At 45.4% G+C, this 128,129-nt stretch overlaps 4 protein-coding genes and 1 pseudogene across 7 annotated transcripts in view; 1 reads left to right on the plus strand and 4 right to left on the minus strand.

Annotated features, from left to right (window-relative positions):
- Positions 1-13,874: 13,874 nt before the first annotated feature.
- On the minus strand, positions 13,875-22,957 carry LDLRAD1 (low density lipoprotein receptor class A domain containing 1). 3 transcript variants are annotated; one of them, XM_077779813.1, is made up of 6 exons: positions 22,916-22,957; positions 22,173-22,233; positions 19,238-19,363; positions 17,080-17,217; positions 15,233-15,361; positions 13,875-14,023 (listed from the first exon to the last, which is right to left on the minus strand). In XM_077779813.1, the coding sequence occupies exons 1-6, from the start codon at positions 22,934-22,936 to the stop codon at positions 13,875-13,877; spliced, it is 624 nt and encodes a 207-aa protein (XP_077635939.1). In that variant the 5' UTR covers positions 22,937-22,957. The 3 variants fall into 3 exon arrangements, with proteins under 3 accessions (XP_077635939.1, XP_077635937.1, XP_077635938.1); XM_077779811.1 differs by lacking the exon at positions 19,238-19,363 and having other exon boundaries at positions 22,916-22,936; XM_077779812.1 differs by lacking the exons at positions 17,080-17,217; positions 19,238-19,363 and having other exon boundaries at positions 22,916-22,936.
- Positions 22,958-31,570: 8,613 nt separating this feature from the next.
- On the minus strand, positions 31,571-56,850 carry TMEM59 (transmembrane protein 59). 2 transcript variants are annotated; one of them, XM_077779815.1, is made up of 8 exons: positions 56,585-56,850; positions 51,771-51,876; positions 49,696-49,790; positions 46,663-46,815; positions 45,027-45,108; positions 44,128-44,209; positions 40,848-40,956; positions 31,571-32,209 (listed from the first exon to the last, which is right to left on the minus strand). In XM_077779815.1, the coding sequence occupies exons 1-8, from the start codon at positions 56,771-56,773 to the stop codon at positions 32,054-32,056; spliced, it is 972 nt and encodes a 323-aa protein (XP_077635941.1). In that variant the 5' UTR covers positions 56,774-56,850; the 3' UTR covers positions 31,571-32,053. The 2 variants fall into 2 exon arrangements, with proteins under 2 accessions (XP_077635941.1, XP_077635940.1); XM_077779814.1 differs by having other exon boundaries at positions 44,128-44,212.
- On the minus strand, positions 35,082-36,709 carry LOC144244424 (heat shock protein HSP 90-beta pseudogene; annotated as a pseudogene).
- A 166-nt stretch (positions 56,851-57,016) lies between the features above and the next one.
- On the plus strand, positions 57,017-91,401 carry TCEANC2 (transcription elongation factor A N-terminal and central domain containing 2). Its single transcript, XM_077779816.1, has 5 exons — positions 57,017-57,337; positions 57,946-58,090; positions 67,824-67,965; positions 83,383-83,576; positions 90,383-91,401. Exons 2-5 carry the CDS (start codon positions 57,989-57,991, stop codon positions 90,569-90,571), a joined length of 627 nt encoding a protein of 208 aa, XP_077635942.1. The 5' UTR covers positions 57,017-57,337; positions 57,946-57,988; the 3' UTR covers positions 90,572-91,401.
- Positions 91,402-124,475: 33,074 nt separating this feature from the next.
- CDCP2 (CUB domain containing protein 2) overlaps positions 124,476-128,129 on the minus strand; it is a 13,521-nt gene continuing 9,867 nt past the window's right edge. Inside the window, exons 5-6 of the mRNA XM_077779822.1 lie at positions 127,060-127,238; positions 124,476-124,802 (exon numbers count right to left, since the gene is read on the minus strand). Coding sequence (XP_077635948.1) covers positions 124,476-124,802; positions 127,060-127,238 — 506 coding nt within the window. The remainder of the gene's footprint in view (positions 124,803-127,059; positions 127,239-128,129) is intronic.

Raw genomic sequence — 128,129 nt, forward strand, 5'->3', positions numbered from 1 at the left:
TTCACAGAGGTGCATCTGAAATTCCTCTCCAAACAGCCACCTTGTTCTGGTCCTTCTGGAAGGAAATCTTGGAAGCAACTTCTGACCTGTCCTCTTTGGTAAATACAGTGTACTTTTGAAGTTAAGATTTCATTTTTTTAAACCTTTTTTTCTTTCAAGGATCTTGTTTTCCTCTGCTGGTGATTCCTTTAAACAAATATTTCTCACTCGATTTGAACAATTCACTGTAGTCATTCAGATGGAGTTACAAAAGTCTAGGCTTTGTTTAAATGATCGAAACAAATAATCAAGGCCATGAATTTATGACTAGTATCAAATGGATGGGGTAATTGTGTATTTGTTCAGTTTACCTATGAAGATTAGCTGTTTTTAAGTTGAATTTCTTGATTTTCTTAGGATTCACTTGCTAACGCTTTATGAATCTTAGCCAAGTGGCTCAGTTCTAATCTTCCATTTACCACTTGAAAAATAGGCCACCTATCTGCTAATACTCTTGAGAATGAATAAATCAGTAGCTTCAAAAGTATGGTCTGCAGACCCCAGCCCCAGAATCTCAGGGGGTATTTGTTAAAATGAAATTTCCTGTGCCACAACCATATTTGCTGAATCAGAATCTTCTAGTTTATTAGAATTACATAACAATGAGGTTAGGCCAACATTTCTTCTCATGCATTCATATTTTTAGGATGCCGAGTACTCATTTATTCACTTGAAAAGGTATCGAACATTTAACATGTACCTGGTGCTGGGGTTCAGTAGTGAACAATACAAGGACCAGCACTTGCTTTCAAGGAGCTTACTCGCAAGTGAGGTGAGGAGACAAAAAGAAAGCAAATAGGCGGAAAGTCAGTAAGCTAAGTTCACATTGATAAGTACTTTAAAGAAAGTGGAACAGGATAATATGATATTGGGGCCTGGGGGGGTTCATTTAGACTTCTAATTAATTTTGGGGGTTATAGAAGGCGTCTCTGAGGAAGTGGCAGTTGAGCTGAGAAGTACGACAAGGTATGATCATGCAAAGGTCTGGGTGAAGAGGGTCTCAGGGAAAGAAAGAACAAATGCAGAAGTCGCTGATGGTGAATGCTTGGCACATTCTAGACAGAAGAAAGAAGAAAGGGCGGTTGGCTGGTACATAATGAGTAAGTAGTAAAAGATGAGTTTAGGAGAAGCAAGTAGCAGATCACCTAGGCCTTGTGGGTCATGGAATTTGAATTTTACTGCAGTGTAACAGGAAGCCACCATATAAACCTAAATCACATGTTGTCTGACTTATATTTTGATTAAGTAACTCTTGCTGCTCAACGGGCCCCATATGTGGAGTATGGATCATGGCGGGGGCACGAGTGACGGGTTCCCATCAGGACCCTTACAGAAGTCCAGGTGATAGGATGGCAGCCACAACACAGGCAGCAACAGTGACAATAGGAAGAGGCTGGATTCAGGGGCTGTTTTGGAGGGAGAGCTGATAGGTCATGGTGATGAACTGGTGTCAGAAAGGAAAGGAACAGAAAGAATAAATTCAAAGATGACTCCTTCCTAAAGTTTTGCCTGGGCAACTGCACAAGCGCTGAGGCCGTTTACTAAGATTGGACAGCACAGGAGAGGAACAGGTTCAGGGTGGTTGGGAATCTCAAGAGTTCTGTTGCAGATGAGTGTGTGATGCATTAAGTAGGCAGGCTCTAGGACAGGAGTCTGGTGCTTAGGAGATAAGTAAAAGTTGGGGCTCAACCGTGTAGAGCTGATAGAGCCCATGACTGCACGAGATCACCGAGGGAGGGTGTAGACAGAACTGGGAAGAGGACTGAGACAGGGCCCAGGGCCTCTCCACAGTTAAGATGAAGCACAAGAGGAGTGGGTGTGCAGGTTGGGATAAAACCAGGAGAATGTGCACAATATAAGCCTAGAGTGGGAATGTAGACAAGAAAGGGGTAGTGGAGGGGCACCTGGGTGGCTTAGTCAGTTGAACGTCCAACTTTCGCTTAGGTCATGATCTCGCGGTTCGTGGGTTCGAGGCCCGCGTCGGGCTCTGTGCTGACTGCCAGCTCAGAGCCTGGAGCCTGTTTCAGTCTATGACTCCCTGTCTCTATGACCCTCCCCTGCTCACGCTGTCTCTCTCTCTCTCTCTCCTAGAAATAAATAAAAATATTTTTTAAAAAAAGGGGGTAGTGGATCGTGATAACGCCCTGAGAGCTCAGGTTGGATGAGAACAGATAATTCAGCAAGCTGGAGATTGTGGCCTTGATTGAGTTGAGGGGAGAGGCCAATGTTAAAAAACCAAATGAAATAGATTAAAGAGAATGGGAGATGAAGTGGAGAGAACTACAGAGGAATTCAAGAAGTTGTACTCTGTAAAGGAGTACAAGTTCCAAATTCAATGGTAACTGGGGCATTGAGGTCAAAGAAGTGTTTTCTTTCATCATTTCTTTTATTCAAGCATATTTAAAAGTAGAGAGAATAGAAACAAACCCTCATGTACCCATTATCCATTGTGGTGGGCTGAATGATACCCCCCCGCAAAGATGTCCAGGTCTTAATCCCTAGAACCTGCAAATATGTAATAGGGACTTTGCAGATGTGATTGAGCTAAGAATCTTGACATGGGGAGATTATACTGGGGCATCGAGTGGGCCCAATGTAATCACAAGGGTCCTTTTAAGAGGGAAGCAGGACGCTCATGGAAGTAAGAGGCTGGAGTGATACAGGGAAGGCGCCTCGTGGCAAAGGAATACAGGTGGCCTCTGGTCGCTGGCACAGGCAGAGAGATGAAGTCTTCCCTGAAGCCTCAGGCAGAGGGAAAATACAGAGAATGAGAAAGTGTCAAAATAAGGGCAGGCAGTTAGCTTTCCCAGCCCTAGAAGTGCTTGGGACTTTTGGCTTTTTGACAAGACTTGCAGAGTAAGCTCACCGGTTTTCTCCTGGCCCTGCTCCCCACTGTCTTCTTATTATCCAACTTAGCTGTGATCTTCTGGAATCCTGGAAGCAAACAAAGGTAATACCAAGTCAAAATAAAAAGAACGTGTTACCAGAAGGCTTTGTTTTCTTTCTAGTCCTTCCACTGAAGGTCTTTCTGTGGTCTGGGGAAAAACACAGAGGCCTAGCTTTGGAATAGATTTGGTAAGAGAATATTCTGGCAACATTAAATGCTGTGTGCCTTCTGGCCAATAAAGAGCAGTGACCAGCTTTCCTGGCCACCTTTAGCATGCGTCTTTTGTCATCGTTACTTTTTGAAATTTATCTTTAAACCCCAAGGTAGTAGTTTTTAACACACCAGGTGTTGTGCCCTGGCTGTACCTGGACTCTCTCAGTTGGAGAAGAGAAATTCCATTCTGGAATTCCTGGATTGTCCTGACCGGTCTGATTTTGATGTCCAACCATTATGATCTTACTCTGAGTTTCTGAAACGAAATTTCTCCCTCTGCTCCTGCTTCTGCCTCTCATTCCTGGCAACTTCCTCTCTTTCAACTATGAAAATATGGTTCTTTGGGCAGTGAAGAATCAGCCCTAGACTAGAAGTCACAAAACCCAGGCTCCAGTCCATGTTCTGCACCAAGAAATCTTTTCCTCTCAGTGCGCTTGTGGGGATGAGCACTGGGTGTTATATGGAAACCAACTTGACAATAAACTATTTGTAAAAAAAAAAAAAAGAAAAAAAAGAAATCTCTTCCTCTCTGGCCCTTGATTCACTCATCTGTAAAGAGAACTAACTTGCCTGATAGGATTGTTGTAGGAATTAAATTATATAATGTGAGTGAGAGTGCTTTGAACTATAAAGTCTAATCCTGATGTTGTCTAATTATAATTATTTATTTCTAGAACCCTAGAACATTATTAGAGCTCTTCATTTTACAGATGAGGAAGCTGAAGCTCAGAGGGAAGTTTATTCATTAGGGTGGGTAATTTCATGTGTCAAGTTGGCTTGGCTACGATGCCTGGGAGTTTGGTCAAAAGCCCATCTAGGTGTTGCTGTGAAAGTATTTTATAAAGCTGGGTAATATTTAAACAAGCAGGTTTTAAATAAAAGAGATTGTGCTCCATAATGTGGATGGGCCTCTCTAATCAGTTGCAGGTCTAAGAGAAAAGATAGATACCTAGAATAAACCTCTTTCTCCCCCACCCTTCCTGTTTCTTCCTCTGTATGTATACACACACAAACACACACACACACACACGCACACACACAGAGCCTATTTGTTTTTCCTCTCTGCAGACTGCTTGCTAATACATTCCTCCTCTCACTCATATGGCAAACAAATATTGGGCATCTACTGTGAGCTCTGGTAGGCAGAACAAATGAGACAGGATCCCTGTCCTCAAGTAGGAAACAGACAAGTGACTTCCCAATTACAGCTTTGTGTGGTTAGTACTGTGATTTGGGTCTGCATTGGGAGCTTTGGGTCCCCAGTGAAGAAACGCTAAAATGTGAGGCCCCAGATGCTTCCCAAAAGATAATGAGACCTGAATGAGTTTTGAAGGATGCATGTGGGTTAGCATATCAGAGAGGGGCTAGGCATTCCCAGCTCTTTGGAGCAAGGGTGGTAGCATCTGCCCACCTGCGGCTCTCAGGAGTTCTGGAGCTGGAGCCAGAGGGAGCTGGAGAGAGCGGAGAGATGAAGGTGGAGCAGTCAGCAGGGACCACTCTGGAGAAGGCCTTTTTTCCTGAAAATCACGGGAGCCACACAGGAATGACAGAAACTCATGGTTTAGAAAGAGACCTCTGGCTTCCGGGTGGGAGCTGTCCAGTAGGGGGAGTCAGCGAGGAGCCAAGGGAGGATACCGCAGAGGGACGGCGGTGAGATGTCTGCATTCACTCACACAGCATTGGTTGAGCATCCGTATGAGCCAGGCACTCTGTGCAGTGATGGTGACGGGGTTCCGTAAGGAAGACAAGACACTGTTGCCGTGGATCTTGCTGGGGGAACTGGCAGGATGCGGTGTTGATCTAGAAGAGAAGCTGTGGTCAAAGACTTCAAGGTCCCTCGACTGAGGTCAGTAACCACCCAGATGGGGAGCCCTGCGGAAGGAACAAGTTTGGGGGCCAGATAAGTTCAGTTTGGGGTTTGTTGAGTTGGAGGTAGGACAACCAGATGAAACTGTCCAGGAGATTATTGATCTGTTAGTCTGAGGGGCCGAGGAGTTATGCACTTGGGACAGAGACTGGGAAGAAGTGGGGGGAGGGGGGGAACAGAATGAAATCTGGCCAGAAGAACAGGCCTCAGGCTAGGAACCTGGAATTGTATGCAAAATGCTCTGTGTTTGGATAAATCTGGGTTTCCCCCACCCTGTGTTTTCTCCAGAGCCATCATCACATTCTCAAAGAGGAGAAAGGATGCCCCCCCAGCCGCTGAGATAAAGTGGGGTGAGCAGATTGCTAAAGATAGAGACCTAGGGAGTGGCAGCATTTAAAAGGGAAGCAGAGGAAAAGTCCACTGAGAAAAAATGATCAAAGGAGGAAGAAGCCTGAACAGTGCCCCGTCACGGAAACCACAAGAGAGGAGCATTTCCCTGGTGCAGAGTGCAGAGAAGACAAATACAAGCAATTGGACTTGGAGTTGAGAAGGCAGCCCGAGGAGAACCTGGCATAGAAGCAGGCTGTTTTCATATCGGGAGAACTGAGACATGATGCATATTTATATGCTACAGCAATGCCCCAGGAGAGAAGGGGAGCCATCTCTGGCCACTGGGGCCCCAAGCAGCATCAGTACCCACCCCCCTTCAGGAAAGCAGTGCTAGCACAGCAGTGGCTTATCCAGAACGAGAGGAAGCTGGTGACAGGTGAACGAAGGCAGCCCTGTGCAGCTTGGCAAGTAGGCTTGTCCAGGAGACTTAAAACCTTGATCTCAGGAGGAATAGCCGATGACTGGGGAGTTGTGCTGCTTGAGAAGCCTCAAGAGGTGATGGTTAGCTGTTTTCAGATGAAGCGCTTCCCTGGGACAGAGGGAACAGATAGGTTTTCTGCATCCAGAACTAATTTAAAGAGAGATAGATTTAATTCAGCAATGGAAGAAAATTTCTAAACTCCCAGCTACCTGAAGAGGTAGCAAGGTCCTCATCTTCAAAAGTGTGCAAACAGCAGCTAAGTGATTATTTGGCAAGGCTGGTGCATAGAATCCAATCATCAGGTGGGAGTTGGATAGGTGAACTTGAAAGTCCCCTCTAGGCTTGGCAATCTCTAAAGTTTGTCAGCTTTCCCTGATCATCTCAAAGGTTTCTGTAAAATGGGAAAAAAAGATATTTTGATTCATTTTATTAAAGAAAAATCATGCCACCTAATGCTCATGAGGTTAGGAGTTGAAAGGGATGATATAACTTTTTTTTATAATAGTTGTCAAATTGGTTTCCATATAACACCCAGTGCTCATCCCCACAAGTGCCCTCCTCCGCGCCCAGCACCCCCCCTCCCCCACCATCAGTCCTCAGTTAGAACATCTAGCAAGTATTGTAGCTCCTGGGATGCTGTATTCTGTAAATCTCCGTGTGCTGTGCAGATGGGAAATTGTGGGGAAAGTCAGGGTATGATCTCAGACTGACTCTCAGGTCCAGTCAGTATCTCCCGCAATACCGAGCTGGCTAAATGGGGAATTTTACAGGACTTAATCTCATTCATTCCCATCACTCCCATTTGTGGAGACCAGGAGGCTTGAGTCATTGCTTCAGTCGCCCAGCCTGTACAATGAAAGAGCGATGATTGGACCCTGGCTTCTTGATGAATGAGGTAGAACAAATCTGCAAGTGGCTGGGGCTGGAAAATGCTAGCAAAGTGCCTCCCTCTGTCTTACTCAAAGGATTCAGAACGCAGCCAAGATGTGATAATGGGACCAGCTTTGCCTTTCTGCCTGGAACAAACAAAAAACCAGGCAGGATACATGAAGCAACAATTTTAAAACACTGGACATCAGACCATGAAGGGTAATGATTCTTGAGACTGAATGCTTTCTTCTCAAGATCAGGAACAAGGCAAGTATATCTACTGTCACTGCTTCTGTTCAACACTGTAAGTGACCACCGAAATGAGAGAGAAAAATGAAAGACATCCAGATTGGAAAGAAAGAAAGAAAACTGTATTTATTCACAGGTGATATGATTATATGGAAAGTCTAATGGAATCTGCAAAAAAATATCTAGAACTAATAAAAGAATTTAGCAAGGTATATGATATGGTTGATATACAAAAGGTATATATGGTTGGTGTATAAGAATTCACTGTATTTTTATATACTAGCAGTGAAAAATTAGAGATTAAAATTTGTAAATGCCACTTAACATCAAAAACTATAAAATGCTTAGAGATAAATCTGACAAAGGACATACATACCTGTACACTGAAAACCATACCACGTTGCTGAGAAATATTAAAGGAGAACCAATAAATAGAGAAAGATAAATGTAATCATTGTTGAGAGCACTTGGCAATGTTAAGGTGTCAGTTCTCCCCAAAACTAGTCTGTAGTTCCAATGCTATTTCAATCGAAATTCCAGCAGAACTTTTCCATGGAAATTGGCAAACTAATTTTAAAGTTCATATGGAAATGCAAAGGACCTAGATAGAAAAGCCAAAAAATACCTTTGAAAAAGAACAAGGTAGGAGGACTGGTACGGCCTGATTTCAGGGCTTGTATAAAGCAACAGGAATCAAGACAGTATGGTATTGGGATCAGGATAGACTAATAGATCAGTGGAACAAATAGACCACAAATATATAGATTACTGATTTTTTTTTAAGTTTATTTATTTTAAGAGAGAAAGTGCAGGGGAGGGGTGGAGAGAGAGAGAGGGAGAGTTAGAATCCCAAGCAAGCTCCATGCTGTCAGCACCACGCCTGGTGCAGGGCTCTGTCCCATGAACTGTGAGATCATGACCTGAGCCGAAATCAAGAGTCGGATGCTCAACCGACTAAGCCACCCAGGCGTCCCTATAAATCACTGATTTTTGACAGTGATGCAAAGGTAACTCAGTAGAGAAAGGATTGTTTTTCCAACAAATAGCGCTGGAACAATACCATTGTGCAAAAACAAAACAAAAAGCATATTGATTCATTCCTTGCACCATCTACAAAAATTAACTCAAAATGAATCACAGACTTAATTGTAAAACCAAAAATATAAGCCTTCTAGGAGAACACAGAGGGTAAAATCTTTGTGACCTAGGGGCTGGGCAATTATTTCATATATACAACATCAAAAGCATTATTCATAAAAGAAAAAACCTGGGGTCCCTGGGGTGGCTCAGTCGGTTAAGTGTCCAGCTTCAGCTCAGATCATGATCTCATGGTCTGTGAGATCAAACCTCGCATCGGGCTTTCTGCTGACAACTCAGAGCCTGGAGCCTGCTTCAAGTTCTGTGTCTCCCTGTCTCTCTCTGCCCCTCCCCTGCTTGTGCTCTGTTTCTCTTTCTCTCTCAAAAGAATAAATAAAGATTTTTGAAAAAATCTGATAAATTGGACTTCATCAAAATAAAAAAAAAATTCTGCTCTTGGAAAGGCACTGTTAAAAAATGAAAACACAAGCCACAGACTGGGAGAAATATTTGCAAATCACACATCTGATTAAAAAAAACATGTGTTCAGAGTATATAAAAAACCATCAAAGCCCAGTAATGAAAAAACAAGCAATGTAATAAAATATAATGGGTAAGGAATTCAAAGGAATCCTTCACCAAGGAAGAAATATAGATGGCAAGTAAGCACACGAAAAGATGCTCAACATCATTAGTCATTAAGGAAATGCAACACAAAATCACAGTGAGATGCTGCCACACCCCCATCAGAACAGCTACGATGAAAAAAGCCTGGCCGTATTGAGTGCCCGCAGGGATACAGAGCAAAGGAACCCTCCTCCTGCAATGGCAGGAATATAAAATGATACAACCACTTTGGAAAACAGGCAGTTTCATAAAAAGGTAAACATCCAACATTTCACTCCTAGGTGTTACCCCAGGATAAAGGAAAGTCTCGTGTCCATGCAAAGATTTTTATGTAAATGATCATAGGGGCTTCACTTGTAATAGCCAAAATTGGAAATAATCCAAAATCCATTAACAAATGAACGCATCAGTGAAGAGTGCCTCTCTGCAGCCTGGAGTGCTCTAATGTAGGAGATTCATATAAGGGAATACTAGTCACCAGTAAGAAGGAAGGCCGATCAGGCAGGCTACGACATGGGTGAGCCTCGTAATAGTTATTCTGAGCCAAAGAAGCCAGCCCAGCCAATTCATATAACATTGTAAAAAAAAAAAAAAAAACAAAAGCACAGACTAACAGACAATCACTGGCTGCCTGAATATGAGAGTAAGGACGGGGGAGAGTGAGGGTGAAGGATTACAGAGGGACCCAAGGACACTTGAGGGTGATGGGTATGTTCACGATTTTGACTGTAATAGTTTCATGGGTACATACATATGTCAAACTTATGAATATGTATACTTAAAATATGTGTAACTTATTGTGTGTCAATTATACCTCGATAAAGCTGTTTTTGTAAGTTTTTTTAAATGTTTGTTTATTTTTGAGAGAGAAAGAGGGGGAGGGACAGAGAGAGAGAGACAGAGGATCCAAAGCGTGCTTTGTGCTGTCAACACAGAGCCCAACATGGGCGTGAACTCACGAAGCGTGAGATCATGACCTGAGCTGAAGTCAGATGCTTAACCAACTGAGCCACCCAGGTGCCCCATAATAAAGCTGCTTTTTAAAAAACTTATATATTTAAGATCTATGCATTTACTGCATGTAAATTATACCTCAATAAATTTTTTTTTTTTTGAGGAGGATTCAGAGAAATCTACCTTGACCTGTAGTTGCTGGATAGCCTTCAGAATCCCAGTGATGGCCAACAGACAGTGCCATGTTGAGCTGGTCCCAGTGTCCTCTTGTCAAAAGCCTGGCTGAGCTCTGAGTTTCTCTCCAGTTCTAGCACCTGTGGTCTGGGGAGTCTAGGGATAGACAGAGAGTCCCAGGCAAACAGTGACCACAGAGGACTAAAGCAGACCAGATTTCCAGGGCAAGCCCTGCTGCGAAGGCTGAGCCTCTTTAAATTCCATCCACCCATCCCGTGTTTGCAGGAAGCTCAGGGCCAGGGAGATGGCCAATATTGACGCTGGCTGCCTGGGTTCTCGACAGGGGCTGTGGCTGTAAATTCCCTGCTCTGCCCATGTGAGCCCAGGGAGGGGCCTGGCTGGCTGCCCTGGGCTCTGTGTCTTTCTGGACCTGGCATATGAGTGTCGTCTGGGAGTTAGCTGTGACACCTGCCTCTTTCTGAAAGGAAGTACCAATAAACAAGAAAAGAATAAATGCCATTCTGGCAGTGCCGGCCACCTGCTGTTGACAGGCCACTTTCCCCTGGACCGGGCTCGAATTTTCTTTTCCAGGGAATCCTGGCTGAGAAAGGGAGGTGGGGTGCAGCAGGCGCTGGATCTGGACCTCTCAACATTTCATCCTGGCCATATGATCTCAGGCCAGCAACTTCATCTCTCTGTGCCTCTGTAAAGTGCAAATAGCCAAGCCAGGTTCCTGGAATGTTTGTGAACATGAGGAGAAATGAGATACAAGGGACAAGACATATATAAGTTTGTGACACTGCCTGGCAGATACTCCGTGCTGACTCAATATTGCCTTTTAATAGTTGCTAAAGCCTCTGGCACAGTGCTTCGGACCCTGCCCTTTCTTCTGCCTAGAGTTTTAAGGGTTCCCAGTGGCGTTCACATTCTGGATCTCACTTTTTCTTCCCAGTGAGCCTGCAAGATAGTTTGACGATGACATCATGATTCCTGATGCACGGAAGAGAGACTTCTTTGCAGCCCCTCCTCAGAAGGAAGAATCAAATGCATCCCTCCTGCTTTCAGCGCCCGGCAGTCTCCAGAGTCAAGTTTACTCCCTGCAGCCCAGATTCGGAGGCTCTTTCTCACCCTGCAGCAGGTACCGTTTCACGTTCCCCCAGCCACCAGGTGCCCTCCCTGCACACTTCATTCCCAGGCCTCCTGAAACCCAGCGTTCAACAGCGCACTGCCACAGCTGAGCGCCCAGACCCCTGACTGCCCCTGACCAGTCGGAGGGTTGAGCTCTCACTTAGAACAGTGCGCGGTTCATAGTAAGCATTCAGCGAGTGCCAGCTGTGTACACCTGGAAGCCTGGCTTTTAGTCCTTGCCCTGCTACTGGCACGCTGAGGACTGGGACAAGTTTGTCCCAGCCTTGTTTCTCCATCCTGTGGAATGAAGCATCTTCATCTCTAGGGGCCCGTAGATGGGGTTGATGGGGGAAAGGAGGATAAAATGATGTGCAGACAGTGGTGTCGGTACCTGCGGGCACTTTCTGAAAAGAACGGCAGGCCACTGAGGAAGCCCAGGACCGGATGACCACTGGGTGCCACCTGCCTCCCCCCTGCAGGGCCCAGCCAGGGCGCCAGCAGGAAACGTGGTCCTGGCGGGCACCGGGCACTCTCCTGCTCCCGGAACCACTGGGGCCGGCTGGGGTGAGCTCACTAGGGGCGCATTACCGTGGCCTCCCAGGACCTTGTTGTCAGCAGCCAGGGCTCAGGGCATTGGAAACCATTACATCTGAGTGCTGGAATGCGCCTCTGGACTGTTCCTTGTTCTCTCTTCCCCTGCACACTCGTGTCCTGGTGGAGAAGGCAGGGCCCAGGGCCGCAGGACTGGTGCTCCTTCTCAGGCCTCTGGACTCCTCCGTTTCCCCTTCCCACTCCCTCCCCTGCCCCCACTTCCGTAGGGCCCTAAGGCCCCTGTGTTCCCACCAGTCAGTAGCCTTTGACTGCCCCCTCTGCCTTGGTCCAAGTGCTGGCATCTCTCTCTTGGACTATTCTAGTTAAAGTTCATCGAAGGTCTAGAAAACTTCCTTGCTCCTTGGTCCCGATGATGGCCACTGCCCTTAGGATGAAGCGTGACAGGCTGTGTCCTGTGGGATCACATCCCTGTTCATCTCCTCACCTCCTCTCCTACTGTCTCCTGCCCCCAGCCAATGCTTTGGCCGCCCTGGCCTGCTGGGCATTCCTTGGCTGAGCTGTGCCCTGTCACACACGCATACTTTCATTCACACTGACCCCTTAGCGGGGAATGCCCTTCTCCTCCACCTCTACCCCCGGAGATTCTCCTACCCTCCGGAGCCAGCCCAAGTGTCCTTGCTCTGGACCAGGCGTCAGAAGAGCCTCAGCTGTGCTGTAGTTGGACGGGAGCTCAGCCAAGGGTGCCAGAGCCCTGGGCCGACCGTCCCTCAGCCAGCATCTCCGAGGCACCTTGTTCCAGGAGCCGGTCCTCGGGTCCTCAGTGTTGGGGACATGATTGTATGCTCACTCCCCAATGGCCTCTCCTTGGTGGCCTGAGCCCCGCATTTCCTGCTGCCCCCACCCGTGCCTCTACATGTGAGGTGCCTCCGCCATGAGGCTGTACTCCTCATGTGCTGGGTTCCGGCTGTCTTCACTCTTGGGTGCCTGGCCCTCGCTTGGCCCACAGCAGGTGCACAGAGGCTGTTCAGTGAGTAAAAGAATGAACTGGAGCTCGGCGATCTCTCAGATGCTCATGTTCAACTCAAAACTCAAAAAAGAGTGAGTTTTATATAAAACCAATTAATTTCCAATGGGGGATAGGTCTGTCTTCTTCAACAGGAACCCTCTTGTTGGCCGGATTCTAAGTCTCTCTTTAGGAATAAGGGCGGGCCACATTCTGCCCTTCAAGCTACCTTATTTAAATACCCCATGGAGAGTCTGTTCCTGGCCAAGGTATAATCACATTGGTAGCAGGATTCAGAGGCTAGAGACCAGAGACCATGCTTGAGTTCCAGTGCCAGCACCGACTTTGCTGTATGACCTGAGCAAGTCATTCCTTCCTCCGGGCCTCAGTTTCCTCATCTGCTTAATGGGGATACCATCCTTGTCTGGCTGGCTGTTGTGAAACCAGAAAGTATTCAAAGAAAGAGCTCATTCACTCAGGCTCCAGGACCAAAATATAATGCCTACTTCTGGAAACCTGGGCTGTTTGGCTGGGCAGCTGGTCACAGGACAGAGGGTGGGGAGTGGTAGGGTGGAGAGGGGCCAGTGAGCAGCTCCTCAAGCCGCCCTTTCTCCTGACTCTCTAATCCCCAGCTTGGAGCCTCTGAGGACAGCTTCCCAGTGGCTGGATGGCCCGTACCCTGCCTCGTGTGCAATCTCTTGTGATCAATCAGTAGCGCCCACTAGGATTACTGAGTTGAGAAAATTGCTAAGGCTGCATGTGCACCCAGCAGGTCTGTCTTAGGTAGCAAAGGGGCAGAACGTGGCATACACTTCACATATATGTTCCATCCACGAGAGCTGAGCTCCTCAGCTTGGGTTTTTAAGTCCCAGACTTCTCTTTTTCCTAAGCAGTGACAAGGTCAGGATCTGCAAGCCTGCCTTAGGGCAGAAGAACATATTTCTCCTTTGTGGCCCAGAAATAGGCCCCAAATCACAGAAACAGATTCCATTCATCTCAGGAGCTGCCTGTTGTGGTAGTGAGCCCCTGGCACTCTAGGCATTCAAGGAGAGGCTGAACAGCTTGAAAGCAGGAGAGGCAATTTTTTTTTTTAAAGACAGAGAGCAAGCAGGGGAGGGGCAGAGAGAGAGGGAGAGAGAGATTCTCAAGCAGGCTCCACGCTCAGCTCAGAGCCTGGTGCAGGGCTCAAACTCACAATGCTGAGATCATGACCTGAGCGGAAATCAAGAGTCAGAGACTTAATCGACTGAGCCCCCCAGGGGCCCCCAGGAGAGGCAATTCTTGTTCACAGGCAATGGTGCATGGATCCCACTGGATGATCTTGCAGCCTCCTTCCTGTCCGCGTTTTCTTAGATGCGATGCTCGTGTGAAGGGGTATGAGTGCCGTGCCAGCCAGTCACCTAGCCTGGCCTGGGTAGCCCGGTCAGGGTCCAGGACAGGAGTATTCATCAGACCAGTCAGAGCAGTGCTGCGTGTGGTCCCGGCACAGGACCCTCGGGATGCAGCCACAGTACTTGAAGACAGTGGAGGAGCAGCGCCACCAGCCAGGGCCGCAGGGCGGGCATGCAGTCACTGTGGGCACAAGAGCCAGCAGAAGGGCCGCTGCTGTGTCCTGGAGTGCCCTGGGCCCCCGGCCACCCTTGGCTCTGAGATCTGCCACAGTTCCCCATAGCGCCACCCTGTCAAACACAGGTTGCCTGCATGTATTTCCCTGTGGGAGAGAGAATCTAGACTCCCCAAAGCATCGGCTGTGTGACCGCGAGCAAGTCTCTCACCCTGTCTGAGCCTCAGTTTCCTCATCTGCTCAGGGTCATTATTAAGGAAGATAATCGAAGTGCCCGGCCCATGGTCAGTGTTCAGATACTAAGGGGAGCATAATTGTCTCCCACAGCCTGTCCTCCCTCCCTGACTCTGACTCAGTGACACCGGCCAACTTATGGTGGATTTCTGAGGATGCCTCACAGATTTCCCTCCTTTGCCCTGTACCCTGGGCCTTCAGTGTGCTTCCCTGCACACTCAGCCGCTGCCTGTTAAAATCTGCTTGAACACTGCCTCTTCCGAGAAGTCTCCCTTGATTCTTACCTGTCACCCCAAACCCTCTCCAAGGTTTTTGGAACCCAGCCCTTCATCTTGGCATCAGCTTGATGTTAGTCGTGGGGGTAGGGCACATGTTTGACTCCTGACTATCCTTCAGCAGAACCTGGCACCACGCCTAGCCCCTAAGAGTGCTCAGAACATGTTTGTTGATTGAACAATGGGGAAGAGATTGAAAGGAAAGTCTGGGCAGTGAAAGAGCTTCAGACTTGGAGTCAGGAGACCTGGGTTTATACCCATGCTTTTTTCCGATCACTTATTCTATTAAGTCCCTTCTTGGGCCTCAGTTTACCTACATATAAATTTGAGGCCAGTGATCCCTGCCCTGCTTTCCTCACAGGGCTTTTTGAGGTAAGGAGGAGATGAAAGAAACTCGGGTTCACACCCCATTTCAGCCATGTACATACTCCTTGCGTGACCACCCTCTGGGCCCCAGTTTCCTCATATGTGCCTTTGAGGGTATGCTGCCCACCACAGAAGAATAACCCTCCAGAAGGAGTCACTTGGAGTGGTAGTGAGCACCCCACCACTGGAAGCATTCGAGCAGGGGGTGGAAAACTTCTTCGTGGTATGTGAGAAGGGGAGGCAGGGGAATCTCTGAGATTCTCTGGTCCACATCTGCGCTTTGGCCACTGCCTGGTCACCTGCCCCAGCCCAGCCTGTGCCCAGCTGTGCCCAGACCCTTACCTGGGCTCAGTTCATCTGAGCAGTCCCCACAGTTGTTGATCCCATCACACTTTTGGTCTGAGTAGATCCAGGAAGATGGGTCTCCACAGCGGGCCACGAGGAAGCCAGGGAGGCTCTGGGGCACGTCCCCTACAGTGGGACAGATGAAGCCGGGGGAAGTCCACATTCCCTAGAATGTGCCTCTAGACACCTATCTGAAGGTGGATTGTCCTGACCACCTTGGCAGTTGCCAAGCTCGGGCTCAGGAGGAGAAGGTTTTCCTGAGGCAGAAGTCAAGTCAAGGGCAGAGGAGTGTTCTTGCCTGTCTACCCACCAAGATGCCCAGAGAGTGGCACCTCCCTTCCTCACTGCCGCCTTAGCTCTGGTGAGTGCCTACCTCACACCAATGCCTGCACTATTCCTTTCTCGAGAAATGTCCTTTCTGACACCTCTCCAAAACCATTCCACTTTCAAGTCCAGGTTCATGTTCCTTCACCTCAGGAAGCCTTCTCCAACAGGAGCAGAGCAAGAGTAAATGTGCAGTCTTGCACTTGGCCACCAGATCTCAGAGGATGTGGGTTCACATACTTTGTGAGACGGAGTCAGAGCACCATTCTTGCAAATGGGTTCTGTGTTAGACAGTGGTGTGAAAGGGCTAACAAAAATGAACACAAACTCAGGCCCCATCACAAGAGGCCTTTGGGAGGGGAAAAGCCTTTGTTCCTTGGGCTAGCCAGGGCCAGCCAGAGATGCCCTGGGTGCCTCTGACCGGGAAGAGGGACGAGGGTAGCCAGGATGTGTCCTGTGTTGTGCTGGTCATTGGAGAAAACCAACACGAGGGAGTGGCTGTAGGGGTCCAGAGCGTGGCCCCAGGAAGGAGACACTCATGGGAGGCCAGAAAGCAATCTGCAAATCCATGCAGTGCCACCATCATGATGGTAGATGATGGTTCAAACTGTGGTTCAGATGAGAGAACAGAGTTGGAACCAATCAAGGATGCCGCAGGGCAACAGCTCTAGACTCAGTACAAGGGAGACATTCCCAAGGAAACCATGTGATGAAGGAGGGGAGCAGCGTCTCAGGCTGTAGTGAGTCCCCCATCCTGGAAGTATGCAAGCAGAGGCTTGGGTTTGTGATGAGGGCATTTGAGCATGAGCTGGGGTGTGGCCTAGATGACCTTTAACATCACCTCTAGTCTAGAGATAGTGACCCTTCCCCATCCGCTCCCCCATCCCACCCACTCCTCTCCCTCCTACATGGGAGGTGCCCAGTCCACATGGCTTTTCTCTCCTGAGCACATCAGGTCCCTAAGTTCTGGGACCAGGTCTTCTTATTCATTCACTCATTCCATCATTCCTTCAGGAAATCATGCCAGATATAGTCTTCTGCCAGGAACCGGGGTCCCCAGACCAAGTAGACCAGGCCTGCCCCAGAGGGGTTCATGGTCTGGTGGGGGTGGCGAATGTGCTGATGTGAGTAGGGGCTAGGACGGGGGGAAGCACAGGGGCTATGAGAGTCCAGAGGAGGGAACTTAACCTACTTTGAGAGTCAGGGAAGGCTTCCTGGTGGAGTTAACACTTGAACTCTCCCTTGAAAGATGAATACAGGTTCTCAGGGACTGGAGACGCACAGAGCGAAGGCTCTCCTAGTGTGGGCGCATATGTGTGCACGTGCCTGGCACGGGGTAAGGACAGGTGCTGCTCGCTGAGGGTACCATACAAGCAACGACCGCGGGACACGCAGGTGCCTGGGAGACTGGAGACGCCAGAGCTTCAGTATGGCTGCAGGGAGAACTGGAGTCGGGGGCAACCCCACATGGGTTCTGGAGGGCCCCACTCGGGGCAGGGCAGGACTGAGCAGGTACTCACGGCACATGGCCTCATCTTCATCCTCGCCCTGGGCACAGGCGCGGACGCCGTCACAGACCCTGCTGGCTGGGAGGCAGCTCCTCCGGTCGTGGCACAGGAAGCCTGTCCTGTTCATCAGCGTCATGCAGGTCTGGGCCCCTGAGTTGGCAGGGAGAGACCCCGGAGGCTCAAGAGTGGTGCTTACAAGGACATCACGAGTTCCTAAAGCTGAGCTTTACACTGAGCTTGCCCAAGGACCCGGGGGCAGCCAGGATGGTGCCGGGCTGGGTGGTGATAGAGATGAGGTCCAAGCCCCCACTCTACCGTTTCCCAGCTGTGTGACCTTGGGCAGATGACTTGATCTCTCTGAGCCTCAGATTCCTTGTCTGTACAGTGACACAAACCCCATAGGACTCTGGAGAGATCACGTGAAAGTTTTTGGGTGAATAACCCTACACCAGAGAACATGCGGAGTGAGTCATGGTTGCCTCCTTTACTGAGAGCTTCTGGACAGTCCCGTGGAAACTCCCAAGGACAGGGTTCCAGTCCGTGAAGTGGTTTTAAGGGTGGAGCTCCTGGTGCCGGGTCAGGTTGGCAGGAGCAATCTAGTGGGGCTTGCTGGGGACCATTTTGCCACAGTCCCTTACCTCTGGGCACACCTTCATGGGCTGCAGAATCCTTTCACATTTGTACTCTACTGTTTCCCCAAATAGCCCTGTGAGGTGTCCTCATTAGCCCCACTTTACAGATGAGAAAAGTAAGGCTCAGACAGATGCAAGGCCCAGTGCTGGGGCTGGCTCCCCAGTGTCCGGCTGGGAGTCTTCTCATCCCACTGGGGGGAACACCCATCCCGGGGCTGCTCCAGAGAATTAAAGGAGAGAGACTGGCAGACACGTAGGGGGTCACCCTGGCCCCACAGGCCATGCGTGTGTGTGTATACACATGCGTGCAGGTTGGAGATGGGACTGGGGCTGTGCACGTGTGTTCGGGCACCCATGAACCACACCTCACCTCCTGGAGCTAGCCTGGCTACTAGGAGAGGGACTGGCTCACAGAGATACCTGCATTGTCACACATACATACACACAGCGACACACGTGCACACACACAGACACGTGCACACACAGGTGCGTGCGTACACGCATATACACATAGACTCTTGCACACACGCTGATGCACACAGAGACACACGTGTGCACACATGGGCACACGAGTGCAGCTACTCACATGTTCACCTCTACCATCAGTGCCCATGATCTTGCACAGGCACGTAGAGTACTGTGGGTTTTACCCCCCACCCCCACATCGTCCCCGTATACCCCCCACCTCCAGAGACATCTCTCAGAGACATCTCTCAGAAATGACACCCCACCCCCAGCTTAAGCCCCTCCCCATGGCCTCTGGATGGTGACCCCTCCCCAGCATAGCCCTGAGGCCCCGGCACCTGCCCCGCCCACTGCTCTTGCCTTGGGTGTCCACTGGCCTCCTGCAGTCTCTTCCCCCCATGTTGCCTCTCACCCAGGGACTCTGCACATGGGGTTGCCTGTGCCCAGGACCTTTCTTCTGCCACCCCCTCCAGTAACCAATTCCCACTTTTTTTTCATAGCTCAGCTCCCTTTCACCTCTCGGGGTGCCCACCTGACTCCTAGCCTGGGTCAGAGCCCCTGTTCCAGACTCGCAGAGCACCCATTAACACTGCCTTAATGTACTTATTTGGTTAATATCCATTAATCTCCAAACCGCGAGCTCCGTGGGGCAGGGACTGTGTTGGGGTTCGGCACTGAAGTCAGGGCTGCAGGGATGTACCAGACACGTCCCTGTCCTTTGTGGAGGAGGCAGACACCCAGGTGGACGGCACCTCCCAGGACAGCGAGGCCAGGGGAAGAGAAAGTATGTGGGGCTGTGGGGGCCGAGGCACATGGCCTAGCCTAGGGGCCAGGGAGGGTTCCTGAGGAAGGTGACATCAGAGCTGGGTCCTCTCAATAACTCATATCACAGATGTGCAAATGGCAGCTCTGGCATGTGTGTGTGTGTGTGCATGTCGTGTCTGTGTGCACACAGCCTAGGAATTGTCCTAAAGCCTGTTTGTGGAGAAGTCAGCGGCATTAGGATTCCTCATCTCTCTGTGCCCGGATCCCCTCCTAGTAAGTCCAGCCCACCCTTTCTTGACCACACTGACCTGGTGTGTGTCGTGGGAGTCCGAGGATGGTGACCAGGGTGATCAGGGCTGCGAGAGTCACTAGCAGGAGCAGCAAGAAGGCCGAGAGGCAGATGCCTTGGCGCGAGCAGCAGAAGGGGCCGCGGCCTACGACGTGTGGGTTGGAAGCCAGTGACCAAGCAGCTGGGGATCCCACTCCCTGGCCCCTGCAGGTGCACCTCCCCTCATGGGGGTGTGGGGGCAGGAAGGGCTCCCTGGAGGAGGGGGCTCCTGAGCCTTCCATGATGCTCTCGGTCCTGCCTGAGGGCCCACCTCCACCAAGCACCCATCCCTCACCCCGGCCAGCAGCTGGTCAGCGGCAATCAGGATAAACATCCCAGTCACTGCTCCACCGCCCTCACCCAGATGGCTTCCCTCGAGGACTTCTCCTCAGGAGGCCAAGAGAGATGGACACCTGCGTGGTGAGAACTTGCCTGGGGAAAAACTAGAGCAGACCCTTCATAGTCATTGATTTTTCAAAAACAACCTTTATTTTATAGATGAGGAAACTGAGGCTCAGAGAAGAAAAGGTCCAGGTCACCTTGTGCAGAGCTGGGAAATGAGTCGACACCAAAGCCTATGCCCTTGGCACGATGCCAGCTGAGTGTCCATTCTGGAGCCAGCCAGGATGCAGGTTAGAATCCCAACTGGACCATACTGAGAAGTCACCTTACTTTTCTATGCCTATTTCCTCATGTGGAAAAAGGGGGTCATAATACCTACCTTAGGGTTGTTGAGAGGGTTAGGCTAAGCTAGTTAACAGATTAGAAAGGTGCTTGGCACATAGTAAGTGTTCTAAAGGCTTTAGCTATTATTATTCCTTATTGAGCACCTACTATGTGCCAAGCTGTATCCTAAGCACTGTGGAAATAACAGTGAGAGGAAAATTCTGCTCCTATAACTTACTTTGCTCCTTTAACTTTTGCTTCCTCGTGAAAATAATGAAAGAAAGTGTTATTAAGGACCTACAAGGTGCCCTGCTCTGTAAAGGACAAAAAACCAGTAGTCACAGCTCTGGTCCTTATACCCCAAAAGCGTGTTGTTATACTTAAAGAACAAGGCATGGATGGGGAAAAGGAAGAGTGTGGGTGCCCACTGCTGTCCTGTTCTCTGCGCCACAGTTAGCGCAGAAAAGGGGGCAGGACAGGTCTTAGGCATCTCTGTGCCTCCAGGGTCCAGCCAAGAGGCGGGGCACACAGTAGGCGCTTTGTGATTACTCTGATCTAGAGATCCCAGAGACACAGGAGGGCCCCCAGTTCAGGTGAGTTCACATCACTTCTCTCCAATCCACTCACATTTCCAGAAGTGCCTGCTCTGTGCTTGCCTGTCCGTCAGACCTGCACCCGGACACGGCAGCTCTAGTGCCAGGTGCTGAGTGTCAAGAAGGCGTGAGCAAGATGCCATGGCTACTGGAAGGAGGGGTGTGGGAAGCACAGGTGGGATTTCCACAGGCAGGTGAGGGGAGGGTGCAAGAAGGCATCCCTAGTAGAGAGTGTAAGAGTAAAGGCTTGGTGGAGGGCACGTGGGGAAGGGCAAGCGGCCTGGGGTGGCTGGAGCCCCGGCTGGGTGTGCACTGGGAGAGGAGATAAGAGCAGGGGATGCAGCAGGAACTGAAAACCCGCAACCCCCACAGTCCTGGTTGGCGGCAGACACAGAGTAAACCCAGGTAACCGGGGAGACAGCGTGGAGTCTGGTCAGCCAAGCAGCTGCTCCTCAAATATTTGTGCAGCACAGGCTGCGGGCGGGGGTGTCACCGGAGACGTTTGAGACACGTTGGCAGCACCAGAGCCCAAGCCCAGGTGAAGATGCCGCTCTTCAAAGCTACAACTGGGGCGCCTGGGTGGCTTAGTCGGTTAAGCGTCCGACTTTCGCTTAGGTCATGATCTCGCGGTTCGTGGGTTCGAGCCCCGCATCGGGCTCTGTGCTGACTGCCTGCTCAGAGCCTGGAGCCTATTTCGGAGTCTGTGTCTCCCTCTCTCTCTGACCCTCCCCTGCTCACGCTGTCTCTCTCTCTCCTAGAAATAAATAAAAAACATTAAAAAAAAAAAAAAGCTACAACTGCCCTGGGGCGCCAATCCTTCCGGGACACGTGGGTGGGAAAAGGAGGCCTCGCCCTTTCCACAGCCACGGCCACCGAGAGCCACTCTGGGAAATAAACAAACTGCCCCCCTGTTGAGCGACAGGGACACAGGGGCTTTGCTGCCAGAAGAACCCCAGTTCGAATTTGAACTCCACCTCCCAGCTGTGTGGGATCCCGATTTGGCCAAGCTCCCCAAATTCCCTTTGCCCAACTGCCCCATCTTGCTATTGCCCCAAACAGGACCCCTTCTCGGACTGGTCTCGGGATTAAAAGAGCCCGTACATAGCCAGGCACACACTAGGGGGTTGATTCTTTATAGCTGTTATTATTATCATCTATCTCTCTGGTTCTGTTTCCTTACTAACAAATGTGAGCCAAGACAGGGCTCAATAGATGTGTGTTCCTTCCTCCCTTTACTGCCTAAAGGCAAAGCCACCTATACTGGGTACACTGGGAGTCAGTGTCACATGGGAGGGGCTAGGTGTGTGACCCTGCCCACTTTATCTCTCAGAGGTAAAGAGCATGGCCAAGTCACCCACTCCGTCAGGGCTCTGGCTGCAGAGTTCTTCCCTCTATAGGTTACAGTGGGCGCTGTATGTGGCGCAGGGTCTGTGATAGGCAGCACACAGTAGGCCCTCAACAAATGCATGGAGAGAAAGAACAAACCTCTTAAGCAGGTGACCGTCAGCAGGGCTGGCCAGGCAGCTGGGAGGGGACAACATCAGCATGGGGGCAGAGGTCTGAGGGACAGTGGGAGCCCTGGGGAGCCCTCTTCATTCATCTGGAGCCTCAGCCCAGCCTCAAGGGAGCCCCGCCTGGGGGCCCTCAGTCCTTTACCTTCCCCTCCAGGGAGGGCTTTGGTTCCAGCAGCAGCATTGCCATTGCCATCGCCATCGCCCTGCCCAAGAGAAGACGGGTTTTCAGAAGGGTCTCGGAGAGTCTTCCATGGAACCTCAGGACCCCCACCGTCAGCGTGCTGAGTGCCTCAGACCTGCTTCACGATCCACACCCACGCTAGACTGCGTTCCTTGCCTGCAGTGCCTTTCTCTCCACTGTGCACTTGGCAAACGTTCTGCCTTCAAACTGGCTTAGGCTCCTCCCTGGATGAAGGCTTTCCTTGATGCCCCCTCCCATAATGTTGACGGCCCCCCCCCCCGGCCCCCGTCCCCCGTGGCCCCTCTGTCCCCCTTCTAGCACTCACCACCCAAACTGCGCAGCTGCTTCACCTGGTGAGGCCCCTGCAATCTGGGAGGGAGCCTCCAGAGAGCACGGGGGACCTGGGCCACCTCAGCACCTCACCACTTGACTGCCCACTCCTTGACTCAGGGTGGACTCCCCCAGGCCAGGAACCATTTTAAAGCAGCTCTTGGGGCACCTGGGTGACTCAGCTCAGTTGGTTGAACAGCTGACTCTTGATTTCCACTCAGGTCATGATCCCAGGATTGTAGGATCAAGCCCCATGTTGGGCTCTGCGCTGAGCATGGAGCCTGCTTGAGATTCCGCCTCTCTCCCCTGCTCATACTCTCTCTTTCTCTCTGAAATAAAATTTGAAAAAAATAAATAAATAAAGCAGCCCTTACCTGGGGGAAGATTTTGTTCATTTCTCCAGCCTCTAGCTCACAGCTCCAGCTCCTGGCGCTGGAGGCCCCTTGCAGAGAACTTGCAGGATTCTGCCCTGTCACCAGGGGCAGCCTGGAGGAGGGAGGGTGTGAGGGCTCACCTGGCCACACCCTCCCTGTGGGCAGTCCCCTGCCAGGCTCCTGCCTGGCCTGTCCCAACCCTGCAATCTGATGGGACACTCTCAGGTTGGAATCCTCCTGCCCATGTTACGGGGGCTCGGACCTGCTTTTTCCTCATCAGCGATGAGGCAGGGTGGGGGTGGGGGGGTTCCTCAGGCCACTCGGCTGCATAAAGATGCAGGCAGAAATACCCAGAATTAGTTTTCTAGGGCTAGAAAACAGGAGTCATTTTCTTATTGTTCTTCTATTCAATTTAATAGGTTATCTATGTGGAAAGAATATGCATTTCCAACTAAAATTATAAAGCAAATATAATTTTAATTTATTAAAAAAAATTTTAATGTTTATTCTTGAGAGAGAGAGCACGAGTGAGGGAGGGGCAGAGAGAGAGGGAGACACAGAACCCGAAGCAGGCTCCAGGTTCCAAGCTGTCAGCATAGAGCCCAACATGGGCCTTGAACTCACAAACTGCAAGATCATGACCTGAGCCAAATTCTGACGCTTAACCCACTAAACCACCCAGGCACCCAGACAATATAATTTTAAATTATTTTATTTAAAAAAGTGCTCATGTACCTTTCCTTCCCTTTTTTTTAACTTTTCATGTTTATTTTTGAGAGAAAGCGAGCACAAGCCCAGGAGGGGCAGAGAGAGGGGGACGGAGTATCCAAGTGGGCCAGCACTGACAGCAGTCAGCCCGATGGGGGGCTCAAACTCAAGAATCTTGGGGTCATAATCTGAGCCGAAATCAAGAGTTGGACGATTAACCAACTGAGCCACCCAGGTGCCTTGTTCTTTTCTTGTAAATGTTTACTTGAGAGAGGGAGGGAGGGAGGGGCAGAGAGAAAGAGAGAATCTCAAGCAGGCTGTGCACTGTCAGCTTGACATGGGGCTCAATCTCATGAACCATGAGCTCATGACCTGAACTGAAATCAAGAGTTGGTGCTTAACCTGCTGAGCCACCCAGGCGCCCCACCACATACGGTTTCGTCTTTCTGGAGATGGGGCCTGTGAGGGGGGAGGGGTGGGCAGGTCACTCACTTGAATAACCCCTGCCATCCCACCCCATGGGTGGCAGCCTCATCCCACTGTTGGGGAGACCAAGGCTCTGGGAGCTCAAGGGACTGGTTGGAGGACCAAGGGAAGAGAGGCGTCCACCTCAGAATGGAGCGTGGGGCCCCCAGGGAAGGTCCCTCTGTGGACTGCGTCTGATACCCAGGGGCTGTCTAGCCTGTGACTGACCTTCTCGGTTGCACTGGGATGTAAACTACTGGATGCGGTGGGCAGCCTTCCGGAGGCAGCAGCCCTGGGCAGGTTCTCTTGAGGGCTCTGCCACCAGCGCCGCTGTGTGCAAGTTGCTCCCCTTTGCTGAGCCTCAATTCCCTCGTCCGGAAGATGAAAGGCTTAGACTAGATGAAGGGGGCATCTTAGTTTGGGGACTCCTATAATCAGACCATAAGACCAGACTGAAAGGCAAACAGGCTTCATTGGGAGTGATGCCTGAAAACGGGGTTCACAAGGATTCTGAGGCCAGGACTCAGGGTTTTATGACTGACCAGAGACATCTACCATGGGTTCCCTTGGGCAACCCTGCTGACCTCCCTGAGGCTGCTGGAGCCACACCTGGGTAAACGTCTAGCAAGAATAGAAACTTTGGAGCTGATAGTCCAAATGGTCACACACTAGCTGTGTGACCTCTGGTAGGCCGGTTACCTAACCTCTCTGAGCTTCAGCGTTCTCATCTACGTCTCTAAGCGTCCTGTCCATTTATTCCTGAAGAAACGTGGGGCCCCAGAAAAGGGACCTCGCTGTCCTCCCCACTCAACACCCAATACCTCTCCCTATTTCCTCTAACCTCTCCTTTCTTCCCCTCTTTCCTCCCCTGGAAAAAAAGAGTCTCCAAAACATATCACAGAAAAGTAGGAAGAATCATGTAACAACCAGGTGCCTACCCCTGGAGTTAACGAATAGTAACATTGAGTCGTTTTTGCTTCAGACATTTTTTTCTATTAAGTTTGGCAAAATCAAAGGCATCTTTTCTCCCCAGTTGTGTTTATTCCCTTCTTCCCTACCCGGAGTCCATCAGTTTCCAGATTATGTCGTGTATGTTTCCAGGGGCTGATTTTTTACAATGCTGCTGCTTTAGACACACACACACACACACACACACACACACACACACAATCATATGGTAAAGGCACCTCAGTTTCACCAGAATTTGCCCAACTGCTCTTCCAGATGCCCATTTGCATGCCCATTAGCAGTTTGTGAGAGTTTCTGCCTTCTGTCTCCCCAGCCTTGAAATGGTCAGACTTTCTGACACCTGGGTCTGTCTGGTAGGTTCAAAGTGGTGTCTCTGGGTGGTTTAATTTGTACATCTCTAGCGATTACTACTGCTACCACCAATCACTGACAATAGTGAGCATTCACTTTTGCCACACGCCGTACTACATGCTTTATGTATGTTGATTATTTAGTCCTCCCCACCGCAGCATGTGGGGACTATTATGTCCTTTTTACAGATGAGGACACTGAGGCACAGCGACATTAAGTTACTTGCCCAAGGTTCGCAGCTGAAAAGAGGCGGGACCAAGATACAGAACTGGCTGGCTGAAAAGTTCACACTCTACCTGTACCCACACCCTCACTTCTCAACACAGCATCTGCATCGCCTGAGAGCTGGATAGAACTGGGGTCTCACCCCAGCCCCTCCAAACCAGACCCTGCATCTTACAGGAACCTCGGAAGATTCAAAAGCACATTGAATTTGGAAAGCCTTCCCCGACCCTGTGCTGTGCTGCTCTTCTTTGTACATTGGTCGTATGGTTTCCTCCCTGGCGTATTGCATTTTCCTATCTGTCGTTCATTTTTCTATGGGTGGTTTGTCGTTTTCTTATTGATTTGTGGATTTCTTATAATTTCTTTTTTTTTTTNCGCTTAACCGACTAAGCCACCCAGGCGCCCCGATTTGTGGATTTCTTTATGCTGGATTTGAGTAACCTGTTACATGGGCTATATGTCTCTCTCCAGACTATAGCTTGTCACTTGCTTAGAGTGACTTCTGCTGGCTCCCTCTGCCTTTCTTGTTTAAGATTTTTTAAAAGTTTATTTACTTTGAGAGAGTGTGCGTGCAAGCAGGGGAGGAGCAGAGAGAGAGAGAGAGAACCCCAAGGTTCCACACTGCCAGCACAGAGTCCGAGAGGGGGCTCAAACCCATGAACTGTGAGATCATGACCTGAGCTGAAATCAAGTGTTGGATGCTCAACCACTCAACTGACTGAGCCACCCAGGCGGCCCATCCTTCTGCCTTTCTAAATCCACCTTTTGCGCCCAGAACCAGGTGAAAACCTCACTTCATGGAGCCTTCTCTCCCCCTCCTCCTGGATTTACCTTTCCCAGTATACCTTACCTGGGAGGGGTGGGGGGTGGGGGAGGCTCTGTCTTAGCCTGACTGTGGCTAGGGGAAACCCTCTGGACATGAGATCAGTAAACCTCAGCTTGTCTGACAGACCTGGGGTTTAATCCCAACTCTGTAAAACTAATACTATCTCATTTAAGGCGGCAAGTCCCAACCTCTTGAAATCTTTCCTCATCTGAAGGATGGAGATAAGAACACTTACCTCAAAGGACTATGGTTAATATGAAGTAAGGGCCCGTATGTGAGAAGAGTTCTGCTCCCTCTGAGGGTGCAGTAATGTTTCTGGAGGCCTTGTTGTGTTTAGTTTACGGTTACAGAGAGATCTGCTAGGACTGCTTCTTAGTCCAGGGTCCAACTCTGAGTTGCCGAATGCTAATGGGTCCCACCATTACGTGGACCCAGGGACCTGAGATCTTCCAGATCCACCTAGAGCATTTATCATTCCTCCCCTATAACCTGGGGGGCACTGGCTGGCCGGCTCTCCGCTCGGAGACTGTGTACTTGAGGCTAGAGTGGAAATGGCCCCAGGCTGCTTTCCAAGAGGAATGTTGTAAGCACCCATTTAAGGGGATAGTGAGACCGCTCTGAAGGGCTTTGGCAGACATCACGGACAAACGCCATCGTGATAGACCTCGGCAGACACTTTTCCAACATAGCATTATAATAGAGTTTAATGAAGATAGTCCTCATTTTATTGAAGTTTACATACTTAAGCATTATGAATCAACAGATGTGGGGCGCCAGGAATGACTGCATGATGGTCCATCTTGAGGTAACATTATCGAGCTTTTGTGGAAACCTCTCATTTCTAATCAGTCGCTGTTTTCTTTCTGCCTAAGCCTTCAATTATTGTTGTTCCAATGTTGCAGAACAATTCAAGTATAAAAAGCACACAGGAAACAGTAAAAAAAAAAAAAAAAAAAAAAGCCAAAAAACTNAAAAATAAAAAAAAACAACAAAAAAGAAAAAAAAAAAAAAAAAAAAAAAGCCCAAATAATTTAGAATTGAATAAGCGAACAAAAATATTTTGCTCCTAAAATGACAAAGTAAAACGGTAGGTGAGCTAATTGGAATTTCAATAAAATCTTTAAAAAATGACAAAAGTTAGACATCCTTTAAACCAGGGATTCAGTGAACTTGAATGGGAAAAAAATGAAATCTTTATTTTCACTAACTTCTAACTGAAATCTCTCATTTCCTTCAGTTATGAAATACAGGCAACAGTCGACAGTATATGAGAAGTACCTGTGACTTTGTCACCAATGGAAATCACAGACATTTAGAGATCATATTACAGTTGCTGCAGATATTTCAAAATAATTCACAATTGAAATTACAGAAGTTTTAGAATCACCACTAGACCTTAATTTATGTGTTAATAAAGAAGTACCTATATACACAACCACAACATTTAAAAACTCTGTTAATAACTATATTTTAACATCATTAGTTTCCTTTGCAGTCCTTCATATTTAGTTTTAAGCATTTGAAAACATTGTTCTAAGGAGTCCATATTTCACAGATCGCCAAAAAGGTCCATGGCCTACCAGGATTAAGAACACCTGCTCTGAACAAGTAGGTCATGAACACCTCAGGAAGAGAACGCTTAATCGCGAAATATATGGAGCTGACTTCAACAATCACAAACTTCAGGAAAGGTATATAAACTGTGCCTCCTAACAGAATGGCTGCAAGGAGTCAGAAAATGCATTCATTGTACAATCTAGCTTCTCACAGAAGTCTGCATTTCCCACTATTTCAATCTTCTCTACTACTGTACATACCTCCACCCCCGCTCTAGAACAAATAGTCAAGAAAGATTTTAAAAGGTAGCTCTAATGTTGATGATACTCAAATGTAAACACGACGATCTTAGCAACTGGAAAGCTTGTGGGAGGGGTTCAGGAGCGCACTGGGTTGGAAAAGACTGGGTTGGCAAATTGGAATTTGAGGATGGCAGTAAGTTGACCTAGCATTGTAGTTTAAAAATTTAGCCCAACGTAAGTCTGGCAAGAAGCTTGAGCTTCATGGAACAGCCTTCTCAGTTGGCTTGGTAACAATTTAGATTGTGACCAGGACCCAGGGACCAGTCCTAGGGGTTACCATCCCAAGAGTAGTGTGGAGGGGCAGAGACTTATAGATAAGGACTCAAAAATATATGTGAAGTAAAATGAAATGGGATTATTAGGCATAAAAAACAGAACTCTGGGAAGGGAATGGAATTCCCCATTTTGGTGTGGCCGAGTAAGTATGTAATTTAACAGACCTTGGAGGTTTACTACAGAACTGATATTGGTGGCTTCTGAACTTGCCCTTCTGGTCTATCCTCAACATTGTCATCAAGTTAATCTGTTCTAAAACACCGTAACTCTCTTGCTTAAAACCTTCCTGTGGCTTCCTACCATGCCCAGGATCACGTCCAGGTTGAATAAGTTCCTTTATTATCTTGCCTGCCCAGCCCCGTCTATTGCCATGCTTTCGCATGCTCTGGCTCAACCTGCCGACCAATGTGCAGCCCTCACGTGTCCAGGTCTCTGTGCTCACTGCTCCCGCTGCCTGGCATCCTTCTTTGTCCGGCTTTCCTTTCTCCCCCAGGTTTAAGATGGGATGCCACTTCCTCCCACAAGTTAGGGTTAGGGGTCCCCCCGTAGTACTCTATGCTTTTCTGCTCATAGCCCTTATCACATTAAAGTCGTCTCCTTCCCCAGTCTTTGAGCCACCAGTCGTTTGTTGCTCAAGTCCTATCACCTGGCATAGGGCCCGACACTCAGGCTCTCCGGCGGTTGTTGGGTGGTAAAGCTGTGCATCTGGAACAGGGTCCCTGTGCAAAATCACTGCTGTGGGGTGGTAGGGTAGGGACTCGGATGAGACTGTTTTACAGATTGCTCCAAAAGTGGGGGGGGGGGGCTGGTTAGTTTTATCAGAAAAGGTCTAGAAGAAACCTCTAGATCAATGATTCCCAATATGTGCCCTAAGATACTCAAGAGCTCATAAGAATCCTAACAGAGCTATTTTATTATTGCACAAATCATAATGGAAACGGCACATGTGTCTGAATTAAAGCCAGACCGGTAACAAAGGATAAAGCTGTTTGCTTTTGGTTGGAATATCAGCTCAGAGTAAAATAGGTTTCACATGATGATCAAAAGCTCAGGTTGGCTGGTAATGTATCATAGGAATTTCTGAGACAGGGCGGATAGGCCAGATAATCTGGTCATTTCAGACTTTCTGGAAAAAAAAAATCCTAAACAAAAGATGTCCATAAAGTTTTATGAAAAGATTGGGATTCTTGGGGCCTACATCACTCACTATAGTGATCACTACTGTCTCTGTAACTGCCTGAATTAGTATGTCTCTTAGACCAGGGACCTGATCCAAGGATCTTTGGGGTCTGGAAGGTTTGAGTCATAGACTCAAGGGTCTGGATCATTTGCCCAGGGCCAAGACAAGATTCTCAAGAAGATGCTGTGTGGTAGGAAAGAAGGTGCTGCCTGTCTCATGGCAACAAGTGAAGATGGGCCATTCAACAAGGGCTAAACTTTATTGATTTATTTTTTAAAGTTTATTTGAGACAGAGGGGGGCAGAGAGAGAGGGAGAGAGAATCCCACGCAGGCTCTACCCTGATAGCATGGAGCCCGACGTGGGGCTCAAACCCGTGAACCTATGAGAGATCATGACCTGAGCCGAAATCAAGAGTCGGAGGCTTAATCAACCGAGCCACTCCAGTGCCCCCACAAGGGCTAACTTTAAAAGAAGGAACTGGTTTTGTTGCTTCTTTTGGAATTTCAAGTCAAACCTTTTTATGCTGTGTATATTTTGAGAACATCTTTCTGCTTTCATACTAAAATAAAAGGGCAGAACACAAATATTTGCAAGTCAGCTCATTAACAGGAATGACTGGGTATCTCCACATATATGGAAATGGCTCATAAACAAGAGGGGAAAGTTTATCTAAACTTGGATCGATGCTTTCAAGAGGAGGGTGTCTCAGGGGTACCCTGTTCGAGAAGCAAAAAGAAACAAGACCGAGAGAGGCTGGAAGAACATAGGACAATTATCCAGTTGCTCCTTCTTATCCACACATCCCTTTGTAGGGCTTTATAAGGGAGGCCCTCCCTACCAGGGGGCTCTCGGGCGACTGCAAAGTCGCAGCATTTGGTGTAGCTCCCTCTCAGCGGGCCTCACTGGAGGCGTCACAATTAGACCTGTGCCTGACGAAGAAGCAGTAAGTATGTGCCATGGGTGGGAAAATAAGACCAGCGTGTGTGTTTAAAGGGAACTCCAGTCTATTCCTCATGGTTTTCAACTGTTTTCTACCAAAAAGAAGAAACAATGTGTGACAATTGCTTAGTAATTCCTTCCTTCTTCCCCATCTGGATGTGTTCGCATACTTTCAAACCCTCTATCTTCCAAATCTAGACAAACTATTTTAAAAAATAAAACCTATCATTTTATAACCAAAGTGTCACTTGATTAGTTAGCCACATTTTCTTCTGACTCAGAGCAAGCTGATGACTCAGCCGGAAGGTAAGCGTGGGACTCACTCTGCAGCCACGCAACACTTCTGCAGGTGCCAGCAAGGCCCTGTGAGTAAGGAAAGTACTGGTTTGCAAAGTTCATTAACGTTCCAGGGTACAGTGACACGGAATCATGTTCTGACCGTGGTGGACTATGTCACCTAACGTCACTCTTATTTTTAAATCTGCATTATTGTAGGTTAAAGGAATGATAATAACAACAATCTCTGACAAGTGGAATCTATACTCAATCCTGCATCCCAAAGGCCGAATTCTTACCATCAACACGAAAGGTTTTCTCTGAAACTTATACTTGATATGCTTTCTAACAGAGAAAAATAGTTTTTTGGAAAGACGCATCCAGCAAAAACTCTACAGCCTATGCAGAATAACATAAAATGAACTTCCGAGAGAGTCATTTCTGCTTCAGTTTGTTCTCAGATCATCCTATTATACAGCATTAGACATAGAACATTTTGTAATTCTTTTCTAGGTTGGGTTGGGGTGAAACAGAAGATCTGGAAAATCAGGAGTATATAAACTCAAATTTTGGCACATAGTTATTCAAATAAAGTTTTAATGATTTCAGTCCATACAACTGAAAATGTAGTGTCATAAACGGGCATTTCCTGCTAAATTTCAAAATACGGCTTATGGGCCATTTCTGAGCAGAAGCATCAAATCCTACTGAGTATTCAGTTTATTAACTAAGATGACAGTATCATGGTAGGAGGAGGGGAAGAGCAATGATCAGCTCACACAATCTGGCTAAGAAAGAAAACAAACAAAAACAATGTAAATAATAAAATAGCTACAGATATTAGTAAAATAAAAATGCAATCCCAAATATCCATCTCTTAAATTACTAGGAAAGAAATTACAGATAAAGTTACAGCAAATACAGTCTTCACAGATTTGGGTAACTTTATTGTACTTTATAGTGATTTTTAAGCCCTATATCCAATGAAACCATTTTTAAAAGCTCTATGAGGAATGGAAATTTAGATGCCTATTACCCTTTACTTTAAAAAAGAAAAAAAAGCTTAAATTTTTGAATGAGCAAGATTCACTTTTGCAGGTAGAGGCCCTGCTTCTTCATGGTCTTCAGCTTTAGATCTAACAACCACAAGGGAGGAGGCTGGATATCTGTTTAGCTTTTGTTCGTTCACAAATTCCAAGTCTCCATAGATACTCAGCTTCTGCAAAAGAAAATCAATGCATATTAGTAATTTGGAAAGTTAAGAACCCGAGTACATCTTCAAATAATAACTTAATCTATGGGTATTTGGTAAGACAAAAACAAAGACTCAACCGACATCCTCCAGAATGGAGAATGCTTTTACTCAGTGTTATTGATAGTGATTCAGATGGCCAAAGAAAACGTTTCCATATGTCCCAGCTTAAAATATGTAGACACATAGCAACTGACTATCAAGAAAAATTGCTCAGGCTTCAATGGAATTATTGTGGTCAAACCAAGAGCACTGATTCTGGGTATTTGACATGTCAGGTGATCAATTCTTTAAGTCTTAGCTCTCTGAATGAGTGATCAAATGATGTGGGGTAAGTTTTAACTTGACACATTGGAAAAGAATATTGTAAAAAGCTGGGAGTAGAACAAAGGATATACATGAAACACTTTAACATCGATAGAAAGGTCTTCAGAAATATATAAAAAGCTCCTCAAATTATTACTATCATATTCAAGAAGATACTGCAACAAAAGAATGAAAGCATAAAACAGGATCAATGTAAATATCATAAAACTCACTGGAGTATAACGGCAATGTCTAATATCTTTTGAAAGTAGGTCTGTTTAGATTATGTCTATTTCCTAAAGGCAGAAAAGCAAAGCAAAAAGTTTTTACTAAGAAATGGGTAGATTTTGTTAACTCATACAGCAACAAATCTCTGAATCTATCAGTTAAAAATTGAAGTGCTGACACCATTGACAGGGAAATTGATGAGCTTGCTGAGCAAAACCACCTAGAAGTACTTGATGTTGGAAAGGTTCTTTTAAAAGATGCTGAATAAAGAGCACTTTCAAGAGGTTAAGTATCTATGAATACTACTACATGCTATGACACAGAGGAGCCCTGAAAACATTATGCTAGGTGAAAGAGGTCATTCATAAGAGACCACATTTTGAGGGTCTATGGCTCAGGGTGGTGGTGGTAGTAGCGGTGCCTGGGAGGCAGTAAGGAGCGACAACTAACAAGTACGAGGTTTCTTTTCGGAGTGATGAAAATGTTCTACAAGAGACTGTCACAACGGTTGTTTATTTGGACATGTTTCAGATGTAGCCTGCTGCCTACGGGTGCAACAACTATTCTACAACAAGGAGGCAGCCCGGTACCTTATACTTTTCCAGTAAGAGAGTATCTTCCAGACAGACTCAGTGGTTGGTGGACTGGACATATATCGGACATGCTGTGGCCTCCTTAAACCCCAGAACTAACAGGCGCTAATTTGCTCTGGGGCACGGTGACAGAGCTGCTTTCACGACTCTATGGAACGGCAGTTAGACCTTGAAGCAGTGACCAGGACCTGTTTCAGTGACCTCAAACATCCACACGGAAGAAGCTACCTAGAACAGGGAGAAAGTGTGAAATGTGTGGAGAGAAATGAATGGGAGCGTATGGACAATCTGTAGCGAGTATGTGTACTGATTTTCTGACTACTGCATGCACATTCTCAAATTCCAGTTAAATATAAGGGTACAAGAGAGATCTTTTCAAAAGTGTTAACTTGGTATGTTTACCACCCAAGTATCCTTTATGAAAACAACTACTTAAGAAAGTACTCCAGCAAAATAAAAAGGAATTCAAGAAAGCAAAACACACAGAAATACAAGAAACAGCAGCAGTTGAGAGGACTTAGAAAATGAGAAGAAAGCTAGAACAAAACAATAAAAGGTTCCATTAAGCAGAGCTATTTGGAAGATTCTCCTGGGAAAACTTTAAGTTATTCAGGTTCACAATTGCTTTTATGTGACTCTAGTCAGCACTGGATTTGGTTCTGCTTTGAACATTTATAGAATTATATTATAAATGTTATCTATTGGATTTTAATGTTTTTAAATATTTTTTAAAATTTTTATTGATGTATTTTAAGAGAGAGAGAGAGTATGATCAAAGGAGGGGCAGAGAGAGAGGGAGAAAGGAGAATCCCAAGCAGGCTCTCTGCTGTCAGCAGTCTGATGCAAACTCACAAACTATGAGATCATGACCTGAGCTGAAATCAAGAGTTGGATGCTTAACTGACTGAGCCACCCAGGCCCTCCTATTTTTATTTTTGAGAGAGAGAGAGAGAGAGAGAGCAAGCGCACACACATGCAGGGGTGGGTGGTGGGCAGGAGGAGGGGCAGAGAGAGAGGGGGACAGAGGATTTGAAGCAGCCTCTGCACTGACAGAGAGCCTGATGTGGGGTTTACCGACCGTGAGATCATGACCTAAGCCAAAATCGAACACTTAAGTGACTGAGCCACCCAGGCACCCCTGGATTTTAATTTTTTAAACCAATCTATTAGAAAAGCATGGAAGGATGTATAAATAATTAACATTTACATTTTTTTTGGTTAAGGGTCATAATAACTAATGAAAATTGAGAGAGTATGGGAAGAAAGGAGAAGGTAAGAAAGTAATGAGGAATTCAACTAAATCACGAAAAGTATACAAAATTTATATTACAAAAACCAGAGCATGAAGAGATGAAGGTGAGGTGGGAGACAGTATAAGTGAGCCAAGTTCCTCATTCTTCAGTAGGAAGACCTTAGATAATGTCTAAAGGTGATAAAACAAAACACAGAAGATAAAATAGAAGATCAAAGATAAGAATAAAATTAAATGGAAGATAAAATTAAAAAGCGGTAGCTACTTGAAAAATTGTTTAAACTATTAACTTGTTTATCTGAGAAGTGAAGAAAAGAAAGACAATTTAAGCCACAAGCATTATTACTTCTACAAGTTAAAAAGTAAATTAATAATATATTCGGGCTTTAGGCCTGGCTCTGTCATTAACCAGTTAATGTGATCTTGGATGAGTTACTTAAATCTCTAAAACTTAGTTTCTTAACAGAATTTGCACAAAAGCTGTGGCACTTACACTGTTTTCTGATTTTCTGACTCTTATCAGACTTAACACTTCAGAACCGCAAGGTTTTTAAGGTCTTTTTCTTTTAAGATAAAGAAAATAATGCTTATTACAGTTTTGTGGGGTTATTTAGAGTTTATTTACTTTTAGAGAAAGCACAACCAGGGGAGGGGCACAGAGAGGAAGAATCGCAAGCAGGCTCTGCACGGATGGACTTCTGGCTCCCCTTCAGTGAGAGAGAACTCCCCTCGTCTCTGGACTGGGAGGTGTGACAGTGCAGCAGCTCAGAAAGGAGTTGCCAATTAGGCGAGTCCTGATGGATTCCAAGTTTTTAGAGATTGGCTCATACAATTTCTTATAATTCTCCTTGTCTTCTGCCAGCTTAGATAAGAACTTAAGGCATTTATTACTGACAATGTTCTTGCAAATGACCTTCAAAATCTGGTTCTGCTGCAGCGTTTCTCAGGAGATGTTCAGGGGCAAGTACTCAGAGGCAACCACAACCATGGATGAAGCTGAGATGCTCGCGTATCAGCTCATCGCAGCTGTCCGTAATGAACAGATGGCAGATGGAGAGCCTGAGGTTTTTCTTTTCACTCTTGCTTTTGGAGGTCAAAAGGAGCCCAATGGGGGATGAATAGCAATGCTCTGAATTCCAACTCATCTTCTAGAGGTTGACTACCAAGTAGTCTTCCCAGTCATTGGTAAGGCTCTTGTAGAACTCTCCATATTCCTCCTGGGTGATATCATCAGGTTTCTGGTCCAAATGGACTTAGTCTTGTTCAGGTCTTCCTGACAAATAGATTTCTCCTTACTCTTCTTTGTTTTCTTTTTGTTGTCCTTCCTGCTATCATCCTCCTCATCTGAGCCCACATCTTCAGTCTTTGGCTTCTCCTCATTATCCTTATCTTCTTCTTTCTCACCTTTCTCTTCTTCCGCCTCATTATCAATGATTTCTTTCTCTGTTCCTTCCCCAAATAGAGGGTGATAGCTTAACGTATGAACTGTGAGTGCTTCTTCACTTCTTTGACCTGCCTCTCCCAAGTACTGTGTCTGGTCTTTAAGGTGGAGGATCACTTCAGTAGCCCAGCCGATGGGCTCACCATGGTCTGCATGTAGAGGAAAGGAGCCTCCAGCAGAAGGTTCCCGAGCATATTGCTCATCATCATTGAGCTTTGTGCTCACAACCACCTTCTCTACCACCAGGGGTGGGAGGCCAAAGAAAAGCCCACACCAAACTGTCCAATCATGGCTGTCTGCACCAGCCTAAAAAGCCTCCATTGATGCGTTAGTGCCTGACTTGGCAATGGTTCCCATATTACATAGAAGGTCAGCTTTGGTTATGCCAACACCTGTGCCCACCAGAGTCAGGGTGCATTCCTTGGGATTGGGGATGAAAATTTTCAGCTTTTTAACTTGGAAGGGCCAGTCAGGCTCTCACAGTGAATCTTGTTCAAAGTATCAGAAGCATTACTGATCAACTCTCGAAGGAAAATTTCCTTGTTGGAATAAAAAGTATTGATAACAAGAAATAAGAATTGGACAATTTCTGCCTGGAAGGCAAAAGTCTCCACCTTCTCCACTCCATGGTACACTTCCCCAGGCATCAGAAAGGAGAAAAGCTACAAGCACTACCGACCAGGGTGGGCAGTGACTGTTGTCTAGCTCACACTCTGCAACAAGGCTGCCTGGGAGTTGCTCAAGAGAGCTAACTTGAAACCAGAGGATTATAATCTTGACAAATAAGAAAAAAGGAAGCACACAAATGATAACACTGAACAGCATCTATATCACCATCTGTTGCAATAGCAAATTTCTGCGTGATCTCTAGGAATGAATAATTCAATACTGCTATATCCTGTTCTCACATGTCAAGTTTGACCTTCCCGACAAGGATCACTATGAATGAGGACTCTTCATCTTAAATGGATAGCTCAACAAGAGAAAGCGTCACCCATGAAATTTCAAAAATGACATAAAAAATGTGAAAGAATAGGGAAAAAAGTATAGAAAAGACAATCAAAATCTTTATAAAAGACATTGCTTTAAGATCAACCAAACAAATGAAATTTTTTGCCAACTCTTTCTGGTCACATAAATGATGAGTACCTACTATGTGCAAAGCATATGATAAGTGATGAGTACTTACTATGCGCAATTATTACAGAGATTTCCTAAATAAGAAAAACAAAGCTGCTCATAAGTTTCGAAGATCACACTTCTGACCTTTATTACCACCATTTAAAGCTTTGTTTGTAGTGACCGAAAACGAAGCTGTTTATATTTCATGTTTGAGCTCCCAGATACCAGATCAGTACTGACGAGAGACTCTCAGCAGGCTTATAATTTCCTACACACAGGACTATATTTGTAAGTAACGTAACAACATATAAGTAACATTGCTTACACATGAGTTATACCTGTAGAACTTAAAATGATATCTCCTGTTACTATGGAAAAGAGACAGAGACAATTTGTGTTTCAATAATAAAGTCAATGAAAAGGCTTTATGAAAGTAAATCTTTAAAATAGGTGGCTTTTGGCCAAGAAAACCGAGTAACTTTTTTAATGCTAAGTTTTCAGCTATTTTTACAGTAAATAGAGAAAGATTACCAGGGACAGAGTATTATACTGCAATACATTTTGAAACAAGAAACAAAATATTAATAATATGAATTAAAAGTCATGCTGAAATCTGCTAAAATGGAAACGTCATGACAGTTCTGGATGGTGAGTGATTTTTTTCTGTTTCTTTATGTGTCCTTTACAAATTTCTACACTAAATATATACAATTTTTATAATGAAAAAACAATAGTTAAAACAACACTATTACTTAGCCAAAGTGTGGTTTCACATTACAAAGTAAAACCTAAAAGCTGTGAATCTAAGTAGCTGTTTTCCATACATTTTTCTAGAAAATCTATTTCCTTAGAAAAGTACAGGTCTTTCGAGGATGCAGCCATAATTTTTATTGTGAAGGATTCACAGTAGAGTTCTAGAGAGGGGTGATAAAGTAACATCCATTTGGCAGGTATCTGGGGGGAATATAACAGTTGCCCACAGGGCTCTGTGCGTAGTGCTGATGATTTAGGCTTTATGGCCACAAGGGTGTGGGGGTATATGTGTTTCCCACATATACCAGGTGTTTCCCCGAAGAACTTGGAAAAGAGGAGAGAGAATTTCTCACAGAATTAAAGCTATAGAATCAAAACAAAATTTATCAGAGCAGAGACAACATCTCAACAGAAGAGAAGGTCAAGAGTCATCTGAAAGGGAGGGAAGGATCCCTTGGTCTGTAAGATATAACCAAAGCCACAATGAGAAGCAGTCATCTCCACTAAGTCAAGTAAGGCTTAGAGAGGAAAAACCGTGAAGTGTCCACCTAAGAACTGTTTGGATAAGAGAGAATTTGAGGATCCTGGCTCAAAAACACGAACCACGTGGTCCGGGTGGGCTCTATCTTTCTGGTGTCAAAGAGGGCACATGAGATCAGCCCTGAGATGAATCACATAATCATCTCTACTACTTACGATTTCAGGCTAACTAAAGAAACTTCAGGGTATTGGCTTTGGAGTCAGATTACCTGGGTTCAAATTCTGGTTCTACCACTACTGGTAGGTGACACTGGAGAAATGAAACACTCTCTTTTGCAATCTTCCTACCTGGACAATGGGGATGATAATAGCAGCCATCTCATAGAGTTCTGAATGGACTCCATCTGCCAATTCAGGTAAAATGCTTAGAAGGGTGTCTGCGAGAAAGTGCTCAACGTCAGTCAGGCCCGGGGACCAGGATCCAGGTGGTGCTGGACATAGAAAGTAAACTCGCTCTGGCAATATCCAGACCAGTCTCTATGGAATCTTTCTTTTACAAGGGGAGTCTGGGGAGTAAGGAGGAGCCGTGCTGACATACAGAAAGCAAGGAACGAAGTGCTACAGGGTGGGTGGGGATCAACAAAGGTTTAGTAATAGAGGTTTGTAGTTTTGTTGTCATGAGGGTTTAGAGAGAGCATAGGGCAGCTCAAAAGGAAGTAACAGGCCAAGGCATTCCTATGTTAGATAAATAATTTCAGTTTTATCAGGAATAATAAAATAATTAAAATATGGACATCAGACTAAACAAGAACACAAGCAGATAATGTAGCCAGAGGGTGTTATTCAAGGTTCTTCCTAATCCTGTCTAACTGTATTCATTTTGTTTCATTTCCTAAGTTCTTTTAATCAAGTCAATTCCTTATAGTCCTTCACTGATAGCTTATTCTTCCCTGTACTTGGGAAAATTATCCAACCTCCTCTCTCCGCTAGTCTGTATCTTACCAGCCATTTTCAAAATTCAGGTCAAGAACCCCATTATCCAAAAGCCCTCCCTGACCATCTCCGCATACAGACTCTGCTTTCCTTAACACTTTATCTGTTCATTATTTGTGCCACCTTATTAGCCACAGGAAAGATGTTAATATATACAGGGGAAACAAAACAGGAGCTGCAAGTCAAAAGACATGAGCTGAATCCCAGCCTCAATATTTTCATACCTGTGCAAACTCAGGAAAATTACCTAGGCTTTGTAAGCCTATTTACTAGTCTATAAAATGGGTAAGAAAACCTGCTCCAGAGTATTGCTAGACATAGAAGATACACGAAAATATTTTGTACATTTTATTTATTTTTTTAAATATTTTTTTATTTATTTCTGAGAGACAGAGACACAGCGTGAGCAGGGGAGGGTCAGAGGGAGAGGGAGACCCGGAATCTGAAACAAGCTCCAGGCTCTGAGGCGGCTGTTGGCACAGAGCCCGACGCAGGGCTCGAACCCACGAACCGTGAGATCATGACCTGAGCCGAAGTCGGACACTTAACCGACTGAGCCACCCAGGCGCCCCTATTTTGTACATTTTAAAGAACCCCACAAATGTTAGTTACCAACATTATCCTGTCCCAGTTTCTAGCTGCTTGTGTCACATATCTTAATTAAAAATATGAAATATAATATCATAATCATTACTCATGTATAGCCTTATTTTAAAATCTATCTTTATAGTCTATTCATATAAGACTATTATTGTTCAAGCACCATGCTAGGCACATGCTAACTATTTGTTAGATTCTATTTTAATTTCACTTTCTTCTTTTAAGTCTTTTTCTACTACACTTTGGAGGCACAAGAGTACAAATGGATTTGATGTCAATAGACATTATTATTCTCTATACAGTTACATAAATAACTTTCTTTTCTTCAGAGCTAAGTTGAGTCATCAAATTATAGCCTTTTCCACAAACAAAAATCCTTTACACAGTTAGGTTTCTTGGGCCAGTTAAATTTTAATTACCAAGGAAGTCTCAATATTCTTCCCTCTCTCTCAGGGTTAGATAACAGCACACATTAACTCAAAATCAAATACTCCAGCCATGTCATTTCTAAAGCAGCAATTCCTCCTTAACGGCTGGGGCAATTAATTTAAAATTTTAAGTAGTTCTACAAGTCTTCCTTCTTACATATCACCTTAGAAATCAGTATCACCAGGTTCTCTTTATGATCAAAAAACCAGGGAAAGAGAGAGACACCTTACACAAACCTGCCATTTCATGTGAGCCAACCCCCATCTGTAGGATTAAAACCACCTAATCTTCTCTCATTCCATTAATAAAACAAGAGGCCTTGTTTCTCTAGTTAACAAATAAGGCATTTAAAACGGTAAATCACATGTCTCAGACTTCAAATGGCCAATGGGTTAGAATTAAATTTACCTCAGAGGGAACATACTGCTCCACAGCGGTAGCAACAGTTGCACAACAAATCCAGAGCAGCACCATCACCGAGAGGACGAGAGTCGTGGTTAGAATCCACCCAGAGTTACTAAAAAACAAGTCAGTCACATTAAAATCTCCTAATATACATATAAAAAGGAGATTCTTAATAAAGCAATCAACCTCACATATTTAGTTTAATACTTCATGTGTACTACCTTTAGAACTATTTAAAAAAAAATTTTTTTAACATTTATTTACTATTGAGAGACAGAGCATGAGTGGGGGAGGGCCAGAGAGAAAGGGAGACACAGAATCCGAAGCAGGCTCTAGGCTCTGAGCTGTCAGCACAGAGCCAGATGCCAGGCTCGAACCCATGAACCAATTTACAAGAGCGCATCTATTATGAGGCATTCTGTACCCATTATAGCATACCTTAAAGTGATAGTTAAATTCTTCTTATGTTTAAAATATCATAAAGTTGTCCAGTTACAAGAATTAGCAACTGGAGTTTTTTCCATAATTGACCTATTGTTTGCCAAATAATAAAAAAAAAAAAGTCAAGCTATTTTTAAATATCTAGTAGTCCAGTTCTGAAAAACTGATACTCAAGGCAGGTAGTCTGATTTCCACATCTGTGCTCATCCAATATGGCCTGATAAAAGGTCTCTACTTACCACTATAACCCATTCACTTGATGGTCTGCCAACACTTGAACATGCTAAAGAAAAGGTATGCAGAGTCACCGTTTGTCTCCCAGAAAAAGAGGTGGACATTGGAAAATGCACTGCATCTAAAAGCAGGGAACTCCTAGATGACGTTTTAAGTATACCAATTTAGAAAGGTAACAGTAAACACTATTTTTCATGAAAAAAAACCCACCCACTTTAGCTATTCCTAACCCGAGTACTAAGGAACTTCGTTCCACGAAATGAGAAGAATATATTTGATATCTGGATTCCAGTGACAACTAGTTAAGCCAGAAAACCGGGCCTCAGTATAGAGTCAATCTGCTGCTTCAACTTCCACAACAAAACAATCCTATAGATTCCCAAATATCTCTGTTCTCTCCTGTTCTCCTTGTCCAACCGCCTCGTTCAGACCTCATACTTGCCTGCAGGAGTTCCCACAGCTCTCCAATCTGATCTATCCTTCACATAGAGGCCTCTCCCTAATACTTAGATTTGATTACCTGCCTGCTCCTATCTAGTTCTTGTCTACCTGGTTTGGTCAAATTTCTGAATCTCCTGATTCTCCACACATAGTAATATACTTAAGGTATCTAGTAGGAAGCCAGCATAACTGAGAAAAAAATTAAAACTGCTACAACTGGCAAAACTCTCTATTCATTATTTAAGACTCATTTCTATTCCTCTGTCCGTCCTCCCTTTGACGGTATACGCCTTGTACTCTGTACAGGAGGGGTGTGTGTATGACATGCAGCAATCAGCACTGTTTGTTCACTGTTTGTATGTCTGTCTCTACCATATTAGACCTGACAACTCCACAGACGCAGAGAATGAAATTCTTTCTTTAGGTCCCAAGTCCCTAACACGGTTCTTGGCACATAATAGACTCCTTGAGAAGAAATGGCAAGTGAAAAAATGAGTTGACCTCAATTTCCATTCTAGAAGCTGAGGGTACCTGCAGAACAGCTACACAGCACAATAAAAAGCACTGCAGTTAAGAGCCAGATTCCACTGACTGGTCAGGGAATCTTGCGTGTCATCATGAAAAACTCGTGACCCTTTAGAAGAGACAGCTGCGGCAGGGCAGGATGAGTAAAAGATGCAGACTTAGAAAAGCGAGGTTTGAACTTTAACTTGGTGGATGTATATAACCTCAGGGGTGGGCAATTCACGTCTGATTCACCTACTTATCACAGTGTACTGTTCTAAGAGCCAAATGAGCTCACTGAGGGGAAAAAAGCATTTAAAAAAAAGTATTTTTTATTAAAATGTAGAATACTATTATAATTCATGTTTGTGGACAGAAACTTCTAGGCATTAAAATTCTAGTTATAAAGTTACTTATTTCCTAAATTAAACATTTACGTAATTACTTCTAAAATGTTAGATTTAAGAGAACAACATAAAATATAATGACAAAATGCTGAAGGGTAATAAGTCACCAATAAGCTGCCAGGTAGTATACTAGTGAGGATAAACTGTAACTCAAGGTCAGGTGATAACTAAGGTCTCATAAGACCAGCAAACTACAACACAGATCCTAAACATTAGAGAGAGGAAAAACTGTCTGTATTCTGCCAAGGTCAAAAGCAGGTTTAGAGATGAAAGGAAGGGGATATTTAAAGTTAAATCCTCATTTTCTTACCCAGTCTTTAAAGAATTTGGTAAAAGGTATTAATTTTTAGGTGCCAAATAGCCCTACTGATACCTGATAAAACCTGTCGAGAAACTATTTCTATTGTAAGAAATGACAGGGCAGTTTGGACTCGTGCACTGTTACCCTTGAGACAGAACGGCGTACTTGAGTATACATGCTGTGAGGGTGAGGGCGAGCAGTGGCTTATCACCTTCACTCAAATGCTTGGCCTGCTGTCTGACACAGTACACAATTATCAGTAAGTGCTACGGGCCTCTTTCTCTTCTTTTTTTTTTTTTTTTTTTTTTTTTTGGAGAGGTAGAGGTGGGTATAGGGGAGAGCTCTTATCAGAACTCTTTGGAGGAGAAGGGACATATTTTAATAAAACCCTCCTTATCTGCAGAAGGCATAATATTCCTTCCTAGGAGGGCATAAGGTCCCCATTACTCCCACCTGCCCACTTTCCCGAGCCATCTTTAAGGATCCTTGGCACAGAGCTGACATTCCTTAGTACAGAACACGAAGTCCTCTTTAATCTGTACCCCTTATCTACTTTCACTAGCCTGTGTGGCTATGTAGATCAAAACAAAAGTTTTAAAAGGTTTAAAAAGTTTTTTACTTTTGAGCAGCTTATATAATTTTATTTTTTCATATTTTGTTTATTTATTTTTAGAGAGGAGGAGAGTGTATGCCCGTGCATATAAGTGGGGGAGGAGCAGAGACAGAGGGACAGAAAATCCCAAGCAGGCTCTGTGTTGTCAGCACAGGGCCCAATGTGGGGCTCGATCTCTCGAACTATGAGATCATGACCTGAGCTGCAATCAAGAATCAGACACTTAATTGACTGAGCCCCCAGGGACCCCTAATATAATTTCAAAATAATAAAAAGGAATGCTTCTCTCTGATACAAGCCAGCTTTTATCTCCTATACATATAAATGAAGAGGAATACATACAGAGAAAGACATCTCAAAAAGCCATCACTTTCTCCATCTTCAAGATAATTCCTATGTGTTTGTGAACTTCTCATTTGCAGATCTGCTGAAATAACAAGGTACAATTGATGATATCCTATATTCCAAAAGCTGGTCTCAGATGACTATTCCTAGATATATTCACTGTACAGACACCCAGTTGCTTTTGTAAGTGTAATCTGATGCACTGATAATGAATACAAGTTCCTCTGGCACATTAAAAACCAAATGGACATTCCACCACATTATGGATTTCCTATTTTATTTTCAAATTCTTATTGACATTGCTTTCTAATTACATTCTGTTTAATTCTACTTACAAAATAATTAGAAAGTTAATTAAATCAGTATCTAAAATAAGGTCTGAGCTAGTATATTTTAAAAGGTGAGCTCAGCTTTAGGTGGATGTTTTATATTCCTGTAAGTTAAAATTTATTTCTAGTATATAAGTAAATAGAACAGGAACGCACACTTTTGAGGTAGTTTCACTATTTGGTTAGCATATTAGAAAATATCAGAATATCTTACTAGTTCATAGTCAAAATATTATGTTTGCAAAGTAAGCTACATGTTTGTTTTTATAACTACTGGTTTTCAAAGTGTGATTCCCTGAGCAGCACCATCAACAAAATCTGGGAACTTGTTAGGAATGCAAATTCTCGGGTCCTATCCCAGATCTAGTAAATTGGAAACTCAGGAAGTGGGGCTCAGAAATTTGTTCTAACAAGCTCTCCAGAACCTAATGCGGGCTAGAGTTTGAGAGCCACTGTTTAGGAATTATTTGTTCACTTTCTCTTAGTGTAAGAATCATCATACAACCAATTTCAGCCCACAACCAGATTTGCTAATGTTGTTGCTGAGCTACTGGAAATAAAACTTACAGGACATTTTGCTTAGTGACGATTCTTTCAGATTTGTAGGTTCCTGCTCCAACTGTGGTGCATACTGGATTTCTGGCTTAGACTAAAATGATAATGAAAGCAATTAAGCCATTTGTTCTTCTTATGCTTTTCTTAGTAACGAGTTCTATAACACATCATCTGTATAAACATTCGAATTGAGAAAAAGTAACAGAAGTATGGTATAAAAAATAAAACACATTAACTACAATATATTTTAATTGCACTTCCTAAACATCAGATCCAGTGCCTTGCAAAAGAGACAGATTTCTGGCATCGTCAAGTATTTAGTCAGTTTAACTTTCTGATAACATTAAAAAAAATTAAAAAGCAGGGACAAATGATAACACACTGCATTAAATATCATACCCTGCAAAAATGAGTTCTAATTCTAGTTGAAAAAAGAATACTTTAGCAGACTGCTGAAATTTCAGACTAAACACGTATTATCTCTATTTTTCTCATCTGAAACATTCCATTCTTCCCTCAGTATGAGTAATTCATACATTACAGCTAAATACTCCATACTTTACATCCTCTAGCACAGACCCTCTGGAGTGGGGGTTTCTCCATTCTAGTTACACTAAAATTGATACAAAGAGAGAAACAAAGCTAATCCCACATCTAATCAGGAATGAATGAGGGCTCCACTCTCAGAGTCAACTCAAACTTTAAGCTAAGTAGCTTTAGGACACAGAACTTATTCACGAATTTAAAGAGAAAAAAGTCCTTCTGTATTTTACTTATTACCAAATTATGTATAGAGGACCCAAGACTCAGGATAGTGCTAAAAACCACATACTAGCCTTACAGTGAGCCATTCTATTAGCAATATTCAAAGGTTTACTTTAATTATTACCTGGGATAAAGTGCCACAACATAGTTTGTGGTACATTTGAGGAATTTAACTACCAGATTAAAAGCAAGATAGCATGGTTGTGGGATATGTGCTTGGGAGTGAAAAGTGACCTGTCTGAAGCCTAATTCTGTTACTTCCTGGCAGGGTGATCTTAAAAATTAGACTCTCAGTTTCCTCATCAATATAGTAGGGATAATACAACCTCTTGAAGGCATGTAAAGATTTGAGATAACATGTGTAAATGCCTAGTACCTAAGAACCTTCAAGAAAAGCAGTTACAATCATCACATCACATGGTAAATAATGAGGTAGGAGAAAAGTTACTTCTCTAGGAGGCAATATGCTTCTTCAACAAGATTTTATAAGAATTATGAGAAAAAACACTACAAAAAATCAAAAATTGTGTCATATTTTTTCTTTAATATCTGTATGTGATACATATACACATGCCATTATTTATATTTAAAGAATATTTATTATTCTGATCTCTCATATCTAGTGGTTTCATTTCATCTACCACAAAAAAATTTAGAAGACTCAGAGTTCTTATTAGATAAGGATCAATAGGGCTTCCACAGGCTTCCAGTGGGCAGAGGGAAGAGTAAGTCACACTGTGTCCTGATGCCCAATGTTTTAACGTAGGTCAAATCAGTAATTATTATTTGATGATGTATATGGCTCTATGCCAAGACGTTCATTTAAGACATGTACATTTACTGTTGTCAGTATTTAGGTGAATCTATGGAGCACAGTTATTACCTGGAATATCACAATTTTTCCATCATCAGCTTGAAGATAAAAAGTCCATGAAGAGGTTATGAAGCTCTGTGCAGAGTCCATCATGTCACTCCAGAATGACCTTACCAGAGTTAGAGGGAAGAGTAGATGCATTTTTGGCATCAGGGACATGAGCTTAAAAAAAATAAAACAAAACAAAAAAACCATAAGAAATACATTATTTTTATATATGTATATTCAAGAGAACAAACTTAATCAAGATGCCTCAGATCCTGACTGAGACAGAGAATAAAGTTAGTGAGTCTACCACAATCACTAGCATTAAACATAGTTATCTATGCAAATTAACTCTGATAAAGCTTAAGATCCCAAGCTACCTTAATTTGCCACCAAACACACATATAAACTACTTGTCACTTCTATCAGGCTTTTGAATCAGGTCCAAAAATGTAGAGAATCTTAAGATTTGATTAAATAAGGATTAACAAGGCCTCAAGAGGTAGAAGGGAGGAGGGACAAATTATACCATCCTCATCTTTGATGTTTTCATGTAAAATAAATCATTCTAGGGACATCTGGGTGGCTCAGTCAGTTAAGCATCTGACTTCAGCTCAGGTCATGATCTCACTGTTTGTGTGGTTGAGCCCCACATCAGGCTCTCTGCTGATAGCTAAGAGCCTGGAGCCTGCTTCAGACTCTGTGTCTCCCTCTCTCTCTGCCCCTCCCTCACGCTCGCATGCACGCGCGTGCGCTCTGTCTCTCTCAAAAATAAAGGAACGTTAAAAATTTTTTTAAAAAATCATCCTATAATGAACGCTGACGGAAAAGGGGAAGGGAAAAAATCAATCAGAAGAAAATATGCATAAAATGTGAGACATCTGATAACAGGGCAGGGTGAAGGGAGTATTTATGGACTGAATATATATACATTCAGTTACTGATATATAAGCTACAATTCTGACTTCTTCACTTATTTAGCAGCAGTGGGCCCCTCTAGAGCACAAGTATGGGATACTATTTGCTTAACTCTAGGGATAGCTTTTGTTCTGCTTTATTTCAAAAGAGAAGTTTTATGGGGTAAGAGATCAGTTTTTAGAATCAAAAGATCTATATTCATGATCCAATTTCCCCAGTAATAGCTATGAAATCTTTCATCGATTAATTCACCAAACAAGTATTCACTGAGGTTATAAATTTTAGGATATCAGGGGCCATGTGTATTTTATTCATCAATGTATACCTGTGTTTAATCTGTGTAATCTATATAGGACAGAGGTTAAAAACAGGATAATACAGGGGCGCCTGGGTGGCTTAGTCGGTTAAGCGTCCGACTTTCGCTTAGGTCATGATCTCGCGGTTTGTGGGTTCGAGCCACGCGTTGGGCTCTGTGCTGACTGCCAGCTCAGAGCCTGGAGCCTGTTTCAGAGTCTGTGACTCCCTCTCTCTCTGACCCTCCCCTGCTCACGCTGTCTCTCTCTCTCTCTCTCTCTCTCTCCTAGAAATAAATAAAACATTAACAAAAAAAAACAGGATAATACATGCGTATGGAGAGAGACACCTAACCCAAACCAGAGTGAGGAGTGGTTAAGAAGGCTTCACGCAGGAAATGACACCTGTTCTGAATCAAGGGAATTGAATAGAAAGGTGGGGAGTAGAAGGAACACAAGCATGTAATAACTCATCATACTATAAAAATTAAGAACTGTTCACTCTGTATACAATTAAGAGAAAAAAAACAATGACTCCTAAAAATTACAAAACATGCTTAACATTACTCATAATAAGAGAAACATACATTTAAACTACATTAAAAGCGGTACATTATCAGGAGTTGGGGAAGGAGGAAAGGAATGGGGATGGGATTTCTTTTTGGGGTGATAAAAATGCTTGGAATTAGACAGTGATGATGGCTGCACAAATCTGTGAACATACTAACAACTACTGAATTGAATACTTTAGAAGGGTGAATTTTATAGTATGTGAATTATATCTTAAGTTAAAAAACTGGTAAAATTCCACAAAGAGCAGTTCTGTTCTATTTCTCAAAATTAAAAATACAGATACCTCTTACTCAGCAATTTGACTGATTTTATTCTATAGATAAAAATGTGCCAAGTAGGCAATATCGCTCATAAATGAAAAAGATTAGAAACAATGTAGATTTCCAAATAAGAGACTGCTTAAATAAAGTGACACATCCACACAATGGATTATGCAGTAGAAAAAAGAATGAGTAGATATTCTTTGTGTATACTTGTATTTTAAAAAAAGAAAGAATATATGTGTCCTTGTAAATGCATAAAATACCTCTGTCTTGGTAACATCTGTTACATTAATGGAGAAAAACTGAATGGTTAAGAGATACAGGGGTACAAGATTTTTCACTACATACTCTTTTTACCTTTTGAGTTATTTACCATGTGACTGTATTTCCTATGAACAAAGTTTTTCCAGTATGTTTGGAGCACAGAGTATGAGGGGTGGGGAAAAGAGATGACATAAGAGAGGTAATCAGGAGACAGGCTGTGATAAGTGGTTTGGACTGAATCCTGTATGTCATGGGAGGTACTGGTACTGAAGAATATCAAACAGGAGAATAACATGATAAGATTTCCATCTAGATAATAAATATCTGAACACAGACTAAAGATGGGCTAGAAGAGGGTAAAGTGGGAAAATATTTTGGTAGTAATACAGATGAGAAATGATGATGATTTAAATAGGGAAGTAAGGCAATGGCAGTTGGGATGGAAAAAAATAACTCTGAACTATCAAGTTCTCTAAGCCTCAGTTTTTTCATATGCAAAATGGGGATAATATCACCACTGGACCGAGAGAAAAAACAGATTATGGACGTGAATGGAACTTTTAACAGTAAAGCATTATACAAAAGTAATTATGCAGTTGAGTTTTCTATTTGCAAACACATAATTTGTTTGCTGAAAACTAATTATAAAATAGAACACTAAGATAGTATCAAGTGGGTGATAAACATTTCAATAGAAGTCAGTGCAATTTAAGCAGGCAATTATGAAAGGCAGTATTGTTTCGTACTTGTTCTTGTCTCAGTTCAGCGAATGGCAGCTGATTCTGGCAACCAAGATGGCAAGCATATTGCTCATCAGATTGGGAATATGCTTCTGTACATGCTGTAAGAGAAAAACAGTCAAATTACAAGGAAAAAGAGAGAGGAAAGGAGACAAGAAGAAAGAGGGAAGGAAAGAATAGGGGGAAGGATGAAAAGAAGGGACTTGGCATTTTACATAAAAATTTCTTATACTTAGAAAGCATGTTGTCAATATGAATTTTCAGATTTGGTAATAGTAACAGTATTTGGTAATAGTTTATTTTTAATAAACCCCATATCTTCTACTCCCCACATGTCAGATGTTTCGGGTATGAATCTACTGATTCCATACTCAGGCTCAGGCTATATGCTAACAGTCCTAATAAAGGAATCCTCATAGCTAAGGTTTGTAAAGTGGAAAGGACACTGGTCTGGGATCCTGAAGTTTTGGCTCCATATATACTTGGCTGTGTATGTGACCTGGATTATGCTGTTTAACCTCTCCAACTACTGATTTCCATATGTTTAAATGGAAATAGCATCACCTACTTCATGGAGTTGAACAACATATTTTAATGATTTTCACAAATGTATATTACTGTTAAGAATTAGATCGCTTTGCTGAGAATCAAGGGTTTTCCCATGGCAAGGAAAAATAAAACAGAGCAATCAGCCTAACACCCTGAATTCTGAGAAACTGAACTTAAATGTTCTATAGTAGTATTCCAAAGTTGAAATGGTTATATACCCTCTCATTTAATTCCCTAGCCATTTCTTTCCTGTGATATAGAACACTTTACCACTATAACAATCTTCTGTTTCTTTCCAACCCAGTTACCTTCTCAAGGTGCTGGATAATAAACTGAACATAAAGATGGCCAGTTAGGAGACTGAGCCATAAAAAGTAAGGTTATGATATCAAGGAGACTGGATAGGAGTCATGGCATAGTGACAGGGAGAAGAAAGGCACCTCCTGCTACACTGAGTAAATAGCATGATGTAATGAATGGAGAAAATTCCATTATAGTTCTTTAAAAAGTTAAGTGTCAATTTTGTCTCGATTACAGGTTTCTTTTATTAAACACATCTCTTTCAGCAAAAGGTAAGAACAGTGGTTTAAGAGATGACAAAGACTTTGGTTACTTCTTTTATCGACATGAGCCACAAAGAATACACTATTAGATCGTGAGTCAAAGGCCCGATTCAGTAAAAAAACAAACAAACAAACAAACAAACAAACAAAAAAACCCTTGGAGCTAAATCAACTGGCCTACAAATGAAAAGCTTTGGAAAATTATACTATCCACTGAATAGGTAGTGATGAATTAGGAGAAGGGTAATTACTACTGCATTTAAACCAAATGCTTAGTTAAAGAAAGGTGTCCTATCCATAGTACAAAACAAATACTGTCTCAACAAACAGAAGTATCCTCTACTTTTCGGAAGTTCGTACCTATTTTTGCTAACCAAAAGAAATCAAAAGAGGATTCGTGCTTTTAAAAAAAAGAAAGTGAAAACAGCACTCAGCATGTGTCCCGCAGTGGGCCGGCACAGAGGCAGCACACACTCAAGCCGCAAGAGCGGCACCACCAACCTCCCTCCCTGGGAACTATGCTCAGCATCTCAGCGTCAAACCACCATAGCTTTGAACTGTGTGAGCATCTGTATTTTATCTCGATTTATTTTGTGCATCCGTTAGCAAGATGTGTCCTAAAGCATCGGAAAAGCCTAAGAGAGGTTATTTTTTGGGTCTAAGAGTGCTCAAAAAAATTTCCATGTAAATTAATGGTAATTGCTTTGCTTTATGCCATTTTGGCTTATGAAAGGTTTCATAGGAATGCTCTACTTTCATACAGTGGGGAATCCTACAGATGAAATTTAAAGCCCATGAAATTTCTAGCAGCTGCTGCTAAAATTCTGGCTTCATAATAATTAAAATATGCAAGAAATTAGTTTAAACAATATGCTTGTCATTTTCTGAGGAAAATGCATAAAGAGCATAACATAACCCAAAGAAAGCACGATGTTACATACTGCTGATATCATTAGCATAGCATCTTACCAGATTCACATTCCATTTTGGTCCGATTTAAATCAATTCCATCATCCACAAATTGGCAAATTGAAAACAGCCTGCAACCTCTCTGACATGCGTATAACTCCTCTTCCTAGGGAGTTCAAGAAGAAGGAGGATTAGCAAAAAAAAAAAAAAAAGAAAAAACAGTATTTTTCTCTCAGGGAAAAGAAGGTCAAAAAGAAAGCAAAGTTAGTAGGGTTTATTATAAATGGTCCAATAAAATTTTATAACTGAAAGAAATATGATAGAAGCCAGGTAATAACCAAGACCTTTGCCATATAAGGAGGTTTTAGTTTCTTATTTTAAAAGTGATACCCCGAAAAAAGCCTAGTGGTTAAAAGTATCACCCTTTTCCTATATTCCAAGGCCACATTTTATGGGGAAAAAATTGAAAATAAAAACAACAGTGACATCACCAGAAATTTAGCAGAGGTGGAAATGAGTGGGCAAGTACCTTAGGATGAATAGCCTACTTCTGCCACATAAATATTTACACAAATCATGAGGCTTCTTGGGAAAAAGTACTATGACTGGCTTCACATGGCAAATAGTCATTAAGGCCCCACAAACTGAGGCACACATCTATAGACATGCTTACATCAAAGGGTGATTTAAACTTGCCTTACTTTACCTGAGAACACAAACAAAACAACAGTGTAGCATATGAGAAAGGCCATTAGGGTCAGCCAGACCTAGACTAAAATCTTCTGAGCAAGTGATGCTGCCACAAGTCACTTCGCTGTCTAAGTCTCAGTTTCCTCAACAGAAGAGGGGATCATAGCTGGAAGTTACCTCCAAACCCCTTAACAATGCTGGAAGATAGCTATGCCTAGTACGGTGCCTGGGACACGAATGGTGCTCAGTAAATGGTAGTAGTGTCAATCATCAAAGATTTTTGAAAGAAAACAGTTACCGACATCATTTTATATCTATGGGAGCTCAGGATAGGGTCGATTCTTCACTACCAGAAAATGTTAACTGCTTAATAAGACTAATGACCATGTCTTCAATAGGCTCCTCTTAGATGAAATACATACAGTATTTGAAACAAACCAGTACATGTGGGGGAGCCCCTCAACTTACTGTGTGATGCACTGTGTACAAACTGGCAGGCACCTAATAAGGAAGCAAACAGCACGTGCATATACCAGCTAGCAACCAATGCACACAAAGGCGTGTGTTTCTTTCCAGCAGAAGGGTCAGTAACATTTAGGCGGCAGCAGCAATCCATTAAGAAGAGGTAGCTGCAGTCAAACATTAAACAGCTGTTATCAGACAACTTTGAAGGTAGCGTATATTTGGACCTCAGTTCTAGCTGCATTTACTGTTAAGGTGAAACTGAAAGAATTTTAACAATTAAGATAATTTCATACCTGAGTCGCTTTGGCAGCTTTGTAAAACAATGGAAGAACTCTTTTAGGTATCTGGAGGACATGTTTTCTTACATTGCACAGAGGAAGCATGAGCTCATTAGGAGGAGCTATACTGCATGCCATTTCATTTTCAGATAATGTTTTCTTTGGTTAAACCAAGCCAATAAGCCCTCCAGTCCCATTTTCAAAAGGGAGTACGGCACGAAGAAAAGAGCCAGGGTCCAAGAATCAGCCCTGGTTTGAAGCTCAGCCTCGCCACTTATTCTGTACAACCTTGGGAAAGGGACAGTCCCTCTCACAGCCTCAGTGTCCTTGGTTGTAAGCTGGGGACAATACTCTTGAGTCAATCTTGATTATGATGAGGATTATACATTTTATATCCACAATATCATGAATACAATGCTATACTATCTAATAGATAGACGTAACAATAACATATTCAGTGAGCACCCACAATGTGCCAGGCACCATGCTAACACTTAATGTATACAATGTCCAGCACAGAGTAGGTACTCAATTGGTAGCTAATAAGAATCATATCCTTATTCCAACTAAGTATTTCGTGTACTAGATAATATTATTATTCTAATATTTCATGCTCTATGTATCTCAAATTATTGGCAAGCTTATCTAAAATCTATCTCCTCTGATACAGAGCACAAGGAAATGGTGCTCCCCACCAAAATAAATACCAGCTAAATAATTAGAAGGCACTTGAGTGATACTATCTATAGAATATACACATTTTCTTTCCCAGAGCTAAGTCAAGCTGACTCTTCTCATTATTCAGCACCACTGATAACTATAGGTACCAAATGGGTTTTATGACATAGAACAGAAGAAATAACTACCTGCTGTCATGTGTTAGGCACTGTGATAAGAGTGCCACATACATTATCTTTAATCATCATACCAGCTCTGCAAGGTGTAAGGGGTTTTTGTTTTTGTTTTGTTTTTTACAGCTGATAAAACGAAGTCATGAGAAGTTAAATGATCAGCAAAGACACACAGATAGTAAAAGTGGAGCTGGGAATGGAACCCTGGTTTGTATGGTTCCAGAGCCCCCACTCTGTTTAAAAATGACCAGGCTGCACTGGACACCTGGGTGGCTCAGTCGGTTAAGATTCCCACTTAGGCTCAGATCATGATCTCACAGTTCATGAGTTCAAGCCCTGGGTCGGGCTCTGTGCTGACAGCTCAGAACCTGGAGGTTACTTCAGATTCTGTCTCTCTCTCTCAAAAATAAATGAACATTAAACAAACAAAAAAAATGACCAGGCTGATTCTAATTAACTTTGTTGTTAACATAACACAAGTCTCTTCTATTTGGACCCAGACAAATTACACAATTGCACTTTTGAGGAAAGTTAAATGGTAACTATATAGTAATTTTAAAATAACTACTTACAAACAGGTAAAGTATTCTACTTTCTTGCAACAAATAATTCTGAGTCATTAAAATGACTATCTTCCAGTTGCAAATACCAGGCTGAAAGGCTATGTGAGCTTCTAAATTCATCTAATATCTTATAACACACATAGCTTTTTCCGAAACTGCAGAGCACAATTCAGAGGGCCAACAGAAATCAGTGAAGTAAGTAAATTAAAACAATTTAATACAACTGTATTAATAGAAGGCAGCACATTGTAGCCAGTTTTAGGACTGAATTCCTATTACTCTACTACTTCTTGGCTATGTGACCTTAGGCAAGTCACTTAACCTTTCTGGACCTCAACTGTAAAACCCAACTTGGCATGCTTGTGAGTATTAGGGATAATGGGCATAACTCACGTCACACTGGCTAACAGAGAGTAGGCAGTTAAATTTTAAGTTCATCTAACATACAGGGGGCCAAATGACTTAATTAAGAGTTCCTGGTGAGAACAACTTTAACAAATAAGCAAAAGTGACTTATAGATATCACATCACTTGTTAAAACTTGTTAAATTGTGGATATTATAAAAGTACCTGAAGTTTCCAGAAATGTTTATATTATTTAATTTCTCGCCTAGCATTCTGGGTCACACTACAAGTTTGCTAGAAAAATCTCAAAAAGGGGAAAAAAACACAACCAAACACTAGGTTACAAAATAAGTCACCGCCCAATGTCAGGCCAAATCAATGTTACTGAGTTTCCTCATACAATCTTAATGGAGGTTTATATAGCAGAGAAGAAAGTAATGTATGTAGGGGTAGTAAACACTGATTTAAGCGTGGAAGTCAGAATTTCTCATTTCGTTCTTGATTGCTATATGAGTGTCTGACTGAAAACTTTAGGATAATCTCTCCCACACTTTTTCTTGAGATCATCCTCATGCAATGTAATATCCTGCAGCAAATAGACAGGGGAAGTGAAAGCACTGAGAGCTTTTCATTTCAAAGACCCGAAAGCATTTGCCAACCAGGAACATCCTAAATTTCATTAGCCCTGTCCTCATGGTCACTTTGCAGTTTAAGAGAGCAAACAGGGCTAGCCACATGGTTATGCCAACAGCACAGAGGAGAGGAAGGAAAAACAAGGAGAAAAAGACCAGTAACATGACCAAAAGCGCTTATTAAAAAAAAAAAAAGCAGTGGGGGGAGGGAAGCATATACCCACAATTATATACGGGAAAGGGTGGGGAAGTCACCAGGCAATTGAGAATGCTGAGTAAACAGAGTTCCTAAACTGAAGAAAAAAAAAATCCAACAAAACTTGAGGAGTGGAATGGAATTAAAGGAAGGGCATCACCAACGGGTGTACAAGGAGTGAGAGCTGGGGGTCACTCCCCTCCGTAAACTGGGAACCCGACCGCCCCCCCAAGGGGCAGTCTCATTTCTATACCTGCTCCACAAATTCCCTTTTGTCTTCTGCACTGAACGGTTAGATTCTTTGAACGCAGCAACCTAAGTGCTGTTTCTCTAAGCCATCCCAAGCCCTAGTGGCAGCGTCTATGCACACAGTAATTCAACACAAGCAGACAGCCCTTCCTGGGCGTCTCACAACTCCTAGGGTTGATTTAATACGTTTCATACCACAATGGAATCGTCTGCTTATCTGACTCCCAGAACAGACGGTACGCTCGCAGACTGGAGAAGCGCTCGGTAAACATGGGTTATGAACCAGTCTTTTGTGGGTTTGCCTATCTGCTCCTGCCTCCCGCCCCCGCCCCCGCCCATCCCATACGTTCCTTGAAGGTGAAGACCCTGCATTCATCACCCATNNCCCCCCCCCTCCCTCCCAGTCTATATTATAGAGCAGATGCATCTCAAACTTCCCGTAATTACAGCAGGAGCGGGGTGTGGGTACAATTAGGGAAGAAAACAGGAGCTACACAGGTGGGAGACAGCGGTTCGACAACCGGGTTCCCAGAGCTGACAGATGTGCAGGAGAGCGGAGATGGGCGACCAGGGGAGGGTTGTAGCCCGGTTCGGACGGGCCCTACCTTGGGGTAGGTATGCAAGGGGAAGGTCAACTGACAGGCCCGGTGACAAGACGCCGTATCACCCAAGATCGAGTCAAACGCTTCAGCCGAAGCGGTCCCCGAGCCTCCGGCCAGGGCCATGGTCAGCAGCAACAGCGGCGGGAGCCCCAGTTGGGCCCTGACCCAGAGGCTCCCCTTTGGCGCTGCCATTTTGTTTCCCTCTGTCACAGCAGCTCAGCTTGTTGCTGTTTTCTTTTCAGGGTTTCCTCCGCCTTCCGGGGCCAGCCCCTTCCCCGCCCCTCTGGCCGCCGCTTCCGCCTCCGCCGTCTCTTCAGCTCCGCCCTCAGCACCCCCTCCCCTGCCGCGAAACTGCCGCCTTCCGCCCCACCTCCGGGTCTACGAACTTCTCTTAGGTTGGCGAGAAGAGATGGCTCCAACCATCGCGAGAATAAGAGCGAACCGGCATCCCCTGACCCCTTTCCTCCGCGGGGTACGCTGGGGCATGTAGTTCTCCGCTGGCTGGCAGTGCACGGCGGGTCGGGAAAGTTGGTCTCAAAGAACTACAACCGCCCTGGGCACGCCTCACCTGCTGCTTTGCAGTGCAGTCTGGGGAATGTGGTTTGCTGCCGCTCGGAGACGCTTCGCTGGGTGGCGGAGCCAGTTCAGAGAAACCACCGAAGCGTCGCCTTAATTCTGACCCCCACGGCCCCAGGCTTGGGTCCTCAGAGGGTGCGCTCTGGAAGGGTCCAGCTGCTGGCGGGGCTGCTTTTCCTGGTGGGTTTCACATCAGAGCGTTGTTGGGTTCCTCTTGCTGGGCTCCTGAGTCCTGAGGGTAAAGGAGGATGGTGTTTGCCTTTGCCGGGGGATCCACAACGCGACAGTTGTGGTTAGGGTCCTCTGACCACCGAGCAGTTCCTGGAGATGGCTGCTTGTTATGAGGACCCTGCTGAGATCTGGAGGTGGTTGTTGGATGCTGGATACAAGGGGAATCTTTGGGATCGTGATTATGGTGGGATAGTTGTTAGCAGAGCTTCACGGAAGTCAGTGAACTCTTAATCCTGCCTCAACCTCCCCTGAGTTGGAAGAGGCTTTGGAAGTCATCAGGTTCAACGCCTGGCCCAGTATCGGAATTCCTTGCACAGCGTCCACTTCTGAAAGCTAGGCACCTCCTAACTCAGGAATTAGACCTTATCGTTATATACAATTTAATTTCATAGCAAGATATTTCTTTACCAAGACGAAATTTTCTTTCCTATAAATTCCACCCCAGTCCTCCTAATTCAAGAAGCTTCAGAGTATATAAAAGCCCATTGTGTTACTTTAGGAGCACACATTACAGCAGCTTTGATGACGTTTTAGCATCTTCCCTCTTTCTTGAGCAGAACAGGCTGCAAGCACGTGAAAGTTGTTGGGCGTCTTCTAGCAATGGATAAATTCGTCATTCGAACGCCTAGAATCCAGAATAGCCCTCAGAAGAAAGATCCTGGTGCAAAGATTTACAAGCAGGCCACGATTGAGTCTCTTAAGGTGAGAGGGGATCTGGGGCCAGAGAAAATGTGGGGAGGACTGTGATAGCAAGGTGGCACAGAGGAGTTCTGTGGACCTATGAATTCTTTCTTGCTGTGCTTTCTCCCCAAAGGGTCCCTGATCACTCCTAATTTATTTCCTCCGCACCCTGTACAGACTTCAAGTTATCAACTCCTGTATGCGTTTCTGTTACTCTTCTGATTACTTCAGCTTTATGGTGTGTTTTGCGGACTGGTAGGACAAGCCCCCTAAGTAATTTTTTTTTGCAAGATTTTCTTGTCTATTAGGAATGTTAAAGTACCAAATATGATTCTGTGTACTCTGTACAAACTCAGTAAGGCTGGTTGATGATACTATACTTTCCTGTCTTATTGGCCAGAACTGGATCACATGGTCTTAAAAGCTACAGCTGAGACTGGGAAACAGACTGTTTCAATAGACTGTCTGCAACCTTGACATGTCTGATTTCTGTTGACAAAGAAGAGGCAAGGGAATAAATACAGGATAGACAACAATGAATCAATGGATATAGGTACCCAATTAATGATCAAGTAAGAATTATTTCACTAAAAACAAACAGTTATGATTAGTTCCCTTTGCCTTCTTGAACTTCGACATTTCTGGCCTTTTCTTTTTAGTTTCCTTAATGGGTTCCTCCTCTTCCATCAGACTCCAAATATTTGTGCTTCCTGGAGCTTTGTCACATTTTATGTATTTGGCCAGGGTAACCTTGTCTTACGGCTTCCCACGCCGATGACTGGCGGATGTGTACCTCCAGCCTACATCTCTGAAGGGGAGGGTGGGATCTGCGGCTAGAGAAAATATGCGCAGGGCTCTGACGTTCTGAATACTTAACTTCCATGCTCAGTTGGACTCCTCTTCTAGATGTGCTACGGATTTACGAGACCCAGATTAGAAAGCAGTACAGGGGAGTATAAACAGAAGACTTGGTTCTAGGCCCTGTTGTGCCACTGGGTGGTCTTTAGCAAGTCATTTCTTACCTGGGATCTCAGTTTGTCCTCATCTGTAAAATGTAGGCGTCGAACTATACCAGTATTTCTTCCAAGGAACATTGTTGTCATTTGGGGCAAGGTTAATTCTTCATTATTTGGAACTGTCCTGTGAATTATAGGACATTTAGCATCCCTGGCTTTCAGACACCGAATGCCAACAGCACCTCCCACTGTGATAAGCAAAAATGCCCTCATGTATTTCCAGGCAGTCCTTGGTTTAGATCTACTGAATTCTAGATGGTCTTTAAAAGTCTCTCCTGGTCTTGGATTTCTGTGCATAATCAGATTTTTCAACTGTCTGTGTTTTGTCAGAGTATATACATGGACACTTGTATACACATGTGATTCTCAGTGACATAGTAGTGGGGAGGATTATGGTATCCAACTGGAGAAAAAGAGGAGGGTAGTAATTGAACTATTTATACACTCACATACAAACACCCAGATTCTAATATACCTCCACCCGCCCCTTTTCCCCTCTGTGTCCCCACTTGGGCCCCCGTTGAGAGTTCCTGTGTGTGGAGATGAGAATATGTCATGTGAAGACAGAATCAGAATAAATAATAGGTGTATGGAGAATAATGTTTCCCTTAAATGCAGTAGCTTCTCTCTAAAGCCTGTTCTTTATTGTTTTTGCTTTTAAATCTATATGCCCAGAAACTGGGACTAGAAACTTGGAAGCCATCCTTAACTCTTTCCTCTCTTGTATCTAATTTCCAATTCTGCCTCCTAAAAATCCTTTTGTCTTTACAACTTTGAATTTAAAACTCTAATCTAGAGCAGTGCCACGGTCTGTTAACTTGTCTCCCTGCCTTGGGCATTCTCTGTCATTCTCCCCTTCACACTTAAGCCAGAGAAATAAGTCTTAAAAAAAGAAACTCTGTTAGGTGACTTCTCTGCCTCATCCTTCAGTTGTTTCTCATTACCTGTCAATGAAGACATTCCTTTATGTGGTGCCCAAGGCCCTCTGTGACCTGGCAGCTGCCTGCTTCATCCCCTGCTGTTCTCCTTGTTTACATTCTATCCAAGGTCAACCACTCAGTTCCCAAAGCTGGTGTGCTGTTTCTTACCTGTGTACCTTTGCATATGCCGTCCTATGCATAGGAATGGCCATTGCCTGGAATGACCTTACTTTCTTGTCTTGGAGGCAATATAGTATGGTAATGAAGAACACAGACCCTGGGGGCGCCTGGCTGGCTCAGTTTGTTAAGCAGATGAGCTTCTGGCTCTTGATTTCAGCTCAGTCATGATCTCTAGGTTTGTGGGATCGAGCCCCACATCAGGCTCTGCACTGACAGCACGGAGCCTGCTTAGGATTCTGCCTCTCCCTCTCACCCTGCCCCACTCATGCACACTCTCTCACAAAATAAACATTTAGGGAAGAAAAAAAAAAGAGTACAGATTCTGGAACCAAAGTGCCTAAGTTGAAATCCCAGCCATGCCACTTATTATATGTGTGACCTTGGGCAAGTTATTTAATCTCTCTGTGTCTTTATCTAGAAAATGGGATTAATGATAATATCTATTTTATAAGGTAGTTATGAAGTTTGAGTGAGTCAATATATGTAAAGTGCTTGGAACCGAGCCTGGCACATAATAAGTAGTTGTGCAAGTGTTTGCTGTTATCATCAATTTATGACCTCCAATTTGTTCGCCGTGACCTAGTTCAAGAGTCTCCGCTAATATGAGGCCTTTCCTGACCACCCTTCTGTCTCCCAGACAGAAAGCCAATCTAATCACTCCCTTCTCTAAGCCATCCCTATCTTTTTTTTCTTTTTTTTTTTTTAATGTTTTATTTATTTCTAAGAGAGAGAGAGAGAGAGAGCGTNTGATCTTCTTAAAAGACTATGTCTTACTGATTCTTTGTCCCCAGCACCTGGCACAGGGCTTGGTACATAGAAGATCACAGTGTGTTTTTCTGAATGACCAAATGAACTGAAACTCTAAAAGCCTTGGCATGGCGTATGAGACCGTGTTCTGCCCCCGTGAGCCTTCTCATCTCATCACTTATAGCGCCCCCTTCCCAGGAATGCATTCCAGCCACACCCCATTCTTCGCTGTTCTCTGTGTAAACTAGTCTCTTTCATGTCTCCAGGATTTGACTTGATGCTGGTCCCTTTTCCTAGCCAACTTTTTTCTGTTTTTGTTTTTGTTTTTTTTTTTTTACGGAGACTATACTACTCGTTTATGAACCCACTCAACTGTGACTTGCCTTGTGAATTCTAGATTTTAAATTTCATGAGTACAGGGACCTTGGGTATTTTATGTACCTCCTATCACAGTGCTTGGCATATATAAAGTGGTTAAATAAGTGAATGTTGAAGTGCTTTCTGGGTCTTTTGGAGGGAATTGGGCCTTTCCTCTTCAATATTGTCTCAGCGCTTTGTTCCAGTATCTTCATGGCACATACCTGACTGTATTGTAATGATCAGATTACCTGTACTTTTCCCCAGTCTACTATGAATTCCTGAGGACTGAGACCACAGTGTCTTACTATGTTCTGATTCTGTTCCAGGACCTAACAGAATTCCTGCTATGTTGCACATAAAAATTTATTGAATGAACAATCATTCTGATTTGGGGATGCCCTTGCAGGGTCTGGATAGTAAACTCACAGATACTACTACAAAACAACTTTATGCCCAGCACTGTGCTAGATACTCCGGGGAACATAAAAGAAATTAATTTTTTTTCCCTAAATGTTTATTTTTAAGAGAGAAAGAGAGGGAGACATAGGATCTGAAGCAGACCCTGGGCTCCAGGCTCCGAGCTGTCAGCACAGAACCTGGTGTGGGACTTGAACTCTCAAACTGAGATCATGACCTGAGCCAAAGTTGGATGCTTAACCAACTGAGCCACCCAGGTGCCCCCATAAAAGAAATTCAAGATGAGCCCTCGTGGGACTTCCTATTGGAGGATCATATCATAAGAAATTAATAAGTAATGATAGAAAATCGTATGTGATCCATTACAAAACTGTTGTTTAGACAGTAAGGGTAAAGAGTTAAGAGGAGAGAGCTCAGTGTCTGTTTTAGTGGTTGGAGCACCTTAAAGAGTTGAAAAGATTTGGCGAGGTAGCAGGAAGTAGTGACATATAACCACTCAGCAGTAAGTAGTACTTGCTGCTCTCTTTCCTTTGTGCATGCACACATGCTTACTTTATGTATACACAATGACAAATTAAAAACAAGTTGAGTTAAATTTGCATTTTACAGAGATCTACTCTGCCAAGTAACTTATTCCCACACACCAGCGTCATATTTAAATGCCAAGAATCTGTTGAATGTCCAAACCTCAGTTTTTTCATCAGTGACATCAGAAATAACTTATTTCTAACCTGCAGGGTTGCTTTGAGAGCTAAATAGATAAATACATATTGAAAGGGCTAAGCATTGTGTGTGGCATATAGTAAAACTGATCAATAATGTTTTCTTGTGTGGAAAAGGAGAGGCTTGTGTGGTAACACTGGGGCTGACAGGCATGATTACTGCTAACATTATTGAGCCCATTTCTCTGGGCCAGGAATTGTGCTAAGTGCTGTACATATGTTAACTTTTTAAACTCTGATAACAGCTCTGTGAAATGGATGCTTTTATCATTTATATTTTACAGATGAATCTAAGCCACTGAGAGATCAAGTAGCTTGCCCAAGGTCATGCTGCTCTAAGTGGCAGAGCTGGGATTTGAACTAGACAATCTGGTTGCCCTCTCTGCCCCCTAAAAGGGTGAACTGGAAAGTGGAGGTTTCTGAATATCAAGCAGAGGATGTATAAAAATCTTGGATATTAGGATCATTGTACTTCTGTTATCAGTATATTACAAGTATTTTTGCCCTAGCTTTATCTCATTCAGTAAAAGTGATACCCAGTAAGCTTGTGTAATATACATTTGAATGGTAAAGGTTAATTTGGTTAATCTCTTCTTACTTCCTTAAGGGAAAGTGATTTCTTCTGTTGGTTGCAATAGGAGATTTTTTTAAATATTATTAAAAGATTCAAGAATATGCTGGGGCACCTGGGTGGCTCAGTTGGTTGAGCATCCGACTTCAGCTCAGGTCATGATCTCGCAGTTCGTGGTTCGAGCCCCACGTTAGGCTCTGTGCTGACAGCTCAGAGCCTGGAGCCTGCTTTGGATTCTTTGTTTCCTTCTCTCTCTGCCCCACCCCTTCTCACACTCTGGCCCTCTCTGTCTCTTAAAAAAATAAAACAAAAAAAAAAAAAGATTCAAGAATATGCTAATTCTTTTAGGTTCAGCATTTTAGAATGTTCTGTAAACCATTCCTCCTTCTGTAGGATTGAGCAGCCAGTAGATTGTCTCCTGCCCCTCTCGTGGGATGGTTTCCCTGTTATTGCTTACGAGTGACTCATTTTCCCTACTTGGTTTTGTCAAACCTGATGTTTCAGCCATCCACAACGTAAGACTAGATGGTATAGGAGAGAGCACATCTTTCGGATGATAGCCTTTCCACTGCTCATCGTAGCTTCCCCTTTGATACTTTATGCCCACTTCCCTTGTTCCTCTGAATAATTCAGATAATAACTTGAAATATCTGTTTTGAGACCCACGTTTGGAGAGAAATAAGGAAATATTCTTGGATATGTATGGAATGCTGTTCTGGAATTCACTGCAGATTTTTCTATTTCTGACCTAAAATTTCAGATCTGAAAACTATACTGGATTTAGTCCTTGAGGGTAGAGATGACTTTGTTCAATTATACCTAGTATGCCAGGGAATAGAGAGACAAATAAATTGTTCCAACCCTCAAATTGCTCACAGTCAGTGGGGAAGACAGCCTTATAAATCAGTATGTGCATAAAATGCAGAGACCGTGGTAGAAGTGTGTCCAGATTATAGAGGACTTAAAAGGCAGTGGTGGTCAAATTTGGTAGGAGGGAGTCAAGAAAGGCCTCAGAAGATAGGATGCTTGAAAGGAGTCTTAAAATCCAAGTAGGTATTTATCATATGGTTGAGGCAAAAAAAAGAGCATCCCAGGCAGAGGGTGTGAAATGCTGCAATTCATTTAGGCAACTTCAGACAGTTTGCTAGAGCTGGAGCAAATGATGAAGCTGCCAGGGATGTCAGGAGCCAAGTCATGTAAGGCCTTTTGTGCCGTGCTAGGGTTTGGGCTTCTGTAGTTTCATCTACTAGAATGATCTGATGTGGAATCCCTAACCTCATTGTAACCATGTAGAAATGCTGGATAAAAAGTCTCTATACAGAGCGGAGCTTGAAAGCAAGAAAGAAATCCTCAGATGCCAGGAAGAGAGAGGGAGTTCAAACCCTGAGCTTTAAGTGGGAGCTGAAGCTGAACAGTTTTATGAAGCCAGATATGATGTTTGGGGTGTGATTTAGGGCCAACGTGGGGACTACAGATAAGGCCTCGGGCTAATAATTCCCACTTCAAGCTTGGAGCCAAAACAGACCTACCATGTTTGTGAAAAATGAACTAGAAAAATTCCATGCTCTAGTCCAAGGCAATAGCATGAAGACAGTGATCTTCTCAGGGGTTTTGGATGGAAAAAGAATTGACTATAATAAGTTAGAACCCCATACTTATTACTATGCATGATTTTAAATTTACACTCTTAGCAAAGCAGAAAAAAATGAACGTAAAAACTGGTATAGATCCAGGGAAATCCAAAGGCTTTGGCCAAGGCAAATGTGAGATTTCTATGTTAAAACACCTCACACCCTAGGACACCAGATCCCCATGGAAAAAGTCTTCCATTAAAGATGAACTCATGGTCAAAACTACCCAGAGGGAGAATGAGCAGACAGAGATAAATAATAGCATCTCTACTCCAAGAAGTGGCAATAAGAGCACAACCTGAAAGAGATCTTAAATATGAGAATTTTATAAAGAAAAGACTAGATACTATAAGAAAAAACCCAAAATACCATGAAAAGAAATTGGGCAGATTTTGAGGAAAATATTAAGTTGTCCAACCAAAAAATTATTTGTTGATGGAGAAAAACATGGAAAGGTTAAAAGTAGACAACCTATAGCTACAGAGAGAAATAGTGGATTGGAAGCTTGATGCAAGGAAATCACTTAGAATTCATCCCAGAGAAATAGAGAAAAATATGAAAGAATACGAGTTACACAAAAGGATAGACAAGTCATTTATATTTCTAATAGGGATTTCTGAAGGCAAAGCTTGTGAGGAGGATACTGATACAGATTTCATAGAGCATATGTCTTAAAAATTGTAAGAGTGAACACTGTGATAGAAATAGAATGTATAATTTGCAAACTGTAAAGAAAAACAAGATCAAAGAAAACTCAAGCTGTTACAATCAAAGATAAGAAAGGAAAAGTAAAAGAAGAGGAAGTATATCCAGTTATATCAGTAATCATAATAAACGCAAGTGGCTTAACCATGCCTGTTAAAAGATAGAGATTCTCAGCTTGGATGGAGAATGGGGCAAAATAAAGCAATCATAGGCTCTTTAAAGCGTAATGACCCAGTAAAGTTAAAAGTCAAGGGGTGGAAGACAGTATTGAATATGTCATAGGCAGGAGCTCATCCAAGCAGTGTTTATAACAGGAAAAATGTTGGGCGGGGCGACCCTAAATATCCATTAGGGGAATAGATTTTCAAATTCTAAGACATTTGTGATTAAAAATGATGGAATACTATCCATTACTATTAAATGGATTTATGTATATCAGTATGAATGAATCGAGAAAATATATTGAGTGAAAAAAGCCTTTTGCAGAATGATATGGTATTTATATTTTACACCTTCTTCTTATTGAAAATACCCCTTACCTGGCTTCATTTATTTATTTTGCATACCATTTACCACTGACAGTACTGTTTTGTATTGCAGCAGATCATAACAACTTGTCTTACCTCTGGCTAAAGCACCTAAAGGCTAAGAACAAAGCAAAGTGTTCCTAAATGAGATTCTAGACTATGCAGAAATTGTGAAGGCAGTACGTGAAGGCCAGTTTTGGAATCCTGAACCCATCACCTACTCTAGGTCATAGAGAAAGTTGAAATTAAAAGAAGAGAGGAGACACATTTCCTTTGGATATAGTGGGAGGACTATGATATATTCACTTAAAGAACTTGACCTCCGTACCTGGATCCGGTGGACACAGAGACCAGATCTGTGCCTGGGAAAGTCTAAAAACAGAGTGGCTGCATGGGAAGGCTGTTCACCCTTAGAATTCTTCAGGGCAAAGATGTAGATACAGAGAGAAAATGCTGGCTGGCCTGGAGTTGAATTAAAGGGATTATGTTCACAAGGATCCTTGGAAGGTCAATGGGACCCCCACAGAGTCTGTGTAAAGTGGTTTGCTAAAAACTGGGAGCTTGGAGGGACTTGGAAGCAGCTGGCTGGGAGAGGCATTGCCAACACTACAGGGATGGCAAGTGAGGTCTCAATGGGGGCTCTAAGGGGAACCACAGAGCCCCTCAAAAGAAAAAAAAGTCTGCTTTCTGAACCTGCCAAGTCTAGAGCACACACTAAAACCTGACTAGTGCAGGATCACAGAAGAGAAGGCTTTTCCTGTCCCTTACCTCTCCTCCTTTTCCTAGCTTCAAACCCGAAAGGGTCAGAGGCCAAAGCAAATAAGCAGATGGGGGAAGAGAAAGCAAAGATGGGGAAGAGGAGTCAGACCTTTCCCACCATGGGCTGCTAGGTTGGAAGCAGACCCCAGCCAGGGAAGGGAATTGAGATTTTGTTGTTTGTTGTTGCTTTTTATTGAACTATAACCTGCACATAGGAAAGTGAGCAAGTCATGAATGCACATCCTGACAGATTTTCACGAAGGGAACACACCTGTGTCACCAGTGTCCAGATCAAGAAACAGAACGTTACCAGAATTCCAGAAGTCCTCTATGTCCCCTTCCTTTCCCTAACTGGGCCTGCCTCCCCAGGGTAATAACCATCCAAGACAGTATTTTTTTGTAATTATAAAAACAACTTTATTATTTGTCTTCAGTTTAATTTTTTAAATTCTTAGTTGAAATAACTTTAGAGCTACGGAAAAGTTGCAACAGAGTACGAGGAACCTCCCAATCCCCTTCACCCAGATTCCTTAACTGGTTGGAATCCAAGTGGAAGGATGCATGTCAACTTGAAGGTGGTGATTTCTCTTAGAAACGGGAGGAATGAGTTGAGCGAAGGGTATAAGGTGACAAACTTTGGAACATTTTGTTATTTCATGGGCAATGGCAAAATGTTAACTTTTTTTCAATTATTAATAGTTACTCTGTACCTTTTTATGTGTCTTGGAGTTTTTAAAACTTTCCAACAATAGAGTTTGACTTTTATCATCTAGGAAGTGGGGAGCTGTTGAAGTATGCTTTTTATTGTTGAAATAACTAATGCCTTTATGGCTTCTTCGCTCTCTGTCCTTGCCTGTGAACTAAGACACTTAAGTGAGCTATAGGGTTGATTCACCTTAGTATCGTTTTTCGTTTCTTCTCCTCCTTACTGCTTCTCTCTGCTAAGTGCCCAGTGGTGTCTGACATGGTTAGATTAAAAGTTGCACTTTTCCTAATAGATGTAACTCTCTTCCTGATTTGCAGTAAGCAGGACCTGCTTTTAAGCAATTACCCCTCATTTGGGGCTATCACATACTGTGCTTTGGTTCAGGTCATAATCAATAATTCATATGTCAATAGGAGCCCCATTAACTCAGGTGAAGGCAGATGTTTTTCTAATGAAAATATTCCATTTTCCAAATGACTTTTCTTTTTCCCAGAGAGTTGTGGTTATCGAAGACATAAAAAGATGGAAAACTATGTTGGAGCTTCCTGATCAGACCAGAGAGAATCTAGTAGAAGCTTTACGAGAATTAAAGAAGAAAATACCCTCCAGGGAAGTGTTAAAATCAACAAGGATAGGTATGTTCCTTTTGAATTTTATGGAGAGTGCTTATATTTTGTCTCTTTCCTTCTTCCTTTCCTCCCTCCCTCAATCATTAAGTTATCTATCATATCAGCCCTTCTCAAACTATCTGTAATGAAGGGCCATTGTTTAAAAAATTCTCCATTAGTTGCAGACCAATACTTTTCTAACATATAATAAAAATTGCCAGAAAAATAAAATTAAAATACACAAAATACAAGCCCCACTTCTTTTTTTTTTCTTTTTAATTATTAGATTCAACAGATACAGAATTGCTCTGTCAAATTGCTATTAAAGTTTCTTAATGTTTACTTCAGTTTCTGTAATTACCTCATGGTCTGATAACCAGCAGTGATCCAGGAAAACACTTTAGTATGTTTGATACACGGTGCATAGAAATGAATGAGACCTCCGGACACTTGAGGTTTGGTGGCAGAAACATGCATGTAGACAGTTAGGAGCAGGAAATATTATAGGTTATAAATAAAAACATATAAGGAGTATCCTGGATATCATTGTGACCTGTACAAGGTACACGCTGGCACAAAGAACAGAGCAGTCACTTACATCTGGGGAGTTCAGAAAAGGCTTCATAGAAGAGGTGACATTTCAGCTAAATCTTGACAGTTAAATCTTAGCTCTTCTGTCTTGAGCGGAAATAACTTGCAGAGTATGGTTTGTAAAAACAATGATGGCGACATTTGCTGCTACATCATTTATTACAGCATTGAGATATTTAAAAGGTAAGTCAGGGACTACGTGGAATTGCCATTTTAGTACAGAACACAACTGTGAATAATATGTAAGGGAGGGCCAACATGTGTTCCTCAAGCTGCTCCCAGCTCCCTCGGGAGTCCAGGGGAGTCATTCACAGCTGCTGTTCTTGCCCTCGCCGGTGCAGCCATTGCCTTCTCGGCCTCCCCTTGACCTCTTGTTCATGAGAAGCAAGAGAGAGAGCAGCTTCAGGCTGGCGCTAACAGCTGGCAAGAGCTGTGTGAAACCCCCCAGAGGGCCCCCCAAGAGTCTTGAGAGTTGCACCCCTGTAATATAAACCAGAATCTGAGAAAATTAGATGCTTAAAGAACATAAAACCCTATCATTACAGCCAAGGAGATTCTCCCATCTGCCGCTGGATTTTCTCTTTATAGGTTGTGGTCACTAGAGGGCAATAAGACCATTCATATGAGCCGATAAGGTATTTCCACCAGTAGAGGGTACTGGTGATTAATATTTTATGACATGTATATGTGTACATATGTGTATGTGTATGTTCATGTTTAGGCACACATCACAAATGCCACTTCTGATCAGATCTTAAATATCAACAGAATAGGCTGGAATTGTCCTACAAACACAGAACAGATGATCATTTAAAAAAAATATATTTCTGTTTATGGGGTGCCTGGCTGGATCAGTCAGTAGAGCATGTGACTCTCGATCATAGGGTTGTGAGTTCAAACCCTACTTTGGGCGTAGAGATTACTTTAAAAAAAGTATTCCTCTTTGTCCTTTGAGTACAATTGTGAGTACGCTTTTTAAGAATGGGTGTGTCTGATGTTTATAGATTTCAATTCAAGGACCATAATGAAACCATAACAAGGAGGCTTGACTTAGGAGGAGCTGGAAACTATCCAACTCTCGATTCCTGACCTTACCCTAAGCCCTCCGTAAACCTGAGGGTGTATGGAATGTAGGGGTTTCTTGGTTTCTTTATAGTTACTTCAGTTGCTAGGCTGAAGATTCATTTGGATCATTGCCTGAAAATGTTTCCATTTTTCCACCTTTAGCCTCCTGCCTGTCCCTATCCTGTGGGCTAAAAGGGACAAATATTTACTGACTACTTTGTGCTAGGAACTGTGCTGGCATAATAATGAAGGGGACAGATATTGTCCTCTCCTTTTTGGATCCTGCAGCCTAATGGAAGGACAGAGAATTTAATAAGACTGTATCATACAGTCTGATGAGTGCTCTGATGATGGGTAGAAGCTAGCCGAAGGAGTATATGCATTGGGAGTAGAGAAGAAGGTGTTGAAGAATGTGTTAGACCGTGGGTAACATCGTGTGAGCTGTACGGAGGACTGGAGTGGGGAGAGAACACGATGCATTCCAGAAACTAAAACTTTGGTGTGTGTGAAATGTAATAAGGTGGAAAGAGTGTGGCAAGAAGTGAAACTGGAGAGGCAGTCTGGACCAGATGGAAGGAAGAGGCTCTTTGCAAGCCTGTTTGGCCTTAGCATGCGTATTAGTTATCTATTCCTGTGTAAAAATCACCCCCAAATTTAGCAGCTTGAGCATTTGTTATCTCACACCGTTTTCCTGAGGGTCAGGAATCTGGAAACTGCTTATTTGAGTGGTTCTGGCTCACACTCTCTTAAGAGGTTGCAGTCAAGCTATTGGCAGTCATCTGAAAGCTTCACCAGGGCTTGAGGATCTCACGATGGCTTATTCACAGGACTGCTGGTAGGAGGCCTCAGTTCCTCACCACGTGGGCCTCTTCTTATGGCTGCTGTGACACAGCAGCTGACTTACCCAGACCAAGTGACTCAAGAGAGGACAACCAAGATGGATGCCACAGTGTCTTTCATAACCTAATCTTGGAAGTGACGTACTCTCACTTTTGTCATATCACACAGACCAACCCAGGTAAAATTTGGGAGGTAATGGCATACCGGTTATGAACACTAAGAAGTAAGGATCTTTGGAGGCTATTAGTAGAGTGGCCACTAATAATATGTATTATTTTTTTAATGTTTGTTTATTTTTGAGAGAGAGAAAGTGCAAGCAGGGGAGGGACGGAGAGAAAAGGGGACAGAGGATCTAAAGCGGGCTCTGTGCTGACAGCAGAGAGCTCGATGCAGGGTTCAAACTCACAAACCATGAGATGAGTTGAGCTGAAGTCGGGTGCTCAACCAACTGAGACACCTAGGTGCCCCAAAAATGCCTCTCTTTCATTCTGTCTATTCCTTCATTTTGGGATTCTACAATTAGAATTATGTTTAGACCTTTTATTTTACATACCCCTTAGCTTGTCTGTCATAATCCTATCTCCTTATCCCATAGAATTCCAGGAAATTTCTTCAGATATGTATCTTCCAAGTCATTAATCCTCTCTTCAGCTCACTCTAATCTGCTATTTAACCCCGTCATTGAGTTTTTTGTTTCAAAAACTGTTTTACATGTTTATAAATTTTCCCCCCTCATCTGTCTCTTTTATTTTATTTTATTTTTTCTTTTAAATATTATTTGTACATTCTTGTGATTGTGCTTTTGGTTTCTTTAAATGTTAATGTATGGGTCTTCTGTATTCTTCATCTGACTACTCTAATATTTGTAGTCCTTGGGGGTTTAAATCTTTGTTTCTTCTGACTCTTATGGTGCTTGCCTTTCTATGTGCTTGTTGACTTTTAATTGTGAGCTCATTCTTTTAATCCATGGGAAATCTGTGGGGTTAAGTTGGAGCTTACCCCCAAGGGGATTAACTTCTTTTTTCTTTCTGACAGTAGTCAAGGACTACTTCTTACCTGGAATACATTAGCACACCTTGCAGAGATCCCAGCTCAGTATCAGAGTCCAATGGTTAGCTCTCCCACTTCACCACTGGCCCAAAGCTAAATATTTCAGCAGCATTGCTGTTAACATCACCCCTTAGGATAACCCCACTTCTTTAGCCTCTGTCTTCTTTTTTTGAGGGAATGAAGTGACTTTTGTCCAGAATCTGTCTAGTTTATTGCAGTGCAAGAGTAGCTTTAGTCCATTGTAAAGTCTGAGATCTTAAGGATAATAAGTGGTTATATTGAAAGGTTTTGAATGGAGGATTGACATATTCAGATTTGCATTTTAGGGAAATCTGTCTACCATCTGGGAAGAGTTTTGGAGAGAAGCAAACCTAGAGACAGGAAGCCCAGTTAAGATGCAGTTGAAATGTCTGGGTGAGAAATGAGAGTGGCCTGCATCAGATAGTCATCATGGGGATGGAGAAGTGTGATTGAAATCAAGAGATTAAAATTCACAGGATGTAGACATTGATTGGATGTTGGGAATGAAGATAAAGGAATGAAGGTTGTGTCCCAGACTCCTCATGTGGGCAAATTGGTGGATGGCAGTACCACTTATTATCATAGAGATGGGGGGAATAGGATAATAAGTTACATTTTAGGCTTACTATATTTGATATACTGTGGGTCATCCAAGAGGAAATGTCCACCAAGATGCTGGATGTACAAGGCCGAAACTAAGGAGAGACTATAAATACATACTTGAGAGTCATCATCAACATATAGCTAGAAACTGAGGCAATAGAAATAAATTAGCTTGCCCAGGGAGAGTATATAAGAAAAGCTAAGAGCCAATTCTAAAATCCTGAGGCACACCAATATTTAAGAGACTTGTAGAAGGAAACTGATAAGGTGTGACCAGAGAAACAGAAGGGAAACAGGAGGGGATGCTGTCATGCAGTAGGAAGGAGTGGGGATTTGCTGGGAAGGTGGTGTTAGTATGTCCAGTGTTGTCAAAGGGCCAAATACGCTAAATCTAAATAGTGCATGTTAGATTTTGCAAAGTAATATCGTTAACGGTTTTGGTGAAGACAGCTTCAAAGGCAAGGTTAGGAGCAGAAGCTTGAAGAGTAAGGAAGAGGTAAGGAAATGAAACTGTGACTCTTAAGAAATTTTATATTGAAAGAAAAGAAAGAGGCAGCAGTGTCAGAAAGAATGTGGGATGGAAGAAAGTTCTGATTTTTGGAACAGGAGAGAAGCCAGCCTGGAGAGTGCCAGGTTCATAGAGGGGGCCTCGTCTGGGCGAATGGACTGGGCTTAGCAGGGCATGACCATGGAAGTGACAGGGAATGAGGATGCCAACATGCCTTTCGCTTTGTTGCCCTCTCCTCCAACTCGTTCTGTCTGCCCTCAGACATACTCAGATCTTCCCTTTTAATCGTCTGCTGCCTCTTTCAGGCACCTGTTTCTCTTTTATAGCCAAATTCCTTTAAAAATGATTGATATTCACAACTCCCATTTCTGCCTCTCCCACTCCTTCATTAAACTCTTTCCATCCTGGCTTCTACACCACTGTTCTTCCCTCATAGGACACAAGTGATTTCTTTCTACCCGGATCCAATACTGTTGTCTCCTTTCTCATCTTCCCAGAACTGTGAACTTGATTACAGTTGTCCACTTCTCCAGCTTAACTGAGGCCTTGATTCAGGTGATTCTTGGGTTTGTATCTCCTAGCCTGATTTCATTTTTGAATCTTAGACTTTTAGAAATGTTCCAATTTATATTCCTGCTATTTTCTTAAAATCTTACTAATTTAATAGGTAAAAATAGCATTTTGTTTTCCATTTGCTGCATAGAATTTGTTTTCTGTGGTTATAGGCACTTTGTCGTGTGTGTGTGTGTGTGTGTATGTATTATATTCTTTGTCCATTTACTGTTGAGATCTTTTAATTTTTGTTATCTATTTCTGAATTCTATAATGTCAATGTCGTAACACTTTTAAATCCATTTAGCTACTTGAATTTATAAATGCGGAAACCGAGACCCAGGGAGATGAAGTGACTTATCCAGGGTCACTTAGTGAGGTTAGCACCAGAAATGTAATGAGAACCCAGGTCTCTTGGGGGGGCAGCATTCTTCCCTGGTTAGCAGACAGACTGTCATTGTGCCCTGGACCCCAGCCATATGTGCCTTTATTTTATTGGAGCATTTCTATGGGTTCTACCATCTGCTCAAACTCATCTCATTTAAATCAGAATTTAGTGCCAGTTGGGAGTTTTCTCTTTGTATTCCCATTTTAGCCAACATCCCTAGGATTTTGCTCTGGCATAAACTCTTTAGGTAGAAATGTCCAACAGGCAATCAGAAATGTGGGATTGAAGTGCAGATGAGAGACTAAAAATACATATTTGGAAGTCATCTTCCTGGAAGCATTTGCTTGAAGTCACCTAAGTGGACGAATTCTCTGAGTAAAAGAACAGATGAAAGGGGTAAAGGATTGAACCTGAGAGAATGTCTATGGTGGGGAAGCGGGAGGAAGAAGAGGAACCAGTGAAGAGGTAGAGGGAGTGTAATTAAAAAGGAGGAGGGAGAGAGCCAGGGCAGTACAATGATATGTAGGCCTAGGAGGAGAGTGTTTCAAGAGGCAGGAGAAATGAGTGGCCTCACTGTTCTCAAGTGGTCTGGGAAGTCGAGGGCTGGCTAGGCAAAAGCCTTTGGGCCTGTTACTTAATGAAGGGACTCTGACTGGATACCTTTATTATAGAGGAAATAAGTGGGCAAGGGGTACTGGGTAAATGCCCTGTAAGGCAGTGGAGTGAGCAAGCATGCTCCCCCTTTTTTATATTGTATATATGAATATTCTGGGGTAAGTTTTATGTCAGTCCTATTGATCTGATTTCAGAGATGTCTTATTTTCATTTATAATTGTTTAACAACAGCAAAAAACCCTGTACTTATAAAATGGTTCCCCATCTATGATCTCATTTGATCCATTTAACAAGTTGTGTGAGGAAAATGTTATGATTTTCTCCATTTTACAAATGGGAAACTGAGGCTTGGAGAGTTTGCAGGAACTTGCCCTAAGTTAGAAGACCAAATAATAAGTGACAAAGCTCTGATGTGCTTACATCATGTCGTGCCACCTCTTGAGACCTAAAGGCGCACCTTTGTCCATGGTAGACTCTTGCTTCTCCTTTGCTTGAGACCCAGATGAAACACACTCTTCTGTGTGAAGCTAAAAATATTTATTGAATGAATAAGTGAGTTAGTGAGTAGGTGAATGAATGGGTTTGTGCTTTAACTTATTCAAGGTTTATGGAATAAGTTAGTGGTAAGGACCTTCCGAATGACCTTTTCTTTTTTATTTGTCCCAAAAATTGTCACTGCTTCAGCATTCATGAAGTACTTATAGATAGATTCCTGTGTTCATTTTCCATTGAATAGTGCCATGACAAACTGCCACAAAATTGGTGGGTTAAAACCTTGCGACACAGATGTATTTATTATCTTACTTTTTTAGAGGTCAGGAGTTTAGGACAAGTCTCACTGTGCTAAAATCAAGGTGTTGACAAGGCTGTATTCCTTCCTGGATACTCTAGGGGAGAATCTGTTTCCCTGCCTTTTCCACTTTCTAGAAGCACCTGCATTCCGTGGCTCATGGTTCCCTTCCTTCATCTGTAACGCTGGCATTGGTGGGTCGAATTCTTACACCTTATCTCTCCAACACAAGCCTACTGTCTCTTCTACTTTTAAAGACCCATATGATTATATTGGGCCCACTTAGATAATTCGGACTAATCTCCCCATCTCAGGATCCATAGCGTTAATCTCATCAAAGTCCCATTTTCCATGTGAGGTAACACATTCACAGGTTCTGAGGATCAGGGCATGGTATCTTTGGGAATCATTATTTATCTTACACACAGCCCTTAAATTATGCCATGCTATTTCAGGTTCTGTGTTCTCACTCACTGTACTTTTTGTGTGAGTCCTGTTTTCTTGAGGCATTGTCAAGACTTAAGGCAAGAATTACCTCTTTTCATGGTGTTCCCCTTTGCCAGCTGAATTGACTCCTCTGTCCTTTTGAGCCCCCCTTGGGTTCCCCTTCAATGCTGGACCCTGGGTCTGCCTGTAATACTTCTGTGTTTTGTTTAGGTGTCTTCCCCTAGGCTTAGGCCTACCTGGAGCTCCTTGAGTACAGGATTGTCTTACTGAACATTCTGTCTCAGTGTCTGGCACAAGGCCTGGTATATATATACTTTGTATTCGGTAATGTTTGTCAAGGGAGCAAAAGACTGCTTCCTGCAGGGAATTCATCTTAACAATGTGCTGGGATGCAGAAACCCCCTGCCCTTAAACCTAGGGGACTTGACTTAGATCATAGAGCAGCCAGGGGCACAGCTTGCTTTAAAACATAAACTTCATGGAGCACATAATGACTTTGCAGATCATTAACTTCCTTGATGTAGCCACTGACCAACTTGTGACCTTGGGGTAAGGTCACAGAGCCTCATATTTTTTCATCTCAATCAGGAGGAGGTAAGGCTGTATGATCACAGAGACAAGAATATAAGATTAAAGCGTGAGCTCTGGAGCCACGTTGCCTACCTTTGAAACCTGGTCCTGTTTCTCACTTTCGGTGTCCCGCACGTCACTTAATTTCCAGTTCCTTAGGTTCTTTACCTGTAAAATGGCGAATCCTAACAGCACCTATCTCAGTGTTGTTCCAAGGCTTAAATGAGGTGAGGTGGGTAAAGCACAGTGTCTGTCATCACTGTTACCGTGAAGTTCCCTCTGTGATCTTAAATTTGTTATTTGTTATTTTGTTTTTTTTTTCCTAGAAAAGGATTTCCTAGACCCCCTCTCTTCTCTTTTCCTGCCCCTGACCAACTGCCTTTCTTGCTGTCACTCTCTCATTGACAAATCTTACATCTTCCTGGGCTCCCTTACAGTGCTGCCCTTCCCGGAAGGGCTTGGCCAGTGTTGGCAGTACCTCCTGGCCGGTCTGGGTGGGGTTCCTGTGGGGCACCTGTGCGGTGTACTGCCTCCTATCGGCCGGAAGCAGTGCCCCACTGGCCTGGCCCGAGAGTCAAAGTCTTTTGCCCTTTGGCCACCTCTTAAGATCTGTGCTCTTCTACTGCTAGGAATTTACCCAAGGGATACAGAAATGCTGATGCATAGGAGCACATGTACCCCAATGTTCATAGCAGCACTCTCCACAATAGCTAAAACATGGAAAGAACCTAAGTGTCCATCATGGATCAAGAAGATGTGGTTTATCTATACCATGGAATACTACATGGCAATGAGAAACAATGAAATCTGGCCATGTGTAGCAACATGGATGGACCTTGAGGGTGTTATGCTGAGCGAAATAAGTCAGAGAAGGACAAATATCATATGTTTGCACGTATAGGAGGATTAGGAGGAGCTTAACTGAGGAACAAGGGGGAGAAGAAGGGGGGACATGGTGGGGGAAAGGGAGAGAGGCAAACCATGAGACACTCTTGAATGCTGACAAAAACTGAGGACTGATGGATGTGGGAGGGAGGGGGGATGGGCATGGAGGAGGGCACTTGTGGGGAGGAGCACTGGGTGTTATGTGGAAACTAATTTGACAATAAACTATTTGTAAAAAAAAAAAAAAAAAAAATCTGTGCTTTTCTGATTTGGAAATATCCAGAAGGTGAACGGCATTATATCAAACACTCCCTGTGTGCCAGTCCCTAATACAGAGAAGCACAGGGTAGGAGGGGTTAAGTGTGCAGGCTCTGGAGTCAGGCTGAGTGTGTTCACATCCTGGCTTACACACTTACTGGTTGTGAGGCCTTGGGCAAGTTACTTTGCTGAGCCTCCTTTTGTCATTTGAAAAAGGAGATAGGATAGTATTTAATTAATTGTTTAGTTATAAAAATTAAATAACTAAATAATGAGGATAATTCATATACAACCTGGAGTAGGAAGAATTATTAACGATGAGTAAGAATTAGAAACTTTTCATTTCCTCAGTGCCTCTGGATTCCATTCTTTATAGTATAGTTCCATTATTTTGTTTGCAGTTGTGTGATTTTCCCAATCAACTGCATCCATATTCAAATGTTAGTACAAAAGCAAATTGAAAGCCAAATGTAAATGGTTTTTATTTAACTGTGTGATTCAGTTCAGCAAACACTTATTGATTGTTCTGTGCTAGGCACTATGTCAAGGTCTGGTAATATAACTTGGAGTAAGGTACAGGGTCCTGTCCTTAAGATGTTTACGGTTTAGAGGAGAAGATCGGTATTTAAACATTGTAGACAGAGGGAACAGTGTGAGCTAAGGCACAGAAATGTAAGAAGGCCAAACAGCCTGACCCAAAACAAGGACATGCAAGTTACTCTCCTTGGCTAGAACTTAGCTCATGGAGGCAAAGGGGTAGGGGGGCTAGGAGGGAGGGTGCCAAGGAGAGAGGTAAGGCCAAAGAAACTCCAGGTCATCGAGAGCTTGAATGTTCTACTTAGGAATTAATTTGAAAGCAGTGGGGGAGAACCATTTAAGGACTTTTGGTAAGGGAGTAATGAGATCAAATTGTATTTGTTAAAGGTTGTTTTGACTTCAGTAATGAGGTTGGGTTGGAGAAGGCCAAAGGGGGACAAAGATTGGTTAGTATATTTTTGCAGTAGGCCTGTGGAGAGGAGATGCGGACCTGAATTAAAGTAGCAGTGAGGAAGAAAAGGAAAAGATAAAAATGTTAAGGAGCCCAAAATGATGGGTGAATGGTGGTGCTATTGTATGACAAGTACAGGAGGAGAGACTGAGGGGGATGATGAGTTCCATTCTCCATTTTAGAAATGCTGAGGCAGACACACTTGCAGGTGGAGGTGTCCAGTAGGGGACGGGATGTTTGGGTCTTGTGCTCAGTGAGAGCCTTTGAGCTAGAGATACGTCTTTGGAAGTCATCTGCTTGCAGATGGACCACAGGAGTGGGTAAGATTACTCAGGGAGAGCAGGTGGAGAAAGAAGAGAAGAGACCAAGGACAACACCCCGGCTTGGGTTCACAGATAGTGAAAGGTTGGGTAATAAGGCATGTGCAGCCAGCAGAGAGAGAGAAGGAACAGTACCAGGTGATGTCTCAAAAAGCAGTGGAAGAGAAGGTTTCCACAGACAGAAAACAACATCAGAGGCCACAGAGGGATCAAGTAACATCAGGATGGAAACGACCCATTGGATTTGACAAGCAGACAGACTCAGAGGGACTTCTACATCTTCATTTCATAAAGTTGGGTCAACAGTGTCTTTCTGGGAGAGAGAAAGGGATAAGAAGGAGGCCATATGAAGGGAAGGATCTGTGTTCCAGAGAAACCGGAATGCACCTCTATCACAGCACAGCCCATGCCGTTAGGGTTGCTTATAGGCTGAGCCAACCCACGAGACTGTTAGGTGAACTGCATAGATGCATGCAGTCCCACTACTCAGAGGAGACCAGTTAATAATTTCATTATAAATTCTTTAGACTTTTCCTTGCATACAAACAAATCTATGTGCTTATATGTATACACAAATATAATTTTAAAAGTAAATATTGGCTCATGCTGTGCGTGCTGTTCTGAGAACCTGAATAAAGTAATCATCTTTCAATGTTACTACATGTAGAGCTATTCCAGTCCCTATGGCTGCAAAGTATTCGTTGTTCAAGTGGACTATAATTTATTTAACAAATTGGACCCTTAATGATGAACTTCTGATTGTTTCTAGCTTTTCACTATCACAGACAGTAACTGTAAGGGTATTTTTGTACACATCATCTTTGCACACTTTGGCCAAGTGAGTGAGTTTAGAGGGACTGCGTCTTACTCTTTGTACAAATCTTTCTTACAATATTGTACATTTTCCCCCTTTCATTCGCACTTTCTCATGTGTTTTAGTAAAAATATGTTCTTCATATAAGTGTCTCATTCCACCAACATTTACTGAACACCTACTCTGCGAACCCCCACCTCCTGACACTGTGTTCTCTGCTGGAGAGACAAAGATGAACTTGTCACAGCCCTTGCCCTCAAGCTCTCTTTGGTGGGCAAGAGAGATAGCTGATCAGATAATTACAACTTAGTATAACAATTATTGTGATGAACAGAAGCACAAGGTGCTAAGGAAGCACAGAGGAGGAGAGACACCAACCAAGACTCAGGGTATTAAGGAAGACTTCCTGGAGTAGGGGGCTCCTAAACTGAGTCTTAAAGACAGAACAGCAGTTAACCAGATAGAGGGAAGTGAGAGCATTGCAGGCTGACCGAATGTTCATTGGAAAGCAGGTGGGAGGAGACAGATTGTGAAGGGACTTGTGTGACAGGATACAAGTTTGGATACAGGACCGAAAGCTATAAGTGGAGGAGTGAAATGGTCAGGTTTATGTTTTAGAAAAAATATCCTGAAAGTGGAAAACAGTTAAGTTTTGGGGCACCTGGGTGGCTCAGTTGGCCAAGAGTCCAACTCTTGATTTCAGCTCAGGTCATGATCTTGCAGTTCATGAGTTCAAGCCCTGCACTGGGCTCTGCTGAACCTGCCTGGGATTCTTTGTGCCCCTTCCCTGCGCTCTCTCTCTCTCTTTCTTAAAATTAAATAAATACACATAAAAAAAAGAAATTAGTTAAGTTTTAAGAAGGCCAGTGTGGGAGGGTGGGTGCACTGGCTGCAGTGTGGGAGATGCCAGTAAGGGGTTTGACACATAGGCAGAGAGGCCAGTCGGGGCTGTTGGAGTCAGAGGTGACATGCTGGAAGACAAGGTACCCCTCTTGTTAATCTGTTGCTAAATGGTTTATGGTTTTACTCATGTAAGCAGAATCTCTTCCTAATGTATTCAGACTGGCTATTGCAGATATAAGAAAGCTATTGATTTTTTAAAACATATCTAATATTTCTCTACTTTTGAAATTAAAAAAATTTTTTTTAATTATTTGTTTATTTTGAGAGAGAGCGTGTGAATGGGCGAGGGCCAGAGAGAGAATGCCAGGCAGGCTCCATGAAGTCAGTACCCAGAGCCTGACGTGGAGCTTGAACCCACGAAATCCTAAGATCATGACCTGAGTCAAAGTTGGATGCTCAACCAGCTGAGCCACCCAGGTGCCCCTCTACTTTTAAAGTTTTTAATTCCAAGTGTTTAGTTGATTTCTTTGCTTTTCTGTGTAATTCCTTTTTTTCTGAGTACTTTTGCGTATTGATATATTTTTGATCCTTTTCCTCTTTTTCCATTTTTATTATGCAGATCTCAAATGTACATAGACATAAAGAAGATCATAGAACACACCCCCATATGCCCTTCGCCCAGATTCAGTAACATTAACGTTTGGTCCTGGGGCATCTGGGTGGCTCAGTCAGCTAAGTGTCTAACTCTTTATTTTGGCTCAGGTCATGATCTCACAGTTTTGTGAGTTTGAGCCCCGCCGTGTGCTTCTCCGTTGGCAGCATGGAGCCTGCTTGGGATTCTCACTCTCCTTCTCTCTCTGCCCCTCCCCCACTTACACTGTCTCTGTCTCTCTAAAAATAAATAAATTTTTAAAAACTTAAAAAAAGATTTGGTCCCGCTTAGTTCATCTTTCCTTTTTTGTGTGTTTTTATGCCGTTGCTGAAGTATTTTTTAAAGCAGAATCCCAGACTTCTTCTTATTTCAGCTCTACATACTTCAGTAGCATCTCTGAAAATACAGGTATTTCCTGTATTTTTCAGATACAGATTTTTTCTTTTCTTTTTTTAAAGTTTTCTAAAATTTATTTTGAGATTGAAAGAGAGAGAGCAAGCAGGGGAGGGGCAGAAAGAGAGAGAGGAAGAGAAAATCCCTAGTAGACTCTGCACTGTCAGCACAGATCCCAGTATGGGGCTCAAACTCACAAACTGTAAGACCATGACCAAAATCAGAAGTTGGAAGCTTAACTGACTGAGCCACCCAAATGCCCCAGATACAGATATTTTCTTACATGACTACAGTGCCATAATCATTCTTAACAAACAGTAATTTCTTGGTATAGTTTAATATCTAGTGTGTATTCATATTCCTTGTGTATCTCAAAATCTCTTTTAATAGTTGGTTGATTTGTTGCAGTTGGGATTGGAATCACACATCGCATTTGGTAGTTTGAACTCAAAAGACTCTTTTAGTAGCAGTCCATAACGTTACTCCTTTTAAAAAAACAACAACAGGGGCGCCTGGGTGGCTCAGTCAGTTAAGTGCCCGACTTCGGCTCAGGTCATGATCTCACAATTCGTGGGTTCGAGCCCCGCGTCGGGCTCTGCTGACAGCTAGCTTGGAGCCTGGAGCCTGTTTCAGATTCTGTGTCTCCCTCTCTCTCTGACCCTCTCCTGCTCACACTGTCTCTCTCTCTTTCTCAGAAATAAATAAAACATTAAAAACAACAACAACAACAAACACCATCAACAAATGAATAAACAGGAGCACCTGGACTCTTTGGGGCATGTGACTCTTGATCGCAGGATCATGAATTCAAGCCCCACGTTGGGTGTGGAGATTACTTAAAAAATAAAATCTTTAAAAAGAAATAAACAAAAAATAGAATCAGACCTGTAAACACAGAGTATAAACTGATGTCTACCAAGGGAAGAGGGGAGTGGAGGATGGGCAAAATGGGTGAAGGGAAGTGGGAGATACAGGCTTCCCATCATGGAATGAATATGTCACGGGAATGAAGGACATAGCAGAAGGAAAATAGTCAATGGGATTGTCATAGTCTTATATGGTGAGCATAACATAATGTGTAAACTTGTTGAATCACTATGTTGTACCCCTGAAACTAATGTAACATTGTGTATCAACTACACCCAAATAAAAACTTAATTATAAGATAAAAATGCCATTGACTATTGAAGAAATCAGGTCTGTGGTCCTGTAGAATGTCCCACATTCAGAGTGTCTTTTTCCTCATACTATAATTTAATGAATTCTTCTGTCTCTCATAATTTCTATTAATCAGAGGTTAGCTTTGAGTAACTAGTTGGCTTCTGGTTCCTCTTTTCTTTGGGAGGAGGGTGTAAGACTATCCAGAGGTAGGTCTGTGAAGTGCCACTTAATCCCACTCTCAGAGGTGCTAGGATTGATTAGTGGTTCAGGAGTTGATAGCTCATCCCTCCATTATAAATTTCCCCATCAGCCTTTCATCGAATGAGTTCATCCACTGATGCTTGTCACCTGAATGAATTATTTCATCATGGGCTATGAAATTTTTTAAAATTCTGTCAATCTTTTCACACTTAATAGCTGAATAAAGAACATTCCCTCAATAACTAGGGCTATTTGGTTGTTCTGAAATATAATATGTACCAAAAAGACAAGATAAATGCTTAATTCATTTTCTTTTATTGCAATTTTTGAATTAAGGAGTTGGTGCTTTAATTGTTCCATTTTAAGTATCTATTGATCATGCTTCTATTTTATGATTTATTGCATTGGCTAATCCAGTGATTCTCCTGCCATGATTATCTGGTTATCTCAGCCTTTTTTTTTTTTTTTAATGTTTGCTTGTCTTGCAGAACATGTTACTTGCAATCCAAGGTTTGTTTGTTTTTTTTAATTTTTTAATTATTTATATATTTCTGAGATAGAGACAGCATGAGCAGGGAAGGGTCAGAGAGAGAGGGAGACACAGAATCTGAAACAGGCTCTAGGCTCTGAGCTAGCAGTCAGCACAGAGCCCGACGTGGGGCTCGAACCCACAAATCGCGAGATCATGACCTGAGCCGAAGTGGGATGCTTAACCGACTGAGCCACCCAGGTGCCCCATGGTTATCTCAGCCTTTGAGAAATGGGTCTTCATTTGCACAAGAGGCTTTACATCCGTAGGTCTGCATGCCACGCATCAGTCCATCTCGTCCTGTATTTTTTAGAAGAAAACAGAACAACCTTGCCCTCGGTTTCTCCTCTCTTGTTCCAGGTCACACGGTGAATAAGATGCGTCAGCACTCAGATTCCGAAGTGGCTTGTCTTGCTAGAGAAGTTTACACTGAGTGGAGAACTTTCATCGAAAAGCATTTAGATAGACCTTCTATTGAAGTACGAAGTGACCCCAAAACCGAGACATTCAGGAAAAATGCCCAGAAGTTACTCTCAGAAGCTTTGGAATTAGAGGTAATGTCTCCTCGTTGGAATGTGATTGATTCTCTTAGTTAAATGAGCCTCACATTTTCATAGTGATCTTTCATAGTCTTAGTGCTTTTACTTTATTCTGCCTGGGCTTTCTGTAAGGATTCCGAATTTGTAAGCTTTCTGGGAGATAGTATTATAGAAAGACTAAAGACTTTGGAACTAGCAAGACCTGGATTAAAACCCTGGCTCTATTACGTGCTCATTGTGTCACTTTAGGCAAATCCTTTAAAGTTTCTGAGACTTGATTTTTTTTAATCTGTAAAATGAGTATTATAATTCCTACCACCTATAATTATTAGAAAGATGAAATGAAACCCTTACACAAAGGAATAGTATATATAGTATTTGATAATTAGAAGTCACTTAATGAGTGTTGGTTCCTTCCTACTTAAAAGTCTTGCCCTTCCCACTGAAGCAAAAATTCCGGTATGGACTCTGCTATGGAGTATTTGTCTATTGAGAAGACACTACTCCCCCTTTTTAAAAATGTCAACACTCATACCTTTAGTTCCAAGGCATATAATCCGATGGCAAGACATCATCTTTATCATTTTCATAGCTAACAGTTCAGATGTTCGTGGTTTTGAGGTACACATGGTAGAAGGATTTTTGCTCATCATCATCATAACCAAATCTTATGGATCAACTAATATTCTAGAAAAATCTGACATAACATCCATATTTTTTCCTATTCTTAAGGTATCCCTATTAAAATATCCTTTAAGAATAATTTGAGGGGCATCTGGGGGGCTCTGTCAGTTGAGCATCCAGCTCTGAATTTAGGCTCAGGTCATGACCTCACAGTCATGGGATTGAGCCCCTCATTGGGCTCTGCCTGCATGGGACTCTTTCTCTCTCTCTCTCTGTCTCTCTCTCTCAAAAATAAATAAGAATAATTTAATATTATTAACAAAAGAAACAATTTTGAAAGTCTGGTTGAAATGCTAGATCTGTATTCTCTGAAAAGATATTTTAACCTTTTCTGTCTCAATTATGCATCTACAAAAGAAAGACAAATGGACTTGTGGTATGTTACTTTTTAAAAATAGAGTTCTGGGTTTTTTAATACAAACTTACGATAGAACATGAGAAAATGCAGAAAGGAAAAATAAAATCACCATTGAACTACCACCAGACATAATCTTATTAACATTTTGATGCATTTCCTGTTCGGTAAATTATTATAGCTCTTTAAATAAATATTGGGCAAGTTAACGATTATACCATGTTTATTAAGAGCCAATCGTATGCTAAATGTTCCATGAGATTCTTTTATTGATTATTTAAATAACCGCCGAAAGTTGACAATTATTTACATTTGTGTTTTACTTTTAACCTTGATCAATATCACTGTCATTTTCTATATCCTTTTCTGTATATCTTTATTTTTTCATGTCTATAATTTTTAATGTCTATTTGATAGTTTTGTGTAAGTTTACTTAACTTCTCCTGAAGGAAGCTTTGACTATTAAACTCTTAAAGAAAGAAAAAAATATGAAGACTGTAAGTCTAATTTTCCAGAGTATCGATTAGCCAACAAGATTTGTTGTTTAATATTTTACATAAAGTTTATTCTTAAAATAAGCCAAAATTATTGCAGAAACATAGAGTGTGGGTATATAATATGTAGTTAATGTGGTGGTAAATACCAGTTCCCTGTGGTATCTTTTTAAGTAAATGATAATAACGAAGCTATGCTTGTAAGGATTAATGAGCAGTTTGCCTGCTATATTAAACTCCATAATAATTATCCTTTTAGTTTATCCATTAATTATCCTTTAAATGGCACATCAAGTGGTAAGCACTCAAGTGTTACAAAGCAAAGTTAAAAAAAGTGATACATTCGTTAGTGCTTTCCAATGTAATTGGAAAAAATATCAGATTAAGCATAGTTGAATGGTTTGGCTCCCAAAGAATAAATTTTTAAAATTAAAAATGTGCATCTTACCATCTTCCTTGGCCAAAAAAAAATCAATCTGTTTTCCTTGCATAATAAGCAGCATTTGATAGTATTTTTATCAGTTTGGTATGTCAGGAAATATAAATGTAAACACTTTTATATAAGGTTAACTCCTAGCACCTATCATCATCTGAAATATTTCCATATTAGGGTAAATCAATGAACCATCTAATTCAGTATCTGGTCTTTGACAGTAACCAATGTTGAGTGCATTCAAATCAGACATCAGATCTCCATAAATGTACTCTATCAGGCAGTAGTAAACCATTGGGTAAGTTACTGGCCCAATGACTAAAAAGGCTTTACAATTTGATCCTAGCGTGTGTTCTTGCAAATCCACTCATTACATTTTTGTAGAAAAAAATGTCCTCATGTTATTTGTTTGGGTCATGTCCTTTAGCCGTGAAAGCCACAGATGAAGAATATACACACACAGCCAAAAGGCGCATCTCTTTATTACTCTACACAGGTCTTGCTTTCCAGATTTATGGATTGCTTCCTTGTTCTTGGAATAATGGGATAGATGAATAAAAACTCCACTTTTGCGACCCATGCTCCATTCCCCTTTACTTTCTCCCTTCCGGATCTTCTTTGTTCTTCCCTGTCTTTTAGATCTTTCCTCATATGAACGTCCCCTGTGGTGTCATTCTCTTACTTCCCCTTCCTCATTATCCACTCTCCTTCCTACCTCACGGCCTGTGATCATTTTCCTATTATGTCATTAAAAAAAATGAACCTGATTCTCAAAGTGAGCCTGTATCATTAAGAGTTATGAAACACTGGCCGGTTGGCCCGGTTGGTTGTCAGATGGTGCTAATGAGATCCAGGTCAGGGGTACGTCCCCATATGGGACTGTTAGTTTTCCCTTTGTTTAATGGCCTCAGACTGCACCTCTGGCTTTGACCAGCTCTCTCATAAATGTGTTCGAGTGGTCAAAAAGGAGTGTGGGTAGATGTGTACAAATCCAGTCATGCTATTGGAAAACTCATACCAAGTTTGCTCCCAGTGGATAGTCAGGTCAACAGATGTTTAGTACTTCTGCTGCTGGTGCCGGACAGAATATAAACGTAAATGAGTTGCATTTCCTGGGCTAAGAAAGCTTACTCTCTCCTGGCTGAGAGCCTGAGAGTGACTAAATATAAGGCAGGATGAAAATATGTCTGAAATAGTGGTATTGGCAAGTGGTATAGACACACAGAGGACAGAACAGTGAAGTCTGATGGGGGAATCTGGAAAGGTTTCATGGAAGAGATGACAGTTGAAGGGGATAGGATTTGCCCAACTAGAAAATACATATTAAAATAGAAACATTATATTTCATATCTCATCTTTTATGTATAGGATGTTATTGAAAGAGCAGGAAAGGAGGGAGGAATACATAGGGGAAAAGGATATTCATTTACAAATGCTTACCGAGCACTTGCTTTGTGCCCATACCTATGCTAGCATCAGGGGTTCAGAAATAATCCAATGTGGTAACAGCCCTAGAGGGGCTCACCGTCTTCTGAGGGAGATAGACAAAGAGTCATCATCCAATGTGGGAAGCTCTGCACTTGAGGTAAACCCATGAAGAAGACCTTTTTACCTTGCTTTTAAAGAGCTTACAGATGTGGTGAATATCACTAGTTGATTATGGCACCATTTCCCACTGGGTCCAGACTCCTTGATGAAAGACAGCTCTAGATGGGCATGTTTTATATCTTCCCCAGCTACGGCCAGTTTGTCCAGGATTGGACAACTGAGTAACACAGTCAACTTACAGGTACAAATAGATAAGGAAGGCAAACCAGATTCTCCAGCTCTGAGAAGTGTGAGCTAGGAAGTGGCAAGAAAGCAGCAGTGGGAGTGTTGAAGCAGAAGGAGTGTTGGAAGAGTTATGAGGGAGCAAAGCTGTGGGCAGAGATGTGTAGACAGGGGAGAGAATAAAGCAGCTAGAATTAGTAGTGAGTAAGGCAAATGGAGAAGAACAAAAACATGCAAGAAAGAGACCAGGCAGATCTTGAGACACACAAGAGAAAGGCTATGGTCTCTAATAAACCCCTAGGTTTCTGGTTCCCATTTCCATTCACATGATGTTTCTCCCAGCAAAACCTCTCTTTCTCAAGGCCTCAGTGAGACTCTGGTCCTTTTACCCCCAAAGGACTTACCTGAATCACCAAATTAGGGCCCGTTGGAAAGAACTCAACTTGGGTAGGTTTGAAATATCCAAAGGCAGTTATAAGATAGACACTCTTCACTTGGTGCAGTGAACTTGTACACATGGGTGTGTGATGAATTATTTTCCCTTGTGATTTACAGTTTAATATCACTGATGTTTTTCCTCATTGTGATTGGCCTTCATTTAACAAGGCATGCATGAGAATTGTTAGGTGTTTGCTTCCTACTGCTGTCACATCACTGGTATAGCATGGACTCCACTGACCCATGGTTATCCGCACACATGCATCTCCTTTTTCGACTGGGAGTTCCTGGAGGGCAGGGGCCAGGTCTTTTCTGCTCAGTGTCTCTAATACCCAAATCAGGCCAGACTCAGAGTAGTGACTCAGGAACTCTTTGCTGAATGAAGTATGGATGATATCTAGTTATGTGAATTTCAAGGTACTCTCCAAGTTCTTTTTTTATATATACTACAGTTTGATGGAATGGCCATGACCTATTTTTGCAAATGCACATATACCCTTCTCCCCCAACAACCACTTTCCTCAAAAAAAAGGGGAAATGAAGACTTCCTCGTGTCTGTTATGTTAAGAGAATCTCCGAACAGTGACTGACCATCCTCACACTGAGGCGAGCGGCCTCTCTGGCAAATGTTGCTGGACAAGCAGTGGACCAAACAGCCAGCCACCCTTCCCATCACCTAAAGTAGTCTGGTACCAGGGCTGCCTCAGCCGGGGGCTAGTTCAGTGCCCTCCCAGGAGGCCATGAAAAGCTCAAGGAGACTGGGTTCTGGAGAACCGTGTTGCCAAACCACTCACTGCAGTGCAAGTCTTGGGGATAGTCGGTCATCAGGATCACGAGCTTCCCTGAGCATCTTTCGTCTGCTACACGTAGACGGACGTCTGGGCCCAGACCGTCATTCTCCTTGTCCCTCTCTTTCTCTCAGACCCATTCTGCTCTCTGCTTGGTCCTTATTTCTCCCGAGTTTCCTTTCTCTATTTGTTTTGATCTGTTGGTCTCTCTCTTACGTGAGGACATTTTACCAAATGTCAGGAGTTCCTTCATTACTTTTGGTACATTTTTTCTTAAACGTTTCTTTTAAATAGAGCTGTAGTACATGCAGGAGAGTGCACAGAAGATATATGTATGGCTCAGTGAATTTCTCACAAAGCAAGTGCCCACGTCACCTGACCGGATAAGTCTCAGGTCAGACGTCATTCCCTCCTGAAGCCAGGCGCCGCCCTCCTGTTGGGACGCTTTGCTGTAGCTCTGCGCCCCGGCACCCATTCCTCTTCCCTTGGCTGATACTCCGTACACTTACAGTCCTATTCTCTACTTGTCTCCTCCTGGGCTGTGCTCTCCATGGAGTCGAAGTCTGTCGGCCTTGTTCACTGCTTTTTCCTCAGCCCACGCACAGAGCCTAGCACATAGTAAGTGCTGAATAAGTAGTTGAATGAATGGCAGGATGGGGAGGGAAGGAAAAACAGGAAGTGAGAAAAAGAAAATTGTTTCCTGTTTTTAGGGAAAACAAACTCAGAAAATAGGTCATTATAACATGTCATGAAAATGTCTAAGGGAAGCTTAGGACATTGTGGCCACCTAAGGAAGAACTTGCAGTCCTTTGAGCTAGGATTTGCTTTTTTGCTTTTCAGTTTTGAGCTAAGTTTTCACACGCAAATAGGAATATGTTTCTTGGGAAAAGGGGACCTTGCTGAGGGAACATGTACCAGGGCTGCAGCACAGCGGTTTGTGAGAGCACCTTGGCTTGCTCAGGCTGGGCCGTGGTCAGGACTGGCGTGGCAAGGAGTGGGAGGTGGGCCTGGGAAGGAGGGTAGTGAGGGCGTCTCTGACCCAGCCCGGTCTGACCTGGATCTAGACTGTGGACAGAGACCCAGACCTATCCTGCTTTTGATTAGGTCTGCGACTTCAGGCGGGCTTGGGCCTAAGCCGGACCACCCCAGGATTGCTGCAGGTCCCATCCGCTAGGCCCACGCTGCTTAGCTGGTCCCGCGGAGGTCCCTTCAGACTCAACTGGTCTCTCCAAATGTAAGGGAGCAGTTAGTTTGGTGAAAGGAGAGGAACGTGAACTTTGGGGTCAGGGGTGCCAGGTCAGAGTTCCGGCTCTGCCTCTTAGTTGTAAGACCTTGAACCTTTCTTTACCCTTGAACCTATTTCCTCATCTGTAAAATGAGGTAACAGGAGTTGTGAGCATTCAATGTGAAAAGTGATTTATAAACTGTTCTACACACGTATCAGGACCCAGACCCAGTGTTTCTAAAATGTTGTAAGGGGTTAAAAGGCACTTTAAAAAACAGACCAAGAAAAGTATAAACTGTTATACTGATTTATTATCCTTGGTCTTCGTTTCCTGGTTGGTAAAGTACAGGGCCCAGTACCCGTTGCTTAGTTCAGGCCAGTTTCCTGTTATAATGGCAAATATTACCACCCGGCAGGGGTTGTGAATGAGGTCCCTGTCACAAAGCACATGGCCTTGTTCCTTAATTGCTAGGGTGGAATTAATTTGCTCTTCCTGTTTCTCTTGTGACAGGAAGTAGATGTCCTTGAATTTCAGTTGATTAATGGAGGCCTCTGAGCAGAGTGCTCCAGCCTCTCTTGCTTTTAATCCTTATGCAATGCAAGGCCCTAATTTGATAATTTTGCTGTTTTTTAGATGGATCACCTACTGGTTGAAAATATTGAGCGGGAAACGTTTCATGTCTGCTCCCGCCTCATTAACGGGCCATACCGGCGGACGGTGAGAGCCCTGGTCTTCACATTAAAGCACCGCGCTGAAATCCGGGCTCAGGTGAAGAACGGCTCGCTGCCGGTCGGCACGTTTGTACAGAACCACAAAAAATGACCCGAGGATGGTTCCAAAGCTGGGCTGGGCAGAAAGCAAAATGGGCCTCTCTCTGCCATTCAAAGACTCTTTTGAGTTTGGGTGATGGCTGCTGCTGGTGGTGCTAAATTTTCCCATGGTGCCATTCCTTCAGACAGAGGACGCTGGGAGCCCCAGGAGCCAGGCCTGCGGGAGAGGCTTCATTAGCCGTATGCACTTGTGCTGCCTGGCGGGACGCGTGCTGGCTGTCACTAGGAAGCGCGGTATGGTTGCCATCACCCAACCCAGTGAAGGGGTGACAGATTTCACTGCGAGTGCGCCAAGGACACCTCTAAACTTCCCCCATGTCAGGCAGATGGAGTTACTACTTTATTTCGCCACCCTGCAGGTAACTGAAACTCAATTACCGTGGCCGCTCACTCAGTTCCGTCCCCCTGAGTTTAGATAGCTCCGGTGCCTCTCAGAACTCCCCTGTCTGTTCTCTTTGCTCTACCCCAGGGGTGAGCCTGCTGGAGCCAGCCAGCTACCCCTTCTTTCCAGAACTCACTTATCTGAACATTCCAGCTCTCCCTGGAAGACCTTCCGCATTGGTCTCCGGAGCCCCCATGCTGAGGCTTCTAATGAGGAACTGGCCTGAAGCATCCCACACCTTGGGGTTTATTTGAATACGCTGGCTCTTGGTTTAGGGCTCTGTAGAAGATACATAATGAAATTTCTCTTGAAATGAATTACCATAGTAGAAAAAAACACATCTATATTCTGAAATGGAATGCCTCTGTATAGGCCTGCTTGAATAATTACGTAAATGATATTTGCTCTTTTAAAGTCATAATAAACTGAGACTTTTTGTTTGTTTGTTTGTTTGTTTTGCCTAAAACAAAGGTATGGCCTGTTCATTGAAAAGTATCTGGGGTTGACAAAGGGGAGAGTTGGTGAAAATAAAGAACGATTGGATGAGAATTTGAGGGAGATAGCAATACCCAAGGAGAGCTTTTTAAGTTAAGGGAGACTAGAGCATGTTTATAATCTGAAAAGAAGGAATCAATAAAAAGGAAAGGACTCAACCATTTAAAAAGAAGGGCTAAGTGGGGCGCCTGGGTGGCTTAGTCGGTAAAGCGTCCGACTTTCGCTTAGGTCATGATCTCGCGGTTTGTGGGTTCGAGCCCCGCATCGGGCTCTGTGCTGACTGCCAGCTCAGAGCCTGGAGCCTGTTTCAGAGTCTGTCTCCCTCTCTCTCTGACCCTCCCCCGCTNGTAAAAAGGAAAGGACTCAACCATTTAAAAAGAAGGGCTAAGGTGGGCGCCTGGGTGGCTTAGTCGGTAAAGCGTCCGACTTTCGCTTAGGTCATGATCTCGCGGTTTGTGGGTTCGAGCCCCGCATCGGGCTCTGTGCTGACTGCCAGCTCAGAGCCTGGAGCCTGTTTCAGAGTCTGTGTCTCCCTCTCTCTCTGACCCTCCCCCGCTCACGCTGTCCCCCTCTCTGTCTCTCCTAGAAATAAATAAATAAAACATTAAAAAAAAAAGAAGGGCTAAGTTAAAAAGCAAGGAGAAAAGGGAGGGGCCTAACATCTACCTTCTGAGCACTAGAGACCAGACCGTCCCTAAGATAATTTGTTAGCATTTACATTGATGTTTATGCAGTGTCTTAAAAATCCTGTTTAACCTTCTCATCCATTGTATTAGTAAACATTGTTTCAGTTTTCTAGATTTCTTCACTTATTTAGCACTTATTTACTGAGCACCCACTCCTCAGGTCACTGTAGGGACCTAGTAATAGCAGCAGAGGAGGCCCCAAGGCTCACAAAGCAGAAGTGTCTTGTTCAGTTCCCCACTGCTAATAACTGTGGGAGCTAGAATAGTAATCGAGCACTTAACCATGGGCTCAGCACTGTGGTAGACATTTAAAAAACCAATAATACTAATACCTAATTAAAGACGAGGAAAGTGAGGCTCAGAAGGGCTGGTAACTTACTCAGGGTCACACACAGATGGTGAACGGCAGATTTAAGATCCAAAACTGAAGTCTACTTGATGTAGACGGTCTTCCTGGTTGATTTCATCCAATCGCACCCTTAGGCATTTCATACGTGCCGATGACTCTCCAGTTGGTCTTCAGACCCCTGAGCTTCAGACAGAGTCTCCTAGATGGCTCTTGGGTATCTCAGGTGTAACATGTCTTCTTTTACTTGGCAGTACTGGCACTTTAGCTAGGGGCCCAGCGATCAGCCTAGGCTCCCCATCCCTCCTCCCCTCACCCGACCGAGTCCTGATGGTTTTAGTTCTCCCATAGATTTACGGTTCCTCGTCTCCTCCATCTCTAGGACAACTTCAGGACATTATTCTCTCTTGCCCAGGTGATCACATGGCCCCCTAACTGGTGTCTGTGCCTCCAGCCTTAACCTGTTCAAATAGGCCTCTCTGTGCCAGAAACAAAGTGACCTACCAAAACTGAAAACCACTGTGTCACTCCCGCCTGGAGCATTTTCTCTCTCTGGGATGCTCCTCTCTGTCTAATTCCCTCCCCTGCCTCTTCCGTAATACCCTGTGTACTGTTCTGTGTACATCCTCACATGTTCTCTGGCTATGCTTTTGACTCTATCCCCCACTGGACTGTAACCTCCTTCAGAAGCCCTGTCACAAGTCAGAATTCTTGTCTGACCCCTCTGGGTACCTTCAGTCTTTAGAACAGTGCTCCAGTACCTACTTGTGGAATTAATGGGCGTCCAGGTGCCTATGCCCTTCCTGCCTCCACCTTTGTTGTCCGAGAGTCGATTATCCACAGAGAGTAGCTAGAGTGAACCTTTAAAAACGTAAAACAAATCATACATCTCCTCTGCTCAAAACCTAGTCACTTCTGTCTCAGAGCAAAATCCCAAGTCCTTTCTATTGTGCTAGGATCCTGGCTGCCTCTTTGACTCACTTCCTAACATTCTCTCCCTTTCTTACCCCCGTGTGGTCCCCCAGCTCCATTACTGTTCTGAACACATGCACCAGACACGTTCCTACCTCAGGGCCTTTGCACTTCAACTCTTCTCCTGATTGCAATGCTCTTTCCCTAGACTCCTGCATGTTCCTGTCTTCACTTGATTTGGGTCTCTGTTTGCCTTTTCAGAAAAGCCTTCACTGACTCCCCTACAGAAAACAGCACTCCCTCCCAATCATTTTTTAATATTCTACCTTGCTTTATTTTTGTTCAGAGTATTTATCCCCTTCCTTGATACAGTTTATTATTTCTTTATTGCCTATCACCCCTACTTCCTGTCAGAATTTAAGCTGCTTCTTTTAAAAAAAATTGTTTAAGGTTTATTTATATTTGAGAGAGGGAGAGAGAGAGCATGAGCAGGGGAGGGGAAGAGAGAGGGGGAGTCAGAGGATCTGAAGCAGACTCTGCGCTGATACAGTGAGCCTGATGTGGGGCCTGAACCCACAAACTGTGAGATCATGATCTGAGCCAAAATCGGACACTCAACCAACTGAGCCACCCAGATGCCCCAAGAATTTAAGCTTCTTGATAGCAGAGTCTTTGTTTTGTTCCTGCTATACCTCCAGCACCTAGAACAGAGGCTGGCACAAACTACATCTCCATAACTGTTTATTGAATAATTGAATGACTGGTTGTAGGCATACAGGGAAGTCATCTAACCCAATCAGGAAATGCTTCCTGGGGGAGGTGATAACCTGTGTGCAATCTGAAAGGGCAGAAGTAGGTAATTGGATGGTTGAAGTGTATGCCCGGCAGAGAAAGCAGAGTATGGAAAGCCCCGGAACTGTGATTCCTTGGGGGGGGGGGGGGGGGGGGGGGGGGGGGGGGGATGGGGGGGGGNCGGGGGGGGGGGGGTGGTGGTTGGTGTGGCTAGAGTGAAGGACACACACACAGGAGAGTACCTGGGGATGAGGCCGGAGGGAAGGGCAAGGACCAGGGCAAATCTGAAGGGTCTTGAGCACAAAATGAAGGGGTTTGGACTGATGGTAAACAGGAACTAGTTAGTTTCTTATTACCAGGCTGTATGAAAGAGAAGCTAGAGCAGGGAGAGGGGCAGGAAGGAGGAAGCTTCATTTATAAACATTCAAAGAGTTCCGCTAACTTGGAAACCCAGAGTAAGTTGAAAACAAATTGCTGTCTGGCTGAAAGGCTTCAGTGGTGATAGTTAGACAGTGAAATGATTGCAGAGATGTGCTTTGGAGATTTGGAAAGCAGGCAGTGTTATTTGTGGCTGTTTTCTCCTTGATGCATGTGCAGAATTTCCATGCACGGTAATGGAGCTATTCTGAGTGCTCGCCAAAGGGAAGGAGGCTCACAGACATCCACGTACGCTTGTCCACCCACAGAGAAGCACCTCTGAGCCCCAGCCTGTTACAAATGAAAGGGACGGCTCCTGAAAAGGGGTGAGAGAGGTCCCTAGGACTCTGGGTCACCTCTAAGCCTAGGCATGAATGTCTTCTGTGTTCAGTTAGTTGCTAGGGGAAGTTAGGTACTCTAAGTACCATTAGAGTCGGCTCCAGTAGCTTCTTGGTCCTTTTGTGGTGCTTGAATTGGAGGTCCTGAGCCCTTGGGTAGGGACTGGGTCTTAGCATTCATTCGCTCAGTGGACAGATGTTGCCTATCTGCTGTGTGCCCAAGACTGGACTGGCACTGGGGAAACTGCAATAAATAAGATATAATTTCTACCTTTGGGGAGCTCTTAGTCTGGGGGTGAGACAGACACATAGGTAAATAATTATAGTATAATAGGTACTTACTGTAAATATTTAGTTAAAATGTTGAGAAAGTGGGAAAAGGAATGATTGACACCATTCTAAGGGAAGGAAAGTCTTCACAGAGCGTTGATGTTTGAACCAAATCTTGGAGTAGAAGTGGGAGTTCTTAGGAGCAGTGTGTATGCAGAGGTGCAGGTGTAAAGGCTTGTTTCAGTGGAGGCAAATGATGTGTGTGGAGGAACCATAAGGCTCTTAGGAATGGCGGGCAGAAACGGGGCAAAAAAAAAAAGGTGGCCAGGGCCTTGGAGGCCTTGTGCAGGAGTAGACTTTGGCCTTCAGATAATGGAAGGCTTGGAGACGTTTTTGAGGAGGTGAAGGACCTAGTAAGGTGTGTGTTTTTATAAAGATAAAAATGTTCCTACGTAAAAGCATATTTAAGAAAAAAATTTTTTAAATTGTTAACCCAAAAGCTTAAGGTAAAGGAAAGACACACTTGAGATTCAGTAAATGAGAGATGTTTTTTTTTTTTTGACAAATGAAGTTTAGAGTTGACCAAACAGATATCATTAGAGAGTCCCAGGTTTGAAAAATGGCAGGAGGCTCAGATAATGCATTTACTGTATTCAGTGGTGAAGGAACAGGCAGCTGGCCTTTTTTCATTTATAGAATATCAGGTTGTTAAACTTGTGCTTGTCAACCCTGGTTTTCTTTCGCTGCAGCCTCAGGCCTCAGAGCCTCACTCTGAGATTTGTAACGTGTTTTGGACGCGTTTATCACAGGCAAATAGGGTGGGGGTTCAGCTTGTTACTGCCCATTATTGCTATCAAAGGGAGTCCATCCAGGAAACAAGGCTTTTGGAAGCTTCGATTAGGTCGGCGACACTGCCTTGGTTTCAAAGGAGAGATGGTATGATTGGATGACATTGTGTTTTCTTTTAAATCACCTAAAATAATAAAATTGCTGTCAGGGATAGGCTTACCCATAAGCTAAGGAGCTTAGTCTCAAGATCTAAGAAGACCAGGATGTCCAATCAAATGCCGCTTGTTCATCTTGTTAGAATCACTCATTCAATGTGTATGTATTGACCTCTTACGAACCAGGGGGCACAGTGATAAATGAGACATAGTCTCTGGCCCCAAGAAGCTCACTGTCTAATGAAAGAAATAGATAAACCATTAAAAAAGGACAAATGATTGTGAATTATAAGAATTCAAAGAAAAGGAAATAAGCCAATAAACATATTAGAAGATGTTCAACCCTACTAATAAAAGGGGAATGACAAAGATCAATGCCATCCTTGAGGATGTAAAGGATGCAGGGACAGTGATTCTCATCATCTTTATTTTATTCACCAATCTGGCCCCTGCACGAATCAGGTGGATCCTGGAAGATGACTATGGACGACAGCAAAACCAACTAAGTGGTGGTTCTGCCTGTGGGTGCTGTGCCAGGTGTGGCACCTCTCCCAGGGAGCATTCGCATGTTCTCAGGTCCATGGTATAAAACTATAGACCTGGTGAGTGTTTTCCATCTCCTTCCCCATCAGAAGGAAAGATCGGAGTTCATATTCACTTGGAACAGACAAAAGTACACACTTACCGTCTTGCCCCAGGGCTGCTAACCTTCCTGCCCTCTCACCACCTAGTCTGAGAACACCTACACTGCCGAGATACCTTGCAGAACATCAGCTTGGGCCAGACGAGCAATGAACAAGCATATTGGAAGCCTTAATGAGACACATGCATTGCAGAGAGTGGAAGAAAACGCTATGAAGATTCAGAGGCCTGACATCTCAGTGAAATTTTTAGGGACCAGTAGACTGGGATATGCCAGGGACATATCTTCCAAAGTGAAAGATGCAGTGATTGTGTGTCCATCGCAACCCCCCTTGGGTTTTGGAGGCAGCATTATTTCACACCTGGGAATTCTGCTCTATCCCATTTACTCGATGACACAGAAAGCTGCCAGGTTTGATGGTGGCTCCGAAAGGGAAAGGGCTCAGCAGCAGATCTAGGCTATGGTACAAGTAGCCATATGATCTGGCAGAACCCATGGTGTTTGAGGTATATGTAGTGGGAAAAGACACGTATTGAGTTTATGACAAGGCCGAGTAGGAGACAGCGTAGACCCTTGGGTTCTGAAACAGGGCCATGCCATCAGTAGCCAGGAATAACACCCTTTTCAAAAATTAGCTCCTGATTTGCCGAGGGTTCTGATGGAAACAAAACAGATCATCTGACTGCAGACCATCAAGTTGACCATGGAACTAAAGCTGTTCATCATAAGGTAGATTGTGTCAGATCCACCAAATCATAGGGTCACACAAGGCCAGCAACAATTCATCAGGATAGACATGGTGCAACTGGGATTTGGCACAGCAAGGCCAAAGGGCAAAAGACAGCTGCATGACCAGGTGGCCCAGACATTTATGTCATCTGCCATGTTTGCACGAGTGCCGCTCCCTGAGGTCACCTGTGGCTGTCTGAGGAGCTCCTTATATTCAGCTGGAGGAGAAAAACAGCCAAGCTTTGCCCATGGGTGGGTCAGCTCAGTATGTGTGAGCAAGCCAAAAATAGACTGTTGCTACACTGCAGGCCCCACTGCAGTGTCCTTGAAGGACAGTAGAGGAGGAAATTCTTCCAGTGGACAAGCTCTGAATAGTACGCCCAGTCTCCACCTTTTGTGGAGAGATGGAGAGCCCATGGTTAGAGGACACGGATCCAGTGGGCAGCGGTGAATGGTTTGGCTGGTTGGTTAGAGGTCTGGAAGGATAAGACTAAAAAATCAGGGATAGAGAGGTCTGGAGTAGAGGCACGTGGATGGGCCTATGGGAGTGGACCCCAAGTGTGAAGTTCATTGTAGTCCATGTTAACACCCACCAGAGAATGTATACCATGGAAGAAGCACTAAACAAATATAAGTTGCCATGCTACTCGTGAGCCATATGGTCTAGTAGAATCCATGGTGTCTGACCATGCAGCCAGGGCATGCTCTGGCTGGGTTCTGTCAAATCCACCAAATATAAGATCACACAGTCCCTAACGAACTTCCTGTACGCTAATCTCCATCTCACCGTCTACCTTCCAGGGAGCTGGACCTGCAACGTAGCTCTTCTAATCTCTGCTAACAACCCTTAAGTCAGGTGTCAGCAAAATTTTCTAAAAAGGGACAGAAAGAGGCCTGGTTTGCAGGCCGTATGGTCTCTCACAGCTACTCAGCTCTGGTGTTACAGTACAAAAGCAGCCATAAATAATATGAAAATGAATGAGTGTGACTGAATTCAAAAAAACTTTTCAAAGGCATGTGGTAGGTGGCATTTGGTCCACGGCCTTAGTTTGCCAACCCCTGCTCTAGAGAAATAGTTGTTACAAGTGTACCAAGTAGGCATTACAAAAGTTTAATTGCAGCATGGTCTGTAATAAAATTTTAGAAGCAATCTAAATTTACACTAAAAAAAGAATGGTTACATAAAATGTATTTACAGATTTTGGAATACTATGCAGCATATAAAAAGAATGAGTTTAGATCTATAGAGCAACACTGTCTAATAGAAATCCAACATGAGCCAGCCACAATTTTTTTTTTAATTTTTATTTATTTCTAGGAGAGAGAGAGAGACAGCGTGAGCAGGGGAGGGTCAGAGAGAGAGGGAGACACAGACTCTGAAATAGGCCAGCCACAATTTTGAATTTTCCAGGAACCACAACGAAAGCTGTAGAGAGAAACAGATGAAATCAAGAATATATTTGAGGGGCACCCGTGTGGCTCAGTCAGTAGAACATCTGACTTCGGCTCAGGTCATGATCTCACGGTTTGTGAGTTAGACCCCCCCATCGGTCAGCACAGAGCCCGGAGCCTGCTCAGAATCTGTGTCTCCCTCTCTCTCTGCCCCTCCGCCACTTGCAGTCTGTCTCTTTCTCTCTCTCTCTCTCTCAAGAATAAATAAACATTTAAAAAAAAGGAAAAATATGGGGCGCCTGGGTGGCTTAGTCGGTTAAGCGTCCGACTTTCGCTTAGGTCATGATCTCGCGGTTCGTGGGTTCGAGCCCCGCGTCGGGCTCTGTGCTGACTGCCGGCTCAGAGCCTGGAGCCTGTTTCAGTCTGTGACTCCCTCTCTCTCTGATCCTCCCCTGCTCACGCTGTCTCTCTCTCTCCTAGAAATAAATAAAACATTAAAAAAAAAAAGGAAAAATATATTTGAGCTCTCTACACTGAAGATATTATCACTTTAACATGTGATTAACATAAAAATTATTAATGAGATATTTTACATTCTTTTTTTGTACTAAGTTTTTGAAATCTGATGTGTATTTTATATTTAACAGCCCATCTCAATTTAGGCCAACTACATTTAAAGGTGCTCACTAGCCACATGTGGCTAGTGCTGCTGTATTGGACAGCAAAGATCTGTCCTGAACATCTGTACTGACACGGAAATGCATACATACTGATACATACGTGGTTAAGTGAAAAGGCGAAGTTACCACCTCGGTATGAACCACTTCGGTAAAGGGGAAAAACTCCACGAACATATTGAAGAAGATGTATACACATGCATACCCAATTTAGAGTGAGGCTTTGGGTAGAGCGATGGAGGAGGGACACTCTCTCTCTCTCTCTCTCTCTCCTTACCTGATTTTTTACAAAAAAACTTTATCTGGGGATAATTTTAGGCTTACAAAAAAGTTGCAAAGATAATACAAGGGAAGTTCCCGTAATCCCCTCACCCAGTTTCCCCTATTGTTAACATTGTACATCAGTGTGGCGCATTTGTCAAAATTAAAAATCCACCGCTGGTACATCACTACGAACTAAACTCCAGACTTCATTCCGCCTTCACCAGTGTTTCCACTAGTGTCCCCGCGATTCATGCCGGGTTTGAACTGCCTTTAGTCATGATGCCTCTCCAGCCTTCTCTGCCCTCTGACCAGTTTCTCAGTCTCTCCTTGTTTCCTAGGACTGTGACAGTCTTGAGCAGTGCTGGCCAGGAATTTTGTAGAATGTTCCTAAGTTTGGGTTTGTCTGAAGAAGTCCTCCTGATTGAGCTGGGGTGATGGGATTTGGGGAAGAATATCACGGAGGTGAGCTGCCCTTCTTGTCACAGCACATGCAAGGGTATAGGACATCCACGTAAGTTATCCCTGGGGATGCTCACCTTTGTTGCTTGGTTAAGATAGTGTCTGCCCTGTCTCTCCCCTGTAAATGCTAGTTTTTCCCTTTCCATACTCTACCCTCTGAAGGCAAGTCACCACCTCAAAGGCAGTGGCGATTAAACTCCTTCTCCTGGATGGAGTATCTACTTGCATTATTTGGAATTCTTCCCTATGGAAGATCCGTCCATTCTCCCCTATCGATCTGGCTAGCTAGCTAGCTCTCAGTATGGTCTCACATAGTTATTTTATACTTTGAGCTGTCATCCAATTGGATCATGTGTAACAATGAATATAAATTTGTGTATTGTGATGTTTTTAATGCAGAAAACACAAACGACCATGCTGTGTGAGACACAAATTCCGTGATTGGCAAGACTTTTAACTCCACAGCTCTTCAGGACTGCCTTTGCAGAGGATAATCATTGGCTCATTGCTATTCAGCCAGCAACTTTCGACCAGCTATTTCAACTCTGCAGCTCTCAGTACCCCCATCTGAGTAAGAGAATGTATCACAAAATGGTCTCAAGGTGGAGAAGGGGATGATGTTTGTATGTATGGGTATTTTGTTGCCTATTAATAGACCTTACATCCTTAATGGCAAGGGTTATCTTCTCTTCTTTATATTGGAAGATGAGCCCAGAGCTAAGAGCCCTTGAGAACATGACGTAAACATAATCAATATTTATATTCCCTATCACAACCCCAAATAGTTCTCCTGCCCTACTCGTTCACCTCTGAGTGGGATCTGGCTTTCCTGTTCTTCCTCAGCTTTTTCTCCAGTGGCTGAAATCTATCCTGAGGCCTGGCATTCGGGGCCCTGTCCCACAGATGTCTCCTGACCTCTGGCTTCATTCTCGTGCCTCTCAACTGTCCCTGTTATGACCACACCGACGTCCTTATCACCTCCACGAATGAATACGCTTACCGATTATCTCCCTCCTCTGTGGCAGGCCCTGAGATGAGATGAACTGGCTAGGGGCTTTGTGTCATAGCCCATCTTCCAGTGGGGGGCCCAGGCCATCCATCTGTAGCAATCTATCATCTAGAGGAATGGGCGAGGGGCTGTGGGAGCACCATGGAGGGCGGGCCTATGTGTATCTCTAGAGGGGCCTGGCCTGGAGAGAATCAGAAAGGCTTTGCAAAGATCCTAATTTTGGAGCTGGGCTTGGACAGGTATATAGGAGTTTACCAAGTGAGGAATGGGAGAAGTGGTGTTCCAGGCACAAGGAAAGATCTATCCAAGCCAGAGAAATGTCCAAGAGCAGGGAGCCTCAATATGCGTGATACGGCCAGAGCCAAAGTGCAGACAGAGGAAGGATGGCCCAAAGTGAGCAGAGACTGGGGTGGGGGACAGCCTGTGAGGGCATGAATTCTGGGCTGGAAATTTCTACTTGGGGGATTTTTAAGATCTTGAGATGAGAAAATACCTAAGGAAAAGTAGAGGTCCTGGATCAGGGGCTTACTACTCAGGTAACTGTTAATCAGCAAATATTGAGCACCTGTGGCACATCAGGAGGCACTGTTCATTTCCTCCTCCACCTCACAGTAAGCTTCAGGACAAGGACTGTGTCTGATTCATTTCTGTGTCCTCAGCAGAGTCTAGTACAGAGCCGGAACTCAACACACACACACACACACACACACACACACACACACACACACACACTGAAATGAGGGAATTGGAAGGCAAGGTGAGACCCGGTGCCTGGGTCCTGTTCAGGATCTCACCATGCAGGATCGGGGCCAAGCCCTCTCTCAGCTGTGAGTTTCCCATGGTCCTGCGGTTTCTCGATACACGCAAGAGTCCCATCCTCTCCTGCCTGGTGCAGAGAGCAGAGCTCCCTGAGGAAGCACTAAGGGTTGGATTGCTTCAGAACCAGAAAAGGCATGGCCCATGGGAGGTTCATTTCAGAGGTAAGCAGCCCACGTGGCCACGGGGGACATGGTTTGACGACAGCCCACAAGGGAAAATGCGGCTAGCATTGTCGTAGGGGCCTCCGGGCCAGTACTTGAGCTGATCAAATATCAGGATTTTTCAAATGTATTATTTTGGAAAGGCTGTGTGGCAGAGAATCAGCTAATCAGAACCGCAGGGCCATCACATAGTGAGCTCCCACTACATGGTAGAGAATGTGCTAGGTGCTCTAACTCTGTATCTTTTTCCTCACTGTTACCTCCAAAATGTAACCTCAGTCATTCTTTTCCCCACCCCTAGTGACAGAGCCTCTGACCTTGTCTCCTTGGGGGCGCCCTTGGCCCTCCTGTAATCAGTTTTCCTCCCAGCAGCCAGAGTGAACATCTAAAACAGACTGCAGGTCAGGTTGCTCCGTGCAAAGCCCTCCAGTGGCTCTCATCACACAAAGCCCTTACGGTGACCTACAAGGTCCCCAGTGGCTCGACCTCTGGCACCATCTCCATCTTGTCTCCTACCCCTGGCTCCAGCCGCTCCAGCCTTCTGTCCCTCCAACTCGTACACTATGGCCCTTTGTTGGGGTGTTTGCTCCACTGCTCCCTCTGCCTGGTGCACTCTGACCGTCCAGTGGGGACTCTGTGTCGTGCAGATCTCACCTCCTCAGAGGCCACCTTCCCTGGCCACCCTCTCTAATTAGGCCCCCACCCCCAAGCCATTTGCTGACACATCAGTGCTTTTTTTTTCCTTCATAGGATTTAGCCCCATCTCAGCTTGTTTATTCATTTATTGTTGATTCCTTTTGCCTGTCCCACCAGAGCACATGCTTCTTGGGAGTGGTGACCTTGTGTGTCCCTCCTCTGGGTCTCCAGTGCCTGGCACAGGGCTCGGCCCCCAGCAGGGCTCCATACATATGTCCTGAATGAGTGTCTCCCCCCGCACGCCTTCACGCTGGCCCACGAGTGCCCGCACCGCTGAGCAGCCCTGTTTGCGCTACGCAGGAAATCCTGACCCCGAGCGTGTGGACCAACAGATACTGTGGAACCCAGAACTGAGGCGTGGCTGTTATTCGTCTGAGTTGCTTTTGCTTGGAATAGGATTAGCTTAAATACCATCCTGGGCAAGTGGATAAGGTAAAGCTCTGTTAGTTACATTCAGATTTTGTCTTCCCTGCCACAGTCCAGAACCAGCCCTTTGCTGGGGTAGTTCAGTTCACAGCTAAGGGTGTTGTCCAGAGAGGTCAGATGGGGTGGGAGTGTAGAGGATCACACACACAATCCTTCTCAGTCCCCCGCCTCGCTCTTCCCCTCCAGTCCCTGCCCCACCCTGGCCTCTGGAGTGGCTTCTCTAACCCCTAGAATCCAACCTCATCAGCGCAAGCGGAAAGTCTTTTTCTGGTCTGCATTGTCCCCGAGGAAGCCCACTGGCCTTACAACGATGAAGATGAAGATGTGATGGTGGTAGCTGCCACCTGACGCTCTCAGAGCCTCACAGCAGCCCTCCAAGGCAGAAGAGTAACTCTGTCCTCCTTTGTCGAATGAAAATCTGATGGCTCAGAGAGGTTCAGCGACTTGCCCAGGGTTACTCAGCCAGCAAGTAACAAGGACAGGTGCCAAGCCCAGGGCTGTGGACTGACTATTCAACAGGCATTTGAGACCCTCTGTGAGTGGACAAGCCTTTCTCTCAGCAAAGCTGCCCTGCTCCTCCAGGTGCCCAGGCGTCAGCCTCACCTGACTCAGCAAGGAGCCACGTCAAAGGCAGGTGTCTGCCCCACGAAATGCCCGTGTTCTGACTAAGAAGCATCACTTGCTTTGGCCTCTTCCTCTTTGGCTCCATGAAGGAGCATTTAGCTTTTGGGGGGCCAAGGGGGTGGGGGGGTCATTTTCCACAAATAAGTAGAGTTCTTTATTTTTTATTTTATCAAGTGAGTTTTTAAAAATTTATTTGTTTTATTATTTTTAAAATATTGTTTATTGTCAAATTGGTTTCCGTATAACACCCAGTGCCCTCCTCCATGCCCATCACCCCCCTGCCCCTCTCCCCCACCCCCATAACCCTCAGTTTGTTCTCAGTATTTAAGAGTCTCTTGTGGTTTTCCTCCCTTGCTCTCCTTAACTATTTTTTCTCCTCTTCCCCTTCCCCTATGGTCCTCTGTTAAGTTTCTCCTGTTCCACATATGAGTGAAAACATATGGAATTTTCCTTCTCTGCCTGACTTATTTCGCTCAGCATAACACCCTCAAGGTCCATCCATGTTGCTACACATGGCCAGATTTCATTCTTTCTCATTGCCATGTAGTATTCCATTGTATAGATAAACCACATCTTCTTGATCCATTCATCAGTTGATGGACATTTAGGCTCTTTCCATGATTTGGCTATTGTTGAAAGTGCTGCTGTGAACATTGGGGTCCATGTGCCCCTATGCATCAGCACTCCTGTATCCCTTGGGTAAGTTCCTTGCAGTGCTTTTGCTGGGTTATAGGAGAGTTCTGTTGTTAAATTTTTGAGGAATCTCCACACTGTTTTCCAGAGCGGCTGCACCAGCTTACATTCCCACCAACAGTGTAGGAGGGTAACCATTTCTCCACATCCTCGGCAGCATCTATAGTCTCCTGATTTGTTCATTTTATAGCCACTCTGACCAGCGTGAGGTGGTATCTCACCATGGTTTTGATGTATATTTCCCTGATGATGAGGGACGCTGAGCATCGTTTCATGTGTCTGTTGGCCATCTGGATGTCCTCTTTGGAGAAGTGTCTGTTCATGTCTTATGCCCATTTCTTCACTGGATTATTTGTTTTTTGGGTGTGGAGTTGGTGTGTTCCTTATAGATTTTGGATACTAGCCTTTTATCCGATATGTCATTTGCAACTATCTTTTTCCATTTCGTCGCTTGTCTATTAGTTTTGTTGATTGTTTCCTTTACTGTGCAGAAGCTTTTTATCTTGATGAGGTCCCAATAGTTCATTTTTGCTTTTGATTCCCTTGCCTTTGGAGATGTGTCAAGTAAGAAATTGCTGCGGCTGAGGTCAAGGAGGTTGTTTCCTGTTTTCTCCTCTAGGGTTTTGATGGTTTCCTGTCTCACATTCAGGTCCTTTATGCATTTTGAGTTTATTTTTGTGTATGGTGTGAGAAAGTAGTCTAGTTTCACTCTTCTGCAGGTTGCTATTCCCTTCTCCCAACACCATCTGTTAAAGAGGCTTTTTTCCATTGGATGCTCTTCCCCGCTTTGTCAAAGAGTAATTGGCCATACATTTGTGGGTCCAATTCTGGGTTCTCTATTCTATTCCATTGGTCTATGTGTCTGTTTTTGTACCAAGACCATACTGTCTTGATGATTACAGCTTTGTAAAACTGTTTTACAAAACTGATTTTAAAACGGTTTTAAAAACTGATTTGTAATAATATATATAACAATAAAAGCTAATATTTATGGAGTATTTTGTGAAGACTCTGCTAAGTACTTTCCATGCATTATTTTGACCCCCTGTCCCCACTGGACTGAGAAACAAATAAGAGGTTACAAAAAGGTGCGTGATGAAAAGTAAGACTCCTGTCTCCATTTCCCCTCCGGGAGCCTGCCGTGACCTGCTCCTTGGGTATCCTCTGGGGTCCGTGAAATGACTGTGGCCTCACCAGTCCTCAACAGCCCTTTGATGTAGATATGAATATCCCTGTGTTACAAATCAGGAAGCTGAGGTTGAGAGACAGGAGGCTGTTTACTCAAGGTCACACAGCTTTGGTTGGCAGAGCTAGGGTTTCTCCCCAGATGGACAGCCTCTAACCCCACGTGTACTCTCACCCTGGACCACCCTGCCTCTTCTGGGGAGGAGAAAGCCAGTAAGTCGAGCTAAGAAGCATAGACCAGACAGGCTGTTCCTCCACATACCCGTCTTCAAGGATTCAAGTTTGGGGGGCGCCCGGGTGGCTCAGTCAGTTAGCGTCCAACTTCGGCTCAGGTCATGGTCTTGCAGGTCATGAATTCAAGCCCTGCGTTGGGCTGTGTTGACAGCTCAGAGCCTAGAGCCTGCTTCGGAATTCTGTGTCTCCCTCTCTCTCTGCCCCGAGACTTCTCTCTCTCTCTCTCTCTCTGTCTCAAAAACAATAAAAAATTTTTTTTTAATTTTTAAAAAATTCAAATTTGGGCCTCAGTAAGATGACAAATTATGACCTGTAACAGACCTCCAAGGTTATTGACCAATAGTGAAGACCTCAAGCATTCCAACCCTGAATACTTCTAGATGACTGTTCTCACTGTATCTTGCCTTCTTTGTGCCCTTGGTTTACCTTTTGGAGGCATCGACTCAGACAAGCTGTTCAATATAAATCAAGTTTTGTGAGACCCAATAGAGGGAACACAACTGCACAGCCGTAAACCTAGACCGTGCCTCAGCTGCCCTTCTGGCCTGCATGGCTGGGGTGGGCCAAGCCACCTCTCTGTGCCTCAGTGTCTTCACTCGTAAGATGGAAATGATCACATCTCATGTAAAAGGTTGGAAATGCTCCAGTAGGGTAATAAAGGCCAAATGGCAAGTAACAATGCCACATGCAGATGTCATTATTTTTAATAACCATAGAAGTTGGAGTAGGCTCTATGTAAAGATAGCTGGCTACATTCACAATGACTATCTCTTCACTTCTTTCCATCCCACCCATTAGCCTGTGTTTGTGAACTCTTACAGTCTGTAAAATCCTTTTCATCTGCTGCCTTATTAATCCTTGCCCAAGCCCTGAGAGGCAGCGGGATTGGCAACCCCCGTTTATGGATGAGAAGACTGAGGTTCCAAGAGGGGAAGTGGCTTGCCCAAGGTCACAGAGCCGGTGGGAGGCGGTGCGGTCCTCATACCAGGCCCGTCACTGCCCTGCTGTCGCCCACGCCACAGAGCCTGTGTCTCCCTAGCCCTGCACCGGAGGCTCATCAGGATCCAGCCCTGCCTCCCCCACCCCCCAGATTTATCTGTCAGTTTGCCCCTCTACGCTCCGGTCTTTTCAAGTACCTCTTCATTCCTTAGACACACAGTGACCTCTCTCAGCCCTTGTCCTTGGCTTCCCTCTGCCGGGCCACCCGGTGGACTTCTGCCCGTCCTTCATCAATTCTTCCCACCATCCCCTTGACAGACACCTGATGCAATGAATTTTCACTGTCATTGTCACTACTGCATTGGTCATTTTGCAGAGTGATTCGGAGCCCAGACTCTGGAACCAAGCTACCTGGGTTTAAATCCTGGTTCAGCCACTTACTAGCTGAGTGCTCCTGGGCAAGTTACTTAACATCTCTGTGCCACGGAGCTGTGCCTTCTAGGATTGTGAGGAGTAAATCATACATGCAGAACAGTAAGCTCAGGGCGTGGTGCAGACTGAGCACTAGCTCATCAGCATTGGCTACCATGATTCTTTTCTATTACTTGTATTTGGTGATGCCTGCCCTCTCCCAGCCCTTGCGCTGGGTGCACCGAGCTGACTCACACAGTATCTGGGCTCAGAACCTGAGGGTGGAGAGAGGCATGTATACACTCCATGACAGTGCATCCTTTCTGACCAAGTCACTGTTTTTGCTTAAATCCTCCAGTGCCCGTGTCTATGGGCTCCCAGGAGCAAACACGACTCTGCAACCACTCCTTCCCTGCCAGCGGTGGCCTGGGTCCTCATCCCCCCCTACCCTGTTAGTGTCAGATCTGTGGGGAATGGCTTTATCGGCCCTTCCTTCTTTCCACGTTAACCTCAGAGACAGGCGGCTCCTAGAGTGCAAGGAGAGTCCGCTGCAGTACAATTTATCTCCCTGGGCTGCTTCCCAGTGGAGATTTACAGGCTGTGCCTGTCACAGGGACCCTGCAGGCTCAATTACAGATCTGTTTCCAGGCTAGACTGGGGCAGCAAGCTGCCTAGATTTGCCAGGCGGCCCCAAAGGAGAGTGCAGGGTCCATTCAGCTGCCTCGCTTGTGACACATGAGGAAACTGAGGCTAGCAAATGGGGAGATAGCTTCAGAGCTCCCACCAGGGAGACTGGGCCCAGTGGGAAGTCTAGTGCAGGCCCCTGAAAAACACCCAAGGAGTTTATTTTACTATACATGAGTGTATGGCTTTATTATTACCCAAATAGCTTTCTTTTTATACAACAAAAATAATTGCTATGGAAACATGCACTTTGAAACTAAAGCCTAAAGCAAAACATTGCACTTCCATAAACAAATACCATATTCGGTCCGCACAGACACATTAGGAATGTATTCAGTGCAGCCTAAACATTGCCCGGTGTCACCAATCTGTGATTACAAGACAGAGGCTTATTTTTGTCCAAAGACAATGGCCCTGAGCCCCCTTCTACGTAAGCAAGAAATTATCCTCAAAGGGTCCCCCAGTTATTCCTGGGACTCTCCAAGAGTAGCCACAGACCAGTCTGTCGATTGCCATCATCATAAAGTATTTGTCTGTTCTTCCTCTCCAGCCGTCTCCATCAATATCCTTGGCCAGTTGAGGCCCTTAAAAGGAGTCCCACTCTGCCATTGTGAATAATGCCTGTTGTGGGACAGTGTCAGGGCCTAAAAGTGCCCCAGGTTGCCTTTTCTCTGGGTGTGACCGCCCAGTGGGGCTGGGCCCCTACGGAGGGAACCAAGGTCCTTCAACACCCAGCCCTGCTGAAAGCTTACCACCTGACCATCCTTGGTCAAGCCTCTGAACCCGATCATCTCAACAGTTACACAGAGATGATAAGAATGTTATCATGGGGATCACATGGGGCATATGTATATAGTACCTGGTATATAGTAGGTGTTCAATAAATGCCAGTTACCATTATTTTTTTTTATGTTTTTTGTTTTTTTTTTATTCATTTCTAGGAGAGAGAGAGAGAGACAGCGTGAGCAGGGGAGGGTCAGAGAGAGAGGGAGTCACAGACTGAAACAGTCTCCAGGCTCTGAGCTGGCAGTCAGCACAGAGCCCGACACGGGGCTCGAACCCACGAACCACGAGATCATGACCTAAGCGAAAGTCGGACGCTTAACCGACTAAGCCACCCAGGCGCCCCGGCAGTTACCATTATTATTATTATCATTCTGTCTGAGGCCAGATTCCCCCAGCAACAGACCCTGAAACAAGGATTTGAAACAAACAGTTGATTTGAAAGATAATCCAAGGAAAGCGCTGTAGAGGTGGTGTTAGAAAGTGAGAAAGGGAAGGGAAAGAAGCAAAGAATATACTATCAAGCAAGATTCTGCTGGAACCAGCCCGGGCTCAGTTCCACTAAGGAATTCTGGTTGATGGTGCCCAATGTGCCTCAAAGCTGTCCCAGTCAAGGGGTGACGGAGCTGGGGTATGTATCCACCTGTCATTGGCTGGGATTTGCTCAGAAGAAATAGATGTTAAGTCTTTGGCAGTGTTCCCACATGAAGGCCAGGCCGTGTGGGCTCCCTGGCCAGAAGGAATCCTCAGGGAGAGTGCAGGGGCTGGCACTTAGAAGCTGTTAGGACAGAAATGGAACATGCACAGAAATGGTGGACACCAAGAGATATAGGCAGGACATTCAGAGCATCTGCTACAAATACCAAGTAGTGTCACTTCATTTTAAAAGGAAGATACTAAAAGCATCTCCTTTGGGCTGGGGGGACTTAGGAGAAGGAGGGAGGCTCTGTGGGTCTAATTCCGGCTCTGTCACCTTCAAACTGACTATGACCTTGGTCTGTGTCATCTCTGGTCCTCGGCGTCTTCTCCTGTCAAGTGGGGAGTTCAAAGCAAATGGGTCTTAAGATCCCAACCAACTCTCTCTGAAGTTCCGTGATCCACCCGGCTGTTTGATTCGCACCTCGGGGCGTCCCTTGGCAGGAGGTAAGCTGGGCCAGTGTGATTCTCCCTGTTGAGAGCTGAGGAAATTCTGACTCAGACAAGTGGTTAGGCCAACACTTCTCAAAGCACGGTTCCTCCACCTGCAACATCAGTTTGACACGCAAATTCTTGGGCCCCACGCTAGACCTATGAAATCAGGAATTCTGGGGGGAAGGCCACCAGTCCATGCCACTTCCTGGTGATTCTGTTCCTTGCTTGATCATGTTTGAGGCGAGGCCACACGGAGTTAAAGACAAAGCTGGGACTAGAATCTGAGTTCCTACCTCCCAGGCTGTGCGTCTGTGGCTGGCACAGTGCCCTGGACTTAGTAGACCCTCGATACATAATCAGGGAATCTTTAAGCCTCACACCCCTTTCTGGTCGCTGCATCTCCAGGGTAACTTTCATGCTGTGCCGTGTCTGCTATTGGTCTCTGGCAGTGAGGTGAATCCATGGTGGACCAGAAACAGTCCCGGAGGAGAGGAGCCCCGGGCCTGAGGTCACTTGGCAAGGAAGTGAGCAAATCAGACCCGAAGCCCTGATGTCCCTCCTCTTCTCTCAGAGCTGCCCTACCACTGCTGGGTGTTACCTCTGGGCTAGCGGTGAGGTGGGCACGGGGTCTTTGGGCCGTTTGGATGCAAGATGATAAAGTCCCATGACACTCGGTGCTCCTGGGGTTTCTCAGCACTTTTGTTCCCTAATGTTTATTTATTTTTGAGGGTGGGGGGAGGGGCAGAGAGGGAATCTAAAACAGGCTCCAGGCTCTGAGCTGTTAGCACAGAGCCGGACACAGGGCTTGAATCCACAGACTATGAGAGGATGACCTGAGCCAAAATCGGATGCCTAACTGACTGAGCCACCCAGGCACCCCTCTCAGCTTTTTCTAGATGCTTCTCCCTTCCCATCTGGTGTGCCTGGGGCTTATGAGCTCAGCTTTGAGTATAGGAAACTATTTTGGTCTTGGAAACTCTGGCATAGCAGCCAGAAGCTTCTAGTTATGTCTTTCCCGCCTAACCACTTCCCGAGGCTATGTAGAAAGATTCCCCGAGGTAAGGAGCCCTTCCCTCTGCAGTGCCAAAGGGCCTGGTCATGGCACTAAGTGAGGGCTGGTCCTGGGGAAGGTCATCTGAGGGGGCAGCTAGTGAAGCAGGCAGTTGAGTCACCACAAACCCCCTCCAGAGCGGCTGTTCGAATACCTGAGAGGGGAGGGACTCAGCCAAGGTCAACTCAGCCGGATCCTGGCTTCCTGACTGGCCTAGGCTGACCAGATGAGGCCTTCCAGCTCACCACTCCACTCCATGCACCTCTCCTGCAAGGGCTCTCGGGCTTACCCTGACTTGGCACCACTCTGCAAATCTCACTTCACGCTCACCGCCCCCTGGCTTCCACTTCCACCATGTCGCTTGCCTGGGTCACCAGTGCTCTCTCCATTTCCACATATAAATCAAGACTGTCAGGGCACCAGGGTGGCTCAGTCGGTTGAGCGTCCGACTTGGCTCAGGTCACGAGCTCACAGCTCATGAGTCTGAGCCCCGCGTTGGGCTCTGTGCTGACAGCTCAGAGCCTGGAGCCCGTTTTGGATTCTGTGTCTCTTTCTCTCTCTGCCTCTCCCCTGCTCACACTGTCTTTCTCTGTCTCTCAGAAATAAATAAAACATTAAAAAAAAAAAAAAAGACAAGCATTGTATGATCCCACTTATAGGAGGTACTTAGAGTGGTCAGATCCACAGAGACAGAATTGTAATGGGGGTTGGCCAGACACTGGGGGCAGGTTTATGTATAGAGTTTGTTTTACAGGATAAAAAGAGTTATGGGTATGGGTGGTCGGTGATGGTGCACAACAGTGTGAGTGTACTTAATACCAGTGAGTTGTACACTTGATGTGTTGACAGTGGTGGATTTTATGCTGTATTTCACCATAATATTTTTAACACAAGGAAATCTGACCTTGTCAGTGTCTTTTCAGTTCCTGTCACGGCCCTGCTCTCAGGATGAAGTGCCAGCTCTACAGGTGGGCATCCAAAGTCCCCTGGGTCCCAGCCCCCCGCCCAACTCTCAGGCCTTATGCCCTGCTGCTCCGCACACACAGTCCTCACTCCACAGTCCCAACTACTGACAGTTTGTCTCACAAGCCAACCATGTTTTCTAATGCTGTGGGCCTTCGCCCATGCTATTCCTTCTGCCTGGGACACTTTTCCCCACTTCTTCTCCAGGTGGGTGCTTTGCTTGGGGATTATTTTCTCTAAGAAGCCTTTGTTTTTGCCTCCCTGCTCCCAGGTCAGGGGCCTCTGGCTCCCCTCCATTATAGCACTGATGTCACAGCGCTCTGTATCCGTCTTTCTCACCAGGCTGTGTGCTGCACAAAACCGCTGACGCGGTTTTTATTCACCTCTGTGCATGAGTCAGCAGAGAAGAAAGGAAGAATGTTAGTGTGGAGATTACTGAGGCGGTGTGCTCTTAGTCTAGGCGTGTGGGTAAGACAAGAACACAAAGGGGGCAGATATGAAGGGCGGTGTGTGTAGAGGAGGGAGAAATCCTGTCCGTGCCACTGAGCCCCAGAAGCTTGTTGGAGCTGAGGCCATTTGAGAGGGTAACATTTCTACACAGAGAGATGGAGGTCTTTGGAAAAGCACCGGGGCGGGAGGCTTCCTGGTTTGGAGGAGGAGCAGAAACAACCAGTCATCTTAGAGCAATGACTCTGCAAACCTTTCAAAGCCACAAAAGCCTTCTTAGAAACAAAGCCATAAGGAACCCCAATCCGTAAAATATACGCAAGTGGAGCTGCTCTGGTCGAAGTACATGTGAGGGATCTGAAAGCTCGATTCTGCCCCTACCAACATTTACACACCATCCCAGCCGCTGGAAACATACCATCCCTACCACATACACATCATCCCAATGAGAGCACACCACCTCTACCACATGCACACCATCCAGCCACACACACCATCCAACCACACATGCCATCCCAACCACACACACACCATCCCAACCACACACACACCATCCCAACCACACACACCATCCCAACCACACACACCATCCAACCACACACACACCATCCCAACCACACACACACCATCCCAACCACACACACACACCATCCAACCATACGCATCATCCCAACCACACACACCATCCAACCACACACACCATCCCAACCACACACACCATCCAACCACACACACCATCCCAACCGCACACACACCATCCAACCACACACACCATCCCAACCACACACACACCATCCCAACCACAGACATCATCCCAACCACACACATACACCATCCCAACCACACACACGCCATCCCAACCACACACACCATCCCAACCACACACACGCTATCACAACCACTAGAAACCCACCATCACAACCACCATACACACACCAGTACTGCCACATACATGCCATTAGTACATACCATCATCATTCTCACCAGAACACAGTAAAACAGCAGCACAGTGGGCACATATGGAGCAATGGTTAGAATTGTAACTCTAAGAGCAATAGGAACTGGTCACATCGCAAGGTCAAGGTGCTGAAACTTCATCCTGAGGACCATGGAAAGCCATGGAGGGGCCCAAGCAAGAGGACACTCCAGTTGCAGTGTGGATGTGGAGTAGAGAGATACCTGAGCTGGCCCTGACCAGCCTTCCCAGACAAAGGCCCTGAAGGATGAAAATGGGACCTTCACATTCCTCTAGTGCAAGGTGGGTAGAGAGAGCGTCCCCGGGCTGGCATGGCAAGAATTCTCAGGACTGGGGACCTGGAACCGAGTCCAAGCCAGCATTCTCATTCATCCTTAGGCTGGGACCAGACTCCATGTTCTGGCCTGTTCTAGATGAATTCAGGACAATCGCTGGAGTCAGTGAGGCTAGGGGAGGATGGTAGTGGCAGTGTAATGGCAGTGGGGATGAGAGAGAAAGAAGTAGACTGGAGAGATGGTGCTACATGGAATTGAAAGGACTGGATGTGGGAAGTAAGGGAAGTCAGAGGGATCAAAGAGAAGCCCAGATGTCTGACTGGGTGACTGGTGGGTGGGAATGCCACTCATTGAGATAGAAACCCAGGAGAAGGAAGAGGCTCAGGGGACATAATAATTGCATTTGAGGTCTCTGGGGTGGCTGTGCCTATGGGACAGCCTGGCCCCATAGTTCAGAGCAGATGAGGGGACCGAACCCATGAGAGACGTCTGGGTGGAGACCCAGCTGGGAGTCACCAAATCCCACAGAGATGGTAACAAAACCCTCAGGATAGAAGAGACTGCCTAAAGCATCTGTGGCCAGCAGGACCCCTGCTGGGGTGAGGGCACAGGGGCCTCCTTTGATGCTTCAGACCAACCTGGGTCCCCGGGAATCATCTGCACCATCTATTTCCCCGTTGCCACACTTGCTCATCTAGTGTGACTAACTAGTCCTGTTTGCCTGGGACTTCCCTGATGTTGAAACCAAGAGTCCTGCGTCCTGGGGACCCCTCAGTCGAAGGCAAACCAAGGCAGACCAGGACACGTGGCGCCTTTGGCTTTTCTCAGTTTTAAGAATTCAGTTAGCATCTGACTTCCCTAGTTAATGGGAATAGCATTTAAGAGTCAGAGGAAGGAGGATGCCAGGAGGAGCCAGGAACTGGGCTGGAAGGGAGGGGGAAGACCTCAGGGAAGCCTCTTGGATCCCCTTCGTCCCAGGAAATTGGTACGACCCGGATCTGGTGGCTCAGGTTCTGGGAGCGAACCTGGGGCCACTCTTCCCCATCCCCATCCCTCTTTCTCCCCACGGAGGCCATCTGCCTCCCGGACATGCCACGGATCTCTCCTTGTGGCCCCACGAGGTGGCGCTGCGCCCAACGTCAGCCCAGGCCTCTGCCAGCTGGGCAGAGGGGTCCAGAGAGCCTCAGGCCAGCCCTTTGAGCCGGCTCGCCATCGTCCCTCTCCGAGGCCCAGGGTGCTCAGGAGCCGTCTGGTGGAAGAAGACGCCCCGAAGCACCCACGGGGCACGCAGGCTTTCTCTCTCACCAGGCATACATCTACTCAGACACATTCTGCCGCCCACACAGACCCTAAACACGCTCGACCCTGCAGCCCTGCAAGAACGCCCGGCAGAGCCAGGATGCACCTGTGGGGTTATCGCTTCCAGTCCCTTTGGAGATGGCACCCCCANTTCTCCACACCCCCTGCCATGCCTCCCTCACTGCCCTATGGTGGGGACCAGATAAGACACTGGAAGAGATGGGGCTTCATGAGAGTGCAGTGGGGGTGACATTAGCCACACACACAGATGCTCTCAAACACGCCTACACACGCAGCAACATGCAGCCCCTCACACCTGGGCCCCAGTCACCCCCAAGAGAGCTCATGGGCAGCTCTGCACAGGACTGCATTTCAAGGACACACACCTGGTCCGGACACCCGCTGCCCAGCAGGCCCCTCCTTCCCTTTGGCTATGAAACGGAGCTGGCAAAGAGGCCCAGTGCCCAGGCAGGGCTGCCCCANACCCTCACCTCCGGCCCTGGTCCCAGCTCCGCTGCCCTGGCTGTGTGATCTCAGGCAAGGCCTCCCACTCTCTGGTCCCTCCTCTGTTCCCTGAGGCTGGATTGTCCTCTATCAGACGTTAAGGGGTCGTGGGGGTACTGGAAAGAGAACTGGGCAGTGGAAGATGTGTTGGCCCTAGAGGGTCTGGCCCGCCTAAATGGGAACTCCCATTCCACCCAAGCCTGGGTGGCCTTGGGCACCCTGAGAAACCTTTCCCGGGGTTTGTAAGGAGCCCCGCACAGGGCCTGGTACTCCAGAGGCATCTGGGCAATCTTTGCCTCCTTTATTGCAGGGAACCGTCATTTTGTGGCAGGGATTGTATAGAAGGGGAGACTGTATACAAGAAAGGATTTCTATACCCCTGACAGAGCTGCCCAATGACAGGAAGCTGCGTTCCAGAGGAGAAAGGGAGTGAGTCCACCCCAGAGCCCACCTGGCTCCTTCTCACCCATCCCCTGCCCTCAGCCCAGCACCAGGCCTGCGAGCTCCTTCTCCATGCTAGGGGTAAGCAAATCTGGGGAGGACTGGGTGTCCGGGAGCACGGGGCTGTGGCCTGGGTGCTCTAGTGTGCACACGTGTGCACGTGCCTGTGTGTGTGTGTGCCTGTGCCTGAGGCTCTCTCTCCACGTGGCGGAGAGTGTGTGGAAAACCTCTCAACTGAGCCTGGGGCTTCAGTTCGAATCCCAAGGACACTTGCAGGCTCTTTGACCTTAACCCAAGTTACTTCACCTTTCTGTGCCTCAGTTTCCTCATTTATAAAATGGAGATTATGATGCTAATAAAACTAAATAATAGACAGGCCTCACGGGGATTAAAGAGACGATGTGTGTAAAAAGCAGTTAGCCAAGCACCTGGTGGCACATGGTTAGTGTTCAAAAAACTCTTGGCTGCTATTTTATGTAATGCAGCTGGCACTGTGTACACATTCATTCATTCATTCATCCGTTCGTTCGTTTTTATTCATTAGCTGACTCCAACTCCGTGCCAGGCCAGCCTTGTGCTAGAGACTGAGGCCACCGAAATGAACTGGATAGGGTTCTTGCCCTCCAGGAGCTTCCAGAAGGATGGGGGAGGAGACAGAATCTGAACACCAACAGCAAGAGCAGAGCAGATGTTGAGAGAGGAAGCTGGGAGATAGGGGAAGGGGGAAGAGGTCACTGGGAAAAGAGGGGAGCCACCCCCGTGTACCCCCTACTCTGTGCACCAGCCCCTTTGGAGAATTCCCTGTTTCCTGTCTGCCTGCTTTCCTACCTCTAGGCCTTTGCTCACACTTTCCTTGGCCCAGAAAGCTCCCCTCCCAAGTTCTGCCTGGTCACTGCTATGCATTTTTGAAAGACTCAGCCTCAGTGGCACCTCCTATGTCCACTCTTGGCTTTCCCCACCACATTCATCAGAGATGGGCCATTTAATCGGTGTATGTCCGGCACGTGCCGCCTCCTGGGGCTACTTGTTTCTGATCCTAGAGCGCCATCGCTCTGTGACCTCGAGCATTGCATTTCACCTCTCAGGCCTCGAGTTCTGCCTCTGTAAAATGGGCAGCACCTTTTTCTAAGGACAGGTGTGAGGATCAAAAGACAGTATGTGTGGGGGAAAGCGTTTTGCAAACTATAAATTGCTGGGCACCTGTCCAGGAGAGTTTTTATTCAAACAGCTTCCTTTCCTCTCCTGGGTGTGAGCCAAAAGGTGTGTACACCTCCCAGGCTTGGGCTGCATTTACCTGGAGCTCAGGTGTGGGGCAGTTTCTGTTTGGGGTTGGTTTGTGTTTGATCTCAAAGGCAGGGAAACTCCCTCGCCCAGGTGATAGGGGCGCGGCCTGGTCCACAGGGCTGCCAGGGGAATCCCGAGGTTTGTAGGCCCTCGTTGCCCCCCGTGGTGATCAGACAGAAACCCATCCCCCAGGAAGGAAGAAGGACTTTGAGATTGTGCTGTAGGGACAGAGTGTCCCTTGGAGTCAGGTAGCCTGGGTGTGATTCTGGCTCCTCTGGGTGACCTTAAACCAATCACCTTCTCTCCAAGCTTCAGCTATAAAGCCGGCCTACAGGATTTATGATTTGGGGAGCCCCTTGTACACCAGGGGTCCCCAGGGCACCAAATGGGGCCCAAGAGCTGACGTATGGGAAGTCTCTTGAACTCAGGCTCTTGTCCCCACCTGCCCTCCCAGCCTTGTCGCCTCCACTCTGTCCCCCCACTCTGTGCTGTAGCCACCTGGTGAACTTGGGGTTCCCTCGAGGCCCTCAGGTCCCTAGACTCCAGCCATAGCCTGCCTGACATGCCCTTCCTCCCTGCCTCTCCCCGTTGTCACCTGTCTAATGTCCTCTCATCCCCAGGACCCTGCCCGGGTGCCAGGCACTGTGGGGTCCTCTTCTATCCACTGCTTTGTGTCTTTGTGTCACTGTTGGTTTATGGGAGGCCTAGCCACACCACTTACACTGCTGCTGCGTCCCCAACACTTACGAGGTCAGTGCCAGGCACTCAAAGGCATGAATAAATACCCCTGAAGTCCTCAGCACAGAGAGCAGGGGGACCGTCTTGAAGAGTCCGTGTGGTCTTGAGTTCGCGGGAAGAGCCCCCAGAAGGAACCGGGCTCGAGCCTCCACTCCACCAGTCACCAGTTGGGTGGTTCTGGCAAACCCACCAGCTTGACTGAGCCTCGGCTTCCTTGTTTGTAAAGTGGAGTGGTTCTGGGGACTAGAGCGGTTACATGCCTGTGTCCCCGAGGGGCTCAGTGCGCGGGAGCCACCACCGCTCTATCTCCGATTCTGCGAGCACTTCCTAGGGCAGGGGTATCACAGCTCCCTCCAGAGCTACAGCCAGGGCTGCTCAGGGCAGCAGTGGGATGCAGCCCCAGGCCGGGCCAGGACACAGGGAGAGCCGGGGCAGCCTTCCCCGAGGTGCCCGCTGCTCCGGGAGTCTGGGCGGGCTTGGAGGAAGCCAGCAGAGGGCAGTGGGCCCCACTGATTTTCCAGGAAGAAAGCCAGCCAGGGCCTCGCTGACTTGGGAGGGGAATGCGGAACAGCTCTGGGGGGTCCTGAGGCCCGGTGTCCAGAGCAGCCGGGCCTGGCTCGGGCACTGTGTGTTCCGGCGACTGCGTGGGCAGGACAGGTGGCCAGGGACAGGGCCACGGGTCCCAGAGGCTCCCCTGGGAGCAGCCTTGGCTTCCAACAAGGGACGTGTGATGGGCAGCAGTTCGTCAGGGCCTCTCCGAGGCCTTAGGAACCCAGAACCCATTTTACAGCCTCACACTGAGACTGAGCAATACTTACCAAGCTGATGCCCTGCACGAAGCATCGTGTCAAGAAGTGTTATGGCCACTGGTTAGGAGCGGGGACTCTGAAGTCAGACCACCTGTTTTGAAGGCTGGTGACACCGCTCACCAGCCATGTGACTGTGGATGAGATACACAGCCTCTGTGCCTCAGCACCTCTGTTGTGAGGCCGAAACAAGCTAATGCATATGAAGTGTCTAGAGTAATTCCTGGCTCGCAGCATCAGTCTTCATCTAATGGGAGCTATTAGGTGTGACCTCACGCAAGTTACTTAACCTATCATGGCCTCAGTTTCCTCCTGTGAAATGGGACTCATAACAGTACTCCCCTCATAGCATTATTACAAGGAATTAAATGAACTCATTTTTAAAATTTTTTAAAGGTTTTATTTATTTATTTATTTATTTTTGAGAGAGAGGCAGACAGAGCTAGTGGGGAGGGGCAGAGAGAGAGAGAGGGAAACACAGAATCCAAAGCAGGCTCCAGGCTCTGAGCTGTCAGCACAGAGCCTGATGTGGGGTTTGAACTCACGGACCGTGAGCTCATGACCTGAGCCAAAGTCAGATGCTTAGCTGGCTGAGCCACCCAGGTNAACGAATTTATGGAAAGTGTTTAGATCCTGAGAATAACACCAAGCGCCAAGTGCTCAATATTAAAGTCTAATATGTATCTTGTGACAGTTACAAATGTGAGTTACGGTTGTGACCTGTTTCTCTGGACTCCTCCACCTGCTCTAGAAGAAGACCTGGGCTTTGCAGACAGATCTGCTGCCTGAGTTCGAATCCCACCTCGACTACTTCTTAGAGGGAATGATAATAGTCACTGTTTAGAGAATCAAATGAGAACATCAATTTAAAACTCTATTTGAACAATTCCTGGCATAGAATACATTTCAATAATGTTCCCGCTATTATTCCCCATTGACAGGAGAGGAAACAAACTCGGAGAGGTTATGGAAAGCTAGTAGCAGAGCCAGAGCCAGGTCCTGGGTCCTGGTGGGTTCCAGGGGGGGTGCCTCTTGAAGGAGGGCTGGAGAATCGGTGGCTTAATAGACCAACAATACTGGGCCAGGAGGAGGCAGAGACAGTCATGAGCCCAGGGCTCTGCTCACTGTGCCACTGTGGTTTGCTCCCAGATGGCATGCATGGTGCCAACAGGTTAAGAGCCTTTCTGCATGGGGGGCTGTCCCAGGAGAAGACATCGATGGCAGACCCTGTTGGTCCAGTGGGTGTCTTCATGCTGAAGCCAAGGACACAGAGGGCCACCTCCATTGTGGATCTGAGAGAAGCTGCTAGTGCCACCCAGGTGTCCTAACTAGTAACTTCCCATCCTGCCGTTCCAGCGTAGCCCCAACATACCTCCCAGCCCCCCTCCCCAGCCCTCTTCCCATCCCCATCACGACATACTCTTCTGTGCCTTTTTGCATTAGCACATGCTGTTCCCCACTCCTGGGATGCCATTCCCTCTCCTCTGCCTGATGCGCCTTCCCGGCAGCATGAGTCATCCCTCTGGGCTCCTCCTGCACTTACCCAAGCTGAGGCAGCAATTGAAACCTTGTCTTGTTCCCAAAAGTCTTTGAGAGGAAAGCACTTTGTTCATTTCTGTGCCGGTCTCCCTTCGCCCGTCCAGGTCCGCCGTCACTCCTCTCCACCCTGCTCTGCATCCTGGGGAGGCTGGCCACACTGCATACCCCTGGGCTCAGCCTGAGGAGCCTCTGGGAGACTGGAGGGCAGGGGCAGAGCGAGGGGTCCCCTGGCTGGCTGTGTCCCCTCCAGGAAGTACTCCTCTCCTCACCCTGAGGCGCCTGGGTCCTCCCCCTGGACGCTGAGCTCCCGAGGCAGGGCCGTGTCTGAGCCAGTCTGCATGTCTGTGCAGAGGGCGGCCCAGAGAAGATACTTGGGAAATGTCCTTGACTCGGACTGCACCAAAATACCAAGACGGCTGCACACGTGAGATTCGGTGAATGGAGCCACGTTGAGTCCATCCATTCATCCGCTCAGCCGGTCACAGAACCTTACTGAAGGACACGTGTGCCCGGCTTTGGCAGGGGCATCTGGGGAAAGGCTGCCTTCACGGATCTGGCATTGTAGTGACAGGGACAAGCAAAGCACACACACACCATGCATCATTTCAGACCAGGAAGGAAGGCAAAGGGGTACAGAGTGACGGGGGGTGGGGTGCAATTTTAGATACATGGTTAGGGGGCCACTTGGGAGAGAGGGGTGTGAAGGAGCCGGACCAAGCGATGCTCTAGTGCGAGGACATTCCGCACAGAGGGGCCAGGAGACAGAAAGGCTGGGGGTGGGAACGACCATGGCCTCTTGAAGATCAGCAGGGAAGCCAGGAGTCTGGGGAGACCCTTCCGACTCTGGATTTGAGGACTCCATAGGGAAGAGGCTTCCTGAATTGTGCAGGTGGGAGTCCCAGGCGGGCGCGCTCCCTGTGTTCCTCAATCCTCACGATGACCTCGTGAGGAGGGTCTTTGTGCCCTTATTCCATGCACGGGGAAGCTGAGGCTGAGACAGGTTAAGCAACTTGCTCAAGGACACACAGAGTCAGGGCAAGAATGGAAACGAACCCAGGTCTGCCTGACCCCGAGGCCAGAAGGCATTTTCCCAGGGCCAGCACTTCCATTTACCAAGGATTTCCTCATCAGTAACATTGGCCCTACAGGGACAGGCGGGCGGGAGGACCCGAAGCTCCTGCTTCCGGGTGGGCAAGCCCAAGGCCACATAACCAGTGGGAGGAGGGGGAAGCTGGGGGTCAAGGCCCCCACTCTCTGCAAAGGGGAAACTGCTACACTCTTCCAGGGCCAGGGCGTGTTGGCTAATGGGTATCATTTCAGCCCTTTCATTCCTAACAGACACTGCACTGTCAGAAAGACTGTCATTTCCCACGGCTCAGGCAGGATAATCAACGTGCTGGCTGTCCAGAGGGCTGGGAATGGTAGTATCGGGACACGTCCATGAAGGTAAACCCATCCTCTCCCTGTTGGCCGTTCCAGTCCTTCCCCAACCAGGCACAGCCCTTGGGTTTGGGAACACGGCCAGGGGGCCCAAGAGGCCCCAGCCCACCGCACAGGCCCCAGCTCAGCGAAGAACTGCCTCCTCTCGGCCTCGCTTCAGCATTTCATGCCTGTGACCTTGTGCAAGGTCACACATCCTCCCCAGACCTCAGTTTCCTCATCTGTGAAATGGGGGCAATTATGTCTGCCTTACAAGGTGGCTTTCTTTTTTTTTTTTTTTTTAAATGTTTTATTTATTTCTAGGAGAGAGAGAGAGACAGCATGAGCAGGGGGAGGGTCAGAGAGAGAGGGAGTCACAGAAACAGGCTCCAGGCTCTGAGCTGGCAGTCAGCACAGAGCCCGATGCGGGGCTCGAACCCACGAACCGCGAGATCATGACCTAAGCGAAAGTTGGACGCTTAACCGACTAAGCCACCCAGGCGCCCCTAACAAGGTGGCTTTCTTGAGCTGCCACAACTCAAAACACTTGCCATGTAGTTGGTGCTTACGAGTCGTCACTCCAACGGTGATGGACCCAGAGGTGATGATGCTTTTGTCTCATTTTAAAAACAGAAACCGAGGCCGGAGAAGGGAATGGGCTCCTGAAGGCCACACACAGCAAGTCGGTGGCAAAGTTGGGCTGAGAACTTGGGTTTCTAGGCCAGAGCTTTTGTATGAATTCGTAGGTCAACGGTCATAACTGAGGTTTGTTGAATCCTTCTCAGGTACCGGGCACTGCCATGCACTATCTCAGTCCCCACACAGAACCAACGAAGCAGGTGTTATTTATTATCACCCCCACTCTGCAGGCAGGAGGGCTGACCCTGGGGGCGGGGGATGTAACAAGTCTTGTCCAGAGAAACTGAGACCCAGGTGGTTTGTAGGCTGGCAAAGGTAGCTCAGTGGCTAGAGGAATCTGAGAGGGAGAAGGTGGGGGAGAGTAAAAGAGGATGGGGCCTCTGCTCCCAACACCCCAGGATGTCAGTTGAACCCCCCCCCCCCACTGGCACATTACCCTGGCAGACCTCCCTGGTTCATCGTGTTGCTACGATCTTACAGCAAGCTATGAACAGTGGTCCCATTCTGCAGATGGCTATATCGAGGCTCACAGAATCAAAGTGACTTGCTCAGGTTCACACAATTAATAAGAAGAACTTGGACTTGAATCCAGTTCTCCTAAGATCCAGGCAACTCTTTTTTCCCTTGCTTAATTCATTGTTTGTTGGTTTTTTTCTCTCTTGTTTTCTCTGCAAGCTACTGTCTGCCTCCCTCTCCCTAAAGCCTGGGTGTAAGCACCTCAAAGGCAGGAAATCTCACTTGACTTCTTTGCTGCTGCTTGGAGCCGGTCACAGCAGTGGGGATAAAGCTGGAAACAAGTGGATGTTGGTTGGGTTGTCAAAAGAACTATAATCGGGCTCCACTGATCCCAGTGGTCAGCATGGTCAAGGTGGAGATTTCTGTTGATTGTGAGTGATTCGTTACACATATATACAGTGAGCAGGGGAAAGAGGTGTATTGTAACTGTAGTTTTGGTTTATTTTTCATTAACAAGATTGCTTCACTTCTTGATACGTAGAGCTCTCGGAGGACTGGACCAATTTGCTTGAGGACGCTATAAAGCCCTGGGAACCCACCCCATGCTCCCTATGGTGTAAACTTAGAGAACACGGGGACACTGGAGTAGCGCTGAGTGAAGTCCAATGGCAGAAGGTCCACAGGCTCCAAAAAGAACTCATCTGAAGGGAAACAATGGGCTCAACATCAGGGGTGAGGACAAAGACACAGGAACTTCAAACAGCTTTGCAGTCAAGGATCACGATCTATTTAAGGAAAAACGCCAACATGAAAGAGACTCCAGTCCTCAGCTTCCAGCCTCACCGCTGAGCACAGTGTGGGCCCGCCTGTGTTTTACGCGGGGATCCGACCTTGCAGGGCATCGGCACCTCTTCAGACAGGATCCACTGGGATGCGCACGGCCCGTCTCCAACAGCGACACCACATGGCGGAGGCTGGGATGACAGCACTAGGTGGGGTTTCAGCTTCCTTTCTCTCTGTTTCTGGAGTTTGGAGGCAGGACTGGGCAGCTGAGGACGAAGTCCTCAAGGTTCCTGAGTCAGTTTGAGAGAGTGAAGGCCCCTAGATATTTCCTGCCAATGAAGGCTTGTGATGAGCCATTAGAAAAATAAGAGAGGCCCTTGTTTTTATCCTGAGTCAATAAAGCACTTGTGCAAGTTACAGAACAAGTGACCAGTAACCACAGCTCTCCATGATGACAAGTAACACACACAGGAGACTTCTTGCCAGTAGCAGGCTAGCTATGAAATTAGTAACAACTGCACACACACACACACAAACACGCCATAGTTTACAGCTCATATCCATTCATGCTCTTCTCTGAGCCTCACGCCAGCTCTGTGGCCTTGGAAAGTGAGACTCAGAGAGGGACAGTGACTCGTCCATGGTCATCAACAAGTCGACAAAGCCTGGTCTGCTCCTGTTTAGGAGACCGCAAGCTGCCTCCCAGGGAAGCCAGGACCCAGGTCCCTTGCCTGCTCACAGCAGCATCAGAACCACAATGGCAATGACCATGAGGACTCCTGCCAGGATGCAAAGGCCCAGGAAGACAATGTCACTGGTGTCTTGGGTCACCATGGCCACCGGGCCCTCCAGGGCCTCCTCTTCATCCCTGGGTGGCGCTTCCTGAAGATGCTCGGCGGGGGCAGCATAGGGCCCAAGCCAGTCGGAGCCAGACAGCAGGTGGACAGATGCCTCCTTGCGCCGTGGCTCACAGCGCACCTCGTACTCATGGATGTCCTCCTGCCCCCCAGCCGAGAAGTCGATGTACAGCACACTGACGATCACTGAGGTGTTGTTCCTCCTCTGTGGGGATCACGGGGCACTCACTCACACCTGAAGGGACCAGGGGTTGACCCTGTTCCTCTAGATATGCAGGGGCTCAGTTCCAAGGGGGCAGAACCCTGGGAGCCCAGGTTCTAGTCCCAGCTCGGCCACTGACTCCCTTTCCGCTTGGAGCCTCAGTGTCCCCACTGTAAAGGGGTCACTAGGGGGATATCTGGAAGGACAATATCAGTTTTGATGGGTCAGTGCTTGCCCTGGCTTCAAGGAGGCGGCGTCTATAAGCAATAGTAGCAGCAATACCAGGGATTTTGCCGTGATCCAACCTCTGTTTCAAGTGCATTATCTCATTTAATGTTCACAGTGAGCCTCTCTTATTGGCACCATTAACATCCCCATTTTATAGATGAGGAAACTGAGGCTCAGAAGTTAAATCCCTTGCCTGAGGTCACATGGCACACAAGTGACAGGGAACTCAAGTCCCTGGCCATCCCAGTGGCACCACCCAGCTTTAGGAAGAGCCACTGAGGAGTGACATGCGGGGGGCTGGCACCCTGCTGCCCTCCCTACCCTTACAGACAAGGGAGGCAGGTTGCCTTGAAGATGGGGGGGTGTCTGGGGCCGGAACTGAGGGGCAGAGTTTTGGAGGGCAGTCTGGCGTGGTCTGGGGCGGGAGGCTACACGGGCACAGCGCTAGTCTCCCCACCCACCCTGAGTCCGCAGCGGCCATTACACCCCTCAGGCTGCCCATATCCAGTGGTGGCACTTCTGAGCTGACGCTTCTAAACAGCAAAGCTGCCTGACAGTGCAAGCAGGCAGGAAGAGTAGGAAGCTGCCGGCACTGGACACTGGGTGACCCCTCTGGGGAAGGGTGCAGAAGGGTGTTCCAAAGGGCTCTCATACCATGTCCCCAAACAGGTGTCTGCATTTGCACCCTCAACCTATCTGTGACCACCTCCTCTGGGAAGACTGATGTCCTGGATTTTTGTGATACAGAATTGGGCTACTGGACAAAGACAGACAGGACCCATGAGTGGAAGGGGACCCAGTGACAGGGTAAGGTGGAGCCACATAATAAAGGAGAAAAAAATCAAATCAAATGGGGGTGAGGGGAAGTTTTAGGGGGTTCTGATGAATGAGAGACTTGAGGGGGGGAAAGCCACACAAGATGTCAGTATTCTGGTTAAGAAATCAAGTCTCCAGTGTTTTTAAAGAGGTGCACAGAAAGGTTGTCACAGCCTTTGGCTGTTTGAGTTGCACACCTTTGGAAGTGACCCAACTCAAGAGCCTGGTCCTCGTGCGTCTAGGACTTCTAAGGGTGACATTAGGGATCCAGGAGCTTTTATGTTTCCATGATATTGGCTCCAAGATGCCGTGATTCTTTGGCTCCAAGTTAGGGTGGTGTTTCCCTGACTCAGGGGTTCTGAGTGCCTATGATCCCTCATTCTCAACTTCATAGTCCTTGCCTCTGGGACTCTCTGTTGTCATCATTTCATGACTCTGTGGAACATCTGAAGAAAATCCCTGGGGGATTTAGGGCATGAGGTAGGGGTGAGGGTGGATCATCTTGGCAGCCAAGAGTCTGCCCCCTCTTCTCTTCTCCTCAGATCTAAAGGACAGAGATTTCCAGGAGGCTGGGGGAGCAGAGGGGCAGGCTGGAGGGGCCAAGGGCATACGTTCAGCTAAGGTTGGGGCCAGTAGGGTTTGCCGGGAAGTGTNAATCTGTCCCTAAGAATACAAACATCCAAGGTGCTTGGGGTGCTGCCTGGCCACTGAGGCCCTCAAACCTGGGGTCAAAGCCTCGAAAATATAAGGATTGTAGAAAAAATTCATTTGTAAGCCTTACTACCTTTGGCGGGAAGTGGATCCTTCTATTTTGTTGTGTGGAGCCCAGCGACAATTTGGATCACAGGTTAGGAAGGGGTGGCGGGAGGCAGCGAGCACTGCGTGTTACAGGGGTGGGGGCTGGGTGGTGAAGGGTTCCCGGGAGAAGGCAAGGAACAGCAGGAAGCCCTCCAAGGACAGTCAGGGTCAAGGCCTCTGGGAGGAGCCCTCAGTAGGGGCTTTTGGCTGTCACTGGGTTGTGCAGCGTTGGGCTCCCTGCTCTGTCTTCCCTGTTTGAGTTCTTTGTTGCGTCTACACTGAGCACGTTTGTTGAGGTAAAGCAAGATGGGCTGAGTTCCACATCCTGGCTTGTGGGGTCACTGGAGCCAGAATTCTCAGGATGGCGGGTGCCTCTCCTCACACCTGCCCTCCTCCCCTCCCCCACCCCTGCTCTTACCTGAGACTCGGTGCCACAGGTGTCAAAGCGGGCCTGGATCCGGAAGGTGCTGCCGGCTTCCTGGGCGGTGCAGCTCCGGCTGCCCAGGTAGACCTTGGTCCGCTCCAGCGGTGCCAGCGCCTGTGCTGAGATCAGGATCTGGAAGTCCGTGCGGGAGCAGCTCACGTTCATGGGCACGACTGGGGGCAGAGGGAGGGAGGGGCTGGAGGCCTTAAGGGGCAGGCGGTCAGCCCTCAGCAACCCAAGACTAAGGGAAACCAAGGCTCAGAGAGGGGAGACTACTATGTGGCCCTATGGGGATGTTTCATATGTGTTAGTCCATTTAACGCCATCAGACTATGAGCTCCCCAGGCAAGCACCGGCCTTCTTGTGTTCTCGCAGCCCGGCTCGGAATTGGCAGGTGCCGTGAGTGCTGAATAAATGAATGAATGAGTGAGTGAGTGAGCAAATATTCTTAACCATGAGGAGAGCTACTATTTGCTGATCTCTTTGCCATGTGCCAGGCAATTCATTCAATCATTTAACACATATTTATTGATGGCCCACTACGTGCAGGCACTATTCTAATAGGCACCCTGGAAATGGAAATGGAAAACAAAAAACAAAAACAGCCCACCTTCCTGCCTTCTTGGAGCTTACATTCTAGTTGGGCAAGGGGGCAATCAATACATAAAATAAAATATGTGTCAGAGTGGGCTGGAAGAAAATCAAGCAAAAAAGAAACAGGGATGGTGGAGGGTGGTGGGTGGTGGGTGGGCACAGAACAGTAGTTTTGCAAAGGGTGGTGAAGGAAGCCTCACTCTCTCCCCACGAGGACCCCATGAGGTGGACACAACTAAACCCATTTTACAGTCTTGGAAACTGAGGATCAGAGAGCTGAGGCTATTTGTGGGGGTTGAGTTGGGATATTAACCATTATTGAGTCTATAGGTTTGAGTCTTTAGGTATCTCCCCACCCTATTTGGCAGGTCCCTGCAGCCCTCCAGGCTAAGATGGTGTGATGTTTTGTGTCTGGGTGTATTTTGTATTTGAGCATGTGTGTTGCGGGGGAGGGGGAGGGGTCCACCATG

This window comes from Crocuta crocuta, unplaced genomic scaffold (assembly GCF_008692635.1).
Source record: "Crocuta crocuta isolate KB4526 unplaced genomic scaffold, BGI_CrCroc_1.0 scaffold168, whole genome shotgun sequence".
In the NCBI taxonomy this organism is placed as follows: Eukaryota; Metazoa; Chordata; class Mammalia; order Carnivora; family Hyaenidae; genus Crocuta; species Crocuta crocuta.

Bases quoted from the DNA above. Each gene is read 5' to 3' on its own strand.
- LDLRAD1 (XM_077779813.1), bottom strand. From the start codon at position 22,936: ATGAACAAAATCTTCCCCCAG. The intron at 17,218-19,237 runs GTCAGTGTGGTC...CTGCCAACTCAG, and splicing joins ACTCCCACGACACACACCAG to GGGCCCAGACCTGCATGACG. The intron at 15,362-17,079 runs GTGAGTACCTGC...GTCCCACTGTAG, and splicing joins TGAAGATGAGGCCATGTGCC to GGGACGTGCCCCAGAGCCTC.
- TMEM59 (XM_077779814.1), bottom strand. From the start codon at position 56,773: ATGGCAGCGCCAAAGGGGAGCCTCTGGGTCAGGGCCCAACTGGGGCTC. The intron at 51,877-56,584 runs GTAGGGCCCGTC...TGAACTCCCTAG, and splicing joins CCTTGCATACCTACCCCAAG to GAAGAGGAGTTATACGCATG. The intron at 46,816-49,695 runs GTACGAAACAAT...ATTTTTTTTAAG, and splicing joins CTGAACTGAGACAAGAACAA to CTCATGTCCCTGATGCCAAA.
- TCEANC2 (XM_077779816.1), top strand. From the start codon at position 57,989: ATGGATAAATTCGTCATTCGAACGCCTAGAATCCAGAATAGCCCTCAG. The intron at 67,966-83,382 runs GTATGTTCCTTT...CTCTTGTTCCAG, and splicing joins GTTAAAATCAACAAGGATAG to GTCACACGGTGAATAAGATG. The intron at 83,577-90,382 runs GTAATGTCTCCT...GCTGTTTTTTAG, and splicing joins CAGAAGCTTTGGAATTAGAG to ATGGATCACCTACTGGTTGA.